This window comes from Trichoderma evansii, assembly GCF_050947405.1.
Source record: "Trichoderma evansii strain SZMC 28006 chromosome Unknown GGI43scaffold_39, whole genome shotgun sequence".
Taxonomy (NCBI): domain Eukaryota; kingdom Fungi; phylum Ascomycota; class Sordariomycetes; order Hypocreales; family Hypocreaceae; genus Trichoderma; species Trichoderma evansii.
Window position 1 is genome coordinate 1 of NW_028145167.1, and position 137,436 is coordinate 137,436.

General features: G+C 36.6%; 36 protein-coding genes across 36 annotated transcripts; 18 read left to right on the forward strand and 18 right to left on the reverse strand.

Moving 5' to 3' along the window:
- Nucleotides 1-1,036: 1,036 nt before the first annotated feature.
- On the forward strand, nt 1,037-2,901 carry GGI43DRAFT_431947 (uncharacterized protein; the record flags this gene model as incomplete). Its single annotated transcript, XM_083209495.1, has 2 exons — nt 1,037-1,114; nt 1,177-2,901. 2 exons carry the CDS (start codon nt 1,037-1,039, stop codon nt 2,899-2,901), a joined length of 1,803 nt encoding a protein of 600 aa, XP_083055264.1.
- An 807-nt stretch (nt 2,902-3,708) lies between these two features.
- GGI43DRAFT_388803 (uncharacterized protein) lies at nt 3,709-4,116 on the forward strand (the record flags this gene model as incomplete). The annotated part of the gene is made up of 1 exon (XM_083204113.1): nt 3,709-4,116. The coding sequence occupies one exon, from the start codon at nt 3,709-3,711 to the stop codon at nt 4,114-4,116; it is 408 nt and encodes a 135-aa protein (XP_083055265.1).
- A 1,459-nt stretch (nt 4,117-5,575) lies between these two features.
- Nucleotides 5,576-6,943, reverse strand: GGI43DRAFT_418710 (uncharacterized protein). The gene has a single exon (XM_083207577.1). The coding sequence runs from the start codon at nt 6,590-6,592 to the stop codon at nt 6,161-6,163; it is 432 nt and encodes a 143-aa protein (XP_083055266.1). The 5' UTR covers nt 6,593-6,943; the 3' UTR covers nt 5,576-6,160.
- A 1,272-nt stretch (nt 6,944-8,215) lies between these two features.
- Nucleotides 8,216-9,381, reverse strand: GGI43DRAFT_426497 (NuoB/complex I 20 kDa subunit family protein; the record flags this gene model as incomplete). The annotated part of the gene is made up of 2 exons (XM_083208658.1): nt 8,216-8,666; nt 9,365-9,381. The coding sequence occupies 2 exons, from the start codon at nt 9,379-9,381 to the stop codon at nt 8,216-8,218; spliced, it is 468 nt and encodes a 155-aa protein (XP_083055267.1).
- Nucleotides 9,382-9,735: 354 nt separating this feature from the next.
- Nucleotides 9,736-11,279, forward strand: GGI43DRAFT_431951 (uncharacterized protein; the record flags this gene model as incomplete). The annotated part of the gene is made up of 3 exons (XM_083209496.1): nt 9,736-10,264; nt 10,388-10,861; nt 10,920-11,279. The coding sequence occupies 3 exons, from the start codon at nt 9,736-9,738 to the stop codon at nt 11,234-11,236; spliced, it is 1,320 nt and encodes a 439-aa protein (XP_083055268.1). The 3' UTR covers nt 11,237-11,279.
- Nucleotides 11,280-11,496: 217 nt separating this feature from the next.
- On the reverse strand, nt 11,497-13,860 carry GGI43DRAFT_431953 (major facilitator superfamily transporter; the record flags this gene model as incomplete). The annotated part of the gene is made up of 7 exons (XM_083209497.1): nt 13,479-13,860; nt 13,096-13,290; nt 13,009-13,066; nt 12,792-12,942; nt 12,436-12,730; nt 11,678-12,395; nt 11,497-11,515 (listed from the first exon to the last, which is right to left on the reverse strand). Exons 1-7 carry the CDS (start codon nt 13,582-13,584, stop codon nt 11,497-11,499), a joined length of 1,542 nt encoding a protein of 513 aa, XP_083055269.1. The 5' UTR covers nt 13,585-13,860.
- A 1,632-nt stretch (nt 13,861-15,492) lies between these two features.
- GGI43DRAFT_431957 (uncharacterized protein) lies at nt 15,493-16,640 on the reverse strand (the record flags this gene model as incomplete). The annotated part of the gene is made up of 2 exons (XM_083209498.1): nt 15,493-16,509; nt 16,563-16,640. The coding sequence occupies 2 exons, from the start codon at nt 16,638-16,640 to the stop codon at nt 15,574-15,576; spliced, it is 1,014 nt and encodes a 337-aa protein (XP_083055270.1). The 3' UTR covers nt 15,493-15,573.
- Nucleotides 16,641-18,309: 1,669 nt separating this feature from the next.
- On the forward strand, nt 18,310-20,549 carry GGI43DRAFT_418716 (transcription factor domain-containing protein). Its single transcript, XM_083207578.1, has 4 exons — nt 18,310-18,594; nt 18,652-18,791; nt 18,842-20,134; nt 20,202-20,549. The coding sequence occupies exons 1-4, from the start codon at nt 18,553-18,555 to the stop codon at nt 20,497-20,499; spliced, it is 1,773 nt and encodes a 590-aa protein (XP_083055271.1). The 5' UTR covers nt 18,310-18,552; the 3' UTR covers nt 20,500-20,549.
- Nucleotides 20,550-22,528: 1,979 nt separating this feature from the next.
- Nucleotides 22,529-23,890, forward strand: GGI43DRAFT_431967 (uncharacterized protein; the record flags this gene model as incomplete). The annotated part of the gene is made up of 4 exons (XM_083209499.1): nt 22,529-23,208; nt 23,270-23,410; nt 23,472-23,763; nt 23,828-23,890. The coding sequence occupies 4 exons, from the start codon at nt 22,529-22,531 to the stop codon at nt 23,888-23,890; spliced, it is 1,176 nt and encodes a 391-aa protein (XP_083055272.1).
- An 885-nt stretch (nt 23,891-24,775) lies between these two features.
- On the forward strand, nt 24,776-25,770 carry GGI43DRAFT_431968 (uncharacterized protein; the record flags this gene model as incomplete). Its single annotated transcript, XM_083209500.1, has 2 exons — nt 24,776-25,056; nt 25,113-25,770. The coding sequence occupies 2 exons, from the start codon at nt 24,776-24,778 to the stop codon at nt 25,768-25,770; spliced, it is 939 nt and encodes a 312-aa protein (XP_083055273.1).
- A 1,773-nt stretch (nt 25,771-27,543) lies between these two features.
- On the forward strand, nt 27,544-29,558 carry GGI43DRAFT_418719 (Zn(II)2Cys6 transcription factor domain-containing protein). Its single transcript, XM_083207579.1, has 4 exons — nt 27,544-27,668; nt 27,819-28,394; nt 28,449-28,592; nt 28,652-29,558. Exons 1-4 carry the CDS (start codon nt 27,609-27,611, stop codon nt 29,510-29,512), a joined length of 1,641 nt encoding a protein of 546 aa, XP_083055274.1. The 5' UTR covers nt 27,544-27,608; the 3' UTR covers nt 29,513-29,558.
- Nucleotides 29,559-30,542: 984 nt separating this feature from the next.
- On the forward strand, nt 30,543-31,734 carry GGI43DRAFT_388810 (uncharacterized protein; the record flags this gene model as incomplete). Its single annotated transcript, XM_083204114.1, has 2 exons — nt 30,543-30,902; nt 31,519-31,734. 2 exons carry the CDS (start codon nt 30,543-30,545, stop codon nt 31,732-31,734), a joined length of 576 nt encoding a protein of 191 aa, XP_083055275.1.
- Nucleotides 31,735-32,766: 1,032 nt separating this feature from the next.
- Nucleotides 32,767-33,568, reverse strand: GGI43DRAFT_426507 (uncharacterized protein; the record flags this gene model as incomplete). The annotated part of the gene is made up of 3 exons (XM_083208659.1): nt 32,767-32,907; nt 32,952-33,319; nt 33,373-33,568. 3 exons carry the CDS (start codon nt 33,566-33,568, stop codon nt 32,767-32,769), a joined length of 705 nt encoding a protein of 234 aa, XP_083055276.1.
- A 4,261-nt stretch (nt 33,569-37,829) lies between these two features.
- Nucleotides 37,830-39,094, forward strand: GGI43DRAFT_418725 (NmrA/HSCARG family protein). The gene has a single exon (XM_083207580.1). The coding sequence runs from the start codon at nt 38,047-38,049 to the stop codon at nt 38,995-38,997; it is 951 nt and encodes a 316-aa protein (XP_083055277.1). The 5' UTR covers nt 37,830-38,046; the 3' UTR covers nt 38,998-39,094.
- A 470-nt stretch (nt 39,095-39,564) lies between these two features.
- On the forward strand, nt 39,565-40,959 carry GGI43DRAFT_426509 (uncharacterized protein; the record flags this gene model as incomplete). The annotated part of the gene is made up of 1 exon (XM_083208660.1): nt 39,565-40,959. One exon carries the CDS (start codon nt 39,565-39,567, stop codon nt 40,957-40,959), a length of 1,395 nt encoding a protein of 464 aa, XP_083055278.1.
- Nucleotides 40,960-41,185: 226 nt separating this feature from the next.
- Nucleotides 41,186-42,394, reverse strand: GGI43DRAFT_279868 (glycoside hydrolase family 12 protein). Its single transcript, XM_083201213.1, has 3 exons — nt 41,923-42,394; nt 41,516-41,868; nt 41,186-41,461 (listed from the first exon to the last, which is right to left on the reverse strand). The coding sequence occupies exons 1-3, from the start codon at nt 42,264-42,266 to the stop codon at nt 41,412-41,414; spliced, it is 747 nt and encodes a 248-aa protein (XP_083055279.1). The 5' UTR covers nt 42,267-42,394; the 3' UTR covers nt 41,186-41,411.
- Nucleotides 42,395-44,641: 2,247 nt separating this feature from the next.
- GGI43DRAFT_279873 (Alpha/Beta hydrolase protein) lies at nt 44,642-45,943 on the reverse strand. Its single transcript, XM_083201214.1, has 3 exons — nt 45,579-45,943; nt 45,361-45,490; nt 44,642-45,302 (listed from the first exon to the last, which is right to left on the reverse strand). Exons 1-3 carry the CDS (start codon nt 45,720-45,722, stop codon nt 44,875-44,877), a joined length of 702 nt encoding a protein of 233 aa, XP_083055280.1. The 5' UTR covers nt 45,723-45,943; the 3' UTR covers nt 44,642-44,874.
- A 2,069-nt stretch (nt 45,944-48,012) lies between these two features.
- GGI43DRAFT_418732 (uncharacterized protein) lies at nt 48,013-49,764 on the reverse strand. Its single transcript, XM_083207581.1, has one exon. It carries the CDS (start codon nt 49,606-49,608, stop codon nt 48,295-48,297), a length of 1,314 nt encoding a protein of 437 aa, XP_083055281.1. The 5' UTR covers nt 49,609-49,764; the 3' UTR covers nt 48,013-48,294.
- Nucleotides 49,765-52,678: 2,914 nt separating this feature from the next.
- Nucleotides 52,679-55,092, reverse strand: GGI43DRAFT_426512 (glycoside hydrolase family 78 protein; the record flags this gene model as incomplete). The annotated part of the gene is made up of 5 exons (XM_083208661.1): nt 52,679-52,767; nt 52,810-53,438; nt 53,518-53,670; nt 53,793-54,040; nt 54,199-55,092. 5 exons carry the CDS (start codon nt 55,090-55,092, stop codon nt 52,679-52,681), a joined length of 2,013 nt encoding a protein of 670 aa, XP_083055282.1.
- A 1,006-nt stretch (nt 55,093-56,098) lies between these two features.
- GGI43DRAFT_426513 (FAD-dependent oxidoreductase) lies at nt 56,099-57,369 on the reverse strand (the record flags this gene model as incomplete). Its single annotated transcript, XM_083208662.1, has 3 exons — nt 56,099-56,321; nt 56,381-56,799; nt 56,863-57,369. The coding sequence occupies 3 exons, from the start codon at nt 57,367-57,369 to the stop codon at nt 56,099-56,101; spliced, it is 1,149 nt and encodes a 382-aa protein (XP_083055283.1).
- A 312-nt stretch (nt 57,370-57,681) lies between these two features.
- GGI43DRAFT_418741 (Zn(II)2Cys6 transcription factor) lies at nt 57,682-59,852 on the forward strand. Its single transcript, XM_083207582.1, has 4 exons — nt 57,682-57,772; nt 57,825-58,230; nt 58,289-58,986; nt 59,050-59,852. Exons 1-4 carry the CDS (start codon nt 57,710-57,712, stop codon nt 59,803-59,805), a joined length of 1,923 nt encoding a protein of 640 aa, XP_083055284.1. The 5' UTR covers nt 57,682-57,709; the 3' UTR covers nt 59,806-59,852.
- Nucleotides 59,853-59,889: 37 nt separating this feature from the next.
- GGI43DRAFT_279905 (uncharacterized protein) lies at nt 59,890-60,395 on the reverse strand. The gene has a single exon (XM_083201215.1). It carries the CDS (start codon nt 60,261-60,263, stop codon nt 59,973-59,975), a length of 291 nt encoding a protein of 96 aa, XP_083055285.1. The 5' UTR covers nt 60,264-60,395; the 3' UTR covers nt 59,890-59,972.
- Nucleotides 60,396-63,458: 3,063 nt separating this feature from the next.
- Nucleotides 63,459-65,543, forward strand: GGI43DRAFT_418746 (major facilitator superfamily domain-containing protein). The gene is made up of 3 exons (XM_083207583.1): nt 63,459-63,965; nt 64,015-64,401; nt 64,458-65,543. The coding sequence occupies exons 1-3, from the start codon at nt 63,864-63,866 to the stop codon at nt 65,496-65,498; spliced, it is 1,530 nt and encodes a 509-aa protein (XP_083055286.1). The 5' UTR covers nt 63,459-63,863; the 3' UTR covers nt 65,499-65,543.
- A 3,762-nt stretch (nt 65,544-69,305) lies between these two features.
- Nucleotides 69,306-70,897, forward strand: GGI43DRAFT_431977 (tyrosinase family protein; the record flags this gene model as incomplete). Its single annotated transcript, XM_083209501.1, has 9 exons — nt 69,306-69,461; nt 69,568-69,659; nt 69,711-69,718; nt 69,775-69,849; nt 69,907-69,978; nt 70,038-70,088; nt 70,249-70,457; nt 70,518-70,608; nt 70,672-70,897. The coding sequence occupies 9 exons, from the start codon at nt 69,306-69,308 to the stop codon at nt 70,875-70,877; spliced, it is 960 nt and encodes a 319-aa protein (XP_083055287.1). The 3' UTR covers nt 70,878-70,897.
- A 29,299-nt stretch (nt 70,898-100,196) lies between these two features.
- Nucleotides 100,197-100,781, reverse strand: GGI43DRAFT_280018 (uncharacterized protein). The gene is made up of 2 exons (XM_083201216.1): nt 100,659-100,781; nt 100,197-100,594 (listed from the first exon to the last, which is right to left on the reverse strand). Exons 1-2 carry the CDS (start codon nt 100,733-100,735, stop codon nt 100,363-100,365), a joined length of 309 nt encoding a protein of 102 aa, XP_083055288.1. The 5' UTR covers nt 100,736-100,781; the 3' UTR covers nt 100,197-100,362.
- Nucleotides 100,782-102,910: 2,129 nt separating this feature from the next.
- On the reverse strand, nt 102,911-105,284 carry GGI43DRAFT_418761 (HET domain-containing protein). Its single transcript, XM_083207584.1, has one exon. It carries the CDS (start codon nt 105,103-105,105, stop codon nt 103,042-103,044), a length of 2,064 nt encoding a protein of 687 aa, XP_083055289.1. The 5' UTR covers nt 105,106-105,284; the 3' UTR covers nt 102,911-103,041.
- GGI43DRAFT_426518 (2OG-Fe(II) oxygenase) lies at nt 105,186-109,390 on the forward strand (the record flags this gene model as incomplete). Its single annotated transcript, XM_083208663.1, has 13 exons — nt 105,186-105,195; nt 106,056-106,408; nt 106,442-106,590; nt 106,661-107,044; nt 107,096-107,380; nt 107,674-107,695; nt 107,752-107,838; nt 107,880-107,921; nt 108,040-108,203; nt 108,339-108,800; nt 108,844-108,918; nt 108,955-109,028; nt 109,071-109,390. 13 exons carry the CDS (start codon nt 105,186-105,188, stop codon nt 109,388-109,390), a joined length of 2,427 nt encoding a protein of 808 aa, XP_083055290.1.
- Nucleotides 109,391-110,363: 973 nt separating this feature from the next.
- GGI43DRAFT_426519 (uncharacterized protein) lies at nt 110,364-112,423 on the forward strand (the record flags this gene model as incomplete). The annotated part of the gene is made up of 4 exons (XM_083208664.1): nt 110,364-110,539; nt 110,582-110,714; nt 110,748-111,245; nt 112,418-112,423. 4 exons carry the CDS (start codon nt 110,364-110,366, stop codon nt 112,421-112,423), a joined length of 813 nt encoding a protein of 270 aa, XP_083055291.1.
- On the reverse strand, nt 112,365-112,927 carry GGI43DRAFT_418793 (uncharacterized protein). Its single transcript, XM_083207585.1, has 2 exons — nt 112,810-112,927; nt 112,365-112,740 (listed from the first exon to the last, which is right to left on the reverse strand). Exon 2 carries the CDS (start codon nt 112,715-112,717, stop codon nt 112,448-112,450), a length of 270 nt encoding a protein of 89 aa, XP_083055292.1. The 5' UTR covers nt 112,718-112,740; nt 112,810-112,927; the 3' UTR covers nt 112,365-112,447.
- Nucleotides 112,928-113,038: 111 nt separating this feature from the next.
- On the reverse strand, nt 113,039-115,017 carry GGI43DRAFT_280209 (M20 family metallopeptidase). Its single transcript, XM_083201217.1, has 2 exons — nt 114,474-115,017; nt 113,039-114,418 (listed from the first exon to the last, which is right to left on the reverse strand). The coding sequence occupies exons 1-2, from the start codon at nt 114,606-114,608 to the stop codon at nt 113,267-113,269; spliced, it is 1,287 nt and encodes a 428-aa protein (XP_083055293.1). The 5' UTR covers nt 114,609-115,017; the 3' UTR covers nt 113,039-113,266.
- A 303-nt stretch (nt 115,018-115,320) lies between these two features.
- On the forward strand, nt 115,321-118,816 carry GGI43DRAFT_388829 (major facilitator superfamily domain-containing protein; the record flags this gene model as incomplete). Its single annotated transcript, XM_083204115.1, has 4 exons — nt 115,321-115,557; nt 115,617-116,672; nt 116,734-116,770; nt 117,396-118,816. The coding sequence occupies 4 exons, from the start codon at nt 115,321-115,323 to the stop codon at nt 118,814-118,816; spliced, it is 2,751 nt and encodes a 916-aa protein (XP_083055294.1).
- A 2,368-nt stretch (nt 118,817-121,184) lies between these two features.
- On the reverse strand, nt 121,185-121,729 carry GGI43DRAFT_426523 (uncharacterized protein; the record flags this gene model as incomplete). Its single annotated transcript, XM_083208665.1, has 2 exons — nt 121,185-121,478; nt 121,556-121,729. The coding sequence occupies 2 exons, from the start codon at nt 121,727-121,729 to the stop codon at nt 121,185-121,187; spliced, it is 468 nt and encodes a 155-aa protein (XP_083055295.1).
- A 754-nt stretch (nt 121,730-122,483) lies between these two features.
- On the forward strand, nt 122,484-122,909 carry GGI43DRAFT_280245 (uncharacterized protein). Its single transcript, XM_083201218.1, has one exon. It carries the CDS (start codon nt 122,583-122,585, stop codon nt 122,826-122,828), a length of 246 nt encoding a protein of 81 aa, XP_083055296.1. The 5' UTR covers nt 122,484-122,582; the 3' UTR covers nt 122,829-122,909.
- GGI43DRAFT_280251 (uncharacterized protein) lies at nt 122,721-123,538 on the forward strand. The gene is made up of 2 exons (XM_083201219.1): nt 122,721-122,918; nt 122,981-123,538. The coding sequence occupies exons 1-2, from the start codon at nt 122,901-122,903 to the stop codon at nt 123,398-123,400; spliced, it is 438 nt and encodes a 145-aa protein (XP_083055297.1). The 5' UTR covers nt 122,721-122,900; the 3' UTR covers nt 123,401-123,538.
- A 138-nt stretch (nt 123,539-123,676) lies between these two features.
- GGI43DRAFT_388832 (uncharacterized protein) lies at nt 123,677-124,215 on the reverse strand (the record flags this gene model as incomplete). The annotated part of the gene is made up of 2 exons (XM_083204116.1): nt 123,677-124,006; nt 124,072-124,215. The coding sequence occupies 2 exons, from the start codon at nt 124,213-124,215 to the stop codon at nt 123,677-123,679; spliced, it is 474 nt and encodes a 157-aa protein (XP_083055298.1).
- A 4,972-nt stretch (nt 124,216-129,187) lies between these two features.
- On the reverse strand, nt 129,188-130,823 carry GGI43DRAFT_426525 (CFEM domain-containing protein; the record flags this gene model as incomplete). Its single annotated transcript, XM_083208666.1, has 7 exons — nt 129,188-129,512; nt 129,572-129,936; nt 130,012-130,079; nt 130,150-130,189; nt 130,260-130,441; nt 130,495-130,630; nt 130,686-130,823. The coding sequence occupies 7 exons, from the start codon at nt 130,821-130,823 to the stop codon at nt 129,188-129,190; spliced, it is 1,254 nt and encodes a 417-aa protein (XP_083055299.1).
- Between the last annotated feature and the right edge of the window lie 6,613 nt (nt 130,824-137,436).

Below are 137,436 nucleotides of genomic sequence, written 5' to 3' on the forward strand. Positions count from 1 at the left end.
AAACTATTTATTTTCGTCTTTCGTTAACGAAATACGAAATTAATCGTAGTAACGAAACGAATGACGAAAGATTACTGATTAATGTGGCAACCCTGCCTACAACAGTCATAGTCCCTTTAAACTTCCTGATTTACCGAGATACTTACTCTAACAACGCGAGTGATACCAAACTATAATAATTATGTCTCCTATTACACAAGTGTAAGATTTTGGCAAGCGTTTTTTCGACTCAAAACTGAATCCAGAATTTCATTACAATATTTTCAGTAGGTAGTGCTCTCTGAATACGATTGGAGGAACTTCCAGGATAAGAAAAGGGAGATCGAGGACAAAGAACACGTTGTTACGCAGGTAACTATGGAGTCTATCAGCATTATACTATTGGCTTCATTCTTTGTTAGTTTTTCGCGAAGAAGGGAAAAGAAAACCATTCAAGGAAGAAATTTGCGGTAACGGACGCAACAAGTATTTTGTCAGGATGTCCTCAATCCTGATCTTTGCCTTTGATCTAACCCTAAGCGGAGGTTGCAGGGGTATGATGTTTCCGTCAAATGCCAAAGTTCTTCCAAATGGTAGAAGCTGCCTATAATTGAGATCTAATAGGACCGAGTTGTTGCTGAATAGTTCAACCATTTAGGAAAGGGACCATAGAATATATAAAAATAAAACCCTTGTAATCCGTACTAACCTGTGTTTGATAAATGTAAGAAAATAGCGCATTAAGACTGGATGTTATGTATAAGTAGTGGATCAACTGGAGTTGGTTTAGAACTTGGCTAGGCACCTGGGTAAGTCCAACGATACGGAATAGATCCAATGGTGCAGCCTTTCTGGAAAGGGTGGTATACCGAGTAATTTTGAGGTGTGCCCGGGTTGCCTTTTGAAAAAGAGCTGAATTGGGAGAAAGCATGGATAGTCTATGCAGGAGCGTCCGCTTCTCCAGAAAGAATATAAAATGGTCGAGATTTTATCTTTTTGTCCCACGCTCTTAACTCATCCTTTCCATTATCAAGCAAGCCAACATTTGCCGTTAAGAATGGTCGTTTGGAAATTGTTCGTTACGGCAGTCCTTGCTAGCCTGTCGGGTGTCGTGTATGCGGATACATGTAAATGTGTAAGTAAATCACAAGTTCATGGAGGAGATCAACTTTGATCGGTTTGCTAACAAATATACAGATCCCAGGTGACACAACCTGCTGGCCCTCTGAGACAGCACTGGCTTCTTTCAACGCATCACTTCCAGGAAAGCTTATTCAGAACTTTCCCGTAGCCGCTCCATGCTACCCAGGACCCCTGAACGACCCGGCTCAGTGCGCCAATATCGAGACCAACTGGAACAGCTCGCTATTCCATGCTCAGTTTCCAACTGGCTATGACTACCCTTACACTTTCAATTGTGATATCCCTGGTGGCAATACCTCTAGTTGCTCGCTAGGAGACTCTCCTTACTACGCCGTCAATGTGACAAACGCAAATGACATTTCTCTTGCGCTCAAGTTCGCAGCACAACATAATATGCGCGTTGCTATCAAGCAGACTGGCCACGATTTCCTGGGTCGGTCAACAGGTTATGCTAGTCTAGAGATTTGGACACATAACCTGCGCCAGGGTCTCACTTTCCACAACTCATATCTGTCAACTAGCCAGTGCTCGCCACAGGAACCTGAGGGTATAGAATCTACCGGGGCAGCTCTTTGGGCCGGCAGCGCGATTACAATTGGAGGAGCATACACTTGGACAGAAGTGTATCAATTTGCGCACGAACAAAACGTGATCGTCGTGGGCGGAACCTGCACTGGTGTTGGCGCGGTTGGTGGATACTTGCAAGGCGGAGGCCACTCGGCTTCTATGCGCGAATTCGGCATCGCTACGGACCAAGTCCTTGAATATACAGTTGTTCTCGCAAATGGAGATGTCGTAACGGCGAATGCGTGTTCGAATAGCGACTTGTTCCAGGCACTTAGGGGAGGAGGCGGTGGCACCTATGGCGTTGTCGTTAATGCAACCGTTAAAGCATACCCGGAGATGCCCGTGACCGCAGCTATTCTTACCATCGTTCCCCAGGATGGAAATGATGATCTAGCTACTTTCTTGGATGCCGTGGCGACTTGGTATGAAACTACACCTACGATCCTAGAGGCAAACCTCGGTGGTTACGCTGGCTGGGCGGCCTGGGACGGTGACACACTCTTGGCTCCGAAAGTCAGAAGGCTAGAGTCTGCCTTTGGTGGCTTCAATCGGAGCGTCGATGGTGTACAGGAAAGCATGGCACCAGTGGTAGCTAAATTAACACCATTCAATTCCAAGGGTATGAACGTGACGGCGGAATATATTGCGTTTCCCGATTATTTCACTTATTTCCACGACGTTCATGCCAACAGCATGAACGTTGGGCAGAGTATAATCATGAGCTCTCGATTTCTGCGGAATACACAGCTCATTAATAGCACTGCGATACGACAAATGGTCAATATCACTGCAGGTCTCCCTGGCCAGAATGCGTTTACCGTGGTGGGTATCAACGGCGGCGGTGCTGTGGCCTTGGACGTTCCTAATACTGCCGTCAATCCGGTCTGGCGCGAGTCGTTGGTAAACAACCTTGTGGCTCGCAACTGGCCGGACACTACTCCTTACTCGGAAGTCAAAGCGGCACAGGATGACATCACTTACGTTAAAGGCGCCGCATTGGAATCGCTAGCACCTGACACCGGAACCTATATCAATGAAGCGAACTATAAGGATCCGAATTTTCTGGTAAATTTTTACGGTGTGATGAGACCAACGCTTGAAGCGATTAAGCAGAAGTACGACCCCAATGACTTATTCTACTGCGTGACATGCATAAGGTCAAACTTTTGGTATCAGGAGGCTGATGGACGTCTTTGCCGAAAAGATAATTAAACTTATATAAATTTTTAATGAACTCTAGTACAGTTTGTTAGTATATTAATGACAGTTATACGGTGACCTAGTGTGGAATAACGGGATATGTGTTATTATATTTGTGTATATGTACAATTAACTTAACTACAATTCATTTATATTATTAGCAGGCATAGTTTAAAACTCTGTCGCTATGGAAGATGAGACAGTTCTCGTTTCTTTGTTTGTTTTGGGCCTATTCGAAGTTTGTCTCCGCATCCAGTTCTTAGTTATATCAATAGTAGTAAGCTAATAACTTTTAGACTGTAGCTGCAGAACAATCCCCAATTTGGAGTCCAAATACCGAGAGCAGCTGCCATCCACACTCAAGAGGCGGGTTGGTTCTTCTTCGATACAGAGCTAATAACCAAATACATACATATATTGATCAAAGTAGATTAGTATTCTTTAATCACATCGCTATAAGCAGTCTCGTTTTCTAGTCGAAGTGTGTCACGCGTCTCAAACTTACTGTAGATGCAGCTAATGGAGTAATTTCTCTCGTCTCCCGGCTCGGTTCCATTATGGTCTGCATTGCTCTTTTTCGAGTCACAGTTGGCAAAAGGTCCTCTTCTGAAACCAGTACTTCGAAAGGCGGTGGACTTCAAAACCCTGGTTGACCAAGTGTCAATACCAATCTGCAGTACCAGCCCTATAGATCACGCTGAATATGTGGCCCGCGGTTTTGACATTGCTGACGAGCTTTTATCTACGGCCCAGAGTCTCAATTCATTGCCGACCTCTCCTTTTACTGTGTTCAATCGCCTGATTTCAGTGGCCACTAAGATGGACCTACCGATTGCTCGCACACTCTATCTGACTGTGAAGTTGCACGCCGTCGAGAATATCCTGAGTTTGCTTGGGTCTTCGGAAGGAATACCACTACGAAATGATTCTGTGCGGCTTGTCGCACCGGATGAGACTACATTCGATGAGTCTAATTGGTTGGCCTTCCATGATGATATATCAGAGGTATTTGAGGATGTGATTGAGACTCCTAAAGCTGTGGATGGCTTAGCATATCGGGCATTTTGCATGTTGTGGCCCAAGATGGCGCTCCTTCAATCTCGTCTTGCCTCACCTGAAACTCAGACATCTATACGGTGCATGTTGCGCTCGCTCGGTGTTGCGACGGGGTTCGGACTATGCACACTGGCCAGTGGACTTGAGGATGCGGCAACGCCCTGTTCCTAAACTGTGCTCTGCCAAAGCTTTGCATCATTGCGTATGTACTTGACAACGGCTACTAAGGGTATTATTATATTATATTGTGCCGCGAGCTTGGATTGTTGATGGGAGCTGGAGTGATATTTGTACTATAAAATTAAAATTGATTATACAACTCTAGCATAATTCCTAGCCCGACTCGAGACCCCGGGGCGCCGAACACAGGGAAGAAGTCAAACCAATGGCTTGCTACACCATCGCTTCCTTCTGTGAAGCCCCTTCTACCATAGTCACCCAGTCCGGACGGTGTTGCTCAAATATTTCCCTGTGAGGGGCCATTCTGTTGACCTTTTCTGCGTCATCTATAATTCCTACTTTCACAAACAAGGCCCTAGGCATCACTTCGCCTTCCCGGTATAACGTCACTCCACAATTAGAGTAGAAATAGTTGGTTACGGTTTGGCCACTTCTACTCGTCGCCACGTAAGTTTTGGGGTTTCCTGTGCGCTGTATTTAGTGAGGTATTTTTTCTTTTTTTTTTTTTGATATAGGGAGAAAAATTTACCTGTGAGCATCAATTGCGCTGACGAGACGAACCAATTGAGAGCGTGCTTAATGCCAAAAGTTTTTCGACAGTCGAGGCAGAAGCATTGACCCTAAGAAAATTAGCGTCCAGAGATGATGTAGATGCCTTTTCATGCTACCTACTACTACAACTGGATTTCCAATAATATGGACTTGGATAGCACCACAGAGACACTGGCCGGAAGATATGGTAACAAAGCCTTGGAGTGAATATCAAGTAACTATACAATTGGAGAATGTGGGTTGCTGAAATTTAATTACTAGGAAGATTGGAAGGAAAGTTGGCGGCCTTTATAGCTGCAATAGCTTTGACGATAGGTAGCTGCTGCTTCAATATTTTGATTCTTGGTAGGCGTAATACCTAGCGCTCAAAGGAGCTTTCCAACTAGGGCTTCCGATGGCATGGGTAACTTGAAATAGTTTAACTCCCCTCCCCTAGTAATGACTACTACTAGTACGGAGTAGTAGTAGTTGTATCTACAAATATTAGCTTGTTGGTGCTAATGCTCGGGAGGCCAAATGCATTTGCCGAACTGGTAATAATATAAGCTTCAAGATTTAGCACTCTTGTGTAGCAATAAGTTTGTATGTAATATTTCTTCCACAAAATATTTTAGGGAGTACAGGTATATAAGAGAATATGTGCAGGATTGGCAGAGAAATATAGCAGACATGGTAACTCTATTATATTATTCAACATAAAGCTATAGTATAACTTGCAGTGGAACGAAAGGACAGGGTAAACAAACTATCATTTTTTTTCTTTTGCCGTGGGCCTTGAAAAGAGTATGCGACCGAGTTTATATAGACAATATTCTTGAAATAGACTAAATATAGAACAAAATATAGAATATAAATCTAATTCTCTTTACAGACAGATTATTTATTTCTGGCATCTATTATAGCTGAGAAGTTAAAATAGGGTAAAGTGCATAGCTTTACAACTTGAATGGCCCTTATTCCGGTAGGAGAATTAACTAATCTATCACATTTGCTTCTGTCAAATGTCCTATTCAAGTTATGTAACCATAACCTGTCCCTCCACGAAGTGTCCAAAATGAACCCGCACAAAGCGGATTCGCTCGTAGTCGTATAATTCCAAACAGCATCTCGCAAAATACACACACCCAAGCTCTTCCTGTATTTTATGACAGTACCATTTTTCTTCTGCAATGCTCCATTAACCAGTTATCACATAGGTTCATAATCTGTTCCGCGACCTCCAGAGAAAGTCCTTTGTTCTCGAGGGTCTGATGGACCATGCTGCCCGTCAGTCGAGATTCTGCGGAGGAGCGCTATTTATTAAACAGATGCGATAATTGAGATCCACGAGATGAAGCATGGTGCAGCGATGATGGATAGGGTGTTACATTATTCACATGTGCCTTCCCTCATTTAAAGGTACATGAGTGTTGATCCAGCGAAGACCATGAATTTGTTTGCGCCCTCTTTATCCTTAATGATATCGTAACGTAACTTTCTAGCTTTAGAGACCAGCCGCACACCATGCGCTCTTCCACAGATAACCAGCATTTCCTCTTGCTTTCAAGCATGTTCCTGAGCCGCTGCCATACGTAGCCCAGACTTGGCTGGTGCCATCGCAGTTGTAACCATCATAAAAGGTGCAGCCACCACCGTCTGCGCCTCCACCACTCGTCCACATACCAGCTATATTAATAGACTGGGAATTACCAGGCATATTGAGCTGGAAACAGTCGCCAGGGCCACCTCCATCATACTGCAGCCCGATATGTGGTGCTTTGTTCCACCAGCACTCTGCTTCTCCGATGTATTGCGTACACTTGGTATCTTTATAAAAATTGATTTGACTTCCTTTACCAGACAAATAAGTTGCAAGGACAGGATGGGCGAGGCTGGCAATCATGCCAATAAACGCGATGTATCCGAAGTTACCCATGTTGAGATTCAACAGAACAAGGTAGAACTGGGTATTGCAATTCAGAAAGAGTGAAGGGTTATTGCTTGTGCTAAATATTGGAAAATGCCAAAAAAAAAAAAATTATTTTGAGAAAATAATCGCAGCTTTTATACATAGAAAACCCTGTTGAATAATAGACGAATGGTAGCACTTTTTCTCCTGGCAGAAAAAGCGAGTTTAAGCGCTTAGGTCAGCTCGTAATCTGTAGTGGATGTCCTAAAATTATGTAACATCGTTATAAGTTATAGCACTATCCCATTATCAGGAAGGTCCCTTAGATATAGCAAAGTAATGAAGCAGGATGCTGCGCAAGAGGAGCCTGGAAGTGGGCACATAGTTTGCAATTAGCATCAAGCTTAGCATCAAGCCTATGCCACTCGGCTATAAGAGTGGATTTGCATTGATTAGGCAACTGTTCGGCTATAAAAGTGGGGAGTAGGCAGCTACTCTCAGGATTCATACCACAAAAACAGCCCGCAATCCAGTACTCTAATAGCGTAAGCCAGACGCCGATGCCGGAATTTAAATAACGTGGGCCTATCAATTATATAACCCGGTGTAATTTCTATCTTATAAACGGGATGTATTAAAACATTATGGGAAAGCCACATTTACTTATTAAATACCTATATACAATTAACACTAAGCGTTAACTCTATTTTACCCTTTGACACTAACACTAACTGATATATAAAGCTATTTATAGTATTGTAAATAGTTGTTTTGAATATTATAATGGTCATATTCTATATTTATTTCATTTCATAGAAAATTACAAAATTATATGTACAATACTCGGGAACTATATATACGCCTTTCTATACTGGGATAGCGTTGAGTCAATGTCTATAATTTGGAAGTAGATTGCGCCTAATGGGAAATCAGCTAGACCTTCCCTTAAATTCTAGAATTGCGAATGCTAATTATCAACTTTGACATATCTTTCATGTCTTAGGCGTCAGCCGCTACATGAGTTGTTGCTTGATGCAGGTATAAATTCTGTCTTTTATGTTAGAGTGACTCGCGAATTCAACTACTGATCTCTCACTACTTTAGGATTAGCATTGGCCCACTGGGATTATAGCCATAAAATTCTCAACCTCACCAGTCTGCTTTGCTGAATCCGTCTTCCAGCCGGTTCTGGCTGTAGAAAGTCTCCATCTCATTTTGCCAAATCAGGATCAAGTGAAACTAGATCGCCTAGAACATTTAACAGCAATAAAGTTCAAGATACAACTCCACGCCGAAAATGCAGTTATAGTGTATAAAAGAAATATATATTATGTGTTTCATCATATCTCCATGATTATGTATGAGAGAATATTCTCATTTCGCCGCACCCTAACAATGTAAGTTAATATATTGCTATAATTGCCGTCAAAATATATTCGTTCACACTTGCACGCGCGGCAAATCAGGTTTATAAAAGTGGATTAATATAACAGCTATATGCATCTAAAGTCACTACAAAACAGGCCTTCCAGGCTAAATATGTCTAGCCTTGTAAATTTCCTCTTAGTCTTGCGAACTAAACTCATACATGTTAGTGTTCTACTAGAATCTAGTGTTTCATCTTGAGAAAAGGAGTTCAATTTGGCAGGGTTATCTACGATACCACATTCTGGCGGTTTTTGTTCTCCGAATCTTGTTTTGCAGTTGGAAAATTCCATAAAGTAGCGCCTCAGCAGTAGGGGGGCAACCTGGAACATATATGTCCACAGGAACGACTCTATCCACGCCCCTCACAACACTATAGCTGTAATGGTAGTATCCTCCACTGTTTGCACAAGACCCCATGCTAATCACCCACTTTGGGTCTGGCATTTGATCATAACATTGTCTAAGAGCTGGAGCCGTTTTATTTGTAAGTGTTCCGGCAACGATCATAACGTCGGCCTGGCGAGGAGACGCGCGAAAGATAATACCTAGGCGGTCCTGGTCATATCGTGGCATCGAGGCATGCATCATCTCTATACTGCAGCATGCTAGACCGAAGCTGAGTGGCCACAACGAGCCATTGCGCGACCATGCAACAATTTGATCAATCGTTGTTCTTTATTCGTAGCAATACGTTGATAAGCTTAACACTTTCTATCGATTTGTTGATGAATCGGTGCACTTACAAGGCATAGTCCATCAGCCTGTTTGATTGGAGCTCTTGTGATACGGCTCGAGTGGTAGAGATATTCTTCTTGAGAGGTGTAACGTATTGTTTTCGTGCAAACAGGATAAATCGGCTCGATGGGATTTCAGACGCTCCGAGAGTTCTTATCGGTATGCTGCGTGTAAAAAGGGAACGGCGAAAAGCTACGTGACACAGCATTATTAGTTGTAAGTTTATTATCAAGCGGCAGGGCCAAGTACGTATGCTCACGAGACATTGTAAGCAGGGCCATGTGAGTGCTGAAAACAAATTTTACATTTAAAGACAACTGATCAAGAGGGACACTGTAAGAGATAATGTAGTTCCAAGGTTCTATTATTCGCTATGCTCTCTTAAGTGTAATATATAACTGGATGGCTTCTTGCGGCGGCGTCGGGAATTAGACGCAGGTTCAGAAAAGTGGAGCAACAGCATTATTGGTATCACTATTACGGAGTAGAGAGTACGACTAATATTGTATAGTCCTCGTAGTTTTCAGTGTCGGAAAATTCACTCATTTATCCTTGCATCCTTTTCAAATCTCCAGCGGTGCAAAATGTTATCTATAAGCAGATCCCAATGCGCCGTTTGCCATCTTCCATTTGCACAAGACATTGGAAATCATGCTGCATGTCCCTTCTGCCAGCGGACCTTTACCAGAGCCGACGGTGCTCGGCGTCATACCCGAACCTGCCGATTCAGAAAAAATCGCCCTTTACCGCCAGATGCTAAACGTGGTAGGAAATTACGCGCGTGCGATAGATGCTCACGGGTAAAGGTCTCTTGTGACGCAAAGACCCCATGCAGTCGTTGCGCCGCACGAAATTTGACTTGTACTTACAGGCACCTGTGTACAAATCCCACACACCAGTGGTCTAGCTCACGACTAAACGAAACACGCGATGCTTCTAAAAAAGGGCGCCTAAATCTGTCTGCTATCCTCAATTGGACGGATCCGGGGATTGTTTCTCTGAGCGACATGATTGTTGAACAGCCGGAGAAAGATTCAATACAAGTACCACACCAAGAACCAAAGACAGAGCCTCATGAACAGCGAAATAAATCACTGGCAAATTTGGTGGATGATACTATAGATCCAAGGCTCTTGCTATTAGGATTGATAGACTTGAGCCCTGATCAGATCGTGGAATATGGCGGCAGTTGCAGCGGTATTCCACTAGACACGCTATTTCCAGCGCAGGCTCCAGTAGAGACTCCAAATTTTGGTCTTGCCGATCAGATGATACAACTCGCCGCCGATTTGCAGGAATTTGTCGCCAATAAACCACATCTCCATTGCGTCCTTGATATTGCTTCTCCCAATGAATTCTTAACCAGCGCCAATTGTTCAGCTCTCATAGCTGCATACTCTCGAAGACAATACTACCACCAATCGCCCATCGTGCATTGGCCGACGTTCAATCCAGAACAAGCAGTCTTGCCATTACTATTAGCCATAATGCTGACTGGGGATACATATTCTTATCGCCGAAATGAGACTTCTGGCTGTGTGTCTACTACAAGAGCTATGCAGATAATAGCAGACAAATATATCTTCAGCTACATAAAGAAGTTCACTGATGTGGAGAACTCTGCGACCCACCCCCATGAAGTTCTTCAACTCTGCTAAGCTGCATTTCTTATGAACTGCCTCCATATCAACATGAACGATATTAGTTTGCGTCGACGAGTCATCACGAATCGACACCCATTGCTAATCGGCGCTCTGAGAAGAATTGGTTTGACAGAAACCAGGCATGAGCTTTCGGGGCCTGGCATGGAATGGCATACCTTCATATACCGAGAATCGTGTATCAGACTGGTGACTTGGACCTTTATTATTGACTCGTTATTGACAGTATATTGCAATCATCCGCCCCTGATGTCACTTGCAGAGATGTCAAGCTCACTTCCATGTAACGACGGTCTTTGGGATGCTGATTCTATGTCCAGCTTCGGGGAGCTAGTGGGACCTGAAAATCTATTATCACATATCCCTTGCCTAAAAGCCTTAGTAGCAAATCTATTAAGCAAAGATTGGACAAGTGCCATGATGGCAGCTTATGATGAGCTTAGTACTCAGCATCTCTATATTATCATTATGGGTGAGTGATGTTTGACTAAAAATGGATAAAAAAATACAGCTGACGTTCTTCTTTGAAGCCTTGCAACCAATTGTCTTTAATTATCACGCTTCCTCATTATATGCAATGGATATATCTATTATATCAAGTGCACTGGATAGATGGGAGCCAATATGGGACCGCGCTATAGACCGTGTCCCTAGTAGTCAGCAACAGTGGTTAGGCATCGTCAGGTATAGCCGTGAGATAGCTTGGCTAACAAGGAAAATAATTGAGACTAGCATTACAAAGGAAAGTAAGCACTCAAATTACTTGCAACAGATTGCAATGTACAGCACTACCTCATTCATCGGTTTATCAGACAATGCAGAGATGGAAGTAATAAATAGAAGATAAAACATACTAAGCACTGTACTGTATGTCGTAAATACTGATACCCATCTCATTATAATTTTATACAAGAAGCTATATTTCGAAAATGACATATTTATATCCACTATTTCTATCGTTACACTTTGCGTAAAAAATGAACAGCTTGCGTCCACTAAAAAACCCAAATATGTCTTGGGGTTATGACAGCCATTACAATTTATGAAGATGTCCCTGATTGAAGCACAAGGGTTGTCAAGTAACATTCACAATTCAACAAACAGCACTTACTGGTCTCGAATATTTCTTTTTCGGATTACTAGTTATTAGTTTAAATTAACTTTAAATTCAATGATCATATGGTTTTAATATAAAAATGGATTAACTCTTTAGTCATTGAGTCGTAGGTGAGTACTTTTCATCTTGGGGCTCCTTCGTACTACTCTCAACGGTGGCATAATTACAGACACTTCCTGTGGTCTCTTGAAATCAAGTTTCCCCCATGGCATGCAAAGACCAAGAAGAAGGCATATAACGCCCGCTCCCACCACAATGTAAAATAAACGAGCGATAACCTTCGTGACAATATGAACTACGACATCCCGCAAAGTCGTGTCATCAGGCCGCAAGACAGGTGACGCCAAGCCGGACAGCGCTTGGCGGATATCCTGATCCTCAAATCCAAAGGGTTTCAGCGCAACTTGGAGATTTCGAAACCCAATGTTCTGGTAAATGCAGCTGGCTATGACCAATGCCAACGAGATACCACCCATAGAAGCAATGTTGAAGAGAGCAGCACTCGCAAGCCTTCCGTCAGGATCGTGCAAAGAAGCGTTAGCGACGCTGTAGCTGTTGGCGAATACCAAGCCCACGGCAACGCCTAGAAGGGCCTGGTATCCCATATTAGCGCCGTCATGGGTTATAGGAGTTATTTGTGTCATTAATGAGCCCCCAATTACCATGACAGCGCCGGCAATAATGTGAAAGGGGGCATAGTACCCAATCTTCGGCATGAGAACGCCAGAGAGCATAACTGCCACAATGAAAACACCAATAAAGGGTATAATATGTACAGCTGCCTCAATCGTGGTAGCATTACGAGTGAAAGCAAAAAAGAGCGGGAGGTAGTACAGCGAAACTGCATAGCAAGTACTGATGCAAATAGCGGCAAGCGCAAGGAGACCTGCTGCTCGGTGCATTAAATCCCGCGACTGGGAATGCTCGACGCATTGGAGTAGTCAAAAATGAAGAATACTGTTGTATGAAATAGGTAATGAGGAAGATACCAATAATCACCCAAATGGCAATCGTGTGACCAGAGTTCCAGTCCCAACTGGAGCCTGAGTGGACGCTAACTAGAGCAAAGAGAATTACTATAGCGAGATGTAGGAGGCCTCCCAACCAGTCAATCCCGTGGATGGATTGTTGTAGTGATAAGCCGCGACTAGGGTTATAGTTCGGCAGCAAAATAACTGCCGCGAACATTGAGACACCTAAAAATGGAGTGACAATATAGAATGCCTGCTACTCAGTTAATATATGCCTCTCTCAGGGTGATGATGATTGAATATAGGCAGCATACCCATCGCCAGGTAAGCCTTTGATTGTCAGCAAAACCACCTCCAACAAAGGGACCGATAACAAGTCCAATCGCCCAGCTCATGCCAACCATCCCGCCTATACGAGATGCTTCTGCGGGACTGTAAAATAGAGATATTAAATTTAAATTCCCACTCGTTGTCAGTCTTATATATATGCGGTTTTCTTGGATGAAATGGCAGTACAGTGCCCACACGCACATTTGATATACCCCAGTATTAGCTAGTCCTGTCAATGGTCGTCCAACGGCAACTACGGCTATGCTTTTGCGGAGCTCGATACTGTACAAGACGCGATAAATAGAGCGAAGAAGAAAGATGTCGTGATGCGGATGTCGCCTAGATTCAGAAGGCGTGTAACGAGCGGTGCGGAAGCCGTATAAATGAGAGAATAGCTCAGTGCGACCCAGGGTAATGTCTCGATGTGACCAAAAGCATTATACAACGGTGCTTGAATGTTGGCGACATTGCTCACATCGTATCCTAGATTAGGAGCCGATGAATGTCAGTAAAAGCCACATAACTATTACCCTATTTCGTCCTGGTTTCTTTTGCAGCTAGATGCATTGATGGCTACGATAGATATGATAGAGTACTTACCATTTATTAATATACATACACAGATGTAAAACCCAAGAGCCTTCGAACGCCACGCCGGTATACCCTCTTACGTTGCGTTGACCACGCTGGCTTTTTTAATTGAAGAAACATTTTCCGGCTCATTTGTGCTAGGTGAAATATCCCCAATAGCCATATTGTTCGTAAATACTGCCTCATAGTTTTGTGATTGATTGCTTTGCTCGCGTCTGATCGGTATGTTCGAAATATTCATCGTATCGATGCGAAAGGGTATCTGACAGTAATCGTGACCTTAATTCAAGGATCCAGGTATTTCTGATACGCGGGATCGTTCCTTATTTGAGAGCTGAGGATGTTAGAAGAGGCCTATTCATCCCTACCGCCACTTCACAGGTAAAGAGAAATGCCAATAGGAGATACACGCCCCCACCTCCTGGGTCATACTGGTGTTAGCATTCGATAGCTACACTTTCGTTGCGATCTCGAAGCATTTTTTGTCCAACGAAAAATATACAAATCGGATGTATCAAAATAGAATATATCTATGGGAGGCTAAAAGATGACGTGTGATTACAGAATGCTTGCTAGGATATTCTATTGCGGGCGGATAATGTAACTAAGGATATATAGGCATAGATCAAGATAGTCCACCTCTTTAAATTGTGAGATAGTTTGAATGAAAGAAAATGCATTGAATAAAAATAGAACAAGCAATATATTTAGGGACGCTTTATCCGGTATCCAAGAATTCAGATTTAATATTTAAAAAAGTAGAATTTTTACTGCTTACAGCCAATACAAGTAAAACTACAAGTTTTATAAAATATATATACTTTTTATATTTAACTTACTTTTTATATAATATTAATTTTTAATAACATATATTATACTTTAAATAATAAGCACTGTAATTTTATAATATCCTTAATTTACTTACTAATTTTAATTTACTTATTAAATAAATATTATAATTTAATATAATAACTTAGTGGATAAGTGCTCTAAAGTATATATACTTTTTTATACAAGCCCTGCTATTTTTGGATACTAAATCTGAATTCTTGGATACCGGATAAAGCCGTCCTTATATTTAGACTGCAAGAATCGCAAAGGAACCCCACCTGTAGCATTATACTAACAATTTACTAAATTCAATGAGACTGGTTTCTTCGCTCCACATGGCCACTTTCGAGGATAATGCAGCGCCTTCTTGCCAAAGATAAATATAGGAAAGTAAAAGGCCTCTGTTTATACCTTTTGTGAAGTTTTAAAAGCTTTATCTTATATTACTGTATGCATCTCCTTACTGATATTTTGCAAAGTGTTAGAAACAATATATGCCAGACGTTCCAAATTGGAGCATTAGGACCACAAAAAAAAAAAAATAAATCACCGAGTCATACTCAATATAATATTCCAAAGCTAGCGTTACAACTTAGCAATATTTTTTTCAGCGGAACGTATTTTACCCCTCGCTCTTTTTCCCTTCGCTATGTGGAGTAATGACAATATAATCACTGAGTGAGGAAATAATTATTAAGAAACTCTGCGCAATCTCTCCGTAGCCAATCCGATTGCCTTATTTGTAATAATATGTCTAGATAGATTTCGGCATATATTTAATCCCTCAACCATATACGGGAATTTCAGAGAAGTACACCTACTTATTACATTTCATTTCTGTGGGAAATATAAGTTCAATTGGCTTAGCCTTGTGTTATTATAATATGATATAGCTGCCCTACTTATACACTATAGCTGGGACGACCCCTGCACACCTAGGTACTGATACTTCCTATGTGGGTGCCCCTATTTACAACAATTTCATTTGCAAGAATAAAGCTTTACTATTATATCGCCACACTGTTAAATTTCAATTTTTTTTTCAAAAAAAAAAAGATATCTACTTCGGGGATACTCTGAATATTATCATTGGGAAATATCTAAATTCCAAATTAGGAATTATTTGTATGCATATAAGATTTGTCCAGATTAGGATACGTATCTTAAAACAGTTTAGGGTTAAAACTAGCACCGAACAAGCCACCTAGTGTGTTTTACCCCCTCAAGCCCCTGTAATGAACTATGTACTACGAAGTATATTCACCGTAACTTGCTAATCCTTGCCTTATTGATACATTGCGTTGCCCAATTTGTTGAACTGAAGAATGAAGTTTGTTATACACCTTAAAAGGGAGTATATCCCCTCTTTGCCATATTCACTCCTACGATTGTTGCATCATCCAAGTTCTCGTCCGGTAGACCAAGCAAGCCATTATGAAGCTTCTTCTGGTATACTGCAGGACTACCAGGAGAGAAGATGCGAGAATAATAAGCCTTGGCTAGACCCTTGGAATCACCCACAGCCAACGCAGCCCTGCCATCTATAATACGCTTGGCCGTACTCTCATACCGGATATTCCAGTCAGCATCTGCCGTGCCTGTAACGCGCTCAACACTGTCCAGCATCTCGCGTTGATTAATCAGGAAACTCGACACATAAATAGCCCTGTTCTGGAATTGCTGCAGTGTCGGAGTTGAGTCATTGTCATTATCTGAGCTCTTCTTCAATCCCAGAAATGATGCGACAGCACGCCCACATTGTGACCATGTCGTAGTGTTGATTCGAGCCTGTCCATCATCAAATATGGTGATTTCTCTCTTGTTGATGTCGAAACCAAACCAGTCAGGTGGGCATGCCAGACTAAATTCGTACCACAAACCCGTCACTAAGACAGTCCATGCCAAGCCGTGGCGCTCAATTTCGGACAAAAGTGGCCTAAAGGCTGGTCCCATTCCAGTTTCATCGCCGATGGCTTTATTGTTCAACACAACATCTGCTGTATAGATGTTGGGCATGAGGTGCGGTATTTTGGCCTTTGCTGCGGCCTGCACAATCTTGTTGTGAATTTCATTTCCCGCTGAGTAAGCTAATGTGATTATGAGAAACTCGTGGCCTTTCAACGCGGAAACAAGGGATTCTTCGTCATCATAGTCCACAAAAGTGACTTTAACACCTTCAGGAAACTTGTGAGAACCTCCCTTGCGGGTAAGTGCCGTGATGGTATGTCTATTAGTCTTGAGGATTTCCTGGGTCATGTGCCGCCCCAATTGGCCGGCTGCCTGCTAGTCATTAATATATGGGCAAGAACGCTTGGTGGCCGATTTAAACGCACCCCCACAATTGCCACTCGCTCAACGTGAGTCGTTAGACTCGGTTGCTGGTCTTTAGCAGTTGTTTGCTTAGCCATCATCTTTCGTAGCCTGAATTGTTGCAAGTGGCAGAGTTAGATGCTTATTAAGTACTGTGAATGATGAAAGCATATTATTGATGAAAGTGACGCAAAATATGGTATCTGTGAATGGCTTATATAGATCACAAGCAATCTACAACAGTGTACTAGTTTATTATATGACCAAGTATTATTCACAGCGGCTCTTAATATACCCTGTTAGTCAGACTGGGCTCCGTATTTCCGAGTTGACAAACATCAGCCCCTTCACCTCCTTCGCCGGACTCCGTGTGAAATCTCTGACAATTCATCCCCTTTCTCCATTACTAACACTGGATCTGATCAGTGTTTTACACGGTAGGGAAAAATTAAAAATACTTTTCTTAACGGACTCCGTTGGAATTTTGGGCACAAGACGTTAGCTGGGGTATAACACACCCCATATACGCTTAACCGTAATTGTTATCCGAGCAGTGGGATGCCTTCGTATAAATAGTTCTTAGACTTTTCAAGAATGCATTTGGAACAATTTCACGCACATTATATTCTTCCCTTTTATTTTTCTACTATCTTCTTATCTGTTTTTGTGACCTATTGGGCACGGGACATTGGTTATGGATAATACCGACAACCTAGCGATTCCAAAATGGATTTCTTTCACCAAAGAGTGGCATACAAAACCATATCCCGATATCTCCCCAAGTCGTGGTGATCTTTCAGCTATTGGGAAGAACGTGATTGTTACAGGAGGAGGCACAGGTATTGGTAAAGCCGTTGCCATCGCATTCGCACAAGCCGGAGCCAACAGTGTCTCCATCTTAGGAAGGCGGCTGGATCGACTTAAAAGCAGTGTCACTGCGATTTCGGCTGCAGCTCAATCTGACACTCAAGTCCTTTACAGAAGAGTGGATCTTACAGATCGTGTGCAAGTCGAAAACGCGCTTGCGAGCATTACAAGCGCAGTAGGCAAGGTGGACATTTTTGTTAACAACGCAGGCTCGCTCCCACCTCTGGAGCTAGTGGCAAAATATGATACGGCAATATTCATGCGAGCCTTTGAGATGAATGTCCTTACATCTCTCAATGCTATTCAGGCATTCATTCCTCTCGCCGGGCCGGATCCGATACTGCTCAATATATCAACCAACCTTGCCCATATACAGCCAATGCCTGGCATGCCGGCGTATGCGGCAAGCAAGACGGCACAGCTTAAAATGGTTGAGCATTTTGCAGTAGAGAACCCAGAGTTACATGTCGTCAGTGTCCAACCAGGGGTCATTGCGACAGAAATTGCTGGGCCTGACTCTAATGTACAAGGCCAGGACGAAGGTAGGTAGCAGAATAAAGTCTTCTACTTTCTAATGTTATCCTTTTCTATGCCATTAATCTAATAGTTTCATGAGTAGTTGAGTTGCCGGCTCATTTCTGCGTGTGGTTGGCGTCAGCTGAGGCAAAATTCTTGAAAGGAAAATTTGCATGGGCTAATTGGGATGTTCCTGAACTGCTGCGACGGGCTGAGGAGATTCGTGATTCGCGGCTGCTCACAGTTGGTCTGGCTGGCGTCGCAATGTAAGGAAGCTCGCAGGTCGAACATGTACATACGCCACGTGATAGTACACTATCATACCTATGGAATGATACGCAACCCGTAGTGTACATCTATCTTATGTAACACCAATTTGCCGGAACTCCGCTCGGAGTTCTTGATGACATGATCAAGTCCGCACGGGACTCCGCCCAGTTCCGTCGCAGGAGTCCTTCTCTTCAACGTGCCTAATCCTTTTTTCTTTTTCTTAGATTTCCAATATTTCTCTAGGAACAGCTCTGAAGCTAACTACTTTCGACGTTGATACATTTCCCCATTTCAGTGACTTGCTCAAAGCGGCAAAACCACTTACGGCATTCGCACCCTTTCCCACGTCCGAGAATCGATATGGGTGAGACGAGAGTGCAGAAGAGCCTTGGTAGGAGAAAGGTAAATCTGATAAAGCTGATAATTAGGGTTAAAGTAGCTCCTTACGTTTATCCTTAGGCTTGCGATGCATGTTGTCGTCGGAAGATTCGATGTGACGCCAATGTTCCCAAATGCTCTGCCTGTGTCTTACACGGCATCTCATGCACATGGACTCCAGGACTTCATGTAAAAGCACCTATTCGGAAGATACAAGATGTGTGAGTATTCGTAAATAGATAATATTTTCAATGGTACTGACGTGGACAAGAATGAGCTCACAAAATCGTCGCTTCGCTGATATTGAAAGTCGCTTAGCGTCTATCGAACGCTCCCTTCGCAATAATTCAGTGCCTCAACACACGTTGATGGGAGAGCTCAGATCTCCAGTATTGACCCTTGCGGGCGATTCGGAAAAACTCGCAACAACGTTGTCACCAATCGAAAACAGTCACCATTTCTCTTTGCCACCGCGGGATCTAGTGTCTGCGTTGGTAGATAAGTATTTTTCAGACTACAATCAGGCCATGCCCCTATTCCATCAACTCACATTTATGAAAATGTTGGACAATTGGTACCGATTTCCTAATGAGCGAGATGAAGCGGCATGGGCATCAATAAACGTTGTCCTGGCTTTGAGCCTGCAGCAGACGCCATCTGGTGCACCAACCAGCGATGACCAGGTTTCCTCGGAATGCATCAAGAACGCCCAATCAGTTCTAAACCATCTCGTTATTCGAGATGAAGATTTACAAGGATTACAGGTCATCTTGGCACTTGTGATTCTTTTTCTTGGCACCCCACGACCGCAGCCCTCTTGTGTCCTGATCGGGACGGCGGTTAAACTGGCGCATCGGCTTAAACTCCATCTCCAGGAGGGGCTCAATGATGCAAATACTGATCTGGCGGCTCAGAAAGAAAGATTACTATGGATTACGTACATACTGGATAGGGACATATCCATGCGAACAGTTGAACCCTACGGGCTCCAAGACCACGACATGGAGGTTGACACTATTTCAGCAACCTTGAAAGGCGATTCTGCTGGTGTTTTATCCCTGCCTGACAATCCATCTCAGACTGCAAACATATTCCATCTCCGAATTCAGTTAGCTCGTATTCAAGGGCAGATGTACGACCTTACATACTCGGTTCGTGCGCGGAAACTTTCTGGTGACCAGCAAGAAGCCGCCGTAGAAAGGCTGACGCACTTACTCGAAGAATGGCGCAATATTGTTCCGGAAGGCTTTCGTATTGAAGATCTTTCTACTTGTGCGTCAGGTAATGTTCTGAGCCAATTTACACCCTTATATCTTGCGTATTTCCTATGTTTATTTACTGCAAATCGATTGCAGATTCGCAATTCAAGTTGGATAGAGCGTCTAATAACTTACTGTGACGGAATTGTACAAAGCGACCCTATAACCCTTCCATCCATGTTGGGGTCACATGCAAAGCTGAATATGAAGCTGCTGCCGACTAATTGGCCCAGCATAGTTCGGGCTGCAAGGTCATGCATGGGACTTTACCAATTCGTCAGTCATGGTGAATTATCGACATTACCGTAAGTCGCCCAAGTATTAGGAGCGAATGCTCATAACGTAAAAAATACGGCTGACACAGTATCTTAGCAGCATTATTTGCAGTTACCAAGCTGCACTTATAATCCTTATCGCGAACAACCTGACCGTGGGAGAGCATCTTCGAGATGATCAGGTTGAAGACGACTCACAGCTTATAGAAGAAGCATTAGTAGTATTCGAGAAACAGGCTGTGGACACAAATAATGATTTTATGCAAGCTGGTGTTCTTTCTGCTTGCCAGAAATTGAATGACGGGTCTAAATTAGCAATATCGAGGCTTCGTCAAGACCAATCCTTAGTACCATTTGCAAAAGATTTTTATGATCTTGAAAATATTTTACTCTAAAAGCCTTCAACGCTAGTACCTATTATAGAATATCTTCTCTCTCCTATCCACCTGGTTTAAGGCTTGATGCACCCTTGAAAGGCTGGACCTTGAGCGAATTCAAATATCTTTCAGTAAATGCGTTCGGATCTTTTTCTAGAATTGGATTTCCAGGCGCATGATTGACTGCATAGGTTCCGAGGATCTTTGATTTTCTTTTTAATGCGCCGTCCGCAGGGTAGGCTCAAGCTACACATTGTTCTTCCCCACTAAAAGCCTTCCAGTCATTGTAACAGACCCGACAACCAAGGACGAGAAATTACTATATAAATGCATGTAACTTTGCGATAATGGAACTCTTGATTGGAATCAGAAAATATAGAGATTTCTAATAACTGTAATCGCAGAATCCAAAGGGACGCCCGGAAGTTATTTGCCGGCATGATCCAAATCCTATGCAGGGTTCCGACGCTGCAGATTATCTTCTTTTTGATCACGACTCAAACTCCAGTATGAACTCCTATACCTTACAACATAGACCAGATGAAGTAGATCCAATTTCTGGACAGACTGATTCGGCTCTGGGAGGCAACTAGGGGCGGGGCACGCAGTAGAGTTGGTGTTGAAATATCATCGTTCGAACAACCTTAAGAAGTGGGAACTATGACCGTTCGAGCTGAAGATGAAAGTGGCATTGAGAATGAAGAGCGAAGCGGGTTCGGGATTGGAGCAGCAGAATTGGGACAATATCATAGAAACGGTTAGGTGCCTTTCTACGGCAGTGAGCAGATTTCACTCGGTGAGTATCGAGTGATCTCAACTGATCTACTCCATACTACATGGGAGGCTAGACTGGACTCATATACTCTTCAAATATTTGTTCACCAAAAATATTGTTGCCAAGGCACGTTCTTATCCCATCGCGTGCTCGCTATCTTCAGGCGAAAGAAGTTCTTGCGCTCCCAAAGGCAAAGAGCGGTGAAAGCCGCCTTTAGCCGTACTTCCACAAAGAATATAAGCACAATGTGAGACTTCAAAAGTACAATATTACTTCCCTAGAATATTTTCACCGCTGTAGTCAATGTATAAGTCCTCCAGTGCTTTTATGCTAAAGGAATGCAACTTTTGTATGTTATTATATTAACCTCTATATTGACTACAATACAGCGCTTATCAACTATAATACAGCGCTTATTCGCTATACTACGGTGCTTATCTGCTATATTACGGCGCCTAATTGCTATAATACAGCACTTATTAATTATAACATACAATAAGGCTTGTTATTATAATTTTAATTAACCTTATTTATTTACTATAATATAATAGGCCTACCTGCTTATAATATTTAATTATATTATAACTAATAAATAAGTGTCATATTATAATAGGTGGGTGTTATATTTTTATAGTGTATACTTTTAAATACTTGTCATTTAGTTTCGTTTTCAGGTACACTAACCTTTAATAAGCTAAATTCCACTTTTCTAAATTCCACTTACTTAAACATGGATGCTCAAAACTATCCTTATATCAATCATTGTTTTGTACTAATATAATGTAGTTATACGTTATAATCGTATTGGAGATTGTATAATCTTAAGATAATTATCCTTTTTTTAATGCAAACATATTTCAACAGTCTTTTGTAAGGGGCTCTTATTGACTGAGAGATCTATAAACACTCGATGAGGATATAATTCACGAGCCTATGCTTGTAATTTGCGGTAGTCTAAAATTTGAGCTGTATGGTTCTGCCTAGTCTTGATGTTAGCGTCGAACTGATAGCCCGATACAAAACTGCAGTCAGCAGCCCAGTGGCTGTGGCGCAGAGACGAAATTTTGAGTCTGATTTATACCTGATAGATGTACCATTGATGCGCGTATGCATTTGAATGTTCCCAAATTCATCCTATATAAACATGACGATTCTTCCAAGAGATAATATCATACTTTGTTGAATCTCAGTAGGTTCCCTACAAAAAGTCGCCATCTTTCTAGGAAATACTGATTACTTTTGTTGAAACTCAGTAGGACTGTTCTTATCAGTATGGGATTAATACGCCATGCTATCGGCTCGGCCCTTGGAGCCAATCAGCTGAACAATGGCCTTTCTGGCAAGCCTAGACTGCCCTTTACGAATGATAACAATCGCAATGGCTGTCGACCGTCTTTATCAACTCGGAATCAGCCGTCATCTGATTACCAAAGATACGAGGATTATGCGAACCGCAAACAGAATCGTAGACGCTTATCAGATGGAAATAATTTTGGCAGCCAATCCCTCGACCAATATGCCGATCACTGTCAGGCTGAACAATATCCAAATAGCAATTACCGTTCTTCAATGGGTGGATATTCTCCTAATGGTATGCAACGCATACGAAATGGTTATGACAGCCAGATCTCACAGCCCTCTCCTGGCTATGAGACTAATACTGGTGATGGACGAGGGTACCAAATGCAGCCTTATAATCGACAGCCATATGCCAGTGAATATTACACCGACGACAGAGGGTCGCGAGGTGCCATTTTCCGCCCATTGGCCTTGCCACAGATTGCTTATGGAGATGGACAACCTTTTCTTCGTGGGTACAGCCAGGAGCTAAGCCGCTACAATGTCACAATGGAAGACTTTATGCAAGTTTTGGATTCAATCAATATTGCCATCGTTCCCAGTCCAGAGAATCAGATCTTCCAGAAAGGTGCAAACATCGCAGGTTGGTTCCTGTAAGTATTCGTAGCCCTCCTCCAATACCTAACTTGCCGAGGCTAATGCGTTGCCTTACAGGCCTGGCGCTGCCGGAATCGGCCTCACAATTGGCCAAATTGGTGTTGGACTCGGTGCGGCAGCCGGCCACGCATCCCAGCTCTCTTCCGCCTTGTTGAATGCCAACAAGAATCTTTTTCTACCAAATTGTCTTGAGCTATGGTAAGTATTTATGCTAGATTGTCAGTCAATTTTTGTCACTTACTATGCTAACATAATTTAGCATTGGTCGTTCAACTGATATTGATGCTGAAGTTGGCATCTCGCAAGGCAGTGTACGACCATATTCCATCAATGTATCGCCAAGGGAAAGATTAGCATGCTACGGTGACCTTATTGCACCTATTTCACAGGTCTTACCACCTCTACAGCAAAGTGGTCGCAATGATCCAATTGCCCTGCTGGGGAGAGGAATGTCCAGCCGAGATAGTCAAAAGAAAATGGAGAAAGCGCAGAAAAAAATGGAGAAGGGAAAGAGTAAAGATATTGACAATCTAGAAGGAGGCCTCAAATGGGTAAGTGATGTAGTGCCATTGACCTTTGCACAATATGTAAGACGGCTACTGATTTTGACGACAGCTTATAGTAAGACGAGCTAGTGCAGATGCACTAGCGTATTGGGAAACACACCTCAAGAGATAAAGGAACACTTTCTACAGTAGCAATAGACAAGATAGAGCTAAGCTTAAGGAAAGATACGAAGGGATAAATGATATTTACAAGATATATCATGATGTAATTACAGATAATTCATATGCATAGCGAGTTGGTCAGTTTAACAAGCTTGCCACTTCAAATAGCCTAGTTATACAGGGTTATAACCATAGATCAATTCATCAATGTTATATGATATCAGAAGCGGCATAATATGATGAAAGAGCGCTTTTAACCAACAACGGAAATCAACCAAGTTGCTTTGACCAATGAGAGGAATGATAATGCAGCGTTTGTTCCTTAGGATACGGAGATAGTACTGATGAGCAATTAACCCTAGACATAGTCAGTCTTGTAGACACAGTCAGTCTTGTAAGGCATCCCGAAATGAAACCGTAATCCGCGGAGCCCGGCCTACATTTACGGAGATGGGATTAAAGACCCGAAACTGGACAACAGAGACGAATAGACTTCCACGAGGAAAGGGAATGACTCAGTTTACGGTGCGTACGCGTACTCTATGCGAAGTGTCTCCTGTTCGGAGATTTATCTACGAGGTGCGACGAATTTCCCAATGCCTAACGCTGCAATTACGTATGAGCTAAACCATCGCGGGTGGGCATTTCGGCGCTAAGCAAAGTCTCATGGCTACGCATTTAATCCTTGTAAGACGGGCAAGAGGAAGATGATGATTGGATGGGAATGGACGAAACTCAGCGATTGCCTATTTCGGAAACTTCCCTGTCTTCTGATTTCGTAGAGTCAATCTAGTTCTTTCTTACAGCTATATGAAGCACATTGCTTTCGTACAAATCGCCCAGGCTTAAGCAATTTCTTTTTCCTGTTTACATACCTCAGAAAATTCGCACCGATATGGCTCACGTCACGCTGAGTGATGGCTTGGCCATTTGGGAGCTCGTCTACTACGTTGTTACACTCATTTGTAGCATATTTGTATCTTTTCGACACGGACTAGCGCGGAGTTCGGGCTGGATCTTTCTCACGATATTCAGCATCATCCGTGTGATTGGTTGCTCTGCACAGATTGCAACGATAGCCGCCACGTCGGATACTCCCGAGACCGTTGCTACCATAGCTGGCTTCTTGGGTCTATCGCCGCTCTTGCTGGCCACACTGGGAATTCTCTCTCGAGTGTTAGCATGAACCCAACTATTCTCATTGTGAAGTCTCGATAGTTAATTGCTCGCAGATACTATTATCTTCTTGAACGGCCGTACAACATTGTCTTCAATTTGTTTATTGCTAGAATTGTTCAACTACCGGCTGTTGTTGCCCTCATCCTCTGCATTGTTGGCGCAACATCGGCAAACACTGCATCAGACATTGTGAACCAAGATACGGTAAAAGCTGGAGTAATTGTGTACCTGGTTGTCCTGGTTCTCCTCACCCTACTGACAATAGGCGCCAATATTACGCGTTGCATAGCAAAACGGCGCAGTGAGAGTACAATGTTGTTTGTCGTAACACTGTCATTACCATTCTTACTTATTCGCATAATTAACTCACTTCTTCTCATCTTCAACAAACAATTTCAAGATTCAACAGCAGAAGGATCAACATCATCTGTCCTCATAGAGCTGTTCATGGCAAGAATCGAAGAGATGATCGTCGTTCTCCTCTATTTGTATGCCGGTCTCACGCATAAAGCTGTCCCGGAAAGAGATCATGGCAATCGAACCAATGAGGAAAAGCTCGCGCATCGGGCTGCTAGGGGAGATTTTGGCGGTGGCAAGTTAGGGGTAATATCTCTAGCAGTCGCAGCTGCCAGCGCGAGCTTCAATAGAGAGCATACTGGTGATCAACAAGATGCTGAAATTGGGTTGAGGCAGCACCGTACGACGAGGTAAGATTTGTGATCGAAACGCTTTTTGATTGACACTAGACAAGGAAAAGTGTTAGAAGACAGGGAATTACAAGATATATCTCTTGATACCATGCGAGATTTTTATATGGCTTAACGCTAATACAAATTCATGAAGCATTATTAAAGAGCCCTTCTGGTAAAATAAAGGGGCATATTATCAAGTTAGTAACTATTATAAAATAATTATCCAAAAACACAAGATTTTCTTCAATTCTAGACAGTATTTATATAATATTCATTTTTCTAGACAACTTTGCAAAGTATTTAAATATTATTATAGAAAAACTGAAATACTATTACTAATTTAAATTATAAATTATATTACAGCACATGTTATACATACAGTATAAGCGCTTAGCAGGAAAGAACTATATTATAGCATATATACTATAAAAATGCTTTAATATAGCTAATTACTATGTATTACAGTTAATGGCCAAAAGTCTGCGAACGCTACGCCAACTCACACCAAAACCTACATAATTTAAAAATCAATAAATAAATCTACAAAATAGATACAGCATAATTTTAATATTATAATGTTTTAAAAGACATTAATTTATTATTTTTCTAAGTTTATTTAATTATCCTACCTGTTACGACCCGATCCTTATGGTCACAACAATGGGCCTACAGGGTAGGACTCATCGGATTAAGGAAAGACCGATGGTCCAATCAGGGTGAGCTCGACGAGCTCGACTTACGAGCCATACGAGCTCATGGACTTACACGCTCGACCAGCTCGTCTCACGAGCCTGACGAGCCGTAAAAACCACGAAGCTCAACTGGATATATAAGTTCAGTCTTCACTCATTTTAAATAACTTAGATAGCCAGTTGTTAACACACTAATCACAATACGATTGAAGTGCGACTCACTAAGTCTTATTAACCTCAGTGGTGACTGATTGTTATTGCTTGCTACTATCGCCCATAGGTCCCCTAACTCATCCGCCAACATAAACTTAGACCTCAGGTTTGTCCCTTGGGAATCCCTCTGTGTTACTAATCCGATTTAGGAATCTAGTGACCAGGTCGTCACACTACCTAAATTGGAGATTTTAATAATGGTTGAACTTGCGTAGAATTCTGCTCATACAAACTTAGGTGTATTTTTTATTTTTAGCCGTTCGCAGACTTATGTCCCCTTATTGTACCTATATTATAGCTGATAATTGCTATATTATACCAAATAAGCGCCATGTTAAAGCAGCTGAGGTATTGGTGTTGTACCTGTAGCTACTCTATTGTACAAGCCCCGTCGTTTTAGATACTACATAATTACGAAGGATACTCGATACCACGTGAGTAGATAAATGCGGCAAACGGTGTTCCTATCAATTCTCTTGCCAACAAGAAATCCGGCATCGCACCTTGATGGATTCAAATATTCTCTCTCGCCAACTTCTTCTAGTTGTCTTCTGCCGCTAATTTCTTACATTATGAATGTTATTCCAGTGTAAATAGGAAAAATAGCCTTTAAAAACAGCATTAGTCTCATCGCTCCGGCTGTATTTGCTAAAAGAGCGATACCAATGAGGCTTAGCCATTGACAGTGGCGCGGTTGCAATAATGAAATCCACCAATTATAAGTATGGAGCTCGGATATAACGGAACGGTATCCATTGGAGCCCTATTCTACGTAGCGTCGAGCTGGTTGCCCGAAACGGATTTGCTTAAATAATGGGGATGGCGGCCCTGCCACAACCAGGGCATTTGTCTTTTTATTCAACAATTAACTTCTCAAAAATTCCCATTCTCAGTCAACGCATCGCTTTCTTCTTCTGGAAATTTAGCGGCAACAATATTCGCATCAAATATCATGGTTTATTGTGGCAAGCCAAGTGCGGCGTGTGGGCGCTGCCGACTTCGCCGCCTGAAGGTTCGTTTAAACCGCACAAGCAGGCTGAAAATGCCGTGCGTTTGAGACACCAGTGACATTTCGAGATACGAATTTGACTTTGTTGTCACTAATTAAGGGAACAGCTGGGCTAGGGTTGCAAATCTACGTGCTAATTAGCAAAATTTATAGTGCGATCATAGGACGCCTTCGTGCACTCAGTGTACGCGAGCTGGGGTCAACTGTCCTGGATACCGAAATCTGCTAGACCTTAACTTCAAAGATCAGAGCAAGGAAATTATTCGCAATTATCAACATCCTGCACGCAAGAAGCGTCCTATCTCAACGAGCATTGTACAACCTCAGACATCAATTTCAACTGGAGTGCCTGGAGAGTCGGACGACTCTAGAGCATTATGCCACGACAAGACGGCTTTCACTATTCCAAAGGCCAATCTTATGTACCCCGAGCAAGACATTGCAAGAAGCTATCTCTACGTTAATTACATGACTGGGGGCCCCCGTTGCGGTCACATGTCATATCTTTTGCCGCTCATGAAGGGCTCACAAAATTCGGCAATTAATGCGGCAGTAAACGCTGTCGCATTAGCGGCCTTATCAAATATCCGGCTTTCTCCCAAGACCATGCTGAAGGCACAGCACGAGTATACTGCGGCCTTGTCTAAAACCAATCTAGCCCTTAAGGACCCATCTATGTGTAAGACAGATGATGTACTGGCAGCGGTAGTTATGCTTGGCATATTTGAAGTAAGTTGGCTCTAAATGGTCAATGCATTGCTAACTAACCGAGAGGGGGGAAAGGTCATGACGTGCACTGACGGCTCATTTATTGACCGTTGGGTGAACCACATGGAGGGAGCAACAAGGTTAATAGAGGTTCGTGGATCAGAGCAACTCTCTCGGCAAGAGGGGCTAGATTTATTCACTCAATTACGTGCTCAAGTGGTGAGTTTTAATAAAAGCCAATGGCATTCAAAATATTATGCTCATATCAGTCAATCTAGACCATTAGTCGAATATACCGGGAACAATACAGCTCATCAGTTTTTACTAAACTAACCGAAGACATCCAACTGGATCGGAATCCCGATGAGCAAATTCTAGACCAGCTTTCCACTGTGGTTACTCGATTAACGGACTTTTGCGCCAACGTGAAAAATAGATACCTCGTAGAGCCTACGGAGATCATTCGCACAGCTCTGAAAATAGATGCAGAGCTGGTGTCACTGATGATCAGCGTGCCTCTGCTGTCAAGATATGCCACGGTTGCCGTTCCAATACTCGATGGGCAGCCTATCACCCGTGCTGTTTGGGGTGATAGCTATCACATATATCACAGTATTTCTGCAAGTAGTATGTGGAATAACTACCGCGCAGCTCGTATCATTATTCAGGAGCTTATTGTTGATACCGTCGAGGACATGGAGATTTTCACAAACGATAACATTAACTCTCCGCAACGTAGCAGCTTGGCAAGTCAAGCCCGACAAACTGCTCTTCAGCTGGTTGAGGATATATGTGCTAGTGTGCCTTACAACTTAGGTATGGAAATAGAACATTCCGGATACTTGGAAATCTCTACTCCAGGTGCATCTGTTGGCCATGGGTTGGACCTGGCGGGCATACTATCATCTTTTCAAATCACCGGGGCAGGCGGTCTCACAACCATGTGGCCTCTCTTGGTCGCTGCGAACTCAGGAGTCGCGTGCAGCGATCTTCGCAAATGGGTTACAAATTGTCTGGACAAAATTGGCCATTCGATGGGCATTAACCAAGCGCTGGCTATGTCAAAATTGATACAAGATGGGGTTCAGACACGGGCTTTCTTATCGCCGGATTATCAATCTCAACACTGTAAACTATAGAATATTGACACAACTGTATATAACTTAGCTTTGTATTGAACATGAGCTAGACTTGTTCAAATTTCTATCAGTCACGTACTCTAGACTAGAACGTGACTTATATCTATATTTTTCACACCGATAATATCATTTGTGTTTTGAATTAAGAAATCCATTCGATACCGTGCATGGCTGCCAGATTTATACACTACCGCAATATCACAGTGTTTAGCATTCGATGTCTGGAGCATTACTTCAGTTTCAATGTAGATCTATAATAAAGGGAGTTAGCTTTGCGGTCTCATGCAATGCAGCTATTCCCTTGAGCTGGGTAACGATGTGTTGTAAAAGGCTCTCTTTAAAGACAAACTTTCGGTATACTTCAATGAGAAGAAATAGTTACCCAGTAAACGAGCTATATAATGTTTGTTTGCAGGGCTTGATAGATCGCAGTATTATTGTAAAGTGAAAATACTAGGTACCTATTTGTTGGATAAAAACGGGCCCTACTCTTACCAAGCGAGGTTACTATCCTTACATGGGACTACTCTTAACACTATCTTACGCTCCAGCTCTCGGGCTAATGAAACTACTATGCCGACAAGCCGATTTGTGTATATTTTTCTTTGTTATATTTGTCTGTATAATAAGCTAAATTTGTATATTACCTTAAATAGCAATTGCGTATAATAAACTAGAATTTTGAATATGCATAGCTGGAACTAGCAGTAACTCTATAATTCCTTAAATGTAAGACTTAATCTTTTTACGCTGCTCTCCTTGATATTAATATACATTGAGGGTAAAAGGGAATAAGCCAAGTAATTTTATGACGGTGGTAGAAAAAACAGCAGCAGTAAAAATAATAAAAAGTACTAAAAAGAATAAAAGTAATAACAATGCTGTTAAAGTGTAAATAAATTACTGTATTACATTGAAACTCTAATCAAGAAGTCGGGAGGCGGGAACTGTCGTATTTGTAAAATCTATGTAATTTACTGCGCCACAAGGTGTTTGCAAAAATCCACAACGGCCGCATCAGTATCAAATCATGGGCTGGAACTTTTACGAGCGGTCCACTTTGACCAATTCTTTCGCTATCTGTACTCATAATCAGGATACTTTGAAGTTCTACTCCAACTTTACTGCCCAAAATTTCCCTTTCGCAAATGGTCATAATATTGGCAAGATAGGAGCTAGAGCCATTGAGCAAGATGTACATCTTAGCTTTAAGAGCCGCGGTATGGATATCATTGGAGGATATGAACAATCGGTAAGCCTTGTGAGCGGCTTTGGTCAAGGTGGCGATGTGGGTTCATTCACGACGACTTATGGCCTGATGGCTAATAATGCCGTTGAAGTCACAGCTGTTGGAGAAGTTCATACCAGCAAACAGTACAATGGCCCAGAGGTATTTCGGGCCAGAAGAGGCGGGGGAGGCAGTACCTTTGCTGTCCTTACCAAACACCGCATCCAGGTTTATCCTCCTTACCAATCCATGTTTATACCTTCATCGCGAACCTCACCGAGGTGGAACTGTCAAGTTATATACCTCAATAGTCTTCTGGGGTTAATCCCTTTTTGCTGTTTAATAGGAAATATACAGGACCATTGGCACGAAAAGTAAAGCTCTTTATGAGATTCTAATCTTCGATGCCCAAAATTAGGGCCAATGGTCCAAACAACTGTACTTTCCAGACAAGATATCTGTTGTCTCGTTTTGCCTCATATAGCTAACGGCCCCAAGTTAAGATGAGACACATAATCCTTTTCACAGCTGCTAAGCAGCAAAACTGATCTATGCATTACTGCGCACGGATATTCTTTGTAGCCAATTATGCAGTCTATCTTGCTGTTACTGCAGCCAATGTTAAGGTCGCTGAGCTGTAGGGAATTTATCACTTCTGAAAAGCCGACTTACTCCTCGAGAGGCAGTTACTGTCCTTGACACAATCGGCTAGCTCATGGACGGAATTATTCAAGGTATGGTAGCGACGAAGAGACTAGTCAACCTCACAGGCACCTAGATCGTGGCAAAAACTCCAGTCGCTGAAATCGATCTTGATCAGTCGACATCTGTTCATCCAGCATGGCGAAGAGCGCCTTATTACGTCATCCATGTTGAAGAGTGGCTAGAGGTGATGAGTTATTATGGTTTGAAGCATAATATAAACCGGCTTTTGAAGCTGTTAGATCCCTTGAAGAAACTGAGCCCCGATGCTGGTGCTTACTTTATTCTGTAGTCTATTCTGTTCCTATTATGAGTAATGAATTCGATAGCGATTATACAGCAAACGCTCATTTAAGCCATTGCTAGCTGGATTCGATGAAACACTTTATGAGCTTATTTGTCTTCGTTAACCCCTGGCACATGAGCCTTGAGTACAGAGATTTGGCTATATCGCTACTTTCGGTTAAACCTTGTTAATTTTCACGATTTTGTATTATCTAAGAATCGCCTTTGCAGCAGCTACTACAAAATCTTACTAGGCCTTTTTCTTACAGCTATTTGTCTAGAAAATTATAGGGACGGCTTAAAGGGCATCGACGTTTAAGTAATTAGCTTGTAGCTATAAGTACTATTACTTATAGTGCTATAATATAACGCTATCTTGCTATAATATAGCACTTATCCACTATATTACAGCGACTTCTGAAAATAATACAGCACTTTCTTATTAAAATATAATGCTATAATACAGCGCTTATTAATTATAATACAGCACCTATTAACTATAATACAGCGCCTATTAACTATGATATACTATCGCATTTATTCATTATAATATTATAAAATGGCGCTTGCTTATAATTGTATAGGCCTAGTAATTAATGATTATAATATAATATTTATTTATTATATAACACTTATAGTAAAGAAGAGTATACTTAGTAAGTACTTATATGTGTTATATTTTTACAGTATATACTTTTATATACTTGTTTTTTAGTATTACTTTCAGCGACACTAACCTTTAATAAGCTAAACCCCACTTTTCTGGATGCTAATTCCTCAAACGTGGATGCCTTTTAAGCCGTCCCAAATTATATATGCCCCTGGCCATGATATATAGAACTCCATCCCAAGCTCCAGCACCCTCCATCTCGCAGACAATGATGTCGTACGCAGCAGCAGTTCAATGCTGGTTTTTCCCACTCTTCCGGACAGCATTGCCTTGAGCTATATGACCAATGAAGACCACCGAGCTAAATTTGTCATTCTCGATCAAACGTTCTCTCACCACAAGCTCGGTCGAGGAGACTTGTAGGTTCAATTATTTATCTAATGCCACCTGGTGTATTTTCAAGAAATATTGAACCCAATTACTCGTTCCTGTTATCTCCTGTAGCTGTTTTAGATGTTGCCTGACGGTACTGTCGTTCAAAGTCAAATCGCTTGACTTTGTCTCATTAGCCTAAACGATCAAAATAAAATATCGCCAAATTAATGACAGCTCACCTCACGGTCTTTCCAAAGTGTTGCGCCAAAAAAAGCACTATTTTCTTTGCGCAGCCCAAATCCATTGAAAGAGCCCTTTAAACTGCATTTGACTCTTGACGCGGATCTACATTGCTCGATAAAAGCCTTCCAATGGTCCTCGACGCTGGTTCGGCTAATTTGGCTAGGTTCAATGTCGGTGACTTTAGGATCGGATCTCATTATGTGAAGATACGGCGAATCAACTGCTATGCGAACGGGCATCTCCTCTGGCGACTCGTACAGCTGAATATCAGCTGGACCGGTGAGGTATGGCAACATGGATCCTTTGAATGCAGCGAAGTCTGTTGATTTAATGAAGGAATCAAACCCCGAAATATCCTGCCATTCTGTATACGGGGTGTGAACTTCTCTTTCTAGTGATGCGTTAGAGCAAACTTACTTAGAAGAAGGTATATACCATCTTGACTACCTCCGTCTTCCCCTGTGACGTCAAGATCTGATGCAATATATAGAGACTCCAGTTTGGGAAGTCCAGAAAATACCCTGCCAAGGACATCCGGTAGCTTAGAGTCAAGCTCTTTGCGTACTTGAGGATCTGGTTGAACGGTTATGAAGACAAGTTCCGTGATGGACATCTTGGTGGAGAGAGTTGAAGTTAATGTAGTTTAATATACTGGCAACTTAACAGAATAATTGATCCTCTCCCAACCAGCGACTTAGTCATATTCATTTAAGTTCCTTCCTGACGTGGACGTCCCCATTTATATACATACAGTTTGGCTGAGAAAACAAATACTCTATACACCGATGCTCAAAAGCATCCTCCTCAACACCAGTATGTGGGATTGCGGAAATTGGTGGAGCCAGGCAGGCATGTGACTTGATGGCTTGCGGAGATGTGTGGGGCTACGATGACATTGCATTTGTGGAGATAGGCCTACCGTATCCAACAATATCAGGCCAAAAAATTGCATAAAAATTAATCTATTGTGACACATTTGTCCTTGAGTATTCAATTCAGCCAAGACGAGACATTATCGTAAGAACTCGGCCTACCATCGCTGGATAGTGGCCGTCATAGTCTCCATTATGTGATAAAGCAGTGCAAATTTTCAGTATCGCCATTGAGGGAGCTTCAATCCATAAGCGACATATATACTCCTAGGGATGCAGATTAAGTTAATAATCTCACTGTGCTAAGGTCCTTGGAAGTAGCCCTTTTACTTATGTAGACTGCAGAATATGGTTGTTTATGGAGCATGCTCTGGGGACCAGTTGTTATCATTTGTTCCCTATACCCCCCTGAAATGATTATCATCCGACAATAGCATATTTTATTTAAAATCACGAGTTTGCTAATACAACTCACTCTAACGCGGTCTCAGAGAAACCCTTGGCTGGTAAGATTGTCTTCATTACTAGCACTAGCAGTGGCGTAGGCGAACATGTCACCTATCAGATAGCAATGGCTGCGGCTGAGCGAATAGGTCTTGTTGATTAGGACAAGTCTTGGAATTTCTCAGAGCGAGATGAGTTTACAAAAGTCTACAACAAGACAAACTTTGAGGATTTTGCAGCCTATATCACTTATGGGGAAGCTATTCAAATCAAGTCATCTGGTGTACCTGATATTCTGATCAATAATGGCGGCGCCATTCCCGATAATCGGCCCTTCGTTAAAAAGGGCCTGAAGATTCGGCGGAGTGGATTTAAAACTATTATCCTTGGCATAGCAATTGTGACATAATACTCCGTATTCTGTCTGGGATAAGCTCAAAGAAATGACTACTTTTGTTCTTAATGTAACAAGCATGGGTGCTCATATGCGATTTCCCTTGGTGGGTTTTCGGGATACAATGGGAGTAAGATACGAGAGCTCGTATTTTTGAGTGCATTCATTTTGAGCACCCTGAAATATGATTCGTCAACATAGATCCTAGGAAAATCCAGTCGGATGACTTTGTTAAGTCAAAAATCCTAGTATCTTCCACCAGATTGGCGGGCGGGGCCCTTACCGGACAGTTCTTAGTCTGGCTTGCCTCCGAGGAAGCAGATTTTCTTTGTAGCAGAATTATGTAGGTAGAGTGGGATATAAGCAAATTAAAGGCCAAGAAAGAGGATATCATGAAGCAGAATCTGCCTCTTACTACTATAGAGGGATTTAAAAAAGAATTTAAGCATTATATGTTCTACATAGCTGACGAACAATGGGAGATGCTATCTACCGAATCACAGGCTCCAAATCTCGAAGATGGTCTACAGATCACACTAATAAACTAGGCTAAAAACCCCTATCTTCACAGACAATCTTCTTATATTGCTCTATATTATAGATTCCTCGCATTCAACTAGAATCAAGTGTTAATGGTGCATGACAGATGAACCATGTACTAATACGAATACGCGGTGTTGGATAGAATGAGCTTTGCCCTTATTCGTACTCGCATAAGGAATTTCCCCCCCCCTTGCAAAATGAATTAGCTTATGCCTGTAACAGATTGTCTTGTTGCGCAATACAATACAAATATGCTACAAATTCAAGGTTCTCCAACCGGTAAACCGAACACAAGACACAAGAAAATCTCCATTTCATCATCTTAATTTTGGGTTACTTTGAAGCCCACCTGTCGAGATCATGGAAGGACCGCTAAGCTTTCTCGTCTGGATGCTCGAGGCTTTGGGAACTCTCGTCGTCTTTAATCTGCTCCGACAGGCACTTCCACAAAACAAACAAGAGCCGTCTACTGTATTCCATCTGTTGCCTTTTATAGGCAATGCTGTGTCGTACGGCATAGATCCTCCTAACTTCTTCAAGAAGTGCCGAGCCAAGGTAAGCCAGATCTTTTACTCTGCAAATCTTTCACATTTTCTATATAGAATAAATATGTTAAGACTTGCAAGCACGGAGATATTTTCTCATTTGTTCTTCTTGGTAAGAAGATTACGTGCTATTTTGGCATCGACGGAAACGATTTTATCCTCAATGGTAGCCACGAGGATCTTAATGCCGAAGAAGTCTACGCACCTTTGACGACGCCAGTCTTCGGCTCTGATGTCGTGTACGATTGCCCCAATTCGAAACTCATGGAGCAAAAAAAGTTTCTCAAATTTAGTTTAACGCAGCGAGCCCTTGAGTGCCACGTTCCGCTTATCGAGCAGGAGGTTATCAATTATATCGGAAGCGAGAATTCATTCATGGGGAAGTCTGGCACAATCGATGTCTCAAAGTCATTGGCCGAAATTACGATTTTTACTGCCGCCCGAGCTCTTCAGGGTGATGAAGTACATGAGAAATTGACGGCCGAGTTCGCAGCATTATATCATGACCTCGATATGGGCTTCCAACCGATTAATTTCTTGATGCCGTGGGCACCACTGCCACTTAATCGCAAGAGGGACGCCGCACATTTCAAGATAAGAAGTATATACATGAATATCATAAAGGATCGCCGAAAAAGCGGATTCAAAGACGGATCGGACATGATATAGAACCTGATGAACTGTAATTACAAAAATGGCACGCCAGTCCCGGACAAGGAAATAGCACACATCATGATCACACTACTTATAGCTAGACAGCATACCTCATCTTCAGCTAGCTCTTGGATAATTCTTCATCTTGCATCGCGCCCAGACATAACAGAGCAACTATACCAAGAACAGGTTCAAAGGCTCGGTCATTGCCAATCGAAGTCCCCGGGACTCCCTATATTACACCAGACAAGGTTCTCCTTGCATCACCCCTGGTAACCGCGCTAAGCAATGAATTCTTCCCTAATGCCGAAAAATGGGATCCTCACCGATGGGAAAACCCGCAATCGGAAGCTGGTACTAGAGAAAATTTTATATCCAAGGGATTCAAGAGCCCATATCTGCCATTTGGCGCTGGTCGACACCGGTGCATCGGCGAAAAGTTCGCTTATCTAAACCTCAGCGTCATTGCGGCCACTATGGTACGTAATTTTCGGCTCCTTTTACCAAATGAGGGCAGGAATTTTCCCCAGACGGACTATTCGTCTCTATTCTCTCGGCCAAAGCAGCCAGCTCTGGTTTGTTGGGAACGCCGACATCAGGAAGATAACGGGCTGCCCTTATGTAATGCACAACAGAAGTAGCCATTACCTAGCCTGTAACCTACTGTAAGTAGCTTTAGGTATTCATTAATGAATCTAAATACTCATGTGAACAAAAAAAAACGTACAAACAATTATGATACTGTCCTCTACCTAATTTACTATATAAGAAAAAGACGACCCATTTGACTTGCATATACAGTAGGCGCTAGCAGTTTTACTTCCCCTATAATTTATCCTTATGTGGCCGGATCTCAGGTTTTGCGGGATACTGTTCTATACCATGCGTTGACAAATCTGCACTTAGCGCAGCTTTGTTAGAGCTGATTGCAAAAGCCTCACAAGGCTCGGTAGCTTCTTCCAATGGACTTATATGACAGGTCGATGCTGCTAAAAGAGAGTGTGCGTCTATTTTTTTCCCCGTAAAAGCATTGCAGCCGTCGCCGTCGAGTCTCAGCCAGAGCTACCCTGAAGCAACGGCCGCCCTGCCGCTCCGAAACCACTTCACTAACCAATCGGGCTCTGGCTGTGTTGGCTGCGTTGGCTGCTAAAGGAGCATAGCTCAGAATCCCTGCCTGATACATCTAGTTTACCATGGCGAGGTAATTCATAACCGTCAACAGACACGCACGCTGGAAGTAGAAATAGTGTGTTACCGTCAAGCTACAGTGGGGCCTCTCATTATACCATTATACCACGAGAAGAGCATTGTGATTGAAGCGAAACTGTCTTTCAGCCTAGGTGCGGACATTTGTGGAGCAGGTTAACTTCATTCTTCCGCACACTATCACACTTTTCATTGTAAACCGAATATATAATCGATCGAATTATAACGAACAGAGCGGAATTAGGTGGATCGAAAGGAAAAAGGAGATCAATTGAGGCCATCCATTGCTATGGTGAAGAAGCATGGAGATTCAGCATTACCTCTCGTTTTGTGATATATAGTTAACTAACTTATCATTACCTATATTAAGACTTATGGATCGCACCGATGGCAATAGAGTCCTTATTTTAACTTAGCACTAAAAATCAGCGTCATGACCAGACAAATCACAGTTATTGGCGCCACAGGCATCCAAGGGGGTTCTGTCATTAGAGCCTTATTGAAGGATGGCACCTACTCGCTGACAGCCATCACTCGAAATAAGTCAAGCGACATAGCGAAAACCCTTGCTTCAAAGGGTGTTCGTATTATTGAGGCTGATGTTGATGATCTCGCTTCTCTCCAGGTAGCATTTGCAGGAACATCCATCATTTTTGCCTCCACCAACTTCTTTGAGTCGTTCGTCAAGTGCGGTAATGAAGAGGCCATCGAAATCGAGACAAGACAAGGAATCAACATTGCCAAAGCTGCAGCTGCGACGCCAACGCTAGAGCACTTTGTCTGGTCGACTCTACCCAATACCTACCGCATCAGCGATGGCCAGTTCGCTGTCCCTCATTATGTGAGTAAGAATAGAGTCAACGATTTTATTAAGGCGAACTCGGCGCTCCTTCAAAAGACGACATTTCTCTGGGTCTCCACTTACGCCTCGAATATGAACTACCCATTCTATCAACCGTTTCCGATCCCAACGACCGGGAAGAACCGGTACATCCAGGTCCAACCAACCCCAGCATCTGTGCAATTCCCACTTATTGGAGATGCAACTGTTAATATTGGACTCTTCGTACGTGCAATCATCGAGCAGCCTCACAAGACGCTTGGCGGCAAATTTGTTTATGGCGTCACCGACATTATGACGGCCGGAGAGATGCTTGCAACGTGGGCATCGGTGCATGGCGTCGAGGCAGAGTACGTGCAGGTAGACAAGGAGACATATTATAGCCTGTGGCCGCTATGGGGTAAAGCGATGGGTAGGATGCATGAGTACCTTGAGTGGGCTAAGGAGAGTAGCTTCTCGGGCGAAGACGTTATTCTCTCAAAGGAAGATCTTGGCATCATTGGGTTGAGGGACACGCGGACTGCGTTTGCTAAGATGATTTGACTAGATTTTGGAAGGCAAATATAGACGGATAGAGCCATAGTTTGGAGTACCTAGTCACAGCTGCTGGCAGCCTAAATAGAGCAACAAGTAGCCTGCATTGGCAAAAGAGAAGCTGGTATGCGCGTACGAACCAAACCATGTACGTAGTACAATGCGCACCCAGGTAATTACACTGCATATTACGAGGTGCTCGTATTCGTACTACCACGTAGGCTGCAACGAAAGTCTTTTCGAGCATTGGAGAGGTCGGTACTCCGTAAAGGCGGATGTGTTGTAGGTAGTTGATCAGTTAGCGGAGCTGCTCTAGACTTACATTAGTAATACAAAGCCTGACCTTTGGGCGCTGTGGCCCCTCCACTGCTTCCGAGATATGTTTGGCCTGATTTGAACATTTCCGCTGTAATTTTATTACGGCGTCAAAGACGTTATCATTCAATGTCTCTCCGAAAAAAGGCGTGTGCTGCCTGCGTCGCTTCAAAACGACGATGCGATCGCTCGCAGCCAGCATGTTATCGCTGTGCCAAGCAGCACTTGATCTGTCAATACCCATTACCGTCTGCGGGAGTTATGCTTGGCCCCCGTATAGGTATCTCGGACGGCTCAGTCTTGCTGTGTGACAAAACGCTGATCTCCGGTTCCGCCTTCGACAATTTTACGGGGGATAGCTTCTGGGACATACCAGGTCCTGAATTGGATTTTACAATAGCGCCGCATTTAACAGCACCCTCCATTTCGCACTTGGACACGGAAGACTTGGAATCTTTTGGGGAAACAACGCTGCAAAATAGTACCTTAACCAACCAGTTCCACCACCCTGCCTTCGAAGAGAATGTTAGAACCAGGCATACTTCCATTCAGCATAATCAGCCGGCAATATCGGGTCGACGCGGCACATCCGAAGGAGAAATTTTTGGCATATCCTCTTGTCGACCCGCAGCTATGCAGCAAAACCAACTTGTGCTGGCTGACCCCTGCTTTGTGCCTATGTTGCATGATGCAAATAGATGGACATTCTGCGCTAGCAAAATGGTCTCCTACATTGGTAGATTTGCTAGAACTGCATCTACCGACTTCATCACGCCGTACAAGCTACAGCCCCCTCTAGCGGCTGCATTAGGAGTATGTGCCGCTCATAAGACTCTGACTGGACCTGGTCGTATGGTTCTTGATAAGCTTATTGAAGCTGAGATAGACAATTTGATTTGGTATGTGCCACAAGGAACATCCCCATCGGTAACTGATCTATCAACCTCGGGCGATTTCAAGAATTGTTTTACTCTGGCGAATGATTTGCAGCTCTTCAGGGAAGAACTTGCTCGGGTGCAAGCTATGACGCTATATCATATCATGAGATCTTTTGGCAGTGACGCTACACAGAGGCGTCAAGCCGCGCAACATGAGCCATTGCTGGCAGCTTGGACAACATCGCTGCAAGAACGCACTCATAAATTGCACTGTACAATGGATCAGAATATACTGAACTGCTCAGTCTCGAGCTTCTCAGATCCTCCTAGACCAGAGCAGAGCGCTCGGGTAACTAAAAATGGACAATGTAGCCAGCTCGACAATTGCAGCCTTGATTCTGGTTCACTCAGAGAAGATGAGCTTGAAAGTGCACATCGTACTATTCTAATGTCATACTTCGTACGAGCTGTCTATACGGTAGTTACATTTGGGATTTGTCCTCTGATATCGGATCTCGAGTCTTTGGCGGTATCTATTCCGATGAGCGAGAGAGGGCAAAGACAAGGTTTGGGAACTGGCAAGAAGCGCACTTACCGTCCCTTCCCATCCTTGGATCTCCAAGCGTGGGAAGATTCAAAGCTCTCATACAAAGAGTTCCTTGGTCTATGGGAACAGGGCTACATGTCCACTTCGGACTTGGAAGACGATTATACACAACTTCTGTTGGTTGCATGTAAAGGAATTGGCGTCCTGTCTGCTGGTGCTGGCGCATTTTGAATATACTTTGCAGGCTGAAGATCTTTCAAAGCAGCCCCTCTCTGCAGCGGGATCATCCTAACAGTAGCATATTACCTCTGCCGATTGGGAGCCCATTTTTCTTTCAAGTCTTAACCAAGACCGCGTTATGAAGGCAATAGTAGTACATCAGCGCGAAAGGCGATAGCTTCTGCAGTCTTTCCAAAACGGGTGATTATTGTAAGCAGCGGGTCTGGACTTGCTGTCATTCACAATCATTATCTTATACTGGGCTTCAGTCATTCCACAACAGTTGTTTTGTATTGGGCTATGGTATAGATTTATAAAGAGTAGTCCATGTAGTCAAGTGGTGGTAAGGCAATGATGTACACTAAAGTAGGGTTAAAAACCCGCCAATGTTTACAATGTGCTTGATAGAACAATATTTGATTGGCAAGATACACATTACGTTTTCCTGCCTTGTCTCAGATTACTCAAGAAACGGAAATTGAGTATTGTGTAGTTGTAAAGACAGCATTCGAACCTATGAGAAATGTTAGATTACTTATTAAATTATTGTCATAAGGAATTGAGTCACCTGTAAATGGTTCTGTTCCTGCCTGAAGACTCGTGACCACCATGCTGGTGCTTACACCCTGGCTAGATGTAAGATAGTTAAAAAACAGCTTTATGTCGCCATTCCAACTGTTTATATTACTGGGTGCCACAAACGAGAATACTGTAGTGCTACCATTTGGGCCTTTAAATAGTTGCCACGTAACCCCGTTGATTGTCGGCGTAGCAACTGGTGTACTTCCTGTGCTAGAGATAGGGCCTGCACCGCCGTATTTACCGAGCCAGATCATTATCTCATACTGATTCGCAGAAGATGCAGATGGTGCAAGCCATAGATCATAGGACACATCAGCTACAAGATTAGATCCACTATATCTATGATAGAAGTCAGCAAGATTTATTCAAAATCTTCATGTTCTGCATACTTACTGCCAATTCCATGATGATGGGATGGTTTTTATCCCAGATAGTGCTTTGTTAACGCTCTCTAGCGCAACGTTGGAATACGATTTCACGTTTGAGCTCCCGCCCGCCCAGGTCCATGAGGTTGACCACGAGACTGAATTGCCTTGAAGGGAATTAAAAGTTGTGCACTGTTGTCCAGAAGTGGCCGTAGCAGCTCCCCAGTTGTTGTGGTATATGGTATACGGGCCTGCTTGTTGGCTTCCAAAACTTCCACACCAAGTGGTTGCCCGCTTTTCAATTGTAGACACAGGGCTGGCTACAGAAGAGGCAATGAGCCATCCAGAAATCAAGGACAAGTTGAACTTCATGCTTATTTTGCGAAAGCTTTGATAGTAAAACGAAGAGTATATATCACATCAAAGCACTTGTTTCCACAAGATAAAACATAGAAACTTTGGAGTGACTTTGAGCCGTATATGTAGCTCTAAGCGCTGCGAAGAGTCGTGTGATTGATCAACAGGCATGAAAGGTCACATCCGACGGCGAGTTTATCCGCCATTTATTTGTTCCAGCAAAAGAATACCAAGCGTGATCTACACCCGTATCGGAGAATGCCATAACCGTACTAGCCGTTTCGGTCCGCAGTCTTCTTTTTCTAATTTACAAGTTGCGCACCAATAGCTTCAAAACGGTTAATTGCCAGATTTTCTTCCAGTAGAATGACTTATTCACCTTCCGTGCACGGTTAGATAGACAAGGGCTTATCCAAACAGAATCTTGATTCTCGTTTCCCAGCCCTAACACAATCCGGATAGTTGTTGGCATGGTTTTTCTCGGACCATGCGTGGCATTTACACCACCACCATCAACTACGGACAAAAATCCCGAGTTGCATAACTGGGGTGGTTTAGGTGCTATTTTGGGAACACGATCCATATATCCACATCTCTAATTTGTCCGGGCTGGAACACTCAAGTGATTATTACTCCGTTCAGCCAGGAGCAAGCTTCAAATGTCGGACGCGTAAATCTAAAGTCTCTTCCCCATTGTGCCCGAAATAAAACATATTCGCAGCACTGAATTTGCCTTGGGGAGTTTCATTTGCCCTCCGACTGTGTCTTTCAACTGTTTATATGTAAGATTGAAGCTATTTTTGATTTTCTGCCTTACAGCTTGCTCGCTCACAGGCAACAGAACGCCTCCACCTGTGGAAGCTCATTTTGTTAGAAAAAGACTTTCTCTAAGTCTTTAAGTAGTTGCCAAAGCTTTTAAATGAACATCATAAAAACAGACTATAATTAATAATTAGCTCCTTGGGCCACTTATAATTTATATACATATCGGAAATAATGCATCTTTCGTCTTAATAACTGTTTCTTACAAGTTGCAAGTTAACTCTACTGATGATAAGGCTGCAATAAAAGATTTATTCGGCTAATCATAGAAGAATTACTAATTACTTCATCTCAAATTGAGCCGGAGTAAACATTTGGCATATCTCTAAATGGAGTAAACCTTTCTAAGAGTTGGGTACTGGACGCTTAGATGGATGTTGGTTAGAAAAAGAAATTGATCCTGCTATCGATGTCAAAATTTCTATCTGGGGCAATTAAAGAACATGAAATCAACAGTTTAAGGAAGGTGCCAACCGTGGTAATAGTAACACAGCCCTCTCTCTCGAGACACGTAGTTGCACAAGTAGCTACGTCCTTTATGCCGAAGGAAGCGGCCAGCCCGAATCGCGCCACCCATCAAGAAAGCCCTATGCCAGTCGTTAGGATGACAACAGGAGCCATGAAACTAGCTTAGGAGCCGCAAATGTATAGGCCAATATGGGACGCCATAGAGTTAAATTGCGGATTGTGAGCTTGGAATGAAATTTGCGATGAGACTTGGCAATGCAGAGATCGTCATCGTGTGGTATCGCAAGTTTGATATAGAAATGGGAATTTGGCTAAATGATTAAGTGGATAAGGCGCAACAAAATAAGCCTCGCAGCTCCACACGATTTTCAATCTCAACTGCATACCAAACAACGGAGCTGATAGGTGCGGCAAAGCTGAGTGGCAATCAGACGATTAAATACCCCATAAAGCGGATGAATTTGTACCAAGTAAATTCACTTAGTAAAGTGTGTTACGGGGCACGTTAGAGACGCAAAAGTACTCCCTTGATAAAAATCTTCAGAGCTATGAAGTATGAATTAAGCTTTCTTTTTGTACTGCTTACGAATAGCGGGAAATCAAATTTAACCCTTTGAGATATACCTGTCAAAAGCTCCAAACGGTGCGGTTGCGGAAGGTGATGGCCGGTGCCAAGACAGCCCCGCCGCCTACAATTTTTCAGACGATGGTCTTTCCTCGATTATTGCATGCCACACCAAACGCTTCGCTAGGAGGAGGATGCGTGCCGCGTTTCATAGGACTCTGACTAACTTTGATCCAAACTGCATGCATTTTCACGTAGCTGGCTATAGTTTAAAACCAACCCTATACTTTCCTGTTACACACGAACCTCAGAAGGCTCACGTTGGGCTTGATCGCGGTCGTTTGAGGCATGTTTGCTCATTTGTCTTCCTCACAGCTAGTTTACGCAGAGTATCCCGCCGCATAGTCAATCTTTACAGTAGACTTCAATTGTGTGGTCCTGTAGTACGCCTTGCTCCTGAAATGGATTATTTTGCCAAAAGTTTATTAGACACGTTTTGATCACATTAATAATGATGGTGAAGGTCTCGGTCGTGGTAATTATGATCGGTCGACTTCAATTAGTATGAACTGCGAGTAATGAAATGCGACATGAATCCGGTGCTCCAGAATCCTCCATACTGACTTGCGTATTAGTTTGCGCCATCAGCAATCTACGTGAATTGCAATATAACATACGGATGTGCCCCAAATTGATATCTCTTTGTTCATAGTTTGGTATTCTGGAAATCTACAAGGTAATTATTAGCCTGGCGTCAACTGATACTCGTTATCTTGTCAAAAAAAGCCCTACTCCTGGAACCACACTTGGGCAAATTGCCAGATGGTCCGGGCAGCCTGCGCGGTTGTGTTTTGTGTGGTTTCTAGTGGTCGAGGATCCAAATGTCGCGGCCATGAAAGTCGCGTTCGTATTGAATTGCGAGCTATTGTTCTGAAGCGGTGTAAAAATCGGCGGGCCAGGGTTCGCAACGTTCAGAGTTCCGTTTTGGATGGTCGCGTAAGAAAAGCTGGTTCCCACTGGCTGATCAATGTACAGCATGTTTACATTATTATTCCAGGAAAACGGATTCAGAGTTGTGCTATTCGAATCGCTATTTATGTTGCACGGAAATCCAGACATGGAATCCAGGGACGTATACCCCGGACCGCCACCAAAGTAAATAGCCGTTGGCGCATTTGCCGCATCATGCCGTGATTCTAGCCAAAGAGTTAATGAATTTGCTTTTAATGAAAGTAAAGGCAGTGTTTCCCCTACCAAAGTACCAGAAGAACAAGTTGACATCAAATGATGCATGTGTATGCTCAACGTGATTCTGAACTGATGTTGGAAGCGAGACGTAGCCGCTCCATGCCTTAACACCAGGAGTGACCTCGCAGATTGACGTCTTATAGTACTGCTGCGTAAGTAGGAAGGTCTAAACAAGAGTACAAGGCAAAGTCTGTTGCTCTGGGTCCGTGGAAGAAATTATGTACCTGCTTGTAGTCAATGGACGCGCCTGGCCATCGTTGAGATAGAACATGCTCAAGTCCTGACGGTGAAGGTGGAAAAGTCGACTGTGCTAGAGTATGGCCTAAGCCAAAGATCCCCACACTCCTTATGATTTTTAATGACTCCATGAGTAGGATGCAGAGGAGGGTAAGAAAATGAGGATGAGAAAATGATAGATGAATCAAGGAAATATGAACAGATGCACAGCGGAGAACTTAATCGGGGGAAACACATTCAAGTAGGATTCGGCTCGATTCTTATAAGTGAGTCTCAATAAATAAGTCCCAATAAACGAGCTTCATTTCCATAAGTTGACGCAGGGTCGATGCTGATAACACGAGCTTCCTTTCATTCCTGCACGCCAGGATAATCGTCTGAAGACTAAAACCAGCTAATTTGACAAGTTCTGTGTAAGAACACAAATATAAGCCTCGTTACCTCTGAGCCCCCAATGCTACGAACTGCATGATGCTTCAGCCCATGCTTCTTGCTTAGTGGTAGCAAGGCGCAAGAACGGTCTGCATATCAAGCGAATTGATCTTGGCCCTTTTGCTGAATTGCGTATTCAGGTCTACACAGTAGTGTAAAGTGGCTTTCGAATGGCGAGCCCGCCAATAAAATCGCAGCGAGGCAAAGAACGGCACAACACTAACCACATCTCAAACACATTCAGATGCTGCAGTAAATAGTAGCATGAGATATTAGCCTTGATTCCACGCAGCAATCTGTACTGTAACAGTCAGCCATCCATGTGGGGCTTTATCCACATTCAACATTCAGGCGTTGTCTCTATTGGCGACCTCGCCATTCGGATAATTAGCCCAGCACCGCCACTTATCGCTATTATCTCTTGGGTCAATGATGCACAAGCCGAGATAGGGGACTAGTGCAGTGGAAGTATACCTATGTGCTGCCTCACACAGCCAAGTTATTATTACTTATTACGGGTTAATTGGGTCCGACTAAGTATTCCCTCGAAATATTGGATGGTGAACTTTGATGAAAACCCCTCCACTATTTGCCATAATTAGTTAAGAGATTACCAAAGATGGTTAGGGAATTACTTAATAAAGAAAAGCCCACGGTCCAACTTTTCGAGAGAATGCGGTATTGTTCATGTGTGTAAGCGTGATGCCCAGCTACCTTTGCGCATGCTAGCTTTGCATGCCCGTCAGCGATCCTCTGGCTCTTGCTGTTGATTTGTTCTTTTTTGTATGCTCTACAACTCACATTGTTTCTTCACCGAAGCCCATCATCGGCTGGCTCATGGTCTTAATTCACGTACCACAATTGGCGCAATATCTTTCACTAATGTTAGTAATTCCTGAGTATTTGGCTTGCAAAATGATGGATAGTCTGGCTTCTTCTCAACAGCCTCATCTCGACATCACGAGCACAAGATCCTTACTCGCTTCGCAGGTTTTTGTCAGTTACATTCACACACGACCCGTTATACGTAAAATAGGAAAACCCGGGTCAACCAAATACATTTCTAAATCTATGAGCTCTGAACGTTCGCAATGAGTTCTAGTCTCAGATGCGCCAAAGTGACCCATTTATGAAAAAGATCAGTAGTGAGCAAAAACAACGTTTGATCTAACTTTTAATATTTGCCGCTAAACGTGACACTCACCCTTTGCGCCACCAACCTTTGCAGTCCTCGTGGCCCTTCCTGCATGGCTAACGATTGCTTCATAATCTGAATTTTTACATTTATAATGCCATCCATACCGTCAATCTTAGGTTGTGTCCATCTATTAGCCGTCCTTAAGTTTAAAAGCGAACAATAACTTTAGGGAAAAGTTATCCAGCACCCCATTTCTGTTATCCAGCACCCCAAAGAATTCCAAGAATAAATATTCTTATTAAATTATAATAAAACAATATTAAAAAGCTTATATATTATATTATTTAACATATATTACATATAAAAAGTATATTTTATATTAAATTACTAATACTTTTAATTTAAAAATATATTTTAAAATAAATTAAAATATAACTTTAAAAATTAATTAAAAAATAAATATTATATAAGAAATAAAAAATAAAAGCTTTTTTTTAAAAATTTTATATATTAAAATTTTAATAAAACTATTTTTTTTAAATTTATAAATATATTTAATATAAAATTAAAATATAAAATTTTATATATTAGTTTTTAATTTTTAATATCTTTTATATAAATATTTAAATAAAAAATATATAAAATTTTATTTATAATATATAATTTATAGCATATTATAATATATTACAAATATTTTTTTAAAATATTTTTTTAAAATTATATTAATATTTTTAATAAATTATTAAAAATATAATTTATATTATAAATACTTTATATAAAAAATTAAAAAAAATTCTTTTATAAAAATATTAAATTTTAGCTTTTATATTATATATTTTATATATATATTATTTTTATTTGTTAATGTTTTATTTTGAAATATATAATTTTAGATTTATTTTTAGGGTGCTGAATAACAGAAATGGGGTGCTGGATAACTTTTCCCTAACTTTATGTTGTCTTGGTTTGGATGATGCGGGAAATGATATATCCGTTGCAACATGCAGAGTTGCAGATAGATAGCCGTCTTCCTCAAATACCGCCACATCTGTGTTTTGTACCCGACAATGTTCTGGTATTACATGAACTCGATTCCAAGTCTCCCACGCTTCAAGTTGAAAATTTGGCTCTGCTCAGGCGACCCAAGAGACCTCCATTGCTCTTTCCAAATATATCGCCTCCGTTTGTTTTAGTGGTGAAAACTCCTGGTTATGTCTAATATCTCCAAAAAGTACATGCTGCTGCTCTTCTACTTCGATAATTTTTAGCGACAATCCAGCAGCTGCATCACTTCTCCAGACTCCTTCGCGTCTCTTGAGTTTCTCTAGCATCCACACACACTTCCTTCTCAGCCGAGAATGTCTACACTTTGATCCAGCCATATATAACGCCATGATCAAGCCAGGATTTATAGACACCGACGTTAGATTCGAAGCTGCTCGGCGGCACAGATCTTCGCTCAGAAGGATAACTCGCTCAAACAAGGCTAGGTCCTGATCAAATCTCATTTCTGGGATCGGCTCACGGAGCCGATGGAGCATGATGTAGATGAACGTATGGTAGATACGTATTGAAAGCGCATAGATCATATTATCACGCTCAGCTCCAGTTACCAACGGTCTCGTTTCCAGTTTCTGAATGCGAAGCTTCGACTCGAATTCGCTCATGTCAAATTCCCAAGCGCGCAAATCGTCACCAAATTTGTATTCCTGGACAAGAAAAGATGCCCACGGCTGGTTGTAATTGACCATCAAAATCCTGGTGAAGGCGTAAATGCCTTCAAAAGCTTGTCCATACGTATCAAACCCTCTTTCAAACATATTTTGCCGACCACCACCATAGCGAAGCGCCGCTATATCCTCTCGAACATATGGCGCAGCCACATCCATGATTGATAACCGGTCGAGATCGAGCCGAACTAGCACATCAGCAGCGCGTGCGGTCTCATCTGATTGATCAACCTCCACAAATAGCTTTCTGCCGGCTATAACATGCATTCTGGCATCTCGAGTCCTGCCCAGCGCACCAGCGGCGGCACCTAATAAGATGCTAAGCACCAGCATCGACGATGGGTGAGACACTGTCTTGGCTAGGGAGATAGCTTGATGGTAGTGCACCTCAGAGAAACCCCTAAGCTTGGCTTGATGTAAGGTATGAGATCGTTCACCATCACTTCCACCGTTGCTCTCTGTCACATGCCAAGCCTGCTGCAGTGAGGCCAATGCAATACATGCCTGCCACAAAGTAGGTTCATAATGCGTCAATTTTAGAACCATCTGTGTCCAAAATTGTGATGGTGCAAGCAAAGTTACTGACGGGATAGTCCGGGAGCGAAAAACGTCGAACAGTCGGTATTCCAGAGACAGGCGAGATCTTTCATCCCCCAAACAGGTTTGAGTTATGGCAAGAGCCGCTGGAGCTTGTGACAAGGGCCGCGTGAGCACCATTGGCACAACTGCTTGTCTTTGCTGCTGCAGTAGCTTGATGTGTTCTGAAATCGAGCTACCAGGATGCTTAGCAATCTCAACTAATGCACGGCGAGACAACGCGATATCCACCGGAAGGTAGCCATCGCATCGTCGGCCGGTGGAGATACATCTGTGGCAGTTGGGCTTAGTCTCATCACACTTTACACGTCGGATCCTACCCAGTTTTGAAAGTCAGTATTTGAAAGTATTACTGGAAAAAAAGGGCATCTAGGCTACCTACCGACATGTAGTGCATCCTCTCCCAATAGACCGAGGCATATTGACTTGCTACAAAAGCGCTGATACAGTTGTTGTCTTACAAACAATATAATATCAGGGACAAAATTGATTTAATACGATGTAGAATTCTTAAAGGCCGCACTACAGCTATTAATCTTATCTTATTACATTATTGTCGAGACCCGACTCTTGTTTGCTTGTCTGTTTGTAGATTAACGACGGTGGCTTAGTCGAAATCCTTCCCAGGTTCTCAGCCGCCGCCTGCTGTCATTAAACAGCTATCCGAGACGCTAACTAGCCCCCTACTGCCTAACGAGACGAGAAGCTTATGCTCGTACAATGCTATCCAACGAGCTTGCAGTCATAGTTGTGGCCCCATTCAAAAGCTATTTTGACTTAGATATGCAACGACTTGTCTGACTTGGTCTATATATTACGCCCATCGGAAGAGTTGACTCGGGTACATGTACCATTGATTGCAAATGGCCCTCCTTCACGTGTATGCGCTTTGAGGGACACACAAATCATTATTCCCCTCTGCCAATGGCATCATGCAATTATCTTTGGTCTCGTAATACTCCAATTCGAAAAATCTCCGAGCGCGTGCCCCTCCTGCCGGCGAGCAGCACAACTGCTGCCGCGGACAATGAGGATAGCCATGGCGATATCCTCTCCGCGCCGGGTCCTGACAGGGGCAACAATAGCAGCCACTAAATCGGAACCTCGCGCCGCATCACTACTACCACCCTCAGCCTACTGCTGCTCCTGGTTGTCGAGTTTGACGCAAGGCTTCTCATCATACCCATAAGCCAGATCCGAGGGCAAAAACTACCGCAGCTTCTACCTGGACGTTGACGATACCACGACGGACCCACGCTGCAAAAAAGAAAATGTACAGCCCGAGCTGTCGACAATCCAGGGCTAGGGTTTCAACTTTGCCATTATTGCCGTACGGCATCGCGGCTGACCGTACGGGCGTCGTGTCGCCCTCAGTTTACCTCTATTTTCCTGATCAAAACCGTGGGCATGTCCATTTGTAAGTACAGGAACCAATTGCAATAGCCCCGAAGATGTTTCTGCCGTCGATTGGGCTCTGACCTTCATTTTTTTTTTTTTTCTCTCTTTAGGTCGATTTCCTGTAATTTTTTCGCTTCGCCTGCCGTGGTTTATTCATCTTAGTCGGCAGTGGCCCGTTCGTATTCAGCGCCACGATTTTCACTATTGCTAGCGCTGTTTCGACCGAGGCGCAACGGTACAAAAATGATCATTAGACGCCATATTGCCTGGGAAAAAATCTTCCTTCGCCCTACAGATCTACCGTCTTCTTCTATGTCGCCGCCGTCGCAATCGGAGGTGGGATGATCTCTGCCCCCTTGGCATACATGGCCATGGAACGCGGCGCGTAGTTCTCTATCTATGCCGGGTTGGCATGCCTTCTTGTCACCGTGTGGATAGCTCTAGCATTCCCCGAAACGTTTGTATTTTGTGCTGTTGAAACGAAGACCCAAGTAGTGGCGTGCACAGCAATAGCTCCGTATCCATAACCTCTCCCGAGAACCAGGCGTGGACGCGCAGCCCCGACATTTTGGAGCTCAAGCAGATGGCAATGTTAGTCATGTATTTCTTTTGAGAGAATTAGCGGCCAGGTCTGCCCCCTTTCAATTTAAATTTTACCATGCTGGGCAACTATGCGACCGTGATTCTCATGCAGTACACAACGAAGCGCTTTGGGTGGTCGCAAGCCATGGTATGATTCATATCTACTTGACTATTCAGCCCCTCTTCCATGGACATGGTATCGCTACTATTCTTGTCAAGGCGATCTGCTGTCATCCATCAGCACCTATATAAACATTGTGCTCCTCGTAGCGATTCCCCCCGCCATTTGCCAACCCCTCCTTATTAGATTCAGACTCTTGCCACCTGTGAAAGTTACCTTGATTGCGCGAGCAGACATGATAGCACTATCAGTTGGAACTTTCGGCCCGCGCTTCCCGGGCACATCAGCCCATGCTCATCATCATCTTGATAACCTATTCCCTTGGCTATGATGGATACGACTCGTCCCTGCGCAGTATGCTCGTCGTGCTGGGAGGTGGGCAGCATACGGCTATGCTATTTACAGACATGAGTGCTCTGCAGAATATCGAAATGCTGATAGCGGGATCGCTGATGACGTGGACGTTTAGGGTTGGCTTGAAATGGGGCCAAGTTTGGATTGGATTGCCCTTCATTGCATCGGGGTGTCTCCTCTCCCGTGCGAAGCGTGTTGCGTTTGGCGTAAACTTAATAAGTCTGCCAATAACGAGGCGAAATAGTACCTCATTGAGCTATCACAATTGAGAAAAGAATGTTTGTTTGACAAAACATCAAAACCCTATCGGCATACTTTTCTTTTAGCTGCAGATTTCTACTTTACACTCAAAGGAATTATTGCAGACCGTCTTGGTGCTCCAAGCGAGCCAACAGAATATATACTAGAAAAAAAGTGACAATATTATCCAACAACTGGTATTGGAAACAAGGGTGGGTTTGTGCCTTCCATCAAGGAAAATAATTAGCAGATATAAACAACTTATTGATATTGAAGCCAACCTGAAAGAGTTTATACTGGTTTTGGCTTCTTATGAGGTTTATATACATGTAAATATTAAAATTAAATTTTATATTTTTACTTTGTCTATTAGTTGTTTGATATATATCTTGTAGTCGCAAAAGTGTGTTAATACCGTTCCTAGTAGGTATTTCCCTTAATACAGCACTGGGATTATTTAATTGCTTTAGTAATGTATTGATGCCAATGTGCCTTTTATAAAATAAACCTTATTTCATGTCTTGCATTATCCCCTTGGACAGTTACTATTATCCTTTTGTTTTCTTTATCCCTCTTAACCTGCCCTAAAACACTCCCAGTTCCATCTATTGCAACGTTAGATTGACTACTAGGCGTAACAATAGTCCCAGTTGTCCCTGTAGGAACCATATACCACAGCGTATACTTCCCCTCTCCCGTCCACTCCCATCCGGCACTAAATGTCCCTAGTGGGGTTGTGAATCCCCCCTCTGCACTGGTTAAATTTCCAAACTGCGGCGCCAACTTCCATTGACTGCCGCCCGGTGCCGTGAGTGACAAGCCGATTATGTACGTGCTAAGTGCAGCCACAGGCCCAGTACTCCACCCGTGGCTATGGCTTGTAAAGCTAGCATCTCCATTGTAGCCGGTAGTCGCTCTGTATCCAAAGCTCCCGTCGGGAAGATAGCCTTCCACACAGGTACTCTGCGTACCAAACGGGTTATCAAGGTACCAGCCCCATGAACGACGGATGAGATCAAGCGCACGTGCAGGTTGGGATGCGGCGAAATGGGCTTTGATTTCAAAGGATTGTATGAACGGGACATGGTTCCCTGGGAGTTCAGGGGATATAGCGCCAAGTGGACCCCAGTTTGTCGTCAGCTGGTTCGAAATTGACTGTGCAGTAGCATCAGAAGCAGCGACGCCGAAGAGAAGGGCCATGCTGTTCCCATCTTCGGGGTGAATATTTCCGTTGGTGTCGCTGTCCTTGTACGCTCTAGAGGAAGGGTCGTGTTAGCTGGATACAGAGACAGTTCAAGAAGAAAGCATGTGAAGAAAAGAAGAGATAATTTTACCCTGTAGCAGAGTCCCAGAGATTGTTATTTATAGTGGCTTTTAGCTGAGCAGCGATAGACGTCCATGATGACGAAGAGGTAGAGTCGCCGGCCCAAGTAGCAATTTGGGATCCTGTAGTAAGAGCTCTGTATAAGAGTACATTTGCTTCGGTGCTATTCGGGAGTAAACACAATCAGCTTCTCCTTTTTCTTAAAAAATGAATTTGAGTTGATTTCTCTCGCGTGTAGATTGAATTGGGAGCTTCTGATCTGACTCGACCAGGAAGAGTACTCACTTATGCCCTCCTTGCTCAAGACGGCCCCAGTCGTTCGTTCCCGTCACATACAACATCCCCGAACTATCCATTTTCCCAATAATAAAGGCCATGGCGGCCTTATATTTAGGATAGACATAATTCAACCAAGCGCCGTCATTGGTCCAGAGGATATATTCGTAAGTTCCAAGCATGGTCGCCAGATGATAGGTATCGGAGCTGTAGAAAAATGCTGCTGGGCCTGCAAATGGAAGTCCTCCGTTGCTCGCCTGGTTGTGTTAGCCTTAGTCATTATAAAGTATTGGCGTTTGGTTAGAATCGATTGCCTAGATACTTAAAAAAAAATGTATCGGAGACTTTCAGTAACTTCTAGGCTGAAACATCCTTTTGTAGGCCGATATAGCTGCTGATAAGGATAAGAACATACCTGAGCATCATATAAAACATCAATTGTATACCGTACTCCATTCCAGTCCCCCGTTCCCGCGAGAATACTGGGAATAGAGACACTCAAGTCTCCGGCCCACACAATCCTATCTCTCTTCGCACCGTCCACGTAGATGGTGGGATCGACGACGCCCGGATGCAAATCAGCATCGTTCTTCCACCCCGCCGTCTGCACCGGAAATTCCCTTCCCGTCGTCGCAGCAATGCTATTTGTCTGTAGAGTATAAGCTCCCGCGTACCAAATTCGATTGAGCATTTCGTCACTGGAGTGAAAGTAACCGCCGTAGGCGCGGAGGTCGGACCAAGTTGGCGCATAAGAGATTTCGAGAGTTATGTTGGAGATGGCAATTGCGATGGAAGAAGACGTTTCGGTGAATAGGGTTAGGTAGCGAAAGCCGCCACGGAGTTTGGCGTCAGGCATTGTGTACATGCCGGATGATGTGGCAGCAATGTTGGTGTAGATAGCACCGTCGACGGTATCAAATGAATTCGAGTCATCCGACCACTGTCCCGTCCAATTTCGGGCTTCAGAAAATGCTAGCCCCATTTTCCCTTCCCCTTGAGCAGTGTATGCAACTGTGATGATTCCGGCAACCTCTTTGCCGAAGTCAAAGATGAGGGTTGATCCATTCCCGGAGAGAATTGTACCGTTGGTGGGAGGAAAGGATGAAAGTTTATCGAAACCACTGGAATATATGGTAATGGGTGATATGGTACGAGAAGTCGGGGAGTAGTTATATTTGTCCCAGATGCCGCTGAAGGATGGACCAGATGGCCCGTAAGCGCAATTTGAGTTTCTCCAACATCCAGCCGCGCCCACCAATTTATTGAATGAGAACAAGTAATAGGCAGCGAGGAGAAAGACTGGAGGCATGCCTAACTTAGATGAGCACTGGATAACTAATTACCAGTGATCAATGGACGATGAACAGACTTCTTCGGATATCTTCTTAATACACCGTATCGTGATGCAATGAGACTGGCCGAGGTGATTCAAAAGGAAAACTACTCTGTGGCAAGTCCGAAATGTTTATTTTTAGAATAAATGAACTATTTATATAAGTAGATTAGTATACAATGTATTTAGCTAGGTGCTCGGTTTTAGCCACATCTATCCCGAGCTTTCTAGATTCTCACAGTTCATCTTACCCGAAAGTATTTAACCCTTACCTTATTCATGAGAGGCCTTAGCTCTGCTATTGAATTATCTTCGATAAATGCTTGGTCGACCATAAAAGCAGTCTTATTGGATATGTTTGTGTGGTTCATCATTAGCCCGAGTTATGCACAAGCAAGGCCGGCCCTGAACTGCCTACCAGTGTTGATCAACCGCGAGCTATACGGAAGTAAATGGAAGCCTAATTAAAGGGGCTCGGCGTGGTGTATTATTACCCCGAGATGCACAATGCACACTAACCCCTGTTTACCCCGCGAAGGATTGCAGCGATCTGATTATACCTCGCCCCACGATTTTCCTAGTTGCCAATTCATTAGGGTTAAACGGCCAGAATGAACTCAATTGTTGGGTCATTTGGGCTATCTATCCAACACTATCTGTAAAAGGTGCATTGGTCCATAAAGGTTGATAGAATGAGATAAGTTATAAATTGGTTGTTGGCTGACAATGTACTGACTTAATACCAGAATGAAGTATAAAGATTTTTCGTGGCGACTACGATATCAACAATCCACCAACGCCCCTCTTCCTTTTTATCTGCTTAATAGTCTTTGAATACTCTCTGAGGTCTTGCTCAAGCAAGATCATAACATCATGTGTTTGCTCACTATTAGGATATAACTAAAATCCAGTTCGGCAAGCGTGAGAGATGATACTAGAAGCTCTATTCTCCTAGGACTTCCACTTCGTTGAATTATTTCTATTATGAGCTGGCAGCATAGAGGAAGTCTTGAGGCGTATCGGCTCCAAAAAAATTCTGTATGAACCAATGGCCCTTTTCAATTGCCTTGATTGCTCGAGGAAGCATCGCCTTTTCGTAGTCCACTACGGCGGCTTCCAATTTATCAACTCCATGTTTGATGATCTGTTTGGCCAATTCAGCACTGTCGTACAAGGCATTATTAACACCATCTCCGGTAGGTACACTAGAAGAGATAGACCATTAGCCAGGTACGGTCTCACATGTTGAATATCTTTGCCTTACGTCAAATGTGCTGCATCTCCAAGTAGTGTCAATCCAGATGTATATTTCCAGGGCAAAGATGTCTCCGGCGTCGAGTACAAGGGCCAGGAGCGGAAATTTAGGGTGCTGGACTTGATGAATTCGGTAAGCTCTTGGGCCCATCCGGCGAATTCATTCTGTAGCAATGAGTCCCATAACATCGATGGATCATGGAGAACGGTGGACCTCTTCATATTCTGACTGCCTGGAAGTTTCACGCCAACAGATAGGTGATAAGATTCATCCCCTAGGTAATGTAAAAATATTTGCCGTCCTTTGCTCATAGCTAGGTAATTTCCTTTTCCGACCATAGAGGCTGCCGAGGAGTAGGTTGGATTTCCAGGCCGAATGAATGTAGTAAAGAAGTGAGTTCCAGTGTATTGCGGCTCAATAAGGATAACCTGTGAACTTTGGTCAGTTACAACAATTTTCTGAATTTTTAATAGAAATGATATGTGCTTTACCTGCTTTCTGACTTTGGACCAAGCCCCATCTGCGCCTATAACAAGACGAAATCCAGATTCAACACGACCATTTGTATGGATCGAGATATATCCATCGTTTTCTTTCTGCACATGCTGGACCGGGCAACCCCAACGAATTCTGCTAGCCGGAATAGAGCCGAGGAGAAGGTTTCGTAAATCCTTGCGATCAATTTCTGGCTTATCGGTATTACCATCTCCAGGAATATCTGCCTGAATAATTCCCTGTGCATCAGTAATCTTAATCGGCACATCGTAGCGGGCGATGGACTGGAACTCTTCCAACAAGCCAGCTTCTTTTAAGGCAACCTGTCCTAAGTCCTTATGAATATCAAGAGTACCACTGCTTGAACATTCATTGTAGAACGCGGCTGAGTCATCCCGTTCAAATACAATGTAATCGATGCTCGCAAGTTCCAGGAGTCGTGCAAGAGCGAGACCAGCAGGGCCGGCACCAATGATGGCAATGGGCATTTGGGATAGACTCATACTGAAGAAGTCCTGGGAGTAGGTTCTTAGTGAATGAGCTTAGCTTTCCAAGTCTACGAGGAGCGAAATTTGTTTATATACTACTATCACCTTAAACGGCGACTGCAATAATCATTTCAAATTCCAAGAGGAATCTAGATATGTCTGCGAATGATACACCGAAAAAGTGGGATACTTTCAAGCTTATTTCCAAATGAAGTTAGCGACTCGGAGGTTACTGGTCTAACATTAGCGTCTACCCTTTTGTACGGAGTATACTAACTTCCGAGGGATCGATAACTTCCGACCTCCTCCTCTAAAACTTCCGATCTCTAGAACTTCGGTTTCTGCAACCAACAGAATGGCGCCAGATGACGACAAGAGACGAGAAAAATATGCCTGCGATACCTGCAGATTGAGCAAGGTAATGCCAAATAACTAAGTGTGTTGAGGCCACAATTTTGATGACCGTCTAGGTCAGCTGCTCCCGGGAGCGTTCCGGATGCAAACGCTGCAGAAAATTGAGCACCAAGTGCGCCTACTCACGCTCTGGGGTAATTCGCAGGAATAGAAAAGGCAAGAATAAGGCAACCGGGACCAATCAGCTCAACTCGGAGGCCTCTACCAACCGCACTTCCATTGTGACTAGTACTAGAAGTAGCAGTAATAGTGGTGTGCACTGTCATCTAGCGGCAGATATTGAAGCAGCTCGCGAGCAGCTGAGCAATATGGAAACCCCAGAGCAACAAAGGTCTCTTAACGCGCTTTCGTTTTTATCCGAAAGCTGCGCTAATATGGGTGTTCGACATGAAACTATGAGACTTGGCACGGCTGGCAAGGGTTTTTTTCTATTCGAAGAATATGCCATAGAATGGGCCGAAGGTAAGAAGCTCTTGATTAGAACCTGGCGCAAGTTACTGATGAAATTTCCCCGCTACAGTCTTCGAGAATGTTCTTGGTAGTAGCGTGCCAGTCATGAGCACACCGCCTCCTGGTGTCATGGATGATCTAAGAGCGGCTCGCCCCCATCGGGTGCGTGAGAGGGCCTGGTTGGTTATGTATTACAGTATCATACTTAGCACAGTGACAACCACGGCGGTCAAAGAAAAGCTTGAACGCAATCTCTGGCTTGCTCTCAGCGACGTGGGAATTTTATTGGAACCCAGTGAAGCCAACATCCAAGCAATGCTTCTGGCACTGAGCCGAGCATCTGAATTCGCAGGGCCATCACTTTGCTGGATGCTTGCGACGAACGCTTGCAGGATGCTGCAAGCACTGGGAGTGAGCCAACGCTGGCTGGACCAACAGACTCGAGAGAGGCGCCTGATAAAGTTTTGGCACTTGAACCTTCTGGATAAAGGACTCGCCATCATCTTTGGCAGAACTCCAACGTTTCATCAGGAGATGGTGAGAGAGATTGGGCTACCTACTTTGGGACAAATCCAGCAAGCTAGATCCAACCTCACATCAACCGGCATTCCTGGAGTCTTCGAAGCGCACTACACTTATCAAAAAATCCTACTCTCGCATTTATTGCATAACATCTGGCACTGCCTCTACGACGAAATAAAGCCAAACAATGAGAGCATACAAGTGACGACCAAAGATCTAATATCTTGGTATGATGAAGCACGAACGGTTCGTCCGCCTTGTATCTACCGAAAATATTGCGACCATGACTAACACCAGGAGACGTACTAGATTCTTGAAGCGGCAGCACGATCAGAGAAGCCGTTCTGTGATGCTAACAATGCAAAATCGATCGATGTCGCTCTTTATACCATCGAATTCCATTTTTTATACCTCCATATCCTACTCGCCCGATCTTCAGGACAGCTACGAGAGCAATGCTTGGACTCGTCGAAACAGATGCTCCATCTGCTTCAACATATGTCACCCGAATCTAAAGAGCCCTACCACCCCATTATCTGGCAGCTAATATGTTGCCCGTTTACTCCCTTTCTCATTCTCTTTTGTGATATCCTTTCCAGTGGTAGACAAAACTCGGAAGAAAATAAGGAAGCTTTGGCAGCTATGGAGCATCTCCCAAGCTACCTAAAGGAGATATGCTTGCGAAATTCGTTTGCAGAAAGCTTAGAGGGCATCGCAATGGTTTTCATACAGCATGCAAGATCAGCGATGGATTGCCCAGATTATCCAATGCCAAATGCCACTGGCCAAGTAGCACAGAGTTCAACATTCTCACTGAGAGATTTGTCGTACGCTAGAGCATCTGGGGTGGATATCTTTCTTTCCACTTCACTTTCAAGTAATAATGCCTCGATTATTCCCACTACGCTACAGCTTGAAACCAGCGATTTCGATAGCCAGCTTAACAATGAGATGGCCATGTTTATAGATAGGTTCGACTACGGTAGACTGTTCGAGTTTGCCGAACTATTTAGTCCAGGTCAACAGGACCAGCTGCCAACAAGTGAGTACAGTTTGTGGAATTGACCAAATTCATCATAATAACTTATAAAAGATTAATTCATTGCGTAAAATACGTTAACTGCATTACAAATTTTAATCATTAAGCTTTTTCATTTATAAGTACCAGCTATCCTTGTTTTACGCGATCTAAAAGTTCTTGTACAAGTTACCGCATTATTTATTCACTGCTATTAATACCAAATACTAGGTCCTGGTCGGGCTATTACATATAGACCAGCCTGTTTTGCATAGTCCAGTAATAGCTGTACGTTCTTGCCTGATGTCTGAAAGTCAAAGATGTCCTTTTCAGGTGAGTGATAAGACCAGAAAAAGTATATGCTGCATATTTGGTCAGGATACAATAGAGTATTGTGAGTAAAGTAGAATTGAAGAGATACCTGACAGTGTTGAAGCCATTTGCCTTGAGTTTCTGAAAAACATCCTGAGAAGATAAGAATATTTTTTTTAGGTTTTCTGATCATTACTTACTGGCCACAGCTCCAGGACGGGCAATCTCTAGTAATGAAACTCTCCAGACCTTTGAAGAAAATTAAGCACATCAGGTTAGCAGTTGTCATATAACTGTGAACCAGATGCTCCTCAATACCCACAAAATCCATTGATAAGACCCGTCTATTATTAAACCATGCTTATTCCATGTAACTGATCCAGTTAATCTATCACCTATAGCCCCAGATAGCAAGGAACATAGTGATAGATATATAAAGCTGCTGAACAGGAACATTATGATTCAAAATGAGAGGCCAGAAGTTGTGTCTTGTGCAATAGGTAGTCGAAGATGCGAAAGGTTCGAAAAAAGTCGACGAAGGGGATTCATATATTCCTGCAACTAGTTAAGCTATTATAGGATAGATACGCGTAAATATTATAAATTAGTAAAAAACGCGGTATTAAGATTGAACTATTATGCGTCCGAAAGAAGAGCAAGGCTTAGAGGCACCCACCTCGAATTCACCTGGTTCAAATACATCCTCCAAAGCAGCACAATGCTATGATCATTCAATTACTCCGCATCGTCGGTATCTTTTGCTTATGACAGCTCGTTAGCTTGACTATTTTCAATGAGTCCTATTATTCGCACAACACATATTCAATAATCGCACAGTATTTTAACATATTTTCACAAGCACTAGTCTTAAATAACTTAGTGTATATATAATATGTAGCTTTATTACAGGGATATTACAGGGATATATTATAGCACTCACCCGCTATATTATAACGCTTATCTACTATATTATAGCACTCGCCTATTTTATTACAGCGCTTAGCACTTATTTGTTATATTACAGCACTTATCCATTATATTACAGCACTCATCTATTATATTATAGCACTTATATATTATATTACAGTTCTTATCCCTTAAAATATAGCGCATATCTGCTATAATATTAAAGTAGATTGGGTTAGGTTAGTGGTTAGTGGTTTGTAGTGAGCGGCTAGAGTTAGCAGTTAGCGGTTAGAGTTAGTGGGACATATGTATTATTATAAAGTTTAAGTTATATAAGGTTATAAGAGGCTATAGTAAGGTAGTTTAATATGCACTATTAAATATTTAAATAAAAGTGGGTTTATAAGGGAATATTATATTTTTATTAGTCAGAAATTAAAATGTTGTATAATTATTAAATATGTTTTACGTGAATAATAGGACTCTTTTCGATTGGTTTTATATGCAAGCCGCGTTGTGCTATTTTAAGAAGCGAATTTATCCTAGCCAGAGACTAAGAATTCCCAACCAGATGCATTTTTTCAAGAGGTAGCTAGCAGTGTTATTTATGCCTGCCAAGATACTTTTATTGCATAAAATTATAAGAAACCTTAACAGCTAGTTACCAACCATAGAAGCTTCGTCCTAATCCCTGCTAGCGTATCTCTGGCTTCCAATATCTCTGGCCCCAGATTGGATTGGTCGCTGCTAAAATCCAAACACTTCTACTCTTTACCCTGCAGGTAGAAACACAAGAACGAAAACGCGACTGTTCTTCCGCTGGGCATCCTGGGCATTGGCAATGGCTGTATCGATGCTCGTGTTGAATCTTTTGGCTATCCCCATCAGGCGTATAACAACACATATGGAATTCAAGTCTACAACAAGAGCGTGTATAACGAGGTTATGCAGCAAGTAACTGCCCCCAAGACTGGATGTTACGATGCGGTAGACACATGCAGAACTTTCGCGATTGAAGGCGACCCTTATGGCTATGGTAATAACCAAACAATCAACCAGGCCTGTCTATTCGCTACAGACGCTTGTTTCGAAAGGGTAGTCGCACTTTCATGGAGCTTTCAAATGTGAGTAAAAATAACTTGCAGACGAGCAATGACTGCTCACAATTCGAGAATAGAGATCCTCGTTCGACATCACTTATCTCAACATTACATCGGAAACACCAGATTACTTGAACGGGTTCTTCAATCAACGTTGGGTACAGGAAGACTTGGCTGTTCGTGTCAACTTTACAAGCAATGATTATTCGTACCAGACTGCGTTGATAACCCAGACCGGTAATATGATGGTAAATGACATATATCTCCTTGAACATGTCTTGAAAAATGGAGTTGGTGTGACATTGATGTTTGGAGATCGCGACTACAAGTGCAACTGTAAGTGATAACCTAGAAGAAGACAGCTCTCCACGTTTTGTAAACTGAATGATGTATAGGGATCGGTGCCGAAAATATCTCTCTTAGTATGGATTATTCCGCGGCCGCATCTTTCCGCCAAGCCGGCTACACTGACATACAAACCAATTCCTCTTACAAAGGTGGACTGGTGCGGCAGCACGGCAACGTATCGTTCTCCCGTGTTTTCGAAGCTGGACATGCTGTTGCTGCATATCAGCCACAGACGGTTTATGAGATATTCGAGAGGAGCATGTTTCGAAAGGACATTGCAACTGGAGCGCATGATGTGAACGATAGCTTCAGCACAAAGGGGCCACTTAGCAGCTGGGTGACTAAAAATTCTGTACATTCGGACTCACCTGAGAATGTGTGTTACACATATGTTGCGGCAGACACGTGCACAGATGAGCAGTTGGGCGCTCTTGCTAATGGAACAGCTATAATCGTTGATTTTGTGGTAACAAAACCTGCGGGGAAATGACTTGAGAGCAGCTCGGATGGGCGGAGAATGAACACATCGGTAGCTGGTCCGTCTAGCTTAAGCAACGTTGTCAACTCTTCATTCTGGAGTCTTGCGACAGCTGCTGGATTTTCTACACTCCTGATTATTTTCGCTGCCTAGTTCTTACTGCAAGGATACTGTACTTTAGCCTTATTAGTTGGAATTCAAATATTACTAGATTAGAAGTTTAGTTACATTTATAAATATAATTTAATAAAACAATAAATTTAACTCTCTTTACAATTATAAATTGTAATAAGATTGTATTTATAAATATAATTATATAATTATAATGTACTATATCTCTGGGATAATAATAAATTATAATCAGGATAATTCAATATTTATATAAATAAAATATTCAAAAATTATAAAATTGAACTAAGCTAGCCGAAAGTAAGTTGATACTTAATGCACTAATAAAAGGCCAGGGGTATAAAAAATAAACTAAATAAGCTTTTAGGCATCCACTTATGTAAATTGCGACAGGTTCTCCAAAAGTCCAATCTGATAAGATCAAATGACTCACCGCATCTTATCAGATCCGGAAATATATTCTGGTAACTCGGACCTCCGCGACATCACCGAGCGGTAGCTCCCCTACTGGCCTTCGGCACTTCAAAGCATGAGTCATATTGTGGGCTACGGGCTCGCCGTGGATTGCGTGGAAGTTTTTCACCCGGGTCTCTCTATCGTTAACTTGCTCTCTGGGGAATTTCATGCTACTTTGCGTGCTAGAACGTGAGTTTGGCGGTCTACCGGATCGCCGCTCCTGGAGATTTTGACACGCACTAGCCTCAAAGAACGAGACTAACAGGGGGACGAATCGGCGAATCGATTTTAAAAAAGAGAGCCCTTCCCCAAATGAACTATCCATCTGGCATTGATAGCATTTATTTACTAGATTTGGTGGTGTCTGGTCGCGGTCATGGTTTCTCAAGGACAAAAAATCGCAAAGGACATCGAAACAGGTGTTCAATTCAGGGATGGTCAACAAAATATAACAGAGTCCCGATTGCTGGATCAAGAGGTTGGTCAGCCTAAACAATATCATTCATCTCGTCATCTTACATTGCTAGGTAACTTGGGATGGCCCTGACGACCCAGAGAATCCCTGCAATTGGGCCTTACGTCGCAAAGTCTCTGTTGCCCTCGTTTGCTCGACAAGTCAACTCGTAACGACCATGTCAGCTAGTATGATTGCGCCGGCCATGGACCAAATCCTGAACGATCTCCACATGAGCCCGTCTGCCGGCCAGATAGCCTTCGGTGTTTTCTTCCTCGGGTTGGGTTTCACGCCGTTCTTGGTCGCGCCCCTTGCCGAAATGTATGGGCGTAGGCCGATATGGCTTATTGGAAACCTTTGGTATATTATCTGGAATTCTCTTTGTCCCATCGGATTCTCTGCGGCCTTGATGATCATAGGGAGATTTATGTGCGCGTCTGGGGCTTGTGTTGGGGTTACCGTATGTGTATAATATTGTCCGGGCACAAATAAAACAACCAGCTAACTAGCGGATAGCTAACCGGGCCAGTCCTCGCTGACATGTTCCCTGCAAAAGACCGTGGCAAGTCTTTGGCGATCGCTGGATTGCTCCCCTATCTTGGCCCTGCGCTTGGCCCCATCATCGGTGGTTTGGCTGCAGAGCGTCTGTGGTGGCCGTGGCTGTTCTGGATCCTCTCTGCCTTTGATGCTCTCGCTCTTGTGCTTGGCTTCTTCATTATCCGAGAATCCTACGCACCAGTACTGCTGCGGCGCAAAGCCGAAGCTATCACAGTGCAAACAGCTCATACTGGGTCACCGAAGAAATCTTTAACTGCTCGCATTCGCATCTTTTATCGAGATTTATCGTCCCGTGTAGGTCCAGCCATGAAGCGCCCAATTCGTCTCCTAACACACCGACCCATCATCCAACTCATCGCTCTCGCAATGGCCGTGGATTTTGGCATCTATACCCTTGTCTTGTCGACATTCGCTTCACTTTGGATCAATCAATACCATCAAAGTGAGACGGACGCTAGTTTACACTACATCGCCATCGCCCTTGGCGCATTTGTTTGCGCACAGGCCGGCGGCCGTTTAATGGACGTGATGTGGCATAGAATGAAGTCGGCGAGGCCAGATCGCGAGCCCACGCCTGAATGGCGAGTTCCATATATTATTGTAGGGCTAATACCATGCGTGGCGGGGACATTCTGGTATGCGTGGTCAGCGGAACAGCATGTGCACTGGGCTGTCGTCGACGTGGGTGTTTTCTTCTTCACGGCAGGCAACTTTATGTTCTCGCAGGGTTTGCTGGCCTACAGCGTTGACGAGTTCACGAGCACCAGGGCTGCTAGTGCCAGTGCGGCTACACGTCTAGGGACGTATTTATTAGGTTTTGTATTTCCCATCTTTGCGCCGGAGCTATACAATAAGCTGGGTTATGGTTGGGGAAACAGTCTTCTGGGTTTCTTGTACGGCACCATTAGTAGCGCAATTGTTGTGATTTTATGGATTTGGGGTGAGAAAATTAGAGGTATTGGGAAGACAGCAGAAGATAAGAAAGAAAGTGTATTATAAAAGTGAAGTAACAAACAGTTATTAAATTTTAAGTTTATTTATAAAGATTAATTTATCATAAGAGACCGGGTCGGGACAGTTGGTTACGGTTTTCGGACAGTAAACTACAGCTTAGGATGGCGGCTGGACCATAAGGAGACCAAAAGATGGGCTAGCAGTTCCTACTGCTAAATTTTCCACATAAGGGGGTATAAGGGAACGAAGGCAGCTAATGAAATAATGGCAAAAATAGGTTAAGTGATTGTAACTTTTATGGACTACCCACAAAAGAAGTTGCCATTTGAGAGAGAGGTTGATATCAACCGAGCCTGTCTGAATATAGAGAGTTGCAGTTGTTGTCCAAGTCAGGGATGTATTACGGCTAGCCAGCGCTAGTGAGGACCGGCTGTCTGGAGAACGCCCGTAATCGAGAAGCTCGGGCGTTAAGACGGATTTAAGAGACATTAACAGCGAGACTCCGACCTCAGGCGTACCGCACTTTGCCAGGGGGGCGCGTGTTTTCCGCCAGCTATCTTTGGTCTCTAATAAGTAAGAAAGGATGTGTGAGCTAGGCTTCAATCGGTAGTTAAGTTCGTCTGCCCTCAGTCTTTGGTCACATAGATAGAGATTTATCTTTCTATAGGGCATCTCAGGTCCTAGCTTCGCCAAACAGGGGGTATACAGGTCGAATCTTTTACAATCTTTATGAGGAGCGTGTCATGAACGCCGAGTATGGCAAAAATATAAATCACAAGAGAAGGTTTTTCGATACAGTGTGATAGTGTATCTTACGTTGACGTTCAACCCACTTGCCTGTAAGCATAGTACGTGTGTGGAATAAGACTTCTCCTGTTTATGCTTAAAAGCCTATAAATTTCTTTAATAAAAACGGGGTCACTTCCTAAACAGGTTTTTGGCTGAAGTAATAATCCTAATAACAATAGCTAGAGGTATGCTGAGGTGTATTTTTATAACCAACGTTTACTATACTATACTAGTATCTCTCCCAGATAATGCCGAAGCACATGCGACTTTTAGCTAAAGTATTAACCTTAATAATAACAGCTAAAGGTATGTTGATGAGTGTTATTCTAACTAACGTTTATTATACTAACATCTCTCCACAGGTAATGCTTAAGCGTATGCGAGAATCGTATTGTTAAACATCAATTTAAAGCTATAGTAGGGGCGGCCCACAGTTATCCCCGAGTTAGTAGCAAGACTGACTCAAACAGCAGCGAACACGATAACGCAAAGAGAAGATCAGCAATACTAGTTACTACTAATTTAAGATTAATTTAAGTATAATAGAGCATATCAGTAAGCAATGTAGTCGGCCTACTTGCAATCCATTACAATTCAACTTTCAATCTCACCCTTGATACCAAGCTATCTGCAATATTAAATCGAGTAACTGCCTAACTTAGATAGTCCAAATTTACCTTTGGTATCAGCATTCTTAAATTTCATGTATATAAGAGAGGGGGAAGAGCCGAACTCCAGGAGGGAAACAATATACTTTAAATCACTAAGAGTTTTCTACAAAGAGCTATAATGAATTATTCAATTCTTTTGTTTTTTTCCTTTGCCTCCTTAGGGCTTGCTGATTTCCAGTTGCAATGGCATCGAGATGACAAGTGCACAGACTGGATTAATGATAATCACTACGTCACTGATTCGGATTTCCATATCCACGACACCGTGGAATCATGCTAAAATTATGATTTCATTTCCCATGGAGCACACTCGTTCAATGTTATAGGCCAGGGAGTAGGAGCATGCTGCAACTTCTTTACGGAACCGGGGTGCAACGGGGTGATGTCACCACAACTTTGTGAAGGGACCAGCAACCACTTTGGCAATAGTCTATGCTATATTCCGAATGCTGCTATATTCAAGTCGTTTCTGTGTCAGGCATTCGGAACTCCAGTCTAATATATTATGGAGTTGGACGGCAGAAGCGGAGGAGTTAGAGGAGACTGTCACAATCAGACCCTTTACACTAGGCCCTTGGGAAGGGAGGTTAGCGGTCCTTGATGGAGAGCTTTACAACTGGAACAAGAACAGAGTAGAACACAATTTCCAGCTAGTTGGCTGGGATTACTTACGGATCAAAATGGGTGTGTTGTTATGACCCGACTTTTATAGTCCGCACAACAGCTTGGGACCGGAGGACCAATGTCAACAGGATCGTTGTTAATCTGCATCGATTTATACATGGGGCCAGTGCGAATTATCATTGATATAATATAATCCAGATATTCTAACTGCATATACAAGTTTACTTCTCTACACTCATTTAAATCACTTGAATAATTTGTTATTAATGAGTATTCAAGTCTCTTATTATATAAATATCAATTGCTACTGTACTGTACAAGGGGACGCTGTAATCCGGTGAATTATACACTTTTCGTCCGTGTGCTTCAGAACATCCCCCGGAGTGTACACTTTTTGTCCATGATAGTAACCTTAAATAAGTATTTAAAAGACCCAGCATCTAAAGACACTAAAGCTAAGCGACATCTATGTCGCTGCTATTGATATAACAGAAATGTAAAATAAACTCAATTTCGTTGAAACTATCTACTAAGGTGACAGAGCTATCGGCCTTGCGGCTAGGAAATTAAAACAAGCTTTTATGGCGAAGTTTGGCTGCCTAGTAGAGTATAGATATACTTCAACAGGCTATTATGAGAAGAGCTTCAGCCCTATAAACATGCGTCTGTCCGCAGCCATAGCTCTCAACAAAAAGCTTAATTCAACTGTCATATCTAAGAGAGCGCATAGCAAAAAGTCTAAAAATATGATATATGCTGATTGTAAATGCTTTCTCCCCCTTCTTAATAGTCCAGCGCACAGGCCAGGGTCAAGACACGCCTATACAGTCGTCATTTTAAGGCCAAAGTCGCATACTAAATCATTCTTATCAAAACGGTCTGCCGAAGCAGCTTCTTTGTTAACACAATGCTATCAGTCGTGATAAGCTAAGCGCTGCGTTATACACTGGATCTTAGTCACTAAGGCAGCTACGACAGATGCATGTGGGCGATCTATGATGTTGGCGACGGTGGGTCGGATCAATGGCAGTTCGAGAATTCGGGTTGGGGTGCAGTCGCGTGGGACTTGCTGGAATGAAAAGGCTCCCTTTGGATTACAAAAGGCTGACTTGTCCAGAGTAGACATATGTTGGATTGAACGGGTAGCTTGTACAGAGTGGCGGCGCCTTGAACTTTTAAACGTAATAACAGTACTTCGGACTGAATTGACGCAGCTAATCAGCATAGCTCGTCTAACATCGATGACTGAAACTTTAGATTGGAACTGGAACGTGGCGTAATTGAGAATTAGTAGTTAGACCATTTCTTTCTAAATCGAATATTGACCTAGTAGCATGTGTCACCCAAATCCTATGGCGAAAGCCTCAAAGGCTATTGACAGCTCTTACGTCCACAAGAAAAGCTACATTAGCGACGAGTATAAATTAGCTCTACCACCTCTAAACTACTACAATCAGCTTAAAAGAAGCACCACTACTAAAATTGAAAAAGTTGTAAGGACGGCTATTTCTCGTGCAATTGTACACAGAGTCTTGCGATACTCATATGCTTACCCGCTCACAAAATATAATGCATCCTGGTACTGTAACCAATTTGATTCTTGTTCTTGTAACCCACTTTACACCCGTCGCTTGCGATTGCGTCAATCCTATTGTGCGACAAGAATGGCAAGTACACTCTTTACCTTCCCTAAAGAGGATGTTTACTTTAAGGTAATGCTGCTCTTTATATATACTCTGCTGACAGAATCGATCTACTTTGCAGGCGGATGCTTTCTAAACAAGAGCAACTGGCCTATATTGATGCAGTGAAGTGCTTAAAATCGCAGCCCGCTCAGCTTGGAAAGTTATATGATGGTGTACGCTCTCGTTTTGACGACTACCAAGTCACACACATAAACAACACTGATTATATCCATTGGGTTGTAAGTTATTTCACAATCTTTCGCCAAGGATTGTTTATGAAAACTAAATCTAGCAATCCAGGGCTTCTTCCAGCCGTTAGTAAAGTTATTCACATATATGCTCAAGCTTTTTAACTCTATTTTTAGGTGGCATCGTATTTTCCTAGCTCAGTACGAGTCAGACCTACGGACTATATGCAACTACAAGGGGGCTCAACCGTAAGTAAGAGTTGGAGCATAACGAACATACCATCTAACAATTCGCAATAGGTATTGGGGTGGGTCATTGGAATATGCGATAATAGCCACTTGTTTCAGTATTAACGTTTAGCAGACTGGTCACTTGACGTGAATACCGAGACGGAATTTCTCAACTCCCCCGTATTTGATCCCGTTTACGGCTTTGGAGGTAAGGATAAGAAAATTTGTCTAGTTCATTGTGAGCAGTATTGTTAATCGGCGGTAGGAAATGGAGCTTACATCAATACATCTTCGTGGACTAACGTGTCTCACCACATTCCGGGCAAGACTGGTGGCGGTGAGTTCCTATAGTGCAATTAATACTAAACCGTTAAATTCTAAAGCTTTAAAATCCAGGTTGTATTTCAACTGGTCCTTTTAAGAACTTGCCTGTTAACATGGGACCTGGTATGTTGTTGAGTTTCCTGACTTTCCCTTCTTCGTATCCCTAGTATGTGGGTGTAGGTAAAGATTACTCTTTTTTTTTTTTTTTTTCCATTATTTTCAAACTGTAAATCTGGGCGTGTGTGATTGTTGTTGATTTAACTTCTTGCTCACGTTATTGTAGGTCTAAACTTTACTTATAATCCTCGCTGCCTAACTCGCGACTTTAGCCCATGGCTTGTGTCCCAAACACTAAATTCCAGTGTTGTGAACTGGGCTCTCGAGGCACCCAACTTCTACGAATTCGATAGACGCGTTGAGGGTGGTGTAACAGTTGCCGATGCAACATACCACTCTGGTGGACATAAAGGCATTGGTGGCGACATTGGCGAGGTGAGATATAACTTGCAGTATCATTGTAGTGACAAAGTACTAATCAGGGGGCCTTGATAGATTAGTGATCTTTATTCCTCCCCTGGCGAGCCCCTCTTCTACTTACACCACTGTAATGTAGATCGGTTGTGGAATTTGTGGCAGCATTTTGGTTAGGCGATATTTGCTTCAATTGATCCTCCTAGCTGTAGAAAGCTAACTAAAGGACTTATAGACTGGCCAAACCGAAAGTATGATATCTCTGGACCAAATACTTCATATGCGTACCCTTATGATTTTTTTGGGCCTAAACCTTACCATAATATCACCCTCGACTATTCGATGGACTTTCAGGGTCTCTTGGCTACTAAAGGCCAGATCCGGACGATTGGCGACGCGATGGACACCCAAGATAATGGCTTATGCTATAAATATGCTTAAAATTACATATTAATAACTACTCATGTTGAAATGCATCGTATTAGGAGATGAACGGCTGTGAAATACCGAATCCAAGCACTCTACTGCCAAGGAAGCTTGTTCTAAGTTTAGCTAGGTAGTACTGGCATATCAGCCGCACCAGCCGCATGAAGAGACAAACGCCATTATGCGAGACCAATTTTTGAAATGCTAACTGAAATGCCGCAGCGAGACAATCGAGGGAGAGCCAAGGACCCACTAGAGACCACCGCCATAACGCAAGAAAAGACGTGTTTTCAGCACGCATTCTTCTATATTATTGACGCTAACTTGGCGCCTATTTAATGGAGTTTTGCTATGTCTCTTTCAGGATTCGGGTAGGCCTTCTGGAAGTCAATGAGAAGTATGGCGGTTGGTGTTGATGATACGGGCTTCATATCAGCAAGCTGGAGCAAATTCAGGTTCAAAGTAAAGCAGCTCGGTCACACATCATAATGGTCTTGGTACAACTATCACAAATATTTACCAAAACACATCTAAACATCTTATCCACCAGGCCGAAACTAAAAGCATTTGTCATCTGTCATAGTAAAGTCTGATAAATTAATATAACAATAGCCCCGCTGGCCTAATAAACATAACTAGATAGAAAGTCGCTGCCAGGGCATGATACTTAAGCTAGTAGTAGTAAAATCCCAGGTATATACTATTAACAAGGAAATTAGTATAAATACCTATCCTGTTATTCTATATGTAATTATATTATAACTTATTAAAAAATAATATAATACACTTTAATAAAATCGCTTACCCTGTACAACTTAATAAAACTTATTAATATACATTTTATTTATAAATATAAGGAGCGCTTATCCGGTATCCAACGTAGCGTATTTAGTATCTAAAAAAGCAGGACACTGTGGCTGACGGTTATGTATCCCTGTTAACTCCCTAATGTCAGTTTTTTTAATATTTTACTAAGGAAATCGCTTATAACTAAAACACACAAAAATAATAGAATGTAAAATAAAGTTATTCCACAGTTAAATTAGTGTTAAATTAAAGCTATTTGTAACACTAATTTATACATTATCTGTTACTATTATAAAGTTGCTTTTTAGGCGCTATTTTAAATCCGTTAATAAGGCCAAGGTTATTATTAATAATACTACTTTGCCGCTTAGCTTTAGTCTAGTTAAGCAGCAAGTCTGGCCTAATAATATTAAATTCCGCTATAGTAAAAGGAGGAAATATATATTAAAGGCAAATTTATTAATTCTTAATACCTGGCGCTGTAATAGCAGTTTTTAGAGGACGGGCTGCCTGTACCGGCTTGTTATATCTTAACAGAACACCTTAAGTTCTTAGATTATTTACTATACTTGTAATAACAGTATGTTACAACCCGATCCTTATGGTCGCAACAATGGGCCTACAGGGTAGGACTTATCGGATAAATAAAGGACCGATGGTCCAATTAGGATAGGCTCGATAAGCTCGACTTACAAGCCACACGAGCTCATAGACTTACACGCTTGACTAGCTCGTCTCACAAGCCTGACAAGCTGTAAGAATTATAAAAGCTTAACTAAATATATAAATTCAGTCTTTACTTATTAAATAACTTAAATAACTAGTTATTAACATACTAATTATAATATAATTAAAATGTAATTTACTAAGTCTTATTAACCTTAATAGTAACTAATTATTATTACTTATTACTATTACTTATAAATCCCTTAACTTATCTGCTAATATAAACCTAGACCTTAGGTTTATTCTTTAAGAATCCTTTTATATTACTAATCCCATTTAAATATTTAATAACCAGGTTATTACACATTAATAACTTTTATTTAAACAGTTACCAGACTTACAGGCAATATTAAAAAGTATATTTAACTACAAGATAAATAATAATATTAATAAAAAACTTATAAAACTACTATAAGTAAAAGCTAATATTATAACTTAACTAGTAAATATAAAAAAACTAGTATAGTAAATAAAACTTTAATATACTGCAGATTAGCAAGCTATTAGTAACTTATAACAGTAATAAGGCATAGCTTAAATTATTATTACTTAATAAGCCTAAATAATTATAAATCTTTAAAAGCAGCTTCAGGGAATATAAAATAATATAATAATACCTATATTAGCAGCAACCACTACTACTCTAACTATTAATATCACTTTACAATAACAAAACCCAGGAGAAATATTTAAGCTAAAAATACCTGTACTATTTAATAAAAATCTAAAGAAAATCCAAGCTTATTTTACAAATATAAAAAACTACTTTAGCTATTTTAAAATTATTATAAATATAAATAAACTTAAAATTTATATAATAAGAAAAAAACTTATTAATATTATAAAAAGCTAATATAAATTATATTTACAGGACTTAAAAAATAATAATATATTAATATAAAAGAAAGAAATTATAACTTTTTTTATAAAATATATTAAATTTAAAAATTAATTAAAAGCTTTATTTAAAAAAAAAAATAAAAAATAAAAAATTAAAATAATATTTTTTAATATTAAATAAAAAAAAAAACTATATTTTAAATATACAGTTAAATTTATATATTTAAGTGCTAAAACAGATTATAATAACACTACTAAGCATATACTATACTATACTAGCTTAAAATTAAAAATTAAAAACACCTTATCTTTAAAAAACCCCCTGGAAACATTTAAAATATTATAAAAAAAATCTATTAGAATTAATAAATAACAGTATAAATAATAACAGGAATAAAAAGTTAAAAAAATAAGAAATTATATAAAAATATACCCGCAGGCTAATAATAATAAGAAATATAAATATATTACTAATAATAATAATAGTAAACTAGGAAAAATAAACTTAAACTTTATTAATTATTAAAATAAAAATTTTAAAAAAAAACCTAAAAGGAAATTTAATAGTAAATACTACTATTATAATAAGCCTAGTTACAGGGAAAAGGATTATTATATTAAAAAAAATAAAAAAAAAAAAATAACTCTTAAATAATCTACCCAGCTAAAAAAAACCCAAGTTAATACTATATATAAAAACACTTACATAACCTTAAGTTAAACAGCCTGCTATAATAATAATTATATTATTTATAAAAATAATAAAAAAAAATTAAGTTACTACCCTAAGAAAACTTAAATAATTAAAATACTTAAAAAAACAAGGGTTAATATAATAAGATTCTAAGAAAAATCTTATAACTATTATATCCCTGATAACTATTATAAGTATAATATTTATAATTTAAAAAACACTAAGTACAAATACTTAAAATACCTAGAATATGGATTAATAAATCCAAGGTATAAATATAAAGCTAAATAGTAATATAATATAAATACTATAGCAGAACTCTTTAAAAAAAAAAAAATAAAAGTTAAAGCTTACTTTAAATTACTTAAATACTTAAAATATAAATATATAAAACTTAATATAAATTACAAATTAAAATAATAAATAAATAGATTAGTTTTAAAAAAACTAGCTAATAAGGAAAATAATAAATACTAGGAAATAATAAAATATTTAAAATGCAGATTAATAAATCCTGTATATAACTGTAAAGTTAAATAATAAATAGTAAAAGAAAAGCAAGAAAATAACAAGGAAGCTATTAAAGTAATAAATATATATTATATTAAGACTTATTACTAGAAAAATAAGATAAGATATGCTATTAAAGAATAATTCCTTGTTAAATAATACTTAAGAAAGGTAGTGGAAATATTTAATAATAATATTAATAATTATAAAAGTTTTAGCTTAAGTTTAATTAAAAAATTTTAATATAAATATTATAAAAGTAATAATATATAATATACTTGCTTAAATTATAATTATAATTATATAATATATTACTACTATCTTTATTTTTTAAATAACTTAAAATATAAATATAAAAAATATTACTATTATAACTTTAAGTAATAAACTTATAACTGCTTTTAGGAAAATATAAAATAACAAGATATATTAAATTATTACCCTTATAATAATAAAATAATAGAATAAGAATTTTAAACTAAGCTTTATAAAACTTATAACACTTTTAAAATATTTAAAAAAATAATTAGTATAATTTATAAAAATTAAAATAATTTTAAAATATATAAATATAAGTTTTATAAAAAAAAATATATTATATACTTATATAAGAACTAGGATTACTAGTTAATATAATATAAATATTACTTTTACTAATTATATAAGGTATACTATAAGTATATAAAATACAGTTTTTACAAATCTTATAACCTAAAATATAATTATATTAAAAAAATATAAAAAAAAATATATATAATATATTTTAAATAATAACTTATATAAAATATTAATTTTAGTAAAATTTAAAAAAAAACTATAATAAAATAAATTTTATAAGGAACCCTAATTAATAAAATCACTAGCTGCTTTAATAAAAACTATAGAAATTTAAATTAGAAAAAATATAAAAAGATATATTATTAAATATATATTTTTAATAAATTTAAAAACTAGTATAATATATTATACAGATAATATTACAAGAAAAAAGTAAAAAATTATAAGAAAACACATTTTATAAATTATAAGATTTACTACTGTAAGATTTATAAAAAAAAAAAGAATTAATTTTACTATATTACTATTAAATTAACCTGACAGGGTTATAATTTTAACACCCATATAAATAAAAAATTAAGAAATACAGCCTTAATTAAAACTTATTACTAAATAATTTAAAATTAAAATTAGCATTTAAAATATAAATAATATATAAAATACTAAGGATAATTATAATAAGAAAGCCACCTGGATAAAATTATTATTAATATAATTTAAATAACAGGAAATAAAAAACTTCTTTTTATAAGATAATTATATAACAGACTAATTAAAATCTATATAAATAATAGTACAGATTATAACCTTATTACTAACAGCCTAGTAATTAAACTCTAGTTATTATATTTTACTAAAATAAACCTAATATTTATTTCTAGTATTATTAACTTAAATATTAAAATTAAAATTAATATAAAAATTAATTACTTCCCTGTACTTATTATTAAATATATTAAAAATATTAAACTTAATATTATAATATTTAATAACTATAATATTATACTTAAAAACTATTAACTTTATTAAAATAACTTATTAATTAACTAAAAAATAAAATAAATAAAATAAAAAAATAAAATTTTATTAAAATTATAATTATACTTTAAAAAAAATAAGAAAAGTAAAGCCGCGCTTTCAGGCTTAAAAACTTTTATATAAAATAAAAAAAAAGAAATAAAACTTAAAAAAAAGGTCAGATTTAACTTAAAAAAATCACCTATACTACTATAATATAATTATAAGTAAACCAAATTAAAGAAAGTATATTATAACGACCTGGTCACTAGATTCCTAAATGGGATTAGTAACACAGAGGATTTCTAAGGGATAAACCTGAGGTCTAGGTTTATATTAACAGATAAGTTAAAGGATTTATAAGTAATAATAACAAGTAATAATAATCAGTTACTATTAAAGTTAATAAGACTTAGTAAGTTATACTTTAATTATATTATAATTAATATATTAATAACTAGCTATTTAAGTTATTTTAATAAATATAAAGAATTAAACTTATATATTTAATTAAATATTCTAAATTATTATAAAAAATTATTTTTCCTAGCTTTTTTAAATTATAAAAAAAGCTATTTTTCCTAGCTTTCCTAGATTATAAGAAAAGCTAGCTTTCCCAGCTTTCCTTTCCTATACTAGCCAGTGCCTATAATTAATTAATCAGCTTATAGTTAATCCAGGATATCCTACCCTGTAGGCCTGTTATTATAATTATAAAAGTCAGGTTATAATATAATACTCCCTCTCTGTTAATCTTGCTCTTAAGACCTGGTTATTATAATATATAAGTACCCACACCTATTTCTTTAATAAGTATTTTTCCTTCTTTATATTTTTTTTCTTTTTTATTATTCTTATTATATTTAATTATAAGTATAAAAAAAATAAAAAAAATATTTCTAGATAAAAAAAAAATAAGTATAAAAGCCTTACTAATATTATATTAAAAAATTCTATTCTTATAATAAAATCCTGTACTTATTATAAATCTTAAAGATATAAGTATATTATTTTAAAAGAGGATTCTTGTTACTGTTTATTTTATATTAAAAATTAAAAATCTTATTATAAAGCTTTTAATCTTATACTTTAATAAATATATAAAATTACTAGTTATTATTTTAAATTAAATAAAAAATTTAAAAAAGTAAAAAAAAAGTAGCTTATAGTAAGTGTAAAAGTTAAATATTTTTATATTTAAAAGTAAAAATAATTTAAAAAAATAAAATATATAATTACTTGTAAAATTAATAATTTAAAAAAGCTAGAATATGTTAAAGAGGAGGAATATAAAAAGCAAGAGGTAATAAAGGCTGCTTATTAAGCTGTTATATTACAGCCTAATTTTTCCAGGGTTAACCCTGCTTTTTTTTAACAGAGCCTGTGGATTTTTTAAAAGCCTAGGAGATAAATTCTAAGCTAGTATAATTTTTAAGTTTTAATAAAACTTTTTTACTAGTGTTATTAAATTTTTAAAATATTTAATAAATTCTTATATTTTTTTTTTTTTATTCTTTTTTTTTTATTACACTTAATAGTATTATTTCTTATTATCTTTTATTTTTATAATATTAATATTTTTAATTTTATATTCTTCTTTTTTTTTTTTAATAATAATTTTATTTTAAATAATTTTTTTAGTATTTTTATTAATTAGTACTTTTTTTAATAGTAATATATAAAAAATTAAGTATATAAGTTTCTTTTATTTTTCTTATTTCTTAAGGAATTTAAATTTATAATTAACTTTTTTAATTTTTTTTAAAATTTTATAAAAGCTAAATTTCTTAAAGTTTAACTTATTATTTAATTTATTTATTTTAATATTTACTTATTTATTATTATATATATATTATAATAACTAGACTATGTCTTTTTTTTAAAAATTTAATCTTTTAAACTTGTATTAATTTACATATTTAACTATTCTCTAGTATATAAATTTAAATTATACTTTTAATTTATTATATAGTTTTATTATATTTTTAGCTTTAATAATAGCTTTTTTAATATTTTCCTTTTACCTAGGTAATTTATAAGCCTTAAATTTAAATCTGTAATTAAAAAAAAATAATAATTTACTTATAAATTTTAATTTTATATTATTATATAAAAACTATATAATTAAAAAAAATTCTACTTAATTATTTTATTTAAAATTAATATAATAATATAGCTATATTTTAATTATTTAATTAATTTATTTTATTTATCTGTTAATTTATAAATAATAAGCTATACTAGTTTTATAATTTATTCTAAGTCTAGTAGTAAATGCCTTCTAGAATTTAAACATAAATATATTTTCTTTATTAAAAACTATTTCCCCTAGCAGTTTATAATTACATATAATAAATCTTATTATTATATAACTTAAATCTTTTACACTAGTTACTTTTTTAAATAATAAAAAATAAATAAATTTAATAAGTTTATTAATATTAATAAATATATTATTATATATTATTTATATTATTAACTTTTTAAATTATAATAATTTAATAATAAAATTAAATAAAATTAATTCTTATAGTTATTATAATATAAGTAATAATTATAATTTTTTATATAACTTATATTTTAAACTTTTTACTTACTAATATATATTATATTTTAATATTATATTAATAACTTTATCTTTTATTTTAATAAATTAATAATATTATTAATAATATTAATAAGTTATATTAATTCTTTAATACACAGCAGTAATTATACTTTAATATATATCTTTTAATACTTTAATTTATAATTTTTTTAATACTTAGATTTTATTATTATCTTATTTTAATATTCTCTTATTAAAATATATATACTTTAAAAGTTATTCTAGTATTAAATTTTCTACTAAGTCCCTTATTTTATTAAAAATAAGGTTATATTTTTTAATAATAAATAAGATATTAACTTATATTTATTTATAATTTCTCTTATAATTTTTATATAAAATTTAAGCTTTTATTTTAAGTATTTATTTAAAATATTCTTTTTTTTAACTTAAAACATCTGCTTTTTTATTTTTAATTCTTTTATAATATATAAGTTTATACTTATAATTTAATAAAAATTTAAAATATTTAACTTGTTATAAAAAGAGTTTTTAAATTATAATAAAATAAGTAATATTATAATAATTAGTATAAACTTTAATTTTATAAGTATTTTTTAAATAATAATATTATTATTTTTTAAATATTTTAATAATTATTATAAATTTCTTATTATAAATAAAATATTTTAACTTAAGTTTATATAACTTTTTTAAAAAAAAAGCTATTAAGTAAAATTTTTTATTTTTATTTTATTATATTAATACTCTTTTAATTATAAAATTTAAGATATTTATTTTAATTTTTAATAATTTATTTAAATTATATATAATAAATATAAGTTTACTTAAAAAAGTATTTTTAAATTTTTAAAATACTTTTTTTATTTTTTTTTTATATATAAGTTTCTTATTTTTAAATTTTTTTTTACTTTTCTTATTTTTTTTTAAGTAAATAGCATTTATAAGTAATTTAATAATTTTATTATAATTTTTAATAAACCTTTAATAATAATTTACTAATTTTAAAAAGCTTTATATTTTTTTTTTTATTTCTAGTAATTTCTAGTTTTAAATTATAATAAGCTTATTAAAGTTTATTTAAACTTATTTTAGTAATATTAAATATTTAAAGAACTTAACTTTTTATATATAAAAATTATATTTATTTAATTCTATTAAAAAATTAATATTTTCTAGTGTTTATAATACTTTATAAATATATTTCTAGTGTTTTTTAAAAGTTTTAAAAAAAATAAAAATATTATTTAAATATATAATTATAAAGTTATTTATAAATATTTTTAAAATATAATTAATTATTTACTAAAATATTATAAGTATATTAATAAATTTAAATAATATTACTAAGCATTTAAATAATTTATAATATATTTTAAATATTATTTTTTATTTATCTTTTTTTTAAATATAAATTAAATTATATACTCTTTTAAAATTTAAAATAATAAATTATTTTACACTAGTTAAACAGTTTTAAATTTCTATAATAAGTAATAACAGGGTTTAGTCTTTAATAATAATCTTATTTAATTATTAATAATTAATAACTAGTTATAATTTCTTATTTTTCTTTAATATAAATATAACAAGGTATTTAACTTATAAAATAAATAATTTAATATATTTTTTTTTTAATTATTTTTATATTTATTTTTTAAATATTTTAAATTTTATTTTATTAAAGTTATAAATTAAAAAAAACTTTATAATTTTTTTATTTATAAGATTTATATAATAATCTTATTATAAATAAAACAGCTATATTATTTTTAATATTAAGTTAAATAATTTTTAATATTTTTTATATTATTTTAATATTTTAAGTAAAATATTATTTAATTCTTTTACTTTTTTTTTTTTTTTTACTTTTAACAGCGCTTTATTTAAAACTTATAATTTATTTTTTACTTATATAATAACTTTATTAACATATACTTTTTTTAATTTAACTTGCTTATAATTATATTATAGTAATATAAGTAATTTTTTTAAATTAAATTTAATTTTTTTTTTAAATTTTATTTCTTTTTTTTTATTTTATATAGAAGTTTTTAAGCTTAAAAGCACAGCTTTACTTTCCTTACCCTTTTTAAAATATAATTATAATTTTAATAAAACTTTATTTTTTTATTTTATTTATTTTATTTTTTAATTAATTAATAAGTTACTTTAATAAAACTAGTAATTTTTAAATATAATATTATAATTATTAAATATTATAATATTAAGTTTAATATTTTTAATATATTTAGTAATAAGTATAAAAAAATAATTAATTTTTATATTAATTTTAATTTTAATATTTAAGTTAATAATACTAGAAATAAGTATTAAATTTATTTTAATAAAATATAGTAATTAAAATTTAATTATTAGGCTATTAATAATAAAATTATAATCTATACTATTATTTATATAAATCTTAACTAGTTTATTATATAATTATCCTGTAAAAAAAAACTTTTTATTTTTTATTATTTAAATTATATTAATAATAATTTTATTTAAGTAATTTTTTTACTATAATAATCTTTAATATTTTATATATTATTTATATTTTAAATACTAATTCTAGTTTTAAATTATTTAATAATAAACCTTAATTAAAATTATATTTCCTAGTTTTTTATTTATATAAGTATTAAAATTATAACCTTATTAAGTTAATTTAATAGTAATTTAATAAAATTAATTTCTTTTTCCCCTGTAGGTTTTATAATAATATAATTTATAATCTAGAAAATATTACTTATTATAATACTTTATTACCTTTTTTTTACAAGGTTATAATTATATTATCTTATATTATTTTTTAAATTTATTAAAAATATATATTTAATAATATATTTTATTACATTTATCCTAGTTTTCTTTTTTATAATTATTATTAAAACAGCTAGTAATTTTATTAATTAGAATTTCTTACAGGATTTATTCTATTACAGTTTTTTCTTAAGTTTTATTAAAATTAATATTTTATATAAGTTATTATTTAAAATATATTATATATATTTTTTTTTATATTTTTTTAATATAGTTATATTTTAGGTTATAAAATCTGTAGAAATTATATCTAGTATACCTATAATATATCTTATATAATCTATAGAAGTAATATTTATATTATATTAATTAATAGTTCTAGTTCTTATATAAATATATAATATATTTTTTTTTATAAAACTTATATTTATATATTTTAAAATTATCCTAGCTTTTATAAATTACACTTATTATTTTTTTAAATATTTTAAAAGTATTATAAATATTATAAAATTTAATTTAAAATTCTTATTTTATTATCTTATTATTATAAAAGTAATAATTTAATATATTTTACTATTTTATATTTTTTTAAAAGTAGTTATAAGTTTATTATTTAAAGCTATAATAATAGTATTTTTTATATTTATATTCTAGGTTATTTAAAAAATAAAAATAGTAATAATATATTATATAATTATAATTATAATTTAAGTAAATATATTTTATATTATTACTTTTATAATATTTATATTAAAATTCCTTAATTAAACTTAAACTAAGGCTTTTATAATTATTAATATTATTATTAAATATTTCTATTACTTTTCTTAAATACTATTTAACAAGGAATTATTTTTTAATAATATATTTTATTTTATTTTTTTAATAATAAGTCTTAATATAGTATATATTTATTACCTTAATAATTTCCTTATTACTTTCTTATTTTTCTTTTATTATTTATTATTATTTAATTTTACAGTTATATATAGGATTTATTAATCTGTATTTTAAATATTTTATTATTTCCTAGTATTTATTATTTTTTTTATTAGCTAGTTCTTTTAAAATTAATTTATTTATCTACTATTTTAATTTATAATCTAGGTTAAGTTTTATATATTTATATTTTAAATATTTAAATAATTTAAAATAAGCTTTAACTTTTATTTTTTTTTTTTTAAAAAAATTCTACTATAATATTTATATTACATTACTATTTAACTTTATATTTATACTTTAAATCTATTAATTCGTATTCCAGGTATTTTAAGTATTTATACTTAATATTTTTTAAGTTATAAATACTACACTTATAATAATTATTAGGGATATAATAATTATAAAATTTTTTTTAAAATTTTATTATATTAACCTTTACTTTTTTAAATATTTTAATTATTTAAAGTTTTTTAAAATAATAATTTAATTCTTTCTTATTACTTTTATAAATAATATAATTATTATTATAACAGGCTATTTAACTTAAGTTTATATAAATATTTTCTTATATAATATTAATTTAAGCCTTTTTTAATTAAGTAGGTTATTTAAAAGTAATCCTCTTTTTCTTATTCTTCTTAATATAACAGTTCTTCTTCTTATAACCTAGCTTATTATAATAATTATATTTACTATTAAACTTTTTTTTAGGTTTTCCTTTAAAATTCTTATTTTAATAATTAATAAAATCTAAGTTTATTTTTCCTAGTTTACTATTATTACTATTAATAATATATTTACACTTTTTACTATTATTAACTTATAAATATATTTTTATATAATTCCCTGTTTTTTTAGCTTTTTATTTTTATTATTACTTATATTATTATTTATTAATTTTAATAAATTTCTTTTATAATATTTTAAATATTTCCAGGGGGTTTTTTAATAATAAAGTGTTTTTAATTTTAGCTTTTAAGCTAGTATAATATAATATACACTTAATTATATTATTATAATTTATTTTAATACTTAAGTATATAAATTTAATTATATATTTAAAATATAATTTTTTTTTTTATTTAATATTAAAAAGTATTATTTTAATTTTTTATTTCTTATCTTCTTTTTTAAATAAAGCTTTTAATTAATTTTTAAATTTAATATATTTTATAAAAAAGATTATTATTTTTTTTTTTTATATTAATATATTATTATTTTTTAAGTCCTGTAAATATAATTTATACTAGCTTTTTATAGTATTAGTAAGTCTTTCTTTAATTATATAAACCTTAAATTTATTTATATTTATAATAATTTTAAAATAATTAAAATAATTTCTTATATTTATAAAATAAACTTAAATTTTCTTTAAATCTTTATTAAATAATATAAGCATTTTTAATTTAAATACTTTTCCTAAGTCTTATTATTATAAGGTAATATTAATAGTTAAAATAATTATAATTACTGCTAATGTAAGTACTATTATATTACCTTATATTCCTTAAAGCTGCTTTTAAAGATTTATAATTATTTAAGTTTACTAAGTAATAGTAGTTTAAGCCGCGCTTTATTACTACTGTAAATTACTAATAACTTACTAATTTATAATATATTAAAATTTTATTTACTATACTAATTTTTTTATATTTACTAGTTAAGTTATAATATTAGCTTTTACTTATAATAGTTTTATAAGTTTTTTATTAATATTATTATTTATCCTGTAGTTAAATATACTTTTTAATATTACTTGTAAATCTAGTAATTATTTAAATAAGAGTTATTAATATATAATAACCTAGTTACTAGATTTTTAAATAAGATTAGTAATATAAAAGATTTTTAAAAGATAAACCTAAAGTCTAGGTTTATATTAATAAATAAGTTAAAGGATTTATAAATAATAATAATAAGTAATAATAATTAGTTACTATTAAAGTTAATAAAACTTAATAAATTATACTTTAATTATATTATAATTAATGTGTTAATAACTAGCTATTTAAATTATTTTAATAAGTATAAAAAATTAAATTTATATATTTAATTAAATATTCTAGATTATTATAAAAAGCTATTTTTCCTAGCTTTCCTGGATTATAAGAAAAGCTATTTTTCCCAGCTTTCCTGGATTATAAAAAAAGCTAGCTTTCCCAGCTTTCCTTTCCTATACTAGCCGGTGCCTATAATTAGTTAATCAGCCTATAGTTAATCCGGGATATCTTACCTTATAAGCCTGTTATTACAACCATAAGAGTCGGGTCGTAACATATATATTAATAAAATTATTATACAAGTAAAAAATAAACTACAAGCCTTAAATAAAACACTGCTAAAAGTAAAGAAAAAGAAAAAAGCAAGAGAATTAAATAATACTTTACTTAAAATACTAAAATAATATAAAAAATATTAGAAACTATTTAACTTAATATTAAAAATAATACAGCTGCTTTACTTATAATAAGATTACTATATAAATCTTATAAATAGAAAAACTATAAAATTTTTTCTTATTTATAACCTTAGTAAAATAAAACTTAAAACACTTAAAAAATAAATATAAAAATAATTAAAAAAAAAACATATTAAACCATTTACTTTACAAGCTAAATACCCTGTTATATTTATATTAAAGAAAAATAAGAAATTATAACTAGTTATTAACTATTAGTAATTAAATAAAATTACTATTAAAAATTAAACCTTATTACTACTTATTATAAAAATTTAAAATTATTTAACTAGTATAAAATAATTTACTACTTTAAACTTTAAAAAAGTATATAATTTAATTTATATTTAAAAAAAAAATAAATAAAAAACAGTATTTAAAATATATTATAAATTATTTAAATACTTAGTAATATTATTTAAATTTACTAATACACTTATAATATTTTAATAAATAATTAATTATATTTTAAAAATATTTATAAATAATTTTATAATTATATATTTAAATAATATTCTTATTTTTTTTAAAACCCTTAAAAAATACTAGGAATATATTTATAAAATATTATAGATATTAAAAGATATTAATTTCCTAGTAAAATTAAATAAATATAATTTTTATATATAAAAAATTAAGTTTTTTAAATACTTAATTTTATTAAAATAAGTTTAAATAAATTTAAATAAGCTTATTATAATTTAAAATTAAAAATTATTAAAAATAAAAAAAAAAATATAAAACTTTTTAAAATTAGTAAACTATTATTAAAAATTTATTAGAAATTATAATAAAATTACTAAATTACTTACTAATATTATATATTTAAAAAAGAATAAAAAAAATAAAAAAAAACTTAAAAATAAAAAATTTATATATAAAAAAAAAATAAAAAAAATATTTTAAAAATTTAAAAATACTTTTTTAAATAAACCTGTACTTATTATATATAATCCTAATAAACTATTAAAAATTAAAATAAATATTTTAAATTTTATAATTAAAAAAGTACTAATATAATAAAATAAAAATAAAAAACTTTACTTAATAACTTTTTTTTTAAAAAAATTATATAAATTTAAATTAAAATACTTTATTTATAATAAGAAATTTATAATAATTATTAAAATATTTAAAAAATAGTAATACTATTACTTAAAAAATACTTATAAAATTAAGGTTTATATTAACTATTATAATATTACTTATTTTATTATAATTTAAAAACTCTTTTTATAATAAGTTAAATATTTTAAGTTTTTATTAAATTATAAGTATAAATTTATATATTATAAAAAAACTAAAAATAAAAAAATAAATATTTTAAATTAAAAAAAAAAATATTTTAAATAAATACTTAAAATAAAAGCTTAAATTTTATATAAAAATTATAAAAGAAATTATAAGTAAATATAAGTTAATATCTTATTTACTATTAAAAAATATAACCCTATTTTTAATAAAATAAAAAACTTAATAAAAAATCTAATACTAAAATAACTCTTAAAATATATACACTTTAATAAAAAAATATTAAAATAAAATAATAATAAAATATAAGTGTTAAAAGAACTATAAATTAAAGTATTAAAAAATATATATTAAAATATAATTACTATTATATATTAAAAAATTAATATAACCTACTAATATTACTAATAATACTATTAATTTATTAAAATAAAAAATAAAGTTATTAATATAATATTAAAATATAATATATACTAGCAAGTAAAAAATTTAAAATACAAGCTATATAATAAACTATAACTATTACCTGTGCTATAATAACTATAAGAATTAATCTTATTTAATCTTATTACTAAGCTATTATAATCCAGAGAGCTAGTAATATAAATAATATATAATAATATATTTATTAATATTAATAAACTTATTAAATTTACTTATTTTTTATTATTTAAAAAAGTAATTAATATAAAAAACTTAAGTTATATAATAATAAAATTTATTATATATAACTATAAATTACTAAAGGAAATAATTTTTAATAAAACGTGATGACCTGGTCGCTAGATTCCTAGATGGGATTAGTAACACAGAGGGATTCCCAAGGGATAAACCTGAGGTCTAGGTTTATATTAGCGGATAAGTTAGGGGATCTATGGGTAATAGTAACAAGTAATAATAATCAGTTACCACTAAGGTTAATAAGACTTAGTAAGTCACACTTTAATTATATTATAATTAGTGTATTAATAACTAGCTATTTAAGTTATTTAAATAAGTATAGAAAATTAAACTTATATATCCAGTTAAATATCTTAAATTATTATAAAAAGCTATTTTTCTAAGCTTTCCTGGATTATAAGAAAAGCTAACTTTCCTAGCTTTCCTTTCTAGTATTAGCCGACGCCTGTGATTAGTTAGTCGGTCTATAGTTAATCCGGGATGGCCTACCCTGTAAGCCCGTTATTACAACTATAAGAGTCGGGTTATAACATGATACTCCCTCTCTGTTAGTCTTGCCCTTAAAACCTGGTTATTATAGCATATAAGTACCCACACCCATTCCTTGGTAAGTGTTTTTCCTTCCCTATGTTTTCTTCTTTCTTATTATCTCTATCATGTCTGATCACAAGCGCAAGAGGGACAAAGAGGATATTTCTAAACAAAAGAGAGACAAGCGCGAAGGCCTTGCTAATACTATACTAAAGAATTCCGTCCTCGTAATAAAGTCCTGTACTTACTGTAAGACCCTGGGTCATAAGTGTATTACCTCAGAGGAGGATTCTCGTCGCTGTTTACATTATATCAAAAATTAAAAGTCTTATTATAAAGCTTTTAATCTTACGCCTTAACAAATATATAAAGTCACTGGTTATCATTCCAAATTAAATAAGAAACTTAAGAAGGCAGAAAAGGAGTGGCTTGCGGTGGGCGTAAGGGTTAAATATCTTTGTGCCCAGAAGCGGGAGTGGTTTAAGAAGATGGAGCATGCAATCGCTCGTGGAATTAATAATTTGGAGGAGCTGGAATACGTTGAGAAGGAGGAACATGAAGAGTAAGAGGTAGCAGAGGCTGCTTATCAGGCCGCTATGTCACAGCCTAATTCTTCCAGGGCCAACCCCGCTTTCTCCTTAGCAAAGCCTGTGGATTTTCTGGGGGCATGGGAGATAGATCCTGAGCTGGCGTGATCTTTAAGTCTTGATAGAGCTTTTCCACTAGCGTTATTAAGTTCTCAAGATATTTAATAGGTTCCCACGTTTCTTCCTTTTTATCCCCTTTTTCCCACTGCACTTAATAGCGTCATTTCCTATTATCTCTTATTTTTATAGCGTTAATATTTTTAACTTTATATTTTTCTTCCTCTCCTTTAATAATAATTTTATCCTGGATAATTTCTCTAGTATTTTTATTAATTAGTGCTTTTTCTAGCAGTAATATGTGAAAAATCAAGTGTATAGGTTTCCCTTGTTTTTCCTGTTTCTCAGGGAGTTCAAGTTTATAATTAACTTCTCTAATTTTCTTTAAAATTTTATAAGGGCCAAGTTTTTTAAACTCTAACTTGTTACTTAATTTATTTATTTTAATATTTACTTACTTATTACCGCGTATATATTATAATAACTAAACTATATTTCCCTTTTAAAGGTTTAGTTTTTTAAGCTTGTGTTAGTCCGCATATTTAATTATTCTTTAGTATATAAACTTAAGTTATACCTTTAGTTTATTATACAGTTTAATTATGTCTTTAGCCTTAATAATAGCTTTTTTAATGTCTTCCCCTTGCTTAGGTGGTCTGTAGGCCTCAGGTTTAAATCTGTAATTAAAGAAAAATAGTAATTTGCCTGTGGATTTTAACTTTACGCTATTATATAAAAGCTGTGTAATTAGGAGGAGTTCTACTTAATTATTCTGCTTAAAATTAATATAATAGTATAGCTATATCTCAATTATCTAGTTAATTTATTTTATTTATCTGTCAGTTTACAGATAATAAGCTGTGCTGGCTTTATAATTTATTCCAAGTCTAGCAGTAAGTGCTTTCTAGAATTTAAATATAAATATATTTCCTCTGTTAAAGACTATTTCTCCTGGCAGTCCATGGTTACATGTAATAAATCTTATTATAATATAGCTTAAATCCTCCGCGCTAGTTACTTCTTTAAATAATAAGAAGTAAGCAAATTTAGTAAGTCTGTTAACGCTAATAAATATATTATTATATATTATCTGTATTACTAGCTCTTTGGATTACAGTAGTTTAGTAATAAGATTAAATGAGATTAATTCTTATAGTTGTTGTAATACAGGTAACAGTTATAATTAATTATACAGCTTATGCCTAGAGCTCTTAGCTTGCTAGTATATATTACATTTTAATACTATGCTAATAACTTTATCTTTTATCCTAATAAATCAGTAGTACCATTAATAATATTAGTATATTATTTTAATTCCTTAATGTATAGCAGTAATTATACTTTAATACATGTCTTTAAGCGCTTTAATTTGTAAATTTTCTAGCACCTAGATTTTATTATTATCTTATTTTAGTATCCCCTTGTTAAGGTATATATACTCTAGGAGCTGTTCAGGTATTAGATTTTCTACTAAGTCTTTTATTTTATTAAGGATAAGATTATATTCTTTAATAGTAAATAAGGTATTAACTTATATTTACTTGTAATTTCCTTTGCAGTTTTTATATAAGATTTAAGCTTTTATTTTAAATATCTGTTTAAAATATTCTTCCTTTTAGCTTAAAATATCTGCTCTCTTATTTTTAGTTTTTTTATAGTATATAAGTTTATACTTATAATTTAACAGGAACTTGAAATATTTAACTTATTATAAAAAGAGTTTTTAAATTATGGTAAAGTAGGTGATATTATAATAGTCAGTGTAAACCTTGATTTTATAAGTATTCCTTAAGTAATAGTGTTGCTATTCCTTAAATGCTTTAATAATTACCATGAATTCCTTGTTATAAATAAGGTATTTTAATTCAGGCCTGTGTAGCTTCTTTAAAAAGAAGGCTATTAGGTGGGGTTTCCTATTCTTATCTCGCTGTGTTAGTACTCTTTTAATTATAAAGTCCAAGGCATCTGTCTTAATTTCTAATAGTTTATTTAAATTATATATAGTAAGTACAGGTTTACTTAAAAAAGCATTTTTAAGTTTTTAAAATACTTTTTCTATTTCTTTTTTATATATAAGCTTCTTATTTTTAAGTTTTTTCTTACTTTTCTTATCTTCTTCCAGGTAAGTAATATTAGTAAATAATTTAGCAATTTTACTATAGTTCTTAATAAACCTTTAATAGTAATTTACTAATCCCAAGAAGTTTTATATTTTTTTTCTTATTTTTAATAATTCCTAGTTTTAGATTATAGTAAGCTTATCAGGGTTTATTTAGACTTGTCCTGGTAAAATTAAGTGTTTAAGGAACTTGATTTCTTATATATAAAAACTGTATTTATTTAGTTCCACTAGTAAATTAGCATCTTCTAGTATTTATAATATTTTATAAATATGTTCTTAGTGTTTTTTAAAGGTTTTAAAAAATATAAAAATATTATTTAAGTATATAATTATAAAGTTATTTATAAATATTCTTAAAATATAGTTAATTATTTGTTAAAATATTACAGGTGTGTTAGTAAGTCTAAATAGCATTACTAAGCATTTAAATAACCCATAGCGTGTTTTAAATGCTGTTTTTTATTTATCCTTTTTACAGATGTAAATTAAATTATACACTCCTTTAAAATCTAATATAATAAACTATCTTACACTAGTTAAGCAGTTTTAAATTTCTATAATAAGCAGTAATAGGGTTTAATCTTTAATAGTAATCTTATTTAATTATTAATAGTTAATAACTAATTACAACTTCCTATTTTTCTTTAGTATAAATATAACAGGGTATTTAGCTTATAAGGTAAATAGTTTAATATATTTTTTTTTTAATTATTCTTATATTTATTCTCTCAGGGTTTTAAGCTCTGTTTTATTAAGATTATAAATTAGAAAGAATTTTATTGTTTTCCTGTTTATAAAATTAATATAGTAATCTTATTATAAGTAAAGCAGTTATACTATTTCTAATATTAGGTTAAATAGTCTTTGGTATTTCTTATACTGTTTTAGTACTTTAAGCAGTATTTTATTTAATTCTCCTACTTTTTCTTTTTTCTTTGCTTTTAATAGCACTTTATCTAGGGCTTGTAATTTATTTTTTACTTATATAATAACTTTGTTAATACGTATTTTTTTTAATTTGGTTTGCTTATAATTATATTGTGGTAGTATAGGCGATTTTTTTAGGTTAAATCTGACCTTTTTTTTAGGTTTTGTTTCTTTTTTTTTACTTTACGCAGGAATTTTCAGGTCTGAAGGCGCGGCTTTGCTTTCCTTACCCTTTTCAAAGCATAGTTACAATTTTAATAAGACTTTATTTTCCTATTTTATTTATTTTATCCTCCAGTTAATTAATAAGTTACTTTAATAAAGCTAATAGTTTTTAAGTATAATATTACAGTTATTAAATACTATAATATTAAGTTTAATATTCTTAGTATATCTAGTAATAAGTACAAGGAGGTAATTAGTCTCTGTATTAATTTTAATTTTAATATCTGGGTTAATAATATTAGAAATAAGTATTAGGTTTATTTTTGTAAAGCGTAGTAACTGGAGTTTAATTACTAGGCTGTTAGTGATAAGGTTGCGATCCGCACTGCTATTTATATAAATCTTAACTGGTCTGTTATATAATTATCCTGTAAAAAAAAGCTTTTTACTTTTTATTATTTAAATTATATTTATAATAATTTTATTTAAGTGGCTTTCCTGCTATAATTTTTTTTAATATTTTATACACTATTTACATTTTAAGTGTTAATTCTAGTCTTAAATTATTTAGTAGTAAGCCTTAATTAAAGCTGTATTTCCTGATTTCTTGCTTGTATAAGTGTTAAGATTATAACCCTGTCAGGTTAATCTAGTAGTAATTTAATAAAATTAATTTTTTTCTCCCTTGTAAATTTTATAATAATATAGTTTATAATTTAAGAAGTGTTATTTATTATAAGACTCTACTACCCTTTTCTTACAAGGTTTTAATTATATTATCTTATACTATTTTTTAAGTTTATTAAAAACATGCATTTAATAATATATTTTATTATATTTATTCTAGTTTTTTTTTTTATAGTTATTATTAAAGCAGTTAATAATTTTGTTAATTAGGATTCCTTATAAGATTTATTCTGTTATAGTTTTTTCCCATGTTCTATTAAAATTAATATTTTATGCAGGTTGCTGTTTAAAATGTATTATATATGCTTTTCTTTATATTTTTTTAATACAGTCATGCTCCGGGTTATAAAATTTATAAAAGCTGTATTTTATATATTTGTAGTATACTTTATATAATTTATAAAAGTAATATTTATATTATACTAACTAGTAGTTCTAGTTTTTATATGAGTGTATAATATATTCTTTTTTATAAAACTTGTATTTATATATTTTAAAACTATTCTAGTTTTTATAAATTATACTTATTATTTTTTTAAATGTTTTAAGGGTGTTGTGGGTATTATATAATTTAGTTTAAAACTCTTATTTTACTATCTTATTATTATAAAAGTGGTAATTTAGTATGTCTTGTTATTTTATATTTTCTTTAAAGTAGTTATAAATTTATTACTTAGAATTATAATAATAGTATCTTTTATATTTATATTCTAGGTTATTTAAGAAATAGAGATAGTAATAGTATATTATATAGTTATGGTTATAGTTTAAGTAAGTATACCTTATATTATTATTTTTATAATATTTATATTAAAATTCTTTAATTAGGCTTAAGCTAAGGCTTTTACAGTTATTAATACTGTTATCTAATGTTTCTATTACCTTCCTTAGGTATTGTTTAGCAAGGAATTATTTTTTAGTAATGTATCCTATTTTATTTTTTTTATAGTAGGTTTTAGTGTAGTATATGTTTATTACCCTGATGGCTTTTTTATTGCTTTTTTATTTTTTTTTTATTATTTGTTATTATTTGACTTTATAGTTGTGTGTGGGATTTATTAATCTGTATTTAAAGCATTTTATTACTTCCTAGTATTTTTTGTCTTTTTTATTAGCGGCTTTCTTCGTTTATTCTAAATATAACTGCTATTCTAGTTCACAGTCTAGGTTAAGTTTTATTTCTCTGCAGTTTAGACACTTAAATAATTTAAAGTAAGCTTTAGCCTCTGCTTCTTTTTCTTTAAAGAGTTCTGCTATTGCATTTATATTACATTGCTATTTAGCTTCGCATTTATATTTTAAGTCTATTAATCCATATTCTAGGTATCCTAAGCATTTGTGTTTTGTGTTTTTTAAGTTATAGATGCTGCACTTGTAGTAGTTATTAGGGATATAATAATTATAAGATTTTTCTTAGAATTTTATTATATTAACCCTTGCTTTTTTAAGTGTTTTAGTTGTTTGGGGCTTCTTGGGGTAATAGCCTGATTTTTCCTTGCTGCTTTTATAGATAGTATAATTGTTATTGTAGCAGGCTGTCTAGCTTAAGTTTACGTGGGTGTTCTTGCGTATGGTGTTAACTTGGGCTTTTTCTGATTAAGTGGATTGTTTAAGAGTGGTTCTTCCTTTTTTATTCTTCTTGGTGTAACAGTCTTTTTTTTTGTAACCCGGTTTATTGCAATAGTAGTATTTACTATTAAACTTCTTCTTGGGTTTTCCTTTAAAGTTCTTGTTTTTATAGTTAATAAAGTCTAGGTTTATTTTTCCTGGTTTACTATTATTACTATTAGTGATATATTCGCGCTTTTTGCTGTTATTAGCTTGTGGGTGTATTTTAATTTAACTTCCTGTTTTTTCAGCTTTGCGTTCCTGTTGTTGCTTGTGCTGTTGTTTATTAATCCTAATGGATTTCTTTTATAGTGCTTTAAACGTTTCCAGGGGGTTTTCCAGTGATAGAGTGTTTTTGATTTTAGATTTTAAACTAGTGTAGTATAGTATATGCTTGGTTATGTTATTATAATCTGTTTTAGCACTTAAGTATATAAATTCAGCTGTATACTTAAAGTATGGTTTTTCTTCTTGTTTAATGTTAAGAAGTGCTATTTTAGCTTCTTATTTTTTATCTTCTTTTTTAAATAAGGCTTTTAACTAATCTTCAAATTTAATATAGCTTGTAAAAAGAGTTACAGTTTCTTTTTTCTGTGTTATTACATTATTATTTTCTAAATCCCGTAGGTATAGTTTATATTAACTTTTCACAGCATTAGTAAGTCTTCCTCCTGCTATACAAATCTTAAATTTATCTGTGTTTATAATGGTTTTAAAATAACTAAAATAGTTTCTTATATCTGTGAAATAGGCTTAGATTTTCTTTAAATCTCTATTAAACAATGCAGGCATTTCTAGTTTAAATACCTCTCCTGGGTCTTGTTATTGTGGAGTGACATTGACAGTTAGAGTAGCGGTAGTTCCTGCTGGTGCGGGTGTTACCGTATTACCCCGTATTCCTTGGAGCTGCCCTTGGAGGTTCGCAATGGTTTGTGCTTGCTGGGTAATGGTATCTTAGGCCACGCCTTGTTATTGTTATAAGTTACTAATAGCTTGCCAATCCGCGGTATGTTAGACTTCTATCTGCTGCACCAGTCTTTCCATGTTTGCTAATTAGATTATAACATTAGCTTCCACTTGTAGTGGTCCCATAAGTTCTTTGTTAATGCCATCATTTATCCTGTAATTAAACATATTTCCTAATATTACCTGTAAGTTTAGTAACTGTCTGAATAAAAGTTGTTAACGTGTGACGACCTGGTTACTAGATTCCTAGATGGGATTAGTAATATAAAGGGATTCCCAAGAGATAAACCTGAGGTCTAGGTTTATATTAGCGGATAGGTTAAGGGATTTATAGGTAATAGTAATAAGTAATAATAATCAGTTACCACTAAGGTTAATAAAACTTAGTGAGTCACACTTTAATCATATTATAATTAGTATATTAATAACTAGCTATTTAAGTTATTTAAATAAGTGTAAAGAATTAAACTTATATATCTAGTTAGATATCTTGGATTATTGTAAAAAGCTATCTTTCTAAGCTTTCCTGGATTATAAGGAAAGCTAGCTTTCCTAGCTTTCCTTTCCAGTATCAGCCGACGCCTGTGATTGGTTAGTCAGTTTATAGTTAATCCAGGATGGCCTACCCTGTAGGCCTGTTATTGCGACCATAAGAGTCGGGTTGTAACATAAAAGAAATATATTTATATTTAAATTCTAAAAAACATTTATTACTAGACTTAAAATAAATTATAAAACTAGTACAGCTTATTACTTATAAATTAATAAATAAATAAAATAAATTAACTAAATAATTAAAATATAACTATATTATTATATTAATTTTAAATAAAATAATTAAATAAAACTTCTTTTAATTATATAACTTTTATATAATAGCATAAAATTAAAATTTATAAGTAAATTACTATTTTTTTTTAATTACAAATTTAAACTTAAAGCTTATAAATTACTTAAGTAAAAGGAAGATATTAAGAAAGCTATTATTAAGGCTAAAAATATAATTAAATTATATAATAAATTAAAAGTATAATTTAAATTTATATATTAAAAAATAATTAAATATATAAATAAATATAAATTTAAAAAACTAAACTTTTAAAAAAAAGATATAGTTTAATTATTATAATATATATATAGTAATAAATAAGTAAATATTAAAATAAACAGATTAAGTAATAAGTTAAACTTTAAAAAACTTAACTCTTATAAAATCTTAAAAAAAATCAGGGAAGTTAATTATAAACTTAAACTACTTAAAAAATAAAAAAAACAAGAAAAGCCTATATACTTAATCTTTTATATATTACAATTAAAAAAAGCATTAATTAATAAAAATATTAAAAAAATTATTTAAAATAAAATTATTATTAAAAAAAAAAAAAAATATAAAATAAAAAATATTAATATTATAAAAATAAAAAATAATAATAAATAATATTATAAGATATAATAAAAAAAAAAAAGTAAAAAAAAAAAAATATAAAAATTTATTAAGTATTTTAAAAATTTAATAACACTAGTAAAAAAACTTTATTAAAATTTAAAAGTATTAACAGCTTAAGATTTATCTCTTATAACTTTAAATAATTCTTAAGCGCTAAGAAAACAAGGTTAATCTTAAAAAAACCCTGCTTAAGCTGTAATATAACAGCCTAAGAAATAAAAACTTCCGCCTTTTCCTGTTTAATATAATCTAGTTTCTTTAAATTAGTAATTCCCTGCACTACAGTATATATTATCTTTTAATATTATAACTTTTTTTATTTATAAAGGCGCTTAACTTTTATACTAGCCTCCTTAAAGTGCTCTAGCTTATACTAATACTCCTCTTTAACTGCTTTAATTTTTTTTTTAAATTTAATATATTAAGCTGTAACCCTGTAGAATTAAACAGTTAAAAGCTATTATACATCACAGAAAAATTTCTAATTAATAATATATTAAAAACAGCATATTAAATTACTAGAAGAAATTAAGCACTTAGAACTCTTATTTTTATAATAAATACACTTTTTTATTTTAAAAGGATAAGCAAGGATAAATAAAAATAAATTATTACACTACTTTTGTTTTTTAAAACACGTCTTGTAAATATAATTAGTTATAATAATTACTAGAAAAATTAATAAAAAAAAAAAACACTTATTAAACACAGGAATAAAAAAGGATAAATTAAGTATGCTAGGATAACTAAGTCTTAAAAGCAAGACTAATAAGAAGGGAGTATTATATTATAACCCGATCCTTATAGTTACAATAATAAGCTTACAGGGTAGGACTCATCAGATAAATAAAGGACTAATAGTCCAATTAGGATAGGCTTAATAAGCTTGACTTACAAGCCACATAAGCTTATAAACTTACACGCTTAACCAGCTCGTCTCACAAGCCTAACAAGCTATAAAAATCACAAAAGCTCAACTAAATATATAAATTCAATCTTCACTCATTAAATAACTTAAATAGCCAGTTATTAACACACTAATCATAATACAATTAAAGTGTAATTCACTAAGTCCTATTAACCTCAGTAATAACTAATTATTATTACTTATTACTATTACCCATAAATCCCCTAACCTATCCGCTAACATAAACCTAGACCTCAGGTTTATCCCTTGGGAATCCCTCTGTGTTACTAATCCCATCTAGGTATCTAGTGACCAGGTCATCACACAGTACTAATAAATATAATTATAAATTCCTAGGGCTAGGAGTGTATTTTATATACTAGAATAAGGCTGTTTTAAAAAAAAAAAGAATATAATAAATTTTTATAACACCAGGGTTATACTTATTTAAATTCTATTAAAAATTTAACTTAAAAATAATAATAATATTAAAGGGATTACTTGCTATAATATTTATAATACTATATAAAAGTATTATTAAAAAAAGCTGTCTAGGCGCATAGAAATGTAATAGCTTTATAACTAATTTTATAATAATAATACTTATTATTATTAGGATTTTAAAGATTAGGAAAATTAGCTTTTAGTATTATTTATTACTTTAAAGTCTAGGATTAAGCTTTTTTCCTGTTTTCTTATAGTTTTATTTATAAATTACACTTATAAGATAAATAAATTTAATATGCTTTTATTTAATATTACTAGTATTATATCCTTTAATAAATTCTTTTAAATTATAATTATATTTCTTTTAAGGGAGACTTAGAAGTATTATAGCTGGGCTATAAGTATTTTTTATAATTTATTAAAACAGCTTAAAATTCCCTATTTAAGTGTTATAGTTATAAACCAGGAGCTTGCTCTTATAAAGGCCTTGGACTTATATTTATTTACAAGTGTAGCAGCACACTTGCTATACTGTTAGCATGTTAATATAAATGTATTAGTAAAAATAAAATAATTTTTTCTAAAAGCTAAGATAAATAAAGAAAAAAATTATATAAAACAGGCAGTAGAATTTTAATTATTCTTTTAAAATTAAAATAATTTTATTTTTTTTTTTATTAAAGAGGAATATAATAAATAACCGCAGGTTATAATAATACCATAGCCTGGTAAAAAAGTATACCTAGCTAAGGCCCTGTAATATATTATAATAACTTAGCTATTGCCTTGGAAAAAGAAAATAATTTGCTGCTATATTAATTAAGAGCGGCACTTTAGGTTTACTATAACCTTAGTTACTGAGTTAATGCACTTGTTAATAAAGAAATTTATCTTAAGTAGTACTAGTGATTTTATAACTGTGTTTTTTTAACTTACAGGCCTCTGGTAGTATTAAAAGTTAAAGATTTAGAATTACTAGCTTTTAAAAATAAATAAAATTATAAATTTAACTTATTAGCTATTATATTTAATGATTTATAAGCGAGTTATAATAGTAGTATTACAGTTACTACTTTAAAAGCAAGCTGTTACTTTTAATCTAGAATAACTTTAAAAAGAGGCTTGCAATTCTTGTATTTTCTAAATAATCTACGGATTGCTTTGTAAATATATTATATTTAATTAAATTAGTAAAAACAAGCCTATTTAACTATCTGAAATTTATTTATTTTAATATTAAATAATTAAATAAAATAAAAGAGTTATATCAAGGGTTTTATTTAATCCTCTTATTATTAGGTTAAAAGGTTACTTAAAAGGCAGCCTTAACCTTGAAAAATTACCATATATAAGAATATTAGATATAAAAAAACAACCTAGCTTGTTTAAACGTGTAATTGTATTAAAAGAAGTTAAAGCTTTTAAAGATAATTATTAACAGCCGCCCTGTTTATCTGCGCCAGCTAAAATAATATTAAATTTATTAACCCGGGCCGCCGCGATGGCTTTAATTTTAATAACCACAGCCGGCCTCTGGGTTATTAGTCTAGTTAATATATATAAGCCTCGCACAGAGATGCCGAGGTTATATTAATAAACAAAGTAATAGTTTAAAGACTATAAGGAAGAGGAAGAGGATAACGAGTGGGCTGACGAGATTAACGCTGAAGTTGAAGATCAGATGGATCAGGCGTGGGATGAAGCTGATAGCTTGGCTTAAGCCATGCAAGAAGATACCAAAAACACCCAGGATTATATTATTATAGCCTTATAAAGGAATTAAGAAATTATAGAATTTATTTTCATAGAATTCTAATTCTATTCTTCCCAGCTTAACTAATATAAGAACGCTGGAATCGGCGTTCTGCTACATAAAGCCACAGTGTCCCGCTTTTTTGGATATTAAATACGCTATGTTGGATACCGGAGAAGCGCTCCCTAAATATAATTATACAAGTTCAAATAAGCCTCCAAGGCCAGTGTAGTAAAGAGCTATACCTAGCCTTCGGCTCAATAACTAGATAAATAAAATAATACCTGCTTATTAATCCACCAATTTGTCGATAAGTAGGGAACGCACCTCTGAACTGGCTCACACTCATACAAACACATCCACGGAAACCCAGCTTGTCATACCGCTATTGAGACCACTGAGCGAGAACACGTTACGGGATTATTTGATCCAGCTGACGCCGGCCTGTTCTCACAGGAACGAGCACCAGCTAAGGGTCATTTTGCCCAGAGAACGTGTGTCGTTTTTCCTATCTAACAAGAGAATGAGATTCTCATTATATCCTATCAATCCGGGCAATGCCCGGATTAACTATCTTCCTTTCACTCCCATTACCCGGAAGGTGCGTTGCAAAGGTCTGTCAAAACATCTTGATATTATATATTCAAGTTTACGGATTGCGCTACTGGTGACAAAAAAGAACAAATTACTGAAAGAATTCTTCGGTAAGATGCTCCTCGTTTACGGCACAATTTCAACTCTTAAGGAGAATTCGTAGTTGTACCTTGGCTTCTTCCATCTCATCAAATAGGCCCCTTTCCTCGAGCGTCAGCGCTAAGCTAAAGCAGGTTCGAGGTATAGCCCCTGCCTGAGACTCGCAGTCTTTGAGAATATTAATTGCCGATTTAAAAAAACACTCTAATTTTCAATCAATGAGACGCCAATGCGATCTGAGCCAATAGCGGGACTTACGCGGCCTGGGTAAGATCTGCTCGCGAGCGCAGAAGAGAACCAAGTTTATGGCAGACAAAGGCAGTATATGAGTGGGTCGGCGACTTCGATTGCCGTATCCTAAGACAATCTTCAAAGCAGAAAGTGCGTCATTGTCTTGCTTCATAGCAAGGAGGGTATTCCCTGTATTAAACTGAACGCTAGTATGGATTCGTGTTAGCAAGCCACGGGGATCGTTTATGTCAGGACACCAGATTCTTACATAGCATGCTTAAGCTATCAGCACCATATGCTTCTAGTGTGCAGTCATGGGCTTGACGACACCAGGACAGGGAATCTTCCAGTAGGCCTTTGGTACGATAAGCAATGGATAAGTTCGCTGCCCAGACTCCGCGCGAACTTTTATTTTTGAATGTATCCAGGAGCAGCTTAAAGGCGTAAATGCTCGGCTCTGCCACACCACTAGCCAGGTGAGTAAGGGCAATGCTACCATCGACAATTGCCCTCACCTCGACATCATAAGACTCAAATGTCGCGTCCTCAATTAATGCAGCACGATGATTGTCTGCCTTCTCAAACCACCCCGGCCAAGATCCGGGACATTGAGTTCGTATTCGATAGTACCAAACGCGTTGTACATATCAGCCGTCAACCGACGCATATACTGAGGGAAATAGCCGGGGTGGTTATTTTCCTCTACCGCAGCCTGCAGGATTGAACAAGCTTCTTTTACCATCCCAGTAGCTGTTCTGAAATTGCCCCGCTCCGACAAGTACCTAAGCCAGGTAAAAGAGTAAGCAGCGCGCTAAGCGTGAGTTTCACTTGAGAGCAGCACTATACCATGCGCAGCGGCGAATCACCTCACACAGCATAATTGGCGGCCGTAAAATGTTTCGGAAGCGTCTATATATTCCCATCAACGCAGAAAGGTGAGGGTGTATCAGCGCGTAGTCGTCCCATTCTTTGAGAAGGGGCGAGCCTAACCCTAACACCTTCGGAAAGCACGCATTCAGAGCAAAGACTGCCTAATCGAATAGATACGCAAGATTTTCAGATGTAATGGACTTCAGAACTGCTTCTCTTATAATCCTATGGCAGCCTAATCGGTTACCCTCTGGGCTCCTTGTTAAGAGTGAGATGCGTATTAGTGTAGACGCGGCTGTATCGACCCTGATTAATAAACATACTGAGTTCAGATAAACCGCCGACATAAAGGACGTGATAGTACATACAAAGGCCGTTCCGGGAAGAGGTCGCGCGTGCAGGCTTCGAGCTGGGGAAATGCATCACTGGGGCCATTGTGAGTCCTGGTCAAATAGTTAGTCAAATCTGCGTATAAGAACCGAAATAGCCTCTCACTTGGCTTTGTAACCATGACACTCAAATAATTCGATAGGTGCATCGTCAGGATCAATATATGCCAGACGTACCAAATTGGAACATTAGGACCACAAAACAAAAAAAAATAAATCACCGAGTCATACTTAATAATTAGCTATTTAAATTATTTAAATAAGTATAAGTAATAAGCTTATATATTTAATTAATTTTTTTATTATTATAACTTATTAAACTTATTAAGCTATTTAAATATATAAAATAATAAACTTGTATAACTTATAAAATAAGTTTATTAAGCAATTTATAATTAACTTATTAATTTTTTATTAATTTAATAAATTTTACTTTATAAGTTTATTATTATAATTATAAAAGTTAAATTATAATATAATATTTTTTTTATTAATTTTATTTTTAAAACTTAATTATTTTAATATATTTAATTTTTTTTTATTTTAATTTTTATATTTAATTATTTCTATTATTTTATTATTATTTAATTAAATTATTTAATTAAATTATTTAAAGCTTAAAGCTTTTAAATATTTATTATTAATAATAACTTTTAAATTTACTATTACTATTATTAAAAAAAATATTTAAATATTTTTACCTATTTAAATATTTAACTAAATTATTATTATTATTACTTATAAATTTAATAATTATTTAAATAAAAATTATTAATATGTAATATATTATAACCCGACTCTTATAGTCGCAACCATGGGTAGCTAGTTATTAATACAGAATTAAGATTAAAGTGCTATTTACTAAGTTTTACCTACTAGTAATATTATTACAAGATATTACTATTGCTTATAAATCCTCTAGCTTATCCGCTAATATAAACTATAAGACTAGGTTTATCCCTTGGGAATCCTCTGAGCCATTAACTTATCTTAGGAGCCTAGTGACCAGGTTATTATATAATAACTTAATTATTATATTTTTAAATAAAATTAGTAATTAAATTTTTTTTCTTTAAAATATAAACTTAAGTTAAATTTATATTAGTAATTACATTAAAAGATTTATAAGTAATAATAATATCTTATAATAAATATTACTAGTAAGTAAAACTTAATAAATAATATTTTAATTTTAATTTTATATTAATAATTAGTTATTTGTTTATTTAATAGTAATTAAGTAATTTTATATATTTAGCTATTAGTTATAAGTTAACTATAGTTAATAGTTAACTTTGTTAATTTTTTATTAAGGTTAATAATAGTTAATAGTTAACTTGTATTAACTTTTACCCTATTAGTTAGTTAGTTTATACTTAGTCTGAGGTATGTACCTTAAGTTGCGATTATAAGATGTTGGGTCATAATATATTACTAGCAGCTTTATTTTCTTTGGTATTCTTAATATACTAGCAGTACTAGTACTTGTATTATTATTTATAATACTAGTAAGTGGGATTATTATTATTTGTATTTAGCTTTTAGCAAGCACTGCTATGCCCTGGAAGATTATAGCACTGGCTTGCTAAAAGGAAGGGAGACTGCAAGTCTTATGGCAATAGCTCCACTGTCTAAGTTGTTGAATGACAGCGAGGCTTAGATGCTAACTTTTACTCCCCTTTAATTTCTTATTATCGAATCTAAAGATTTTATAGTATACCCGGATGAATACAGGGCCGACTTATTGATTACAGGTAGATTATTAAATTAAGTCTTGCTCTTTATAGAATGTCTTTAGTTCTTGAGTCTCATGAGGTGATGTAACCGCAGATAATATACGGATACCAAGAGCATGGAATACTATATTACTTATTCTACATCGAATTGTAGCAATACGACTTACAGCGGAATAATAAGATATGAACTACTCTATACCTTAGTATATATAACCCAAGACGTTACAACACACTTCAAACAATGCTTAAATACACATCTTCAATACCCTCACCCTCCAATAACCCCCCTTTCCCATTCTCCAACCTTTCAAAATAGCATTCTCCATACAACTTCCAACCTATGCCTATATTTCCCTCTTTATTCCGTGCATTTCTCAATAGAAAAGTCTCTTTCCCCCCCTTAAAAATGCAAACCCTATCCCCGACACTTACATTTCTTGGGACCCATCCTATCCTCCCATCTCCTAAGCCACAAAATACCTTCCATTTTGTGTGCTCTTGAGAAATTATACAGAGATAATCTTCCCAGTTGTTATTAGATATGGGATGGCCCATGATTAGTCGCCCCGTGATATCTCGCATGAATGCTAGGTGATCTAATTCATTCGACTGCTCGCGTACTGTATTCGTTTCCGGTTCTGAGCCAGAGGAAACCCAAGGGATGATGGGCTCGTTGCTATAGGGGTTCCAATTACATGACATAACAAGAAGAAAGGTAGTGTAGTGGTCTGAAGAAAGGATCTCTCCGAAATCAAGCTCTGCCTTTGTACCTTGAAACAGATGTGGCCATTTCGAAACCATTAGGACCCTGAAACAACTCCTGAGCCAGTTTCTCTCAACTTCAATAATCGCCTCTGTAATGTCTGCTGATTGAAGTGGAAGATCTAATCCAGCTTTTTCATAGCATGCGGAGCGAGAATCAGCAATGTTCTTTACTGCAGAATGAAGAAGCAGGCAATTGATAATGAGAGACGATTCAGAATCATCGAGATACGCTTCAGCCTCTTGGAGGAGGAAGGAAGATGTCGGTCTCCCCCTTCCCATGAAGAAACTCGGTTTCGGGCCCTCGAAATCCGCAACCGTGGGCACCCATGAAGGGCCATCGGATTCTCGATCCACCCCGGCAGTATTCACCCACGACAGGGCTTTGACAGACTTGTTGTGCATCAAATCAACCACAACGAAATTCCTGAATACCTCTAGATCTGAGCACCGATAGTTTGGGAGAGGAATCCAGTACTCTTCAACCCACGGGAGATTCAAGATAGCGAATAACTTATCCCGCGGGAGAGAGGATTGGAAAGACTGCGCGTGGAACAATATATCGAAGAAGGGTCGTCCGGGCTGAGAGGTGGTTTTCGTGTGGCGTAGCGTCTCGATTAAATGGATGTTTGACTCGTTTTCGGTAGGGATACGGACAGAGCGTCTAACCTCGGGGGAGCAAGCGGTGAGGAAGCCAGCAGTCAATAGGTTGGTTACCATGCACATTGAGTCCCATGGTATGGTCTTGTTGCCGCAAAATACTTGGGCGCACGACGAGTTGACTACTTCTTGGATAACCCATAGGCGCTTGAAATACGAACGGAGAAAGAGGGCGCCTATATGCTGCCACGCGTTAGGTGGTAGGGCGGGGTTATTGATGATTTTTTTGATGGACTCGTTCATATTTCCGTCGTGCCAGAGCGCATTCATAAATACAACTGTCTTCTCGATAGCTTCGAATGCTAGGCTGTCTTCTTCTCGTTCTTCTCCTAGCCACACAAGAACCTGCTCCGCGCGAGAGTAGATGTAATCCATCATTTCCACCTGGCTAGCTTGCTCAACGGGATCTTTTTGGTTAATGCAAAGAGCATCTACCCACAGTACCCGTTGGTTAACAGGACTTCTCAGCTTTCTCAGAGCAGCATCCAGATTTCGCCCCACAGGCATTATCTCCCCGCAGCAAATAATATCCGTTGGGTTTGCAGGGTCTCCCCAGACATAGGAGAGGGCTTCAAACGTTGGTTTGCGGCGGAGATCATGCTGTTGCAGATGACATCGAATAATCTCTTCTCCTAAGCCCGGCTCCAAGATTAGAAGGCGCAATGTTGGAGCTTTGAATTTATGAAGGCCCGCAATCTCAATCAAGTATTCAGGCAGTCCATGTTCTTTTGCGATTTGTTGTGAAAAGTCCTGCGAAATCCTTTGTTGTGCATCAACTGAGGGGTGCTGGAACGTACGGCAGATTCCTGGGATGTCATACAGTTCCCGTCGGTCTTCCAAGGTCTCTTCAAGTTTGGAGTATATGGTAGAAGACATTTCTTCAATAATTTAGATTATAGATTCAATAATCTCTTATAGAAATATCTGACTTGAAGCCGCTGCCAGACTTGGCCATAATGTCGGGACGTGAGCAGCAGCTATTTAACCTCAGCCGAGGGGAGGCCTAAGCATAGCCTCAATCAGCTGCCAGATGCAAGGTCCTTATTGCAATCTAACTTGATATAGTTAAACTTAGGGTACTTCACATGATTCAAATATATATGTTGCATAACTAGATTTCACTTGCCAAAACTCTTTGCTATTCTAGCAACTGCCAAGTTCTATCAAGTTACTTTGTTTATAGTTATAGTATAATTTAATAAAAAATAAACTACTATACTTAACCAATATTTATAAAAAGGCTTATACAGAAAGCAATTGCAGCTTTATACTAAAAGAAAATATTATTAGTAACCAAAGGATAAAGAGTAATTAAATTTTAATATAAAAAGTAATTAAATTCCTGGATAATAAAAAATTAAAAAGTATATAAAGTATTACAGCCTTCCCCGCTGAGTTTGGACCCGCTGAGCTAGTGACTAACCTACAGAGTACAGAGGCCGTCGTGAAACGCCTCCCTCGTTGTGCAACATAAATACAACACCATCTAGCATAGCATTAGCTCTCAAAGGCCCTCACATTCGAATCTGTTACCCGTCAGCGGGATGTGTAGAGGCTGGGTGCACTTATAGACTAGAATTTGGTCTGCTACAGGCTGCGATAGCCGCCAGAAATGGCATGCCGGGACAAAACGTAAAGCATCCACCTTCCCGCAGCCCACAATAAACGAAAACGCCCATGGCTCGATGGATCATCATTGACGCGTCGACTGGTTGACACGTCACTGCAGTCGTTGTGTGTTGATTCCTTATGTCGTTTGACAACTGACTGCTCCTTCTTCACACCTGGGTTTTGTTTCCCCTTCAAGTGGGTAATCATGGCACCAGACCAAGAATCCACGACTGAGACGGTGCCTGCGACGGAAAACAACTCGGCACGACCCAGCTCTGCCGTCGGGACCCTCGAATGCCGCGATGAAGAGAGCGCTGCAGGCGACCTAGGCACTGATGCCTATCGTGTTGGGCTTAGGGAGGACCTTCTCAGCACGCTCTCAAGCATCCAGACTTCAGGGTCCTTCGCATCGTTCGGTGTCCTGCCCCAACTGCCGCCTGTCGACCTGTTCGTCGACGACGTCGGCGACATTTTTCTTCCCCTGAGCGAGTTCCAAGCCTGCCAGCTGATTGCAAAGGCTCGTCAGGCACCATACAGCAAGGGAAGTGCCACCATCGTCGACACTACTGTCTGGAATACGTGGGAGTTGGATGCAGGGTAGTTCACCTTCCGGAACCCATATTGGCCGGGCTTCATCCGGGATTTGTGTACCCGAGTCGCCTTGGATCTAGGCATCAATGCGCCCATCACGGCGCAGATTTACAAAATGCTCATCAACGAGAAGGGTGCCATGTTCAAGGCACATACCGAGTATGTTCACCCAAGAATCTAAAGATCCTAAATCCCGATAGGTTTGACAGCTACTGACTATGCCACGCAGCACTGAGAAGATCCCTGGTATGTTCGGCACCCTCGTCGTCTGCCTGCCGTCAACGCACCAAGGCGGAGAGGTGGTTCTCAAGCACTGCGGGGAGAAAAAGGTTTTCAGGACGTCCGAGGTCTCGCAGTCCTTCGCTTCCTGGTACTCGGACGTGTCGCACGAGGTACTTCCTGTCACGTCGGGCTTCCGATGGGTCCTGACTTACAACCTCGCCCTTGATTTAACAGGACCAGGCCCGTCGGCAAGCTTACAGCGGGTTGAGACCCTAGCGTTGCGTCGCACTCTGAAACAGTGGCTCAGCGTGGCCGGAGTGTCGCGCGAGAGGAACTGCGTGTACCACGTGCTCGACTACGACTACACTGAAGCTAACATTTCGCTTAAGGCGTTGAAGGCCTGAGATTTGGCTCAGGTCCACGTGCTGAAGGAGATGTCCAGCGAGTTGGCGGTCGATGTCTTCCTCGCGCTACTAGAAAAAGAGGAGATGGGAAGCTGCGAGTCCAACACCTGGGACAGGAGTTACGCCAAATATAATTATTACGACTACGGCGACGTCGAATCCCACTATTACTGCCTTGATGAAGTTTTCGAGATGAAGTATGCAGTCAAGACCCTTGTCGACTTAGAGGGCCATGTGGTGACGCAGGGTCTGCATCTCAATGAAGATGACATCCTCCAAGAAAACTGCTTCGAGAACCTTGAAGCGGAAGAGGAGTACGAGGGGTTTGTGGGTAACTCGGTGTGTCTATTGGCTGCTGGATTCGAAGCTCCCTCCAGGATCACTGTTGAGAGCTGGATGTACTAACACGATTTTTTTTCCCAGGGCCCAACCGCGACGCACTGGTATCAAGTGACGGTACGCCGCCCCTTAACCCTCATATTTGCCATCGCTGATCACTACTCACTCCTCGAATATCTAGGCCGTTGTCATCGTTCCCCGTGATTTGCTCGTGTCTTTCTTCAATTCCTACGATCGTTCTGGGTGCTCTTCATCCCAAAAGAACCTAAAAGCACAGATCCGGTATTTGGCCCGAGCATGTCTGCAGCCACAGGCCGCCGAGTCTTCGGTCAACGCGCTGGTAAAACTATCCCAGCAGGCGTGGAACAACTGCGACAAGACGACCAACAGCTTTAGCGCGCAGGAACCGTCGATTGATGGGGACGGCATAGGGGACGTCCTTGTGGCTGCGATCTAGCACGGAAAATATACCTTTTTGAAGAGGCTGCTGACCATGACCTAGGCCTTCTGCCGCTAGATTTCTTTGTTTAGATGCGGTAGTGGTTGAGTACTGGCAGCAGTGGCACTGATAGACGGTTTCATGGTGTTCGAAAGGGGTATGCTTGCTGGATCATGTTGCGCTTTCGAGAGCTAACTATAGTAGAATATCCACTGCCATTTCCTCATACCCGACCAGTTTAGGGCCATCACGAACTTCGTGCCCATTCCAAACGACTCTTTGGCTTCTGACACCGGTGCCACTCCTGATTACGTTTTGGACTGGCCTCGTGAAAAACTCCGCTTCTGCCTGGATGCTTGCGCGTCCAAGTCGCTGGGAAGATGGACCTGCCATGGTGGACCTTGCCTTGTATTTCAATGACTCCTCCACCTTTCTGTCGCAAATGTGCGTTGCACCAGCTTCCTTAATTGCTGCTATTCATATAATGCCTACTATTTCCGCAGTGTTGCGCCCAGAATCGATCAAAGACATGACGCCGCCGCCTTCTTTCTTGCATTCCTGGTCCGGCTACGGCAGCAAAGCACCAAGAGTATCCTACCAATGAAAAACACTATGCAACTTTACCAGACCAAGGCCAGATCTTTCATCACTTTGTCGGACTTCACACAGTTCCACAGCGACGCTAGAGTCCAGGCCACGCCAATCAAAAGAGCATCATACGGCGGACAAGCCCAAAGATTCGATCGCAGAACAGCCATCAGTTATGAGGTGCTGGCCGATTTCTTCTCAGCCACCGTCCAGTCAAGCACAGAAGCAGACGATCTCGTCGCGCCATTCGTTTCCAAACTCGTGGCAAACGCTTACCAGCTCCTAGCAGTCGAATTCCACGCTTTGTGGCTGCCTTTCCTGCGCTGCCTCATACCTATTCTCGCCTCCAACGCCATAACCCTCGACACCCCATATATGTCAACAGCTCTTTTCCGCCCTCCTACAGGTGTACCTCGACAGGTACGTGGGGCACGAGCCTACCGAGGATAGAAACCTGGTTCGGCGAGGTGTTGACTGCTCATGCTCCGACTGCGAGTCCTTGAACGCCTTTCTAGCTAGCCCGACATAAAGAGTCGACTTCTTTGCCGTAAATAAGCAACGACGTGGGCACTTGCACCGGGGGCTCGACTTTTGCGGAGTTGACTGTACCCATGAGACGCGCCGGTCGGGATCACCCTAAATTTTAGTGGTGACCAAAACGTTCCAGCACAATAAGAAGATGCGTCTGGACTGGAAGCCGCGTTTAATGCTGGCGGAGGGACAGATTCGGCAGTTCGAGCAGGGTCACCTCTCGCTACTACTTGGGCCGAACTACGCAACTATCGTCAACATGGCGCACCTCTCCGCGGCGGAGCTGGCTCAGGGTCAATCGCCACCAGTGGTTTCAGCCTCCCCAAGGACGACAACCCAGCCTCGTCAGCCGTTACAAGCTATCAGCTCCATGGCTGGAGTGAAGCGGAAGTTTTCCTTCACGGAGACCGACATCATTGATTTGACCCGCGAGTAGGGTGGGTGCGGTTTAGAGCCAGCTGATGCTCACACCATGTAACCCCCGCGATTATCTGCATGTAGTGTTATAAGTAAGAAGGTGCGCCAGGCGATCCTGGGACTTGACGGCATTGTTAATAATACCGACTTGTATAGAATAAAAACGCTTGCTGGTGGTACTTTAGTTTTTTTCGTTTTACTCCCTTCTTTCTTTTGCCTACTTCTTGATAATTCTTTTACTTATTATTAATACTCTGTCTGCATTGAGTTTGGCGTACCAGGGACATTGTAACCCGGTTAATTTGGCGGTATCTTGAAATATTGTAAGTGTGTGTACGGGGACAAAGAAGCTCACGATGAATTGTGGAAATGCAGAACAGGGGCGAGTGTGACACTTTGTACCTGAAGAGTATGGACCTCACTAGCAATGGCCTAACCGGTCAGGGGAAACCGTCTGTGATGGATGGGACAAATTTGGCTAATGGTGCCCTTATGCCGAGACTTGGTGGCAATTGGAAGAGTTGGGTGGCTAATAAATCGCCTGGACAGATTGCTCCCTGGACTGGATACATTCATCTGTGGCATTTTCCTTTTTCTGCCATTCACAGAAGTCGCACTTGGCAGCGATGTAGCTCCCGTGGGATTACGGCTTGGGATGCAGAGCGACCCTGGGCTTGGCGGGATGCCAGCCAGCGAATCAAAACAGTACAGAACTTGATGTAGTACCTATTGGTGTCCCCTTCCTTCACTCATCTGTTTCGCATATCATTCACAACAGTTGTTGTTATGGTCAGGTGACCTTGTTGGCACGTTAACCCCACGGCCTGCACAGCGTCGTCCCGTTTGTTGTGCCCCAAGGGCTTGGAAGAGATATATCACGAAGTCAGAGATAGCCAGCCAGATGGATTGATCATCTTTTTGTTGTTCATAGTTGTCAACTAATTCTTTTATCTACGTCACAATCACTCTGGTATCATTACATCACCTTCAAGATGTATGGGTGCGAGGCTTGCACCAAAGAGTTCTACATTGCCAGCTCTTGCAAGCAGCATATGAACGATACGAGTCACTTTGGACCACGGTATGAATGTGACACTTGCACGCGCGTGTTCCGTTCCATACACGCAGTCCAGCAGCATATGAATTCCTTGAATCATTGGGCACCAAGGTTTCCTTGCGAGATTTGTTCCATCAAGTTTCACACCGAGAGAGCCGCCGAGAAACACATGCAGGCTAAAGGCCATTACCAGAATTACTGCAAGCCGTGTCACAAACATTTCCAGAATGGCAACAACCTCCAGATGGTCAGTATTCCCACATACCGCATATCCACTCCGGATGATGTCTAGAATTCCCCCAATCTAATGGATCTAAAGCATCTGAACTCCAGGATCCACCGAGGGACTAATGTTCCCTGCCCATTCTGCCAGACCGGCTTTACCAGCGCAAGCGGTCTGGGCCACTACCTCGAAACTGGTTCCTGCATCAACGCGCCTTCACTCAACAGAGAAAAAATATTGGCACTGGTCCGGAAACGCGACCCTCATGGCCTCATTACCAACAAGCAGATCCGGTGGTGCGATGAGGAAAGCGCCACGTTCGAAGCGAACCATCTGGCATACAACGGTGATGCCTGGGAGTGCTACATCTGCCACGATGAGTTCAAAACCCTACATGGATTGAACATGCATCTCAATTCTCCTGAACACAAGGAAAAAGCGTACCATTGCCCGAATAAGCGGGGTGGGTGCGCCAAGCAATTTGTTTCGCTGGCTGGACTATTCAATCACTTGGAGAGTGAGACGTATTCGTTCATGAGGTTTGACAAGGTGCAGCAGCATGCTAGTATGATCCTTGATGGTCGGAGCAGGGTTGTAAATTCGTTACTAATTTCGTTACTAAAAACGAATTTCTTAGTAACGAAACTAATTTCATTTTTATTTTTTATTTTTTATTAGTATTAGTTTTTTATTAGCAAATTAGTTACTAAAAATAAAAAAATAAAAAATAAAACAAATTTTATTTTTTATTAATATTAGTTTTTTATTAGTAAATTAATTATTAAAAAACTAATTTTAATTTTTATTAATAAATTAATTACTAATTTTAATTTTTAATATTATTATAAAAAACTTTTATTTTATTTATTTTATATTATTATTTTTATATATTTATTTTTTAACTTATAAATTATTTTATATATAAAAAATAAATTTAATAATAAAAAAATAAATTTAATAATAAAATAAAATTTATTTTATTACTAATTTTTTTATATATTAAAAATAAAATTAATTTTTTTATATAAAAAATGAATTTTATTTTATTACTAATTTTTTTATATATAAAAAATAAAAAACTAATTTTATTTTTTAATAATTAAAAATTATATTAATCTTTAATAATGAAATTAAAAATGAAAAACGAAAAACTAATTTTATAACCCTGGGTCGGAGGTTGATTGCCTTCTGATGCTGAGTCGGCCTGACGTAAGCCGTTGGTGTACTTTGGGAGTTGGGGGTAGGCACTGAGCATCGAAGGTACCTGTAGGGCCTTCCACGGCCAGAGTGCATATACAGAAAGTGCGCAGTGTAGAATTGAAGTTGCGTTCTTGGCAGATTTGGCTCAGCTTGTAAGAGGGGCGGGCTTGGTGGAATAGCGCACTGTGGATGGATTGAGCAGCTCTGGAAGGTAGTTAATTCTCCTCTAATGTCGAATCCCATCAGTCACGCCCCGCATGACTGACTCTTCGGTGGATTTGAAATCCATGATACAAATCCCAGCGTAGTGTCGACGCCTTTGATGGAGAATGATTCCTTGACGGATATTGGCAAACCATGGAACGCCTTGTTCGGCCGTCCATGTGATGCTAGATACGCGTCATATTCCTTTGCTTGAGCAATTGCCTCCTCGAAAAAGATTTCGGTGAGACAATGTGTCTGTAAGACTGTCAATAACAGATTTACTGGGGTAAATGAAGATAAATCTCTCACCAGTGGCTGCGCAATAGCAGCTCTTTTGCAAAATGCTACTGTCACTTCTTCAGAAGTAAGCTCCGCCGACGCAAGTTTCTCAATCAAATCTGTAGAATCATATTTTCGGTAATGTCAATCTCTTTCTGTGTCAGAATTCCGCATGTTCTTGGGAGGTCCAAGACATTCTGTGTAGAAGTCTCCGAGACGGCTTGAATGATATCAGAAGTCAAAAGCCAGTCCATAGGGATTTTTCGGAGCACCGAATTGCGTTTGACCGCAGCCTTTATGGTCCAATCTGCCTCATCCTTGTCCGTACGGGCATTCGATACTTGCATGGTATCAATCGTGGTAGTGGTAGCAGTAGTCGCCATTACTTGGAGTGAGTGCTCTGTCACTTTGTTAAAGTAAGATACAAACTGCCTCTTTAATTATTACTTAATGCACAATAGTGCGGTCTTTATACCTGAAGACTGCCCGATTCAATCAGATATCTCTTGTTATAGGCTCGTATCAAGCTCGGTGTATGTATAATAGCAAAGCCGATAAGATGCCAAACATCTGGACCGGGGGCGCAATTCTCCTTGATTGGATGAGAGGCAATCCGCCAATTAAAGTAATTTGCGCGATTTAGGGCCGAGGCCTCTGATGAACGCCTGTCGGGTGGGTCTGACGATACCACACTAACCCCGCGCACTTCAATCCATGACGTGAATCGACTTCATCTGGTCCCTATCCGAGTTCCAACCCTTGGGCCATATGTTCTACTGAACAAGCTTACTACTAGCAAGCTGGGTGCACAAAACGTCGACCACAAAAAGGCTGAAGATGGTACCTTATTTGCCAATAATCATCATTAGGATGAAAGAAGCTTAATAACGGTATATTTACACAGTATCATATTATGAAGTAGTAAAAAGTTCTTAATTTATGGAGAGATCAACGCTAATTCCATCAAAATCAGCCTTTGCTTTCTCAAACATGCCTTCTTGGGTTAGAAGATCCCAGCCGGTCATAGCCAAAGCCTTCCCCACAATCACCGCCATGTCGAACGCTTGCTCCGTCCCAGCCACCTCCGCAAATTCTTTGCTATGGATCTTGATCCCCGCATCACACGGAATCCCAAACATGGGGTGCAGAGCTGGCATCACATGACTCACATTCCCCTGATCCGTACTCGCTCGTATAACCTCCGTAGCCAGGACCTGAACATCCTTCCCAGCCGCTTTCATATGTGAGGTGTAGGCTTCACAGAGAGGAAGATTGGGAAGCAGATCTTCGTAGGCAGCTTCGCGCTTGATTGAACAACTGCAGCCTGTTGCTAGGGCACCAGCACTAAGGCACGCTTCCACCTTCGCAGCCAGTTCTTTGGCTGCTGCGAGTTTAGGTGCTCGGACAGAATAGAAGGTTTTGGTGCTTTCAGGAATGATATTTGCTGCCTTTGGTGCCTCTATTACTGCGCCGTGGATACGACAATCTGGGCGCATTTGTTGCCTGAGCATGCTGACGTTGTTGTAAGCAGAGACAAGAGCGTCGAGAGCATTCACGCCTTCCCAAGGTTCGGCGCCCGCATGAGCAGATTTGCCCGAGTAGGTGGCAAAGACTCCGATATGAGAATTTGTGAGAAGACCAGCGCATCCGCCAGGATATTCAACTGATCCATTGTTGGGGACAGGGCACGGATGAGCCATGAGTGATACATCAACGCCCTTGAATGCTCCATTCTCAAGAAGAATGACTTTCCCTCCTCCTAATTCTTCTGCTGGTGTGCCGAGAAGTTGAAGTGTTGCGTCAATGCTGAACCTCTTGACCAAATGACTGAGTGTCACGTATCCAACGATACTGGCCGTAGCGATTAAGTTGTGCCCACAGCCATGTCCAATACCTGGCAAGGCATCGTATTCTGCATTGAAGTTTATTGTTCGGCCTCCATTGCCACTAACAGTCCGGGACTCGAGGGCGGTGGCAAGACCATACGCATGCCGAGTGGTGTTGAACGAGTTGGCTTCAAGGAATTCACAGATCACGTCGTGGGCGTGATGTTCCTGCCACGCCGTTTCCGGAGTGTCATGAATCTGTAGATTATTAGCTGTCGCGTTACGCTCAATTGACAGGAGGAGTCGAACGAACCTCTCTGTTAAGCTTGGAGATGTCAGGCACAAGCCTACCAACTATGTCATCAACGTCTCGCCGCATTTGCTCAATGGCTGGAAGCTGACGGGGACCAGCGACAATAAGAGATTGTTTAACCAAGGTAGTAACCATTGTGAAGTAAAAGTAGAAGTCGTCGGTGACTTCCGGCAAGGTCCAAATTGTGTGTGGTAGACACCGAGCAATATGTTCTTTATTTAAAGGACAAAATGGAAATACAGGAGATTGGCAGGTATTTGAATAGATCCATCATTTTGACTTCTGATATGACAATCGGCCGAAGTCGTTGTCCATGTGCCGTATCCATCTGCGAGTTAGATCAAATTGCGCGGTTATCTGACCAAGCTCCACGGTAGCCACAGATAGACTATCTGGCAATGGGGACGAATGCAACAGAGAGATATCGGGAAAAGAGCAGAGAGAAGGACGCTAATATGGAGTCGGCGAGTGGAGAGACTGGGGGCGCTAGATTTTCGAGTGCGGGGTTGACCAATCAGAATAATTTGCGCGCCTGCAACTATCTTCAACTGCCAGGTGCGGGACCCGAGCCGATCTGGAATCGCACCACAACACTGCGCTCAACATGAATGCGATAAACCAAGGCGGAGCAACCTTTATGATGCTCTTGACGATAAATATGGATGTTCTTGATAAAGGGCATAAGTATCCCCTTATTTCCTCCTCTCGAGCATCGTCGAAATCATCATCATCACCACCACCACCATCTTGAATCATCAAGGTCCAAGATCAACCTCGGCCCCTACTCTATTCTTTTTGCCCTCTACCCTCAGTCTCACACGAACAATATAGAATCCGACTTATCGCAATGGAGAAGACCTTCGACAACAAGGAGAAGTTTGTCCAGGATGCAGAGGATGACTTGTCGCTTCAGCAGCCACTAGGATTCGGGAATCTCGACAACATCTCCAAAGATGAAGACAAGTCAACCAGGCAGAGACTTGACGTAGTCCTCATGCCTCTTCTGGGATTTTGCTATATGCTTCAATTCCTCGACAAGATGACTCTCAGTTATTCTTCTCTCCTTGGTCTGATCAAGGATACGGTAAGCTTCTTACCCCATAAACCCTCAGTACCTGACGTCAGGACTGAATGTGTGAGCAGAAACTTGTCGGTGGCGAATATTCCTGGTGCGCTAGCATCTTTTATTTCGGATATCTCTTCTGGTCATTCCCAGCTTCTTATCTGATGGTTCGAATTCCCATTGGCAAATATCTTGCAGCATCTGTCTTTCTTTGGGGTGCTGTATTGATGTGCCATGCTGTGACCAACAACTTTGCTGGGCTTATGGTCACCCGATTCTTACTCGGAGTGACAGAGGCATCTGTTGCGCCCGGATTCTCGCTTCTTATGGGCATGTTCTATAGCCGCAAAGAACAGCCTTTTCGACAAGGTCTGTGGTTTGCAGGAAACTCCGTGGCAAACGTCATTGGTGGTGTGCTCGCATACGCTATCGGAACCACCGAATCTGCCCTTGCCCCATGGAGACTTCTCTACATCATCTTTGGCGCAATCACCGTCTTCTGGAGTGTGCTCATGCTGCTTCTGCTTCCCGACTCTGCATCCAATGCAAGGTTCTTATCTCCTCGTCAAAAGGAGGTAGCAGTCGGTCGTGTCGCAGACAACAATACAGGTATCCGAAGCAATAAATTTGAGTGGTCACAAGTATTCGAGGCTCTTCGGGACCCTCAAGCATTGCTACTGTTTTGCTGGTCGCTCAGTGTCAACCTTCCCAATGGCGGCCTTACTACGTTTGGCTCTCTTGTCATTGCCGGCTTCGGATACAAGGGCTTGGATGCTTTGCTGCTCCAGATGCCTGGTGGTGCCACTCAACTTGTAGCTGTTCTCTTGGCTTGCTATCTGCCATCTCGATTCCGAAATATTCGCATCATCACCATGTTTTTCCTCAACTTGATCAGTCTCATCGGAATGGTGATGATCTATGCGATTCCTGCTGAACATAAAAATGCAAGACTTGGTGGATACTGCCTCTGTACCGTTTTTGCTGCCAACATGCCGCTTTCATTCTCTCTCGTTTCTTCTAACATTGGAGGCTTCACGAAGAAGACTACGGTTAACGCGATGCTATTTATTGCGTACTGTGTGGGAAATATTATTAGCCCACAGTTCTACAAGACCAAAGAGGCTCCATCATATCCTGTGAGTTATTCCAACTACCTTGCAGCCAGCATAAGCATTTAAAGCTAACAGTTCTCAATAGACTGGTATCAGATCTTCCTTGAGCGGCTTTGCTTTCGGTGCGTTCTTCCTCGTTGCCCTACGAGTATACTTGCCATGGATAAACTCACGCAGGGAAAAGTCTGCAGCTCAAGCATCTACTCAAGAAATGTCGGCGACAGATATCATTGAGGAGCACCTGAGCAATAGAACTGATTGGCAAAGGCCGGACTTCCGATATGTTTATTAGTTCAAGTTTATTTTCTAAAGGACAATCGTATTTTGATTGATATGAGATGACATAGGCGTGATACTGTACCATAATTGTAGGCTACTGTAGTTTCTAAGCAAAATATGTCAATTCATTGTTAGATTTGGTCTCCCTCCGGCTGGCTCCTTGGCGGTCGTGTTACTTGAACGAATGAACAGAGCTAAGAGAATATCCCTCCGAAGTAGAGCCGATCGGGTCGCTTATCAAGGAAATGGAAATTCGGCACTATCTGGGAACACCTCCAACATTGCAACCAACCTGGAAGTCGAGTAACAAGGAAACCAAACCTCTCTCTTTCATTTCGCAGAGCCTTGTGATACAAGGTCACGATGCGTCTTATATCCAATGCCTAAACTTAGAACTAAAACTGGATGTTTGACTTGTAAAACCGCCAACGCGTGTACAGATGACGCGCAGAAGCTGACAAGCAACAGGTCGTAAACGCAGAAAGAAATGTGATGAGACACGTGAACGGTGCCAGAACTGCTCGAGAAATGCCCTTGCATGTATATGGCCTTCAAAAGAACAAGAAAAAGACCGTCGACATCTGCCGCGCGCCGGGCGGTCCACCGATGAAGACGGTGATGGAAGTGAGCTGAATGCCTTGGTGGGATGGGACCGACCAGGCAATCCGATCCATGAGCTCTTCAACACAGTATTCTCTCCATCGACTCCATTATTGCCTAAAGACAGCCATTTCTACACGGTCCCATCCTCTCTGTCTGTTGTGTTCTCCAATGTAGAAGAACCAAACGCGACAGTGTTGCTTGTTGCCTTTGCCAATGAGTTCCTACCAGGTCGTATTCATCCAGGATCCCATCCGCAGTATTTGGACTCCTCATATGCCTATGATATGGCGTTGTCTAACCCGCCGTTACTGAATGCGTGTCTGGCCTGCGCGACCAGTGCTCTTGGGACAAAATATCAAGTTGCGAATGCGGAGTTGAGAGCAGAAGGGTTCTACGCAAAGTCCATTCATGCGCTGCGAAGCATACTTGAAGAGGGAGGCTGTGAAGGTAGTGAAGATTGGTTACTGGCGACAGTGGTCATCCTCTGTCTCTATGAAAATCGGAAACCAGGCTACGATCCAGCGACAGCCACTGCACACATCGCAGCAGCCGGCCAGGTTTTCCGCAAGCGAGCCATAACCAAGATGAGCGCCGCTGCCACAGTATCTACCCAAGAACTGGCAAGTTCGCAAACATGGTCGACCATTATATTTGAACGCATCTTCACCGAGTCATTTCTATACCACTCTATGGTCATGTCGGTGCAGGATTCGAATCTCACGCCACTGCAAGACCCAGTGTTGCGAAAAGTCTTCGACGATTACTATGACTCCTGCTTGTTGTCGACATCCCCGGAACCTAAGAATTGGCCTATTCTTGGGATGCATTATGAGATAGTCCGGTTGTTTTCCGATCTTCTTGCTGCCCTCGACGACAAGCCCACATTTTGTGGGCTCGGTGACATCATAAAACAGCTGGGGGTATGGGAAAACACGTCGCTGACAGATGAGCATGGAATTCATATCCTGCTTTACATCTCTGCTGCAAAACTTCTTGCTTATCAGCATCTGGCGGATTCCTCATATGATACCACACAATACCAAAGTCTTTTGCAACAGGAACTTGAAAATTGTAAAAGTCTGCTTGCAAAGATCGATGTTACTACCAGTGCTTTCAGCCGGTACTTCTTTTGGCCTCTGGCCATCATCGAAAGGGTGATTCAAAATCCCACTGCGTCACTGCTGGTCCAGCAGAAATTGAAGACTGTGGAGGACGTCGATCCAGCAGGAAAGAGAGCCTACGATTGGGTCGCCGAGGGATTCGAGCGAAGATTTAGGGTTGCATGATACCACTAAACATGTCTAAGGTCAAGACTCCATGCTTTGCTGACGTATGATATTTAATTACGTGTACAAATAGTTTCAAGATAACAACACAAGTATGCTGATACAGTAGGGTCGGCTTCACAAGCATTCCGGAAGTTATTTTTATATGTTTTCTTTTCGTTGAAATAGTACAATTAAAGATATAGAAGTCATTCCTTGATCACCGGATAATAGATTTCAGGTCAAGAGCTTTGTTTTCTTCTACCAGATCCATTCCCAAATATCGGATTTATTAAAGCTAAGCTGCTTTCAATAATCTCTAACATACAGATAATCGAGTAATTGTGAAATCCGACGAGTCCTGCCTAATATCCAATCCTATGGCGGGCAGCGAAGCAAGGTAAGATTCTTATTCTTCAAACGGGCGCCTGCGTCGCACTCCGCCTGAACTTGGATATTCCCTCTTATTACTACCTCAAACGTTACAAAGGCTTTGTCGGCCGGGCTTCCAAGGCCCTGATAAATCCAATCCCTCTAGCCTTGGATTCCGATGAAAATAGGGCTATTCTACGCGAAAAACACCCAATCGGGCTCAAAGACTCCTTCCAAGGAAAGACTCGGCCTAAGCCAGGCCAGCCTATTCAACAGAAAGTTATCCTTATTACCTTCTTCTAGTTAGAAATGTTATTGCCTAATCAGCTAGGCGTTAGCAGCTTGGGAGGCGTTAAACCTGCCATCTTTCTGCTAGAAGATGCTTTCCAGGGCCCTAACAGCCATAGCTTTTAAAAGCTAGCCTCACTAGACTTAGTTAATGCCTCCAACTCTATAAATAGAGGCTCTATAGCTGCCGCAGTGGCTAAATACGCACCTACTTTATCGACAAGTAGGAAACGCACCTTTGAACTGGCTCACACTCATATAAACACAACAACGAAAACCAAGTTTTTCGTACCGCTATTAAGACCACAGAGCGAGAACACGCTACGGAACCTAGCTGCCGCCGGCCTGCTCGCACAGGAACGAGGCCACGGCGCCAGCTAGGGGTCATTTTATGTAAAGAACGTGTGTTGGTTTCCTATCTAGTAAAGAGAATCTCAATCTCTTTATATCCTGTCTAAGCCGTCTTGCCCGGAGTAATCATTTCCCTTCCGTTCCTATTCCCATCAGGAAGGCGCGTTGCAAAGGTCCGTCAAAGCAATTAATGGTTAAGAGAGAGAGATATATAATAAGCAGGGTTATAAATTCATTACTAATTTCATTACTAAAAACGAATTTCTTAGTAATAAAACTAATTTCATTTTCATTTTTCATTTTTTATTAGTATTAGGTTTTTATTAGCAGATTAGTTACTAAAAATAAAAAAATAAAAAATAAAATAAATTTTATTTTTTATTAGTATTAATTTTTTATTAGCAAATTAATTATTAAAAAACTAAAAAACCTATTTTTATTAATAAATTAATTACTAATTTTAATTTTTAATATTATTATAAAAAACTTTTATTTTATTTATTTTATATTATTATTTTTATACATTTATTTTTTAACTTATAAATTATTTTATATATAAAAAATAAATTTAATAATAAAAAAATAAATTTAATAATAAAATAAAATTTATTTTATTATTAATTTTTTTATATATTAAAAATAAAATTAATTTTTTTATATAAAAAATAAATTTTATTTTATTATTAATTTTTTTATATATAAAAAATAAAATTAGTTTTTTATATATAAAAAATAAAAAACTAATTTTGTTTTTTAATAATTAAAAATTATATTAATCTTTAGTAATGAAACTAAAAATGAAAAATGAAAAACTAATTTTATAACCCTGATAATAAGCTAACATATAGCTATAGCCATGGCTAAAAAGCGCGCTTATTGTTTTACTTACTTATTTACTTTACTCTTTTACTATTTACTTTTTGAGCCGTATTATAGCTCGCGCGTGAATATGTGATAGGTATAAAGTAAAATATGAGACTTATTAATAAGTTTATCGAGTTAACTTAACTCGCTGATCGAGTTAATGAGTCCCTTCTAATTGGTTCGTCATTCCGATGTTAATCCGATTTAGCTTACCCTGTAGGCCCGTTATTGCAACTATAAGAGTCGGGTCGTAACGTATATAATAATAGAAAATAAAACTGTATTGAAGTATAATTAGGTTTTATTACTGTAAGTAATCTTTTTTTTATATAGCTAGCGGACTTATATATTATATAGGTCCTAGTATTTACTGCTGTTTACTACTATTATTATTTTACAGGTACTAGTCTTGTATAGGGAATTCTGGGGTTTTTAGATTTAGATTTAAGTTAATAAGCTGTATTAAGTTATACAGGGGGGAACCCCTTATTGAGCCGTGCCCCCTGCACCCGCCTTAGCGGCGCCACTTTTTATCGAGTTGTACTGAGGATATACCCATGTCTATGCTTCTCCTCCTCCATGGTGATAAATCCTTCGGCCATATGCTAATAGCATCGCGTGTATGAATCGCCACACGGTGTAAAGTAGAGATTGCATTCAAGACATCCATTTCGGATACACTGAGAGTCCGTGTAGCAGGAATAATCCCTGCAAGACCGCGCGAAAATATCTCCCTCTCTCTCTCTTGTGCTGATATGAGGAACTTCCTCCCTAACGCAGATTTTCTGCGGGACCTGAGAAGACGGATCTTTTGTGTTAGTCTTCGGAGAAGCGATAGAAAGTATTATATGAGTTTTTTTGAAAACGCTCAAGCAGAGCACGTACTACGTCGTCGACATCAGCCTCGTTGACATGAGCCTCGTTGATGTGAGCCTCATTGGTCTGAGTTCCGTTGACCTGCCCCTGGGTGACCTGGCCCTCAGCAGTCTCTACTAGGGCGGACTGCACCGTTGAAAACGCGGCGGTGATAGCGAGGATTTTGAAGAGCTTGGCTTGCATGTTGGTCGATACGATATTGTTATCTTTGGCAGGATAACGAAGAGAGTGTGGGCATTGAGGATTGGTTTAAAGGCTCTGCTCATCTTGTCGTTCTGCAGGTGGGAGAAGGCTGCTCTATTTATATTGATCAATTCGTAGTCCCGTTCGGACCTTGCCATCTGTTCTGATTTTGATACCTTGCTGTCTTTCTAGGCCTTCCACCGTGTTGTTGGGACTTTTGTTCCAAGACAAAGTGCTTTGAGGGATTAATTCTCGCTGGGTCCCAAGGGAAATAGGCCCTTGATTGCGAGGAGATTGCAGCCAAATTCCTGTCAAAGTAACTGCATGTTGGTCAGAGTGGCTACATCTCGTACAGAACAGCGCAACAATCCCTGTCAAAGTAACTGCATGTTGGCCAGAGTGGCTACGTCTCGCACAGAACAGTGCAACAATCCCTGTCAAAGCAACTACATGTTGGTTAGAGTGGCTACGTCTTGTATGGAACAGTATAACAATTCCTGTGATCCATGGTTGTCATTAACAGTCACTTTGGTGGGATAATGTCATGATCCTGCCCCTGGGGTCAACTAGACAACAGGGCTTCAGGGTTCCTGTTCTGCGAAGTAGGTAAAGCTTAAGCAATATCACAACTGTCGAATGTCGTTCTCTCTCTGGGGTTACCGTTTCTTTTAGAAGAGATACCACTCTCGTCAATTGAGTGACTAGTTCAAGCGATGGGTGAGAATAATACTTAGATTGATCGCTGAAGTATTTAGTTAAAGACTGTCTGGTCAAGGGAACTATCTGAATCATATTCTTCTTCATCCTTCATCAAGTGCTGTCATCTTTATGAGCTGTACTGCACAGCTCATTAATGCGCTGTGCAGCTTTCCATGTGTGCTGCACAGCTCTCCTTGGTCTTGGCATAGCTCTCTTCTTGCCGAGTTATCCTGGTGCCTTATGTAATGCAAATGGGGTGCGCATGACCCTGGCCCAAACAATCGACCTTGCTTGTTGGTCGTCACACCCCACTTCTTACGCCTTATACGCCTTCATCCTGCTGCGTTGCCTTTTCCTGGACATATATATTAGGAGAGGACATACTATACCCCGCATTTGAAAAGCGTGATTCTTCCTCGAAATCTTCACGAGTCCGCGCTGTCATTACTTGCATCAACTCGCCGCTGGCGATATGGCGGACAAACTGCCAGCAAGTACTCCTCGAACTCTCTCATTTGTCAGTATGCCAACTATTCAATCATCCAAATCTAGGACCCGATTATGCCCCAAGCCATCGTAGACCGACAACCTGTGGGCGACAACATGTCTCTGCGCGACATAAAAAGATCGATGAAGAAGGATCCAGACGGACATGGTATAAGTTCATTGGGCTATGATGGTGTGCTTCGCACTTTTGACAATGAACGGAATATTCTTGATGCAGTTGGCCTCAACCCAACCCAGATCAGAGAATATTACGATGGTCTACCAATGCCCGAGAGATTGCTCACCGCCGACGGCCGTAACATAACCCGTTGGGATATGTTCCATCCTGATGCGGAGAATATTCCCAGGAAGTTTACAGAAGAGGATAGAGCCAAAACTCGGGCATATAACGAGGAGTTGGAAAGGCGCGGAGTTACATGCTGTGTTCCGGGCAAGTCAGCAGACGACGGTGAACCTGAGTACTAGATAGTTCCTTTTGCTTTTTATTATTGCAGAATGCTTATTGTTCTATCCCTCGTCGCGCTCTTTTCTATGCGTTTGTTTGTCTTGTGATTCTGCGCGGCATGCATGATTCTTTTGGTTTTCGAAGCCATTTGCAACAACGTCATGGCAATGAAGCCACCTCGAGTCCTCGCTTGTGTGTTGCCGATTTTCATTCTGCGCCAACCACACTACTCTCGTGCTGCAAGTTAATCCTCGCTGTCACTTATTATGCAGAGTTTTGCTTACTAATGCGGCAATTTAATCTTTTAAGAAGGAAAAGTCTCGCGTTAAGTACCATGCCTCGATCTCGAAACCGAGCGACTGTGGACCAATTTCGTTAATGTATATGTGATCCCCGTCAGTGGTGTTAACGCCCTTGTCTGCAAAGGGCATGGTGACGCGCGAGTTGCGCCGGATCAGCTCAACACGAAAGTCCTTGAAGCTGGTCGCATAGACCGCCTTGAGAATCTCGGGCTCGCTCAAGTAGAACCACCGGCCACCAAAGAAGCGCAGCGAGAACGTTTTAGGGCGTCTGGCGTCTAGTGCGCGCAGCCAGTCAAGATAGTAGTTATTCTTAAGGGCCCGCATCTAACTCACGACAGTGTCAAGCCCCATAAACAGATCCCACTGCCAAAGCCTGGCTGAGGGCTCACAGCCGTCTGCACAAGGGCGCCACCACCGGCTGATGCTCCGCGACTCAGCAGGCAGCTGACCAGGATAGCGACCAGGCCGGACATGACAACGAGCAGGGGGAGGTTTACACCATGTATACGCGGAAAGCTTCTGGCCAGGTCCATGGCGGATTGCGATAGGCCAATAGGGCGGATAGGGCTTAGCAACGCATATTATTATAGGATTTTGGCTGACAGTGATAGCACACGGAGTCAAGGATAGCAAGTCAAAACAAGCGAGGCCCAAGGGTATGCATTTAATCAACAGCTGCGAGGTTCAACTTTATCAGGTCGCTGCCTTCCTAGTAATGGTTTTATTACCTGGTACATCTAATCCAGAACACGTCAGGTTACACGGGATACTAAACCCCAGCCGCTGACTCGCCGTCTAAGGGGGTTTCCCGGCCTCGGGGTCTTGCGGGATAGTGTCGCGGGATATGCCGTCCATCATGCAGCCCGGGAAAATCAACTTCGGCGAGCCACCGGCAATTGCAAAGTAAGGGTCACCTAAGCACTCTCGGACGTCGTCGATAGCACGCATCGTATCAGCGTTACTTTGCATACGGATTTAGCACGTTCAATTGTGGCACTGAGAGGCTCGCGGAGATCGCGCACGGCGGCGTATAGAGCACCGCGAGGCGATAGCTTCACCTTTAAGCTGGGGCTCATAAAGACCCTAGCATATGCTGGGCCCCCTGGTATTATCAAGTCATGTTATTGCATACTGCAGCCGCTTAACACACGCAATTTTACACTATCGTCTCCACGGAAGCCAGTATAGGTTCTGTCATTACTAGTTCAACAGCCAAGGGATTAGAGGTCCTTGCCGCTGCTCTACAGGCAACGGCTAGAGAGATCCGGGATCAGACCACTCTAGGGCCAGTTCAATATCACCAAACCAAGGCACTGCTGTGGCGGGTCTCCCAGCTGGTCAACAAGCCCCGCGATAACCTGAGCAACATGATGATAAGCTTCGTGCAAAGCGCTGCCATTAGGCTCTTCATCGAGTGGAATATCTTCAATCAAATCCCCATGTCAGGCGCCATCTCTTACAATAACCTCGCCTCTTCCGTCAAGGCAGATGCAGCACTTATTAGTCAATAGCAGATGCCTCTTTTGGCTTTTGTAAAAGGCATTCGCATACTGACACCCGCTCCTCACTAGAACAACTTTGCTAGATCCTTGTCACAAATAGCATCCTTCCGCAGGTCGGGGCCATCAAGATCAGCCACACAGCCAAGTCTCGCCCTTACACAAGCATTAACCCGCTCAGCGCTAAATATCTTCTAGTATATTATAACTAACAATTACTAACTATATTTATACTTGTATTATATTAGATATTACTTATAATATAACTAATAATAATTAGAAAATTTAATAGTATTATTTTAATTCTAGTTTTTTAAATAATTAATTATTTTCCAAGGTAAAAGCCTGGTAAATTTTTAAAATTCTTATTATTTTTAAAACTTGTAAACAAATTAATATAACTATTTTTAAATAAGTTTTACTTAACAGAGTTATATAAAAAATATAAAATAATATTATAAAAAATCCAGGATTAAAGTTTAAATAAGCTATATTTAAAATATTTAAAAAAAAGCTAAATTTTTTTAATATATTAATAATAGTTTCCAGGAAAATATTAATAAAAATATAATTAATAATATATATATATATTATAATATATTAAAATATAAACAAATTTAAAAAATAAAAAAAAAAGTTAATATTTTATAAATTTTATTTATAAAAGTTATTAAATAATAAAAGCTATTATTAATTTATAATATAAATATTTTTTATTTATTATATTATAATCTAATTCTTAAGGTTATAATAATAAGCTTACAAGGAAAAACTTAGTAAATTAATAAAAAATTAATAGTTTAATTAGAATAAGCTTAATAAGCTTAACTTATAAGCTATATAAGCTTATAAACTTATATACTTAACTAGCTTATTTTATACGCTTAATAAGTTATAAAAATTATAAAATCTTAATTAAATATATAAATTTAATTTTATATTTATTTTAAATAACATAAATAGCTAGTTATTAATATATTACTTATAATATAATTAAATTATAATTTATTACATTTTATTAATTTTAATAATAATTAATTATTACTTATTATTATTTTATTTACAAATCTTTTAACTGATTTATTAATATAAATTTAAATATTAAATTATAAGTAAGTTTTTTTTATATAATTAGTAAATATTAAAATATAATTATATTTTTTTAAAATATAATTTATTTTAAAAGCTAAGTAAAAATATTAATATTAAAATATTTTTTATATTAGAAATTATACTAGTATTATATAAATTATTAATAAAAAAACTATTACTATTATAGCTATTAAAATTATTTAGTATTATATAAATTATTAATTAAAAAATTATTATTACTTTAGTTATTATAATAATTATAATTACTATAATTACTATAATTATTATAATTATTATATTTATTATAGCTATTACAACTATTATAATTATTATAACTATTATAGTTATTATAATTACTATAATTATTATAACTAAGTTATATAAAAAAAAATATTATAAGTATATTATTATATTAAAATACTTTTATTTATTATTTAATTTATAATTTAATATTTAATTTAATATTATTAATAGTTAAAATTTAATAATAATTTTATTAAAAAAAAAAAATATAAAAGTTTTATTAATATAAATTAACTTATAATATTATAAAAAATATAGTTATAATAATTATATTTTTATATATTAATAAGTTAATAATAATAAAAATAATTTTTATTATTAATAATATTTATAATTTATTTTATATAATAATAATTATTTTAATTTTTTAAATATTATATTATTAAGTTATAAGTTTTTAAATATAAGAAATTAATATTATAATATACTAGCTTATTAAAATTACTCCTGTTTTAATATTATACTTAACTTAAATTATTATTTTATATAATTATAAGTAATATTATTAATTTAAATAATATAAGCTACTTAATAAGCTAATATTATTATAAAACTATTTTTATTTAAATTATTATTATTGTTATTATTATTATAATTAATTTAATTACTAGTTTTATATAAGTTTTTAAATATATTTTAAAAATACTTTTATTTAATAATAATAATATATTAGTAATTATAAATATTAATTTTTATTTTATTAATTATATAATAATATTTAAATATTTAAATATTATTATTTTATAAATATATATAAAAATATAATTATTTTTATAATAAGCTAGTTTAATTAAATATAATTTTTTAAAATTTAAAATTATTAAAATATTTAAAATTTATTAAATAATAATTATAATTTTTTATATTATTAAAAAATAAATAAAAAATATATTATATAAATATATATAAAAATTTATTAAAAAAAATAAATATATTTATATTTTTTATATATTAAAAATTAAAATATTAAAAAATAAATAAAAAAATTTATAATATTTTATATATTATAAAAAAAAAATATATATATAATATTAAATATAAATAAAATATTTTATATTATAAAAATAATATATATAATAGCTTTTAATTATTTTTTTTTTTTTATATTTATATTAATTTAATTAATTTTATTTTAATAAATTTATTTAATTATATAATATAATTTTTTTATTAAATTATTAAATTAAATTTTTTATTATAAAAAATACACAGGTTATAATAAATTTATTTAATTATAATATATAGTTTTTTTATTAATTTATTAAATTATACCCCTTGCTATTAAAAATACACAGGCTACTATTTTATATAGGCATCCAGGGATTAAATTTATTAAGTTATAGTACAACTACATGTAGTATTACGCAGTGGTAACTCTTACCTCCTGGTGGCAAACCAAATAAATCTTTTATTATTTCAGCATCTTCCATTTAAAAGATTATATAAATTAGAGCTGTTGATATAGGTGACTTGTTGGCTATATGGTGGTATAATAGTGCTCCTACTTTGGCACCAAAAATATGACGAAATGTAGTAATATTATAATAGACGAGCGCAAGGCCTTGTCTGTATTACTAGCTAGACACTAATACCTTAGCATGTTCTATGGGCATATTAAAGGAAGAGTAAAGGATATTAGCAAGGCATTTACACACAACTGGCGGTTTTTCATCACCTGCAGGTACATGTAAAATATTCGGGTCCAGCATGTCGGATGAAGAAGATATTAGTGGATTTGTAGATAAAACCAGAGGAAATGAGTAAAATAGGTTTGAATGTAGAGAATGGCCTACTAAATTAATCTGGGAGGTTCATTGCCAAGCCGGATTAGTATTGCTGCTTACTGAACTATCTAAATTTGCTACTAGGATTATACGGGGTATACTTTATTTTATGCCTAACATAACTGAACCGCAATCATGTTGCTAGGATGAAGTAGCTGTTGGAAACTTCTATATCTAATCGGAAACGGCAGCTTCTGGCGGTGAATCGGATTATTTGGTACCAAAGCTCTCTGATAGTAATTCTAAAGTTCAACGCAAAGAGGCGTTGTTTTGTCAAAACATACCTGGACATGTTGGGCTTATCTTAAATAGACTATTGTGGTTAAGATGTTATTCTGATCCTATCTGTTTTGGTACATAGGTTTTTGACAAGACCTCTAGGTATTTATTGTTATCTAACAGCGTCAATCATGTAGCGTTAATGCGAATTCCAGGATGTTAATAATGATGAGCTTCAGCCCTCTACTTTCGCTTCCGAACGACGTGAACAGCTTCCTTCATTAAACCAGCAACGGAATTTTAATTAAATGCTCATAGTTATTGTACACTTTCGAAATGTATATCTAAGCTCGCTAAAGCATTATTCTATAGGACTAAGGTCAGACGAATAAGCAGGAAGGTGGAGTAGTGCTACTCATGTCTCCTCGTAACGTTGCTTGATCCCATCTGAGTGACACTCATAACCTCATAACATTATTAGTACAGTTTATTTCTTCAGGCCATGTCTCATGTTTGTTTCATCCTATATTAAGATCTTGTTACTCATTATGATACATAATCTATCTTCTAGCCTGATCGATCCCCATACTGGTTGTATCAGACCCCCTTTAATTACTAGCATACTCGACTTGAAACTCTCTAGATTGTACAATCTTTATAGTTGGATCTGTATCCGCGAGTTTAATTGCGCGCTGGTGCCGAGATAAGCATATTGGTGAATCGTGCGATCTGTCCTTTGTTGATCTCATTCCCGTAATCTTGGGAAACAAGTGCTCAAGTAAGAGACGCATGCTTGGCATACACGCGCAGCATACACTGGTGTTTAGTTCAATTGTGGACCAGTAGCTCGTCCCATATTGATCCCATGTCGGATTTTGCGAACTACCAAAGTGGACGAGGAATTGTAGCCGAAGAATACTGACAGCGGTGACACTATCCTATCGATTAAGCAACATGATACAATAAGTGGTTTTGATTGGAATGAGACTCACAAGATGCCCACACCAAACATCAGACCAACGCCAATCTTCTTCATCCAATGTAATTGCAGTTTTCTCAGCTGAGACAGAGGAATTCCAAGCATCCAGAAGTCCAGAATAATACTGCAAGTAGCGTTCGCCCACACAAGAGCGTTAACACTCAAACAATGTCCTTCTGTCTCCTTGGTCCAGCCTAACCAATAGTGAGAAATAGGTTGGCACTGGAAGAGTGTGATGAGATCATAGATGACGATAAGGCCCATTAGGACAAAGATGGTACCCCAGATGAGACGGCGGATCAGTGTCCCGGGAAATATTCGTAGGTAAAAAGCGAGAATAGATAATTTTACTGTGAATATTTGCGTGAAATAAAGCACCTCGTTTACATACATGGACAGCGCGAAAGTTAGCATTTCGTAGTTAAATGAGAGGCAAGGCGAGTACAAGCTTACACGGAGGAAATTGGTGATGTAATCAAGCGGCAACGTCCACGCATCTCTTCCAATTCCGTATCTCACAACTGTGCCCTTGTCAGTGATTGTTAATGGGAGAGCTTAGTGAAAAACGCGGTGCGGCGTCTGTGTACTTACGACCGACGAGAACCATAACTGTGTTAGGTATCCCGCAGCACTACCGTGGACATGCTCGTTAACAGATTGTTTGACAATAGGGCCACCAAGAACCAGTCATTTGTACGTACAAATGATAGTAGAATCAGATAGTCGTCAGAGTAGAGACCGGAACCAAGGAAATAGCGTTGGTAAAAGCGGAGTGCAACGATGACACTGGTCACGCAAAAGAACACAATCGCCAGCCGGACTTGATAGACGCTTTTATCTCGGATCGGAGCGTGGCAGGCAATAGAAGTCATGTTAAACGTCACTATTGAATATTAGTAGATTTCAATATCTTCCTACAAAGCTTTCCGATTGCACCTAGGCCATCTTTCGGCATGCAGCTTTTCTGCACACAATCCACCAGTGTGGCTGAAAATGTAGCATCGGCGCAAAGACACTCGATATTAGTGGCGGAGCAGTTGGAAGTTGGCAAAGCGTCAACAAAACATAGTTCCTAGGATGGTTTGTTAGCCGAGATTTGCGGTTTGCGGTTCAAGTATTGTACATACACCACATTTGGGTAATGTCAGTCCTTGAGCCAAGACTGGCACAAGCTGCGCGACAGCTGCGAGGACAAATATTAGGGCGACCATATTGTTGATGGATTCCTTCTCATCACTCCTGGAGCGAGGATGGCCGGCAGGCATGATGGCCAGCCTTTAAGGAAGGCATGTCGCTAGGGCTGAACCTTGTTGCGGGTTTCCCCTGCCCCTGGCCATGTCTCACCATCTATTCGTTTCCTCGTGGCACTTTGGGTCTAACTAGTAAAGGAGCAGCTGAAGGTGGATGATTTGAAAGATAGCCACTAAATAACCTCTCTATCGTTATCGTCGGGAATTATGCTTTTCATCGGGAATTATACCGTCCAGAGGAGCCTGCAGGTACAAAGGTCCGTAAAGTCCCAAAAAATTAGCGAATTCACCACTAATCTTACTTAAAGCCATGTTGTCGCAGATTGTCATTACTCTCGCTATCCGTGTATTATCTGTGGTTACATTGCCTCATGAGTCCGCAAAGCTAAACGGTGCAAGCATATGTATATACCCCGCTTCTGTTGGCTAGTAGCGTGCTATCTAGCAAAGGTTCCATGGTAAATCGCTTTTTTATAACTAGTTTAAAGATTATCGGCAGGGATACATTAGTTTTATGTAATAGACCTGACCGTGACCCCTCAGTTCGAGGCCAAGTCTTGGAGTAGCTGGTCTTAGCGAGGTTATTGAAATCGGCGGAAGCGGCAAGGCTTTAATGGTGGATAAAGGTGGCGGGGGTGGGTTGCCGTGTTCCGGGTATTTAAGCCATTTGCCCTTTAGACTCGTTTGGCGTATATCTTCGGCGTACATCTTCGGCGTACATTTTTGGCATATTAGTTATTCGGCAAAGCTAATCTAGGCCGTTGCTTCATTACGCCAGGGGCTTGGTAGTGCTATACAAGCACGAGCTGAAAGCTGAAAAGTTGGATATTAGAACTTACAGCAACACCAACACCAGGCACATACGCATAGCCATGAGAGTAGGGCTTAGGCTCTCTGCTCTCTAGCTTTTACTGTTTCTGTAGTCAATAGTTGCATAGTCAATTTTTTTTTTTTTTTTTTTTTTTTAAGAGGCTAATGAGAAAGGAGAGCGCAACTTCTACGGCGTCCAAAGAAGCACCTGCTCCTGTTAGAAATATTATAGCCGGCCGGAAAGATGTTCGCGAAGCGTTTAGAGTTTTGGCTTTGACGAGCTGTGTTGTGGGCTATCGAAAATACGACCCGGCGCATAACAAAGCTACAGGTTGAAGATCCCCCCCCTAAAGTGTATAACGAGTCAGACGTCTATATAGCCTGGTGGGGTTTTAAGTCCACGCTGCTCAAATATAGAGAGACGGCTTGAGACCAGAGAAATTGGGCGTCATGGTGTAAGGCTTCAATATTAGGTTGTTGCAGTTGCTGCGGTTGCCTATTTTGTTGGTGGTAGAGTTGTGATCTCATCTTTCTGACAAGTGCCCTTTCCTCTCTAGTGAGGCGGCGTCGTATCATGTTACCTATGCACTCTTTAAGACCATTCTGGGCATTTCGAAAGATCCGCTGAATGTGTTACCAGGCAGTTAGCGTATTGATCTGTATTAATACAGCTATTGACCTTGTGGTCTGTCTTGCAATATGTCCTACAGCGTGCCTTCGCGGCATGCGTGTCGCGTGTAATAATGCCAATAGCTGTCGTGTTGGGCTAGTGAGCTTGAATTTCCCAATAGCCTAGCAAATTTACCACTGCGCAATACTACATGTAGTTGTACTATAACTTAATAAATTTGGCCCCTGGATAACTGTATAAAATAGTAGCCCGTGTATTTTTTATAATAAAGGGTATAACTTAATAATTTAATAAAAAAATTATATTATATAACTAAATAAATTTATTATAGCCTGTGTATTTTTTATAATAAAAAGTATATAATTTAATAATTTAATAAAAAAAACTATATTATATAATTAAATAAATTTATTAAAATAAAATTAATTAAGTTAATATAAAAATAAGGAAAAAAATAATAATTAAAAACTATTATATATATTACTTTTATAATATAAAATATTTTATATTATATAATATTATATATAGTTATATTATAACTTAATAAATTTAACCTCTAGATAATTATATAAAATAATAACTTATATATTTTTTATAATAAAAAGTATAATTTAATAATTTAATAAAAAGATTATATTATATAATTAAATAAATTTACTATAGCTTATATATTTTTTATAATAAAAAATATATAATTTAATAATTTAATAAAAAATATTATATTATATAATTAAATAAATGTATTAAAATAAAATTAATTAAATTAATATAAAAATAAAAAAAAAAAAGAATAATTAAAAGCTATTATATATATTACTTTTATAATATAAAATACTTTACTTATACTTATTATTAAATTTTTTTTTTTTTATAATATATATAATATTATAAATTTTTTTATTTATATTTTAATATTTTAATTTTTAATATATAAAAAATATAAATATACTTGTTTTTTTTAATAAATTTTTATATATTTTTATATAATATATTTTTTACTTATTTTATAATAATATAAAAAAATTATAATTATTATTTAATAAATTTTAAATATATTAATAACTATAACTAACTTAAACTAGTTTTATTATTTAATAAAATTAATTTTAATAATTTTAAATTTTAAAAAGTTATATTTAATTAAACTAGTTTATTATAAAAATAATTATATTTATATATATATATATAAAATAATAATATTTAAATATTATTATATAAAATATATTTAAAAAAACTTATAAGTAAAAAAAAATAATATATACTAGTAAGCTTATTTTTATAACTTATTTTAATATATAAATATATTTTACTAGTAATTATTTAAAAATAATAATAATAATTTTTAATTTAAAATCCTAGCTTTTTTAACTGTCTTATTTTTATTTTTATTATTATATAATAAGCTAATATTAAATACTTTTATTTTAATTAAAAATTTTTTTTTTTTAAAATATTTTAATTTTTAAGCTATTAAATTTAAAATATATATAAAAAAAATTATTATTAAAAAATTAAATTATAAATTAAACTTATAATTTAAATATATTAATTAAATTAATTACTTATAAAATTTTAATTATAAAAAACTTTAATTAATTATAAGTTTTAAACTTATAAAAAAATAAAAAAATTTTAATTTTTATATAATATTATAAAATATTTAAAATAATTTTAATTATATTATTTAAATAATATAATATATAATTATATTTAAAATAATAAAAATTATAATATTATATAAATTATATTAATAAAATTATATTTAAAAAATAAAAGTTTTTTTTATTAATTAAATATAATTATAAATTAAAATAAAATATATAAATATTTAAAAATAAATTATTAATTATTTTTTTTATATATAAATATAATACAAAAAAAATTATTTTACTTATTATTTAATATTAAATTAAAAAAAAATATATAATAACTTAGTTAAATAATAAAAATTTTAAATATTTATTATTATAATATTTTATATAAAAAATTAAAAAATATATTTTTTTAAAAAAAATTTATTTATTTTATTATATTATAATACATTTTCTAACTTAAGGCCATGGGGTTAAATTAAAAATATATTAAATATAAAAAAAATATAAGTAACTAAAAGCTATCCGCAGCAGGCAGCAGCCTTGCATAGAAAAAACATAGGTAGCCCAAAGCTGTCTGTAGCAGGCAGAAGCCTTATATAATTATACCTAGTTTAAGGGTATATATATTAGCTTACTTAAAATAAATTAATATATAAACACTTATACTTTTTATTAAATTATATTAATATTTAATTTTTTATTTATTTTTAAAATAAAGTGTAAAATACTTAATTAGCAGTTAATTAATGTAGTATTTGAAGAGAATAAACAGGCCTGGTAAAATAAGCCTGTAATATTCCAAGAGACAGATTTAATCTAGAAGCAGGCGAAGATATATTAAATAATAATAGCTAGAATACTTATTAATGCTCTTACATGTAAATAAACTACTAGAAATAACTGACAGGTAAACTAATCTTACGTGCAGAGGCTATGTAAATTATTTATGCGCAGCAAGCTCGTATGCTAGTTAAAAGAGAATTATATTCTTATATAATACAGCGCTCGTGCTATAAAAAAAGCTTTAAAAAACGCCGCTGTTATATAAGAGGCTGAAAAAAATTATAATAAATCTTTGTAATTGCCTGTCTTTAGTAATTAGAACAAGGTTAATAATAAGAAGCTAGAGGTTTTAGTAGGATAGCACTAGATTAAAGCGCTGCGGGAATATGTAGAGCAGATTAATAGTAATACTAGAGATCTGTAGTGGATATGTGAGTTTTATAATAAAAGTAAGCCTAAACATATTTATAATATTATATAACTATAACTATTACTTAGCTAATTAAAGTAATAAATAGCTTTTTTACGGATATTAATATAAAGCTTTAATTTAATTAGCGGGATTTAGCTTTAGCAGACTGCTATAGTTAAATATAGAATTAAATTATATAGTTATTTTTATAGGATAAAGTTTTATTTTTAGGCGGAAAGACTAACGTAGAAGAGAAGATTCAAGATATGCTATACCTTGGTAATAAAGCACGGCTGCTAACAGGCAGGCTGGTGACACTATAGAGGAATAAGTGTTAGAAGCTAATAATTATGCGCTGGTGTAGTATAGTAGTGGGGAAAAAAGCTTTTAATATTTTAACATAGGAAAATATAGCAAGTCGGCAATTTAATAATGTAAGTGTCTCCTTACCCATTCCTTTACACGCCTACCCTCCCTAATAATAATCCACGAGTTTATCAAGAGTTTATTTACAGCAAGGTTAAGGTTTGGTTAGGCTTTATTTAGTTGCTAAAGCTATTATGCCTAAGTTATTCTATTCTAGCTAATTAGCTATTACAGGAGAAAAGAAAAAAGGAAATAAGAAAAAGATAAAAGAAATAAAAAAAATAAAAAAAATAAAAAAAATAAAAAAAAAAAAAAAATATATATATATATATATAAGAAATAAAAAGGATAAAAGAGATAAAGGAGATAAAAGAAATAAAAAAGATAAAAGAGATAGAAAAGATAAAAAAGATAGAAGAAATAGAAGAGATAGAAAAGATAAAAGAGATAGAAGAGATAAAAGAGATAAAAGAGATAAAAAAGATAAAAGAGATAGAAGAGATAGTTAGTAAGAAATTAAATTTTAGCTATTGGGTTAGGCCTAGGATAATAAAGTAAAGAGTTTTATACCCTAGGGTATAAGAGGTTTATTATATACTTTTTATATTTTAAGGTATAAGAGCTTTATAATATTCTGTTTATGCTTATTTTTATATCCTAGGGTATAAGAATAATAAAAAAGCTTTTATTTATATAAAAATATTTTATTTAAAATAACTTAAATTTAATAATTAGTTATTAATATAATATTAATATTAAAATATTAATAACTTTTTATTAATTATATAATAATATTATTTAATAATATTATTTAAAATAAGTTTTTAAATATTTCTTTTATAATAATTATAAATTTTTATTAGTTTTTTATATAAAACTTATAATTATAATTATTTTTTTTAAATTTAAATATTTTATTTTAAAATATATAAAAACTTATATTAAAACTATTAATTTTAAAATTATTTTAAATTTTATTTAAAAACTAGTTTTAATTATTATTTTTAAAATTAAATTTAATATTTTTTAAGAAAATTTTATAAATTATTTACTTATAAAATATTAAAATATAAGCTAGGTTTATAATTATATATTTAATATTAAAAAGCTTTAATTTTTATAATTTTAATATTTTTAAATTTAAGTATAAATAAAAAAATTAATTATTATTTTAAAAAAAGAAATATAATTTAAAGTTTAATAAAGCTAAGAATATATTAATAAATTTTATTATAATTATTTTTTAATTTTTATTATTATTATTATATAATTTTTTTTAAAATGTTTTATTTAAAACAGCTAATTTAAAATTAAAATTTAACTATAAATATTTTAAAATTATAAATTAAATTTAAAATAGTATTTTAAAATAAAGAAATATTTTAAATAATTAAAAACTAATATAATTACTAATAAGCTTTAAAAATTTAAATATAATATTAAACTTATTTAAATATATATAACTTATAAAAAAAGTTATAAATATAATATAAATAAGTAATTAAATAAAATTATTATTATAAAGTTAATATAATATAATAAAATAATAGGGTAAAATACTAATTTTACTAGTTATAAAATATATATTTTAAAGTTAAATATTCTTGTTATTATTAATAGTAATAATTTTATAATTTAAAAGATTAGCTATTATAAATAATAAAAAAAATATAATAAAACTAGACTTTAAGAAAATTTTTTAATTTTATAAGTAATAATTAAATATATTATTACTAATAAGTTTATATATATTACTAATATTATTTATATTAAAATAATTAATAAAAAATATATTATTATTATTAATATAATTACTATTATTATTACTATTATTATTATTATTATTATTATTACTATTACTATTACTATTATTATTATTATTATTTTTATTATTATTATCTTTTATATTATTATTATTATTAATATTATTATTTATTTAAATTTTTATATATTTATTATATTTATTTAATAAACTTTTATTTAATAATATATATAACTAATATACTTAAATTTTTTTTTTTAATATTTTAT

What these genes read in the sequence shown, in the direction of transcription:
- GGI43DRAFT_418710 (XM_083207577.1), bottom strand. Translation starts at nt 6,592, where the DNA reads ATGGGTAACTTCGGATACATCGCGTTTATTGGCATGATTGCCAGCCTC.
- GGI43DRAFT_418716 (XM_083207578.1), top strand. Translation starts at nt 18,553, where the DNA reads ATGGGTGAGACGAGAGTGCAGAAGAGCCTTGGTAGGAGAAAG. An exon ending in AGAGCCTTGGTAGGAGAAAG is followed by an intron (nt 18,595 to 18,651) that starts GTAAATCTGATA and finishes GTTTATCCTTAG; the next exon opens with GCTTGCGATGCATGTTGTCG. An exon ending in GGTGAATTATCGACATTACC is followed by an intron (nt 20,135 to 20,201) that starts GTAAGTCGCCCA and finishes ACAGTATCTTAG; the next exon opens with CAGCATTATTTGCAGTTACC.
- GGI43DRAFT_418719 (XM_083207579.1), top strand. Translation starts at nt 27,609, where the DNA reads ATGGTTTATTGTGGCAAGCCAAGTGCGGCGTGTGGGCGCTGCCGACTT. An exon ending in TTATGCTTGGCATATTTGAA is followed by an intron (nt 28,395 to 28,448) that starts GTAAGTTGGCTC and finishes GAGGGGGGAAAG; the next exon opens with GTCATGACGTGCACTGACGG. An exon ending in CTCAATTACGTGCTCAAGTG is followed by an intron (nt 28,593 to 28,651) that starts GTGAGTTTTAAT and finishes CAGTCAATCTAG; the next exon opens with ACCATTAGTCGAATATACCG.
- GGI43DRAFT_418725 (XM_083207580.1), top strand. Translation starts at nt 38,047, where the DNA reads ATGACCAGACAAATCACAGTTATTGGCGCCACAGGCATCCAAGGGGGT.
- GGI43DRAFT_279868 (XM_083201213.1), bottom strand. Translation starts at nt 42,266, where the DNA reads ATGAAGTTCAACTTGTCCTTGATTTCTGGATGGCTCATTGCCTCTTCT. An exon ending in CCATCATCATGGAATTGGCA is followed by an intron (nt 41,869 to 41,922) that starts GTAAGTATGCAG and finishes CTTCTATCATAG; the next exon opens with ATATAGTGGATCTAATCTTG. An exon ending in AGGAACAGAACCATTTACAG is followed by an intron (nt 41,462 to 41,515) that starts GTGACTCAATTC and finishes CATTTCTCATAG; the next exon opens with GTTCGAATGCTGTCTTTACA.
- GGI43DRAFT_279873 (XM_083201214.1), bottom strand. Translation starts at nt 45,722, where the DNA reads ATGGAGTCATTAAAAATCATAAGGAGTGTGGGGATCTTTGGCTTAGGC. An exon ending in CGTCCATTGACTACAAGCAG is followed by an intron (nt 45,491 to 45,578) that starts GTACATAATTTC and finishes CAGTACTATAAG; the next exon opens with ACGTCAATCTGCGAGGTCAC. An exon ending in CTTGTTCTTCTGGTACTTTG is followed by an intron (nt 45,303 to 45,360) that starts GTAGGGGAAACA and finishes CTCTTTGGCTAG; the next exon opens with AATCACGGCATGATGCGGCA.
- GGI43DRAFT_418732 (XM_083207581.1), bottom strand. Translation starts at nt 49,608, where the DNA reads ATGGTGCTCACGCGGCCCTTGTCACAAGCTCCAGCGGCTCTTGCCATA.
- GGI43DRAFT_418741 (XM_083207582.1), top strand. Translation starts at nt 57,710, where the DNA reads ATGGCGCCAGATGACGACAAGAGACGAGAAAAATATGCCTGCGATACC. An exon ending in ATACCTGCAGATTGAGCAAG is followed by an intron (nt 57,773 to 57,824) that starts GTAATGCCAAAT and finishes ATGACCGTCTAG; the next exon opens with GTCAGCTGCTCCCGGGAGCG. An exon ending in TGCCATAGAATGGGCCGAAG is followed by an intron (nt 58,231 to 58,288) that starts GTAAGAAGCTCT and finishes TCCCCGCTACAG; the next exon opens with TCTTCGAGAATGTTCTTGGT.
- GGI43DRAFT_279905 (XM_083201215.1), bottom strand. Translation starts at nt 60,263, where the DNA reads ATGATCAGAAAACCTAAAAAAAATATTCTTATCTTCTCAGGATGTTTT.
- GGI43DRAFT_418746 (XM_083207583.1), top strand. Translation starts at nt 63,864, where the DNA reads ATGGTTTCTCAAGGACAAAAAATCGCAAAGGACATCGAAACAGGTGTT. An exon ending in CCCGATTGCTGGATCAAGAG is followed by an intron (nt 63,966 to 64,014) that starts GTTGGTCAGCCT and finishes TTACATTGCTAG; the next exon opens with GTAACTTGGGATGGCCCTGA. An exon ending in GGGCTTGTGTTGGGGTTACC is followed by an intron (nt 64,402 to 64,457) that starts GTATGTGTATAA and finishes ACTAGCGGATAG; the next exon opens with CTAACCGGGCCAGTCCTCGC.
- GGI43DRAFT_280018 (XM_083201216.1), bottom strand. Translation starts at nt 100,735, where the DNA reads ATGGGAATATATAGACGCTTCCGAAACATTTTACGGCCGCCAATTATG. An exon ending in GTGATTCGCCGCTGCGCATG is followed by an intron (nt 100,595 to 100,658) that starts GTATAGTGCTGC and finishes TACCTGGCTTAG; the next exon opens with GTACTTGTCGGAGCGGGGCA.
- GGI43DRAFT_418761 (XM_083207584.1), bottom strand. Translation starts at nt 105,105, where the DNA reads ATGTCTTCTACCATATACTCCAAACTTGAAGAGACCTTGGAAGACCGA.
- GGI43DRAFT_418793 (XM_083207585.1), bottom strand. Translation starts at nt 112,717, where the DNA reads ATGGCGACTACTGCTACCACTACCACGATTGATACCATGCAAGTATCG.
- GGI43DRAFT_280209 (XM_083201217.1), bottom strand. Translation starts at nt 114,608, where the DNA reads ATGGTTACTACCTTGGTTAAACAATCTCTTATTGTCGCTGGTCCCCGT. An exon ending in TCTCCAAGCTTAACAGAGAG is followed by an intron (nt 114,419 to 114,473) that starts GTTCGTTCGACT and finishes AATAATCTACAG; the next exon opens with ATTCATGACACTCCGGAAAC.
- GGI43DRAFT_280245 (XM_083201218.1), top strand. Translation starts at nt 122,583, where the DNA reads ATGCGCTGTGCAGCTTTCCATGTGTGCTGCACAGCTCTCCTTGGTCTT.